This window comes from Mustelus asterias, chromosome 4 (genome assembly GCF_964213995.1).
Source record: "Mustelus asterias chromosome 4, sMusAst1.hap1.1, whole genome shotgun sequence".
Classification (NCBI taxonomy): Eukaryota; Metazoa; Chordata; class Chondrichthyes; order Carcharhiniformes; family Triakidae; genus Mustelus; species Mustelus asterias.
This window is the reverse complement of record NC_135804.1, coordinates 86,059,493-86,192,090: the sequence shown is the minus strand read 5'-3', so window position 1 is coordinate 86,192,090 and position 132,598 is coordinate 86,059,493. Positions and strand designations below refer to the sequence as shown.

Sequence of the window (132,598 nt, the reverse complement as noted above, 5' to 3'; positions counted from 1 at the left end):
GAAACCACCTTTAGATTAATTGCATGTCCCAGGGAGCTTTGCAGTGTGGACAACTGAAATGCAAATGGCATATTTGAATTCCTTCACGCACTCCGGTTCAATCACAAAAACGTTGCAGCAGAGGTCTCGCAAATCACTGGACAACACTCAGGAGTTGGAAATCTTGTTTATTTTTTGCCTCCTTAGTCCTGGACACACTTTGTCAATTGCAGAGCAGTGGCTCAGTGGAGGAGTTAGCTCAGGATGAATCACATATTTAAACTTGAACCTTCTCGCTACATGTGGCTCAGAACCACTAGGAATGAGATCAGCTTCATATGCAATAAAATAGAATCCCATACATTGAAAAGCTTTCTTAAAACTGCAACACTGCTTCGAAAAATACTTTTCCTGAATAAATATCAGAAGATTAATCAGTGTCACTTGTGCTTCAATGCAAAAACTGTTAAAGGTTTGTATTAGTCACATGCAGCTTCTTCTAAGTAAAGGAATACTTCAGGAACACCTAATAACATTGCTGGAGATAGGACAGCAGCCTAGAAAGCCAGCCACACGGCATATGTTTCTCAGGCAGTGAATAGCCTCCGGTACAGAGGACAGAGAGTGAGCTGGAAATGCATCTCCCATCATATTGGTAAAGGCCATAATATCAGCTTGCAATGCCCTCACCTAAAACAGATCAGTGCGAGACCCCCTGCTGCAGGACATTTTACCCGGCGTGCTGGCTGCACTCAAGAAAAACAGGCCTACATGCAGCCTAAGGAGCAACAAAGTACGTTTTTTTGTTTAATCACTTAACCTGATTGTGGAATCTGGAGGAGCAGGAATAGCAGGGGCCTGATCTTCAATTGAACTCTGTCTAATTGAAAAAAAGTTAAGATTTTGACATTGTAGGAATGGACCTCTTAGTGATCTTGCACTGTTCTGTTCCACTCAGACAGCAAACCTAGCCATCCAGGTAAATCCAGAAACATCTGTGATCCTCCAACTAATTTCGAACCATGAGCCTCAGGTTAAGCTGTGTTTGAGTTTTTGGTACTGCTGTCACACTATACAGTGTTTCTATAATTTAGCAATGTGGTTTAAATAATCATTTTTATTTCAATGTTTTTATATAAATATGTTTACAGTTGGTCATCCAGATATTAAGTTGTGCGAGTGACCAATTCACATTTCATGTGTTTTTTTCTACTTTTTATTTTAATTGCTAAATTTTGGTAAAGACAGGAGTAGCTGTCAAGCAAGGAGAATAATTTATGGTATTTTGCATTCCATCTGTATCTAGAGTTTCTATAGTGGACAAGGGCCGCAGGTGCATGAGACTTCAACTTCAAAAACTTCTTCAACCCACTAACCACATTGACTTTGAAATGCAGGTCCAGATCATTCATTCATTTTTAAAAAATATATTCTTTCATGGGATATGGGCATTATTATCAAGGCCCACCTTTGGTGCCCATCCCTAATTCACCTTGAACTGCATGTTGGACCACTTTAGAGGCAATTGCAAGTCAAACCCATTACTGTGAATCTGTGGGCCAGACCAAGTAAAGGTGGCAGATTTCCTTCCCTAAAGTTCATGAGTAAACCAGGGGGGATTTTTACAACAATTGATGATAGTTGTACAGTCACTATCGTCGAGACTGGCTTTCAAATCCAGATTGTATTGATTGAATTTAAATTCCAACAGCTGCCATTGTGGGATTTGAATCTGTATCCCCAGAGCATCAGCCTGGGCCTCTGGAATACTGACCCAGTGACAGCCATTATACCACCCTCTTCTCCCAAAGAACCATTGACGAACAGGGTGGGAAGTCCTATTTACGAAGTGTGACTACAGCAGAGCAATGTCACCATTTCCAGCATGAAGTGAAGATATGTCCGTTAAGGTCGGTGTTCAGTTCATTGACTTGCAAAATTTTTAATGAATCCGGCACCCCTGACACTACAGTCTCACCCGTTGACACTTCTCACACCCTCAAGAACTCACCCTCCAGTCTATGCTGAACTGTACACCAGTCCTTAAACCCTCGACAGTGATCAACCCCTGGCACCCACTGCAGTGCTCACTCCCTTCACTAATGTGGCTCAATCCCTGCTCCCCCACCAATGCTGACTCTTCTGACATCAGCTGGACAGGAAGCAGGGACTCCAGAAAGTGGGTTGGGAAGATGGATGCTGGGTAGCTGAAGGGGAGGGGTGAGGATGAGGGTAAATAGTGTCAGGGAGTGAACATTTCCAGGAAGGGGTGAATATTGTCAGGGGGTGAGGACCATTGTTGGGAGAACAGCAAGAGGAATGAGCATTGTCGACAGTGGGGGAAAGGGTGGACATTGCTAGCTGTGCAGGGTTGGTACTGAGCTGTATTGAGGGGGTTGGTGAGGAATGTCAGGGGTACCATGGGTGCTGGTATGCTTTGATACTCCATCTAACTCTGTTAGAACTGAAAGTCTGAACAGGCATTACATGAACCAGGAAAATTTCGAAAGCCTCCCCCAATAGCTCGCCACATGGACTGCAGCTGTTCAAGAAGGCGTGTGGACTGTGGAACTGTAAGAGATGAACCAGCACAGCATTGTGAGCACCAACCAGAGAGAGACCTTGAGATTGATGGGTTAGATGGCTCTACTCCTGCTCCTACTTCTTATGTTCTTAAGGCCCTTTTCTCAAGGGGAACTTAGGGTGAGAGATAAAGGCTGACATTTATATCCCAAGAACAAAGAAGTTAGACAAAGGAGAGCCAGTGGACGTGATTTATTTGGATTTCCCAGAAAGCCTTTGACAAGGTGCCTTACAGGAGGCTGCTAAATAAGCTAAGAGCCAATTGTGTTAGAGGCAAGGTACTGGCATGGATAGAAGATTGGCTGACAGACAGAAGGCAGAGAGTGGGGATAAGGAGGTCGTTTTCAGGATGGCAACCAGTGACGGGTGGCGTTTGACAGAGGTCAGTGTTGGACCACAACTTTTCACGATATACATGAATGATCTGGAAGATGGAACTGAGGGCATGGTTGCTAAATTTGCAGATGATACAAAGATATGTAGAGGAACTGGTAGTATTGAGGAAGTGGGGAGACTGCAGAATGACTTGGACAGGCTAGGAGAGTGGGAAAAGAAGTGGCAGGTGGAAATGCAATGTGGGAAAGTATGAGGCTATGCACTTTGAAAGTAAAGTTGTTTACTTATTAGTCACAAGTAGGCTTATATTAACACTGCAGTGAAGTTACTGTGAAAATCCCCTCGTCGCAACACTCCAGCGCCTGCTCAGGTCCACTGAGGGAGAATTTTAGCACAGCCAATTCAACTAATCTGCACATCTTTGGACTGTGGGAGGAAACTGGAGCACCTGGAAGAAACCCACGCAGACACAGGGAGAACGTGCAAACTCCACACAGACAGTGGCCCAAGCCGGGAATCGAATCCAAGTCCCTGGCACTGTGAGGCAGCAGTGTTAACTTCTGTGCCACCGGGTAGGAAGAATCGAGGTGTAGATTATTTTCTAAATGGGGAAAGGCTTCGGAAATCTGAAGCACAAAGGGACTTGGGAGTCCTGGTTCAGGACTCTCTTAAGGTTAACGTGCAGGTTCAGTTGAATGTTAGCATTCATTTCTAGAGGGCTAGAATACAAAAGCAGGAATGTACTGCTGAGGTTGTATAAGGCTCTGGTCAGACCCCATTTGGAATATTGTGAGCAGTTTTGGGCCATACCTAAGAAAGGATGCACTAGCCTTGGAGGGGGTCCAGAGAAGGTTCACAAGAATGATCCCAGGATGAAGGGTTTGTCATACGAGGAGTGGTTGAGGAGTCTGGGTCTATACTCGATGTTTTGAAGGACAAGGGAAGATCCAATTGAAACTTACAGAATACTGAGAGGCCTAGATAGAGTGGATGTGGAGAAGATGTTTCCACTCATGGGAGAGATTAGAACTTGAGGGCATAACTTCAGTGGTTGGTAAGCTGATGGAGAAGATCCTGAGGGACAAGATTTATGAGCATTTAGAGAGGTTTAGTATGCTCAAGAATACTCAGCATGGCTTTGTCAAAGGCAGATCGTGCCTTACGAGCCTGGTGGAGTTCTTCGAAAATGTGACTAAACACATGGACGAAGGAAAAGCGGTAGATGTGGTTTATATGGATTTTAGCAAGGCGTTCGATAAGGTCCCCCATGCAAGGCTTCTAGAAAAAGTGAGTGGGCATGGGATCCAAGGTGCTGCTGCTCTGTGGATCCAGAACTGGCTTGCCCAAAGGAGGCAGAGAGTGTGTAGAGATGGGTCTTTTTCTAAATGGAGGTCGGTCACCAGTGGTGTGCCCCGGGGATCTGTTCTGGGACTCTTGCTGTTTGTCATTTTCATAAATGACCTGGATGAGGAAGTGGAGGGATGGGTTGGTAAGTTTGCCAACGACACAAAGGTTGGTGGGGTTGTGGATAGTCTGGAGGGATGTCAGAAGTTACAGAGGGACATAGATAGGATGCAAGACTGGGAGGAGAAGTGACAGATGGACTTCAACCCAGATAAATGCGTCGTGGTCCATTTTGGCAGGTCAAATGGGATGAAGGAGTACAATATAAAGGGAAAGACTCTTAGTACTGTGGAGGATCAGAAGGACCTTGGGGTCCGAGTCCATAGGACTCTAAAATCGGCCCCGCAGGTGGAGGAGGTGGTTAAGAAGGCATATGGTGTGCTGACCTTTATCAATCGAGGGATTGAGTTTAGGAGTCCGGGGATAATGATGCAGCTATATAAGACCCTCGTCAGACCCCACTTGGAGAACTGTGCTCAGTTCTGGTCGCCTCACTATAGGAAGGATGTGGAAAAGATTGAAAGGGTGCAGAGGAGATTTACAAGGATGTTGCCTGGGTTGAGTGGCATGCCTTATGAGGATAGGCTGAGGGAGCTCGGTCTTTTCTCCTTGGAGAGACATAGGATGAGAGGAGACCTAATAGAGGTATATAAGATGTTGAGAGGCATAGATCGGGTGGACTCTCGGAGGCTTTTTCCCAGGGTGCAAATGGCTGCTACGAGAGGACACAGGTTTAAGGTGCCGGGGGGTAGATACAGGGGAAATGTTAGGGGGAAGTTTTTCACACAGTGGGTGGTGGACGAGTGGAATCGGCTGCCGTCAGTGGTGGTGGAGGCAAACTCAATAGGGTCTTTTAAGAGACTCCTGGATGAGTACATGGGACTTAATAGGATGGAGGGTTATAGGTAGGCCTAAAAGGTAGGGATATGTTCGGCACAACTTGTGGGGCCGAAGGGCCTGTTTTGTGCTGTAGTTTTCTATGTTTCTATAACTCAGAGTGAAGGGCCACTCCTTTAAAACGGAGGTGAGGAACATAGAACATAGAACATTACAGCACAGTACAGGCCCTTCGGCCCTCGATGTTGCGCCAACCAGTGGAACCAATTAAAGCCCCTCTAATCTACACTATTCCAATATCATCCATATGTTTATCCAATAACCATTTGAATGCTCTTAATGTTGACGAGTCCACTACTGCTGCAGACAGGGCATTCCACGCCCTTACTACTCTCTGAGTAAAGAACCTACCTCTAACATCTGTCCTATATCTCTCACCCCTCAATTTAAAGCTATGTCCCCTCGTGCTAGCCATCACCATCCGAGGAAAAAGGCTCTCACTATCCACCCTATCTAATCCTCTGATCATCTTGTATGCCTCTATTAAGTCACCTCTTAACCTTCTTCTCTCTAACGAAAACAACCTCAAGTCCCTCAGCCTTTCCTCATAAGACCTTCCCACCATACCAGGCAACATCCTGGTAAATCTCCTCTGCACCCTTTCCAACACTTCCACATCTTTCCTATAATACGGCGACCAGAACTGTACGCAATACTCCAAATGCGGCCGCACCAGAGTTTTGTACAGTTGCAGCATGAGGAAGAATTTCTTTATCCAGAGGGTGGTGAATCTGTGGAACTCAATGCCACAGAGGATTGTGGAGGCCAGGTCATTGAGTGTCTGTAAGACAGAGAGAGATAGGTTCTTGATCAATAAGGGGATCAAAGGTTACAGGGAAAAGGCAGAAAAATGGGGATGAGAATATCAGCCATGATTGAATGGCAGAGCAGACTTGATGGGCCAAATGGCCTAATTCTGCTCCTAAGTCTTATGGGACAAAAGCTCTTCTCCATGTTTAAGCATTGTCGCAGAAGATTCTGTATATTTTGGCCTCGATCATATTGAGAATTTTACATTTTAATTTGATAGATTCTATGAATTAGATTTTTTTAGCTGTTCTATGGATAGCAATTTGGTATACATTTATTCCCTGAAGTGGAAACATTGAAGTTCATTTGCAGTTTGCATGACAATTCACATTTTCTCTAATGAGCTATGTGAATACTTATTTGTCTACATTTACGAATGGATTCAGAGAAATATGAAGAGCCACACAGTAGTCACCATTTTTGACTTTATATTTGCTGAATAAACAAACTATTGTTCCTAATATTAAGAATTTATAGAAATCTAGTTCATTATAGCACAGAAAAAGACTTATTTGACCAAAGCACATCGGCTCTCTGGAAAAAAAACATTTGTTCAGCTATTCCCCTGCCCTTTCCCAATCACCCTTGGTCTCATTTTCAAATTTAAAGAGGTATGAAAGGCATATTTTGACGTTAATTTATGTTTTTTTTAAAAAACTGTCTCCTCTTTCAATTTCTTGAAACCACACAATCCTTCCTAAGACTGTTTACTGTCCTGCGCCTTGCTTCCCCACGGGTATTGCCAGTACACATACTCCTTTTTCCCTCCCTGCATAGACGTTGCCTCATCTGTATCCAATGCCTTGCGCCAACTGACCAGATGGCTGAGATTAAGAATATACCCTGCAAACTTTCTTCTATTAATTTAAATAGAGTATTAAACAGCCATATTTTATAGCTGCAGATATATTTTCCAGACTATTCAGTACGTGGGAAAGATTGTTTACAAAATGGGTTCTCCTAGTAAGTAAAGGTCGGAATTTTGCCTCCGCGCCCGTCCCGATTCCGGGGGCGGGCGAGGCTCGGAGAACAGCATTCTCATTGTCCTCGGGTGGGATTGTCCGAAGCTCAGATAGACATGTCGGTAAAATTCCGCCCAAAGGGAATTTAGCCAATGCTGTTTGGGATAAGAACATACAAAATACAAGTAGGCAGTTTGCCCTTTGAGCCTACTCTGCCATACAATGAACTCACGGCTGGTTGGATTGTGGACTTAACGCTACTTTCCTACCTGATATCACCCCCACTCCCGCCAACCCTTAACTCTCTTGACGATTAAAAATCTAACTCGGCTTCGAGACCTGGCGTCGACTGCTCTGAGGTAGAATTCAAAAGTTAATGGCCCTTCGAGAAAATAAATTCCTCTGCCTTAAATAGGAGACCCCTCATTTTGAAACTCTGCTCTCCAGTTCCCCATGAGGGTATCATCCTCTCAGCAATTATCCTGTCAAGCCTCCTCAGAATGTTATATTTCAATAAGCCTCAATCTTCTAAACTCCAATGATTTTAGCCCCAAACTGCCCAATCTTTCCTCATAAGACAGCCCCTTCATCACAGGAATCAATTTAATTCAGAGAAAGTTAATTATCACCAATGCAAGTATATCTCACCTTAAATAAGGAGACAAAAACTGCACTCCGTACTCTAGGTATGGCCTCAATGTCCTGTCCAGCAGCAGGACTCCCCAACTTTTATACCCCAACCCCCTGGCAATAAAGGCCAACGTTCAACCTGCTTGCCTTCTTAATTACTTGCTGGTAAGTAACCTTCTGTGATTCATGTATGAGGAAACCCAGTTCCCTCTGTACCATAGCATTCTGCAACTAATACAACTGTTACTATAACTAAAGAGCAAACTAGAAGCTTGATGTTGACCATTATTTAATAGCATGAGGAACCGAAGGCACAGTGAAAGGATTTATTTTCAGTGTCATGTTTAAAGTTTATTTATTAATGTCACAAGTAGGCTTACATTAACACTGCAATGAAGTTACTGGGAAAATCCCCTAGTCGCCACACTCCAGCGCCTGTTCGGATACACTGAGGGAGAATTTAGCATGGCCAATGCATCTAACCAGTACGTCTTTCAGATGGTGGGAGGAAACCGGAGCACCCAGAGGAGACCTCCGCAGACACGGGGAGAACGTGCAAACTCCACACAGACAGTGACTCAAGCTGGGATTTGAACCTGGGTCCCCGGTGCTGTGAGGCAGCAGTGCTAACCACTATGCCACCTGTGGCACATATATTAACATAGATCTAAAAAAAATCCTTTTTATTTAGAGATAGAAACCATTTTAAAAACTTTGAGCAATTGGTCGAAATGTTAGCATTATCATCCCATGATTTAAAATAGAGCTCTTAAAATGTCAGATCTGTTGCATTTTAGAATGTCATTTTGTTTTAATGCAAGAATTGTGCAGTACCCTTCAATGAAAACTGCGCATGCCTATTTATGAGGGCAGGGAACCAGTTTCAAGCCTTTTTTGTGAGTTGTGCGTTTTCTGCTGTGGATGTAATCTAACAATCCAGTTATAGACAAATTATAATATCAGTAAGGCACTGGAGAGCAACTCTCAGGTTTTAACAACTCTGAGTACAATGATTAGAATTGGCAATCCCCTCATTTATTTAAAATCTTCATTTAATGCTCAAATTCTCACAGGTGGTCTGGTTGATAATAGCAATCAAGATATGAACCGATGTCCCTTTAAAGGCACAGTTTTCAACAAAGCATCAATACATTATTATACACTGGTTCCCTAAAAAAACATAAGCACAGGAGATCACAACCACTGTCACACAATAGCTGTAAAAAAAATGGTAAATCCTAATAAGGCCAAACAGAAGGACTATTTCATGCAACCATTCATCCTTTAATAATATTATGAGCAAAAATAATTTATAGACAAATCAACAGATCATAAAATTACTTTGGCCAAAGTGACCTAGAATCATACGGTGCAGTCCTATTTGGCCCATTGGGGTTGTGCTACATCTTTGAAAGGGCAGGCCAAACAGTCCCACTCCATTGCTTTCTCCCCATTGGAATATATATCAATTCTCTTTTTTATAGTTACTGTTCAATCTGCTTCCCCTGTCCTGACATACATATATTGTCTTGAATTTGTTAACTATGGTTATCAACCATTCTGCCGGTAGAAAGTTTCTCCCTGTTTAGTCTATCAAAACTTCCTAACTTTGAATGTTACTATTCAATCTTCCTTTTTATTTCTCATTGCTGAGGAGCAAGTCCAGCTTCTCTTGGTTCTCCATATGATTAAAGTTTTTCAGATCAGATACCATTTTAGTAAACTTCCTCTGCAATCTAAGACTTTTACAGCATTCTTAAAGCAGGCATCCTTCAATGATTTGTGTACATGAAGACCGAGGTACCAATCTCTTTCAGCATTACTTCCTTCCGAAATGTATCACTGCATTTCTCTGCAACAAAATTCAATGTAAGAAGTTTAACAACACCAGGTTAAAGTCCAACAGGTTTATTTGGTAGCAAAAGCCACACAAGCTTTCGAGGCTCTGAGCCCCTTCTTCAGGTGAGTGGGAATTCTGTTCACAAACAGAACTTACAAGACACAGACTCAATTTACATGAATAATGGTTGGAATGCGAATACTTACAACTAATCCAGTCTTTAAGAAACAAAACAATGGGAGTGGAGAGAGCATCAAGACAGGCTAAAAAGATGTGTATTGTCTCCAGACAAGACAGCCAGTGAAACTCTGCAGGTCCACGCAACTGTGGGAGTTACAAATAGTGTGACATAAATTCTGATTCTAGGATCGCATGATAAAGACTCTCTTAGATTGCAGAGGAAGTTTACTAAAATGGTATCTGATCTGAAAAACTTTAATCATATGGAGAACCAAGAGAAGCTGGACTTACTCCTCAGCAATGAGAAATAAAAAGGAAGATTGAATAGTAATATCATGCGATCCTAGAATCAGAATTTATGTCACACTATTTGTAACTCCCACAGTTGCGTGGACCTGCAGTTTCACTGGCTGTCTTGTCTGGAGACAATACACATCTTTTTAGCCTGTCTTGATGCTCTCTCCACTCCCATTGTTTTGTTTCTTAAAGACTGGATTAGTTGTAAGTATTCGCATTCCAACCATTATTCATGTAAATTGAGTCTGTGTCTTGTAAGTTCTGTTTGTGAACAGAATTCCCACTCACCTGAAGAAGGGGCTCAGAGCCTCGAAAGCTTGTGTGGCTTTTGCTACCAAATAAACCTGTTGGACTTTAACCTGGTGTTGTTAAACTTCTTACTGTGTTTACCCCAGTCCAACGCCGGCATCTCCACATCACAAAATTCAATGGCCATGGTTTCCCATTTACCAGTCTAGGTCGTCCAGAAGTCTGTTCCTATCCTCATGTCTACTGCATTTCCAAATTTTGGATCGCCTGAAAACTTTGAAATTATGCTGCCCACACCCAAATACAGATCATTCTTACATTTCAAAAAGAGCTAAGTGAATACCAATGTATACTCTCTCCAATCTGACAATCATGTAAAATTAAGTGTGCATAGACACCAGTACCCTTAAATATCGTAGAGCATTATTGTCCTTCTTGTCGTGTTTTTCTTTAATTATTCACACAATGACTGGATTGCTTTCTTGGACACACCAAAAAACAGAAAATGCTAGAAAATCTCAGCAGGTCTGACAGCATCTGTGGAGAAAGAATAGAACCAACATTTCAAGTCTTGGGGCAAGGCCAATTTTGATGGTATCAGGTAGGAACTTTCAAAAGTTAATTGGGGGAGTCTGTGGGAAGGAAAAGGGACGTCTGGTAAGTGGCATGCTTTCAAAAGTGTGTTAACCAGGGTTCAGGGTAAACACATTCCTCTTAGAGTGAAGGGCAAGGCTGGCAGAAGTTGGGAACCCTGGATGACTTGGGACATTGAGGCCCTGGTCAAGAAGAGGCACATGACGTGCATAGGCAGCTGGGATCAAGTGAATCTCTTGGAGAGTATACGGGGTGTGGGAGTAGAGTTAAGAGAGAAATCAGGAGGGCAAAAAGGGGACACGAAATTGTTTTGGCAGATAAGACAAAGGAGAATCCAAAGAGCTTCCACAAATACATAAAGGGCAAAAGAGTAACAAGGGAGAGAGTAGGGCCTCTTAAGGATCAACAAGGTCATCTATGTGCGGATCCACAAGAGATGGGCGAGATCCTAAATGAATATTTCTCATCGGTATTTACTGTTGAGAAAAGCATGGATGTTAGGGAACTTGGGGAATTAAATATTGATGTCTTGAGGAGTGTACATATTACAGGAAAGGAGGTGCTGGAAGTCTTAAAGCGCGTCAAGGTAGATAAATCTGCAGGACCTGATGAGGTATATCCCAGGACGTTGTGGGAGGCTAGGGAGGAAATTGCGGGTCCCCTAGCCGAGATATTTGAATCATCGATAGTCATGGGTGAGGTGTCTGAAGATTGGAGAGTGGCAAATGTTGTGCCTTTGTTTAAAAAGGGCTGCAGGGAAAAGCCTGGGAACTACTGGCCAGTTAGCCTCACATCTGTGGTGGGTAAATTGTTGGAAGGTATTTTGAGAGACAGGATCTACAGGCATTTAGAGATATAAGGACTGATTAGGGACAGTCAGCATGGCTTTGTGAGTGGAAAATCATGCCTCACAAATTTAATTGAGTTTTTTGAAGGGGTAACCAAGAAGGTAGATGAGGGCAGTGCAGTTGATGTTGTCTACATGGACTTTAGCAAGGCCTTTGACAAGGTACCGCATGGTAGGTTGCTACATAAAGTTAAATCTCATAGGATCCAGGGTGAGGTATCTAAATGGATACAAAATTGGCTTCTTGACAGAAGCCAGAGGGTGGTTGTAGAGTTGTTTTTCAAACTGGAGGTCTGTGACCAGCAGTGTGCCTCAGGGATCAGTGCTGGGTCCACTGTTATTTGTCATTGATAGTAATGATTTGGATGAGAATATAGGGGGCATGGTTAGTAAGTTTGCAGATGATACCAAGATTGGTGGCATGGTGGACAGTGAAGGTTATCTCCAATTGCAGCAGGATCTTGATCAATTGGGCCAGTGGGCTGACGAAGGGCAGATGGAGTTTAATTTAGACAAATGCGAGGTAATGCATTTTGGTAGATTGAACCAGGGCAGGACTTACTCAGTTAATGGTAGGGCGTTGGGGAGAGTTACAGAACAAAGAGATCTAGGGGTACATGTTCATTGCTCCTTGAAAGTGGAGTCACAGGTGAAGAAGGCATTCGGCTTGCTTGGTTTCATCGGTCAGAACATTGAGTACAGGAGTTGGAATGTCTTGAAGTTGTACAAGACATTGGTAAGGCCATACTTGGAATACTGTGTGCAATTCTGGTCACCCTGTTATAGAAAGTATATTATTAAACTAGAAAGAGTGCAGAAAAGATTTACTAGGATGCTACCGGGACTTGATGGATTGAGTTATAAGGAGAGGCTGAATAGACTGGGACTTTTTTCTCTGGAGTGTAGGAGGCTGAGGGGTGACCTTATAGAGGTCTATAAAATAATGAGGGGCATAGACAAGGTAGATAGTCAATATCTTCTCCCAAAGGTAGGGGAGTCTAAAACTAGAGGGCATAGGTTTAAGGTGAGAGATACAAAAGTGTCCAGAGGGGCAACTTTTTCACACAGATGGTGGCGAGTGTCTGGGACAAGCTGCCAGAGGTAGTAGGAGAGGCAGGTACAATTTTATCTTTTAAAAAGCATTTAGATAGTTACATGGGTAAAGTGGATCTAGAGGGATATGGGCTAAATGCGGGCAATTGGGATTAGCTTAAGGGTTTTTAAAAAAATAATGGCGGCATGGAAAGTTGAACCGAAGGGCCTGTTTCCATGCTGTAAACCTCTATGACTCAGTCTAGATGATACTTCAAAGGGTCGCCCAGACTCGAAACGTTCGCTCTATTCTCTCTCCACAGGTGCTGTCAGATCTGCTGAGATTTTCAAATATTTTCCATTTTTGTTTCAAATTCTAGCATCCGCAGTAATTGCTTTTATCTTATCGATTGTTTCCTCAGTGGGTCGTACATTATTCCTCACATAACACCAAAAAGAAACATTCGCCAAAAAGAAAATAGATGTGATTTTAACATTGGCTAATGCAAAATGAAAGCTATTTATTCTTTCCATACCACTGGTTAAAACATGATCAGATTAGGCAAGAAAGCAGACCACTATTTGACCTGGAAACTAAATACCATTTTTTTCCAGACAGATCCTCATTGCATTTCTTGATACTGCAGATGATGGGTAATATTGCTCATTAACCAATTATACTACCAAGGAGTACTTCTACAGGTCATAACTAGTAATTCTGAAACCAGGAGCTGGCTTAGTTTGGGATTAACTGATAAACTTTTAAGTTTCATCATGGTTTAGGACTGCTTAGACACTTCAATCACATGTCTGAATGCTTAGACCATGAATGGTCCAAGAATGTCTCACAGAAGGGTCAAGATATCTCAAAAGTTTATATACAAAACAGGTACTTAAAATACTTCAATAATGTCTCCTGTCTTTTTTAGCAAGAGTTTAATTGGTTCAGCCTGAACTACATGTTTTTCTCTGCTGATGTAGAAGTTCAGTGGTTTGCAGTCCAAAGGCATATTAGTTTTAATGTAGGCAGCAGTAGTACACGACTTTATTGTTGACTGAATAGATATGCTGTCACAGGTATGTTGAACCCAAGTTGCAGTTTGCACAAAATTCAGGTTTGCTTGCAGAAATTGATATTTGCAGCAATGGTGGAATATGGATGGCCAGGGCAAGATGGGATCTGGGTAGAGGAAAATAGAAAAAGGAATGTGAAAAGATGACTTAGAAAATCTTGGAACTTGAAGGTACGCATTTAAGTATGTTTAGGCTTGGGTCTATATTGATTTGAATTGTCACCTGTAGAATTCAGGCAAAAAGTCTTCTTAAATAATCCCTCTCCTTCCATTGCTTCCACAGGATGAAAGTGACATATGGCTCTTTTCCCAAACCAAGTGGATTGCCAAATACTCCTTTAAGACAGAAAAAAAGCAAATGCAAGGTATTCAAATGAAAATATAAATTGATCATGTTGGTACAAGTCCTAAAGAGGTAAAAAAAATCAATTTGAACCAGACACTACCCTTCAGTACAACATATTTTCCAAAGATATATACACACACAAAATGTCAACCAGTCTCACTAAACACCAAGATATCCACCTCATATCACCAGTACATTCTGTTGCAAAGAAAATGGACAATACAGTTAAGGTCTGATGTTTAGAGCAGAAAACTTTACAGTACCCACAAGAAATTATCCCTGGAGCTTGTATTGAGCTTGACTGCAACTATGTAGGAGGCCGAGGATGCAGTTGGCGTGTGAAGGGTACTTCAAACATCAGGGTGATTAGGCAAGAACACGCAGAGTCAGAACAGAGGTGCAGTGATCCAGTTAAAATTGACCCCCAAACAAAGGTGACATTAGGGAGCAGGAACTGCTGTATACTAGACACGACATGATGCACACAAGTGGTCACCCTATATGAAAGGGTGCGTTAACTCTGATGGGGCATACATGGTTTTGGACACTCCCTCCATTGTCCTCTTTTTACCCAACTTGTGAACATGATTGTAACAATTTAGTTTTCCGTTCTAATGACACATGCATCCAAATATTAAGGTATCTTAACTCTTCATACATGAACAGCCTTTAACATTTTCAACATTTACAGTTAATGTTAACTCCTATCCAAATCCTGATCAATTATTTTGCTATCTGTAAGAATGTCTCAATGCAGCTGCCTACCTGCTTCATGACATCTGGAGATCCCCTTAACTTGGCATCAAATTCAAACGGTCAGGAAAGAGGAAACCTGCACCAGAGAGATTGCTGAACCTTTGTGGGCAGCTTTCTTTGAAGTCAACATCAAGTACAAAATCCAGCCCATTAACGGAAACCTACAAGCAACCTTTATTCTACTTTAATAGTCTTCAGTCAGCTGAATGAGGTGACTCAATGGAGGTGGAATTGCTAACTCTTACTTGCAGGCAATTACACTAGTAGCAAGTAAGATGTCACCAAGTTTGATGGTTATTTTGCAAGGTGCTTGGGGATAAATGCACTTCAACATGTATTACTCCAAGTACAAGGGTCACCTTTTTATATACACATATACGTACGTAACCTTTATTCAATACACAACAGTGGTTTATATAGCAGCTTAGAGACTCAATCAAACCAAAGAATAAATCTCTATTGCAAACTATTGTAAAATGCTGTACCTTACAACATTTGAAGTTATGAACACAAGTTATGTTCACAGACACTCCCCTGCCAACATCTTCCCCATAAACAAGGAGAACGTTTATAGTCAAACAGATTTTCCACCAGATTCTTGACGGCTGAGTAAAGAATTCTCAGTGAGGACAAGGATTGAGACTGATCAGGTTTGGCATGAATGTTCATTTGCATTCACACATGTGGAAGTGGGAAACAGTAAAATAACTAGTAAGGTTCTGCATTTATCCAGCATTCCATAAATGAGAAGCAACAATAAATCAGCTGCACAGTAATTCAAATACAACTTTAGACTCCCAATCCATAAAGCATTAGGTCAGAGTTCCAATGACATTTCAACAGCTGCATCCACTAGTACTCAGCCTCAAAAATCAGGTCAAACAGCAAAGGAATACATTGGGAACAGTAACCGAGAACAAGGAAAAGCATCAAAAGGGTGAGGGAAGGGAAGAAAAGCTAACCAGATTAATCTCTTCTCTCCCAACTCAACTGCTCACTTCATACCAATGAAAGATAGAACCACGCAAGGAAGCATCCCAATGGCAAGCAGTAGTGGGTGATCTATAAAAACTTGATTAGGTAGTACTGTTGCTTTGGAAAGCGTGTTGATATAAAAGATAAAATCAGCGCAATTCAGAAAAAAATTATAGAAATTTGTTGAAATAAACAAAGCATGCTTATATTTATTTATATTCTGTTACTATGCTGAATATTTCTCAATTCAAGAGTAAGTAGTTGTACATGAAGTAGTATTTCCTGTGTGGCATAATACACTTGCATGTATTAAACTGAAAAGCTATTAAAAAATGGGGTTCACATAGCCAGTACTCTAACGTGGGCTCATCATTGGCTCTCCCACTGCCTCAGTTGGCAAATGCACACCCAGTTTGGAATAGAGTCACGTAGGCTGAGAAAGGTCCCTGTATGATGCCAAACTTGTGTTGCACTAACATTGCACATGTTCCAATTTTAACTCCGCTAACCAAAAAAAAGAGCTGCAATGCAACATCCAGTCACCCATGCTGAACGCGCACGTGTTTGGACGTTAGAAGAAAACAGTTTCAAGTTTAGCTATTAAACCACGGTTTTCACCCTTCTAGTCAAATTACCTTCCAAGATTCAATATGGTGGCTTATATACAAAACATTGCTGTTAGGGTGAGGACAGTGGTAATGAACCAAACACAATTCAGTGAGCTCAGGAATGGAGAAATCATGTCAAGAGGCAAGAGATCTGAAATAAAAGGTTGCCATGAAGTCGCCAGAGTTCCAGATGATCATAGGTTCCTCTCCCTTTGAGGGGGAAGAGCTGACTTCATAGAAAGAAATCATAGAAACCCTACAGTGCAGAAGGAGGCCATTCGGCCCATCGAGTCTGCACCAACCACAATCCCACCCAGGTCCTACCCCCACATATTTACCCGCTAATCCCTCTAACCTACGCATCCCAGGACTCTAAGGGGCAATTTATAACCTGGCCAATCAACCTAACCTGCACATCTTTGGACTGTGGGAGGAAACCGGAGCACCCGGAGGAAACCCACGCAGACACGAGGAGAATGTGCAAACTCCACACAGACAGTGACCCGAGCCGGGAATCGAACCCGGGACCCTGGAGCTGTGAAGCAGCAGTGCTAACCACTGTGCTACCGTGCCGCCCCCATGTTGTGGCGCTTGAACCTGACTAGTGATCACCACACTCAGGTGAGGGGCAAGGCTGAAAAGGTGGGCCTTCATGGTCTGAAATATATTCAGCATATTGGTCCTCACGTCTCACTTTCCTTGATTCTTCATTATTGGTTTACTGGCCATCACAAGAATTGCAATAAACCTCAAATCATGTGTCACATTGTATATCCTATTCTATGTTAATTTTCTTCCTGATTTTCCACTGTAAATGGGATCAGGAAGTCAAAGAGATGCTTTGAAATATTGTAAGAGAGCTAATCAACCACCCTGTGAACAAAAGATTTAGTAGCCCATCTCCGCAGAAACGGCTTGAACTGGCAACTAATCTGTGGATAATTCAAAACAGGAGTCAGTTTCCCCGAGATAACTCAGACTCTTTCCGAAACAAAGCACCTCAAACAGTTGGTACAAGAAATGCTTTGAGGAATTATTTTGTAAGTGTAGATGGGGAGTAGAAAAAGAGTAATTGACAAAAGATCTGGGTAATTTTCCTTACTTGCATTGGTTCAACAGCACTTCCATGAATTCTGAGGTAAAGAAGAATCAGAAAATATGAAAGAGCCGTTTTATAGACTTTCCCTCATTGCATTGATATCTTGAATGCATCTTTTTTTTAGAAGATAATTTTAATCACAAAAAGCATTGAGCATCAAGTTTGGGAATTCTGCACAACAAGTTATAAAGGACCAATAAATGCACAACAGACAAAGAAAATAATTGGGAGAACACAATTAATCTTTATGTTTTCAGCCACTTTTCTACAATCTTTTCCAATAAAATAAGATGACATCATGGTTCAGCTTTGGTCAACAATTTATACAATGACAGATATCTGTGTGGTTAATTTTGGGAACAGTAAGACAACCAATGCCATTAATGGATGGATGGGGCATATTTTAACACGCCCAAACTCAATCTCCGCTCAATGCATTACTTATATTACTTATTAGAAAGAATCTAATAAATACACAATTGCATTTCCACAAGCAGATACCATTTAGGGTCCATTTGGAACAAAGTTAGGCCACCATCTTTCTTTTAACCCCGTTTTCAAGGCAAGAGATTGCATTTGGGAACCATTACAGCATTCTACGTAATGAGATCTCAAGATCCTTATTGTTTCAAATTACCCATCTACCAAGAATTTCTTTCACTTTAAGCGGAGAAGACATAGTTCTTCACAGATTACAGTTCAACATAGGAAGATATAAAAAGGGTCATTATAGTGTCCCTACACTAAATACCCTAAAAATGCTTCACTGCGGACATGTAAATACTTTTTTCCTTAAATGTTACATCACATTAAAAAAAGTACACTTTCTGAAATTATTTGAGTGAAACTCGACTGCTTTCTTCTATTTAGGAGTTTTAACTATTGGTGATTGTGATACAGCAGTTTGTAAATCCCTTGCAACTTAAGGTCCATCCAGTTTGCATAAGCACCTTTTTAAATTTTTCTTTTAAAAAATTAAACTGTGAGAGAACTTGGCAAACCATCAGGTTACCAACTGAATACTGTGCAGATATTTACCATTTTAAAACAGATTGGTTTTACACTGATCTAGCTCACTGAAACAAATTCGTATATACTACAGAAATACACACAAGAGACAGTATCCCTTTTTTGATCCCCTTCTCTCCCGGTTTCTACAAATACTGAATTCCCAACAGTTCAGTTGAACCACCTGGCAGTACAAAGATACAACAAATGTCATATGATATTAGAGCAACACTTTTGCTTGCCTTAACCCCCCCAAAGTCCATTAGCTATCTGCATGAGCTGCAGAGATTTTTCTTTTGCGCTTCGCTTCGAATTCTAATCCACCTGTTGTGGTCCTAAAGAGGATTTAGCTGGTCACAGTCCAACAGGTCAAGTTGTGAGAGCATTATTGTTCCTCACTAGCAGCACTGCGGGATAAGGTGAGGGAATGACGAAGGATTATTTCAACAGAAATTTAAATTCAGATCAAATCATTGGGAACACAAAAATACTCTTCAGGTAACCACCCCCCCCCCCCAATATTCCAAGGAACTCTGCACTAGCACTTATGACATCAACTAGCACCTATCAGTGTTCACAGCCTTTTTGTCTGTAATAAAAAAATACACAAAATACAATAAAATCTTTTTACAGATTCAGATATCAGCAAACCTGCAGAGGGGCAGGCAAGGACTATGGAGAAGGGTCAATTTATGGTGCTCTAGCTCTTCTCTGCTGTTCAGACCATTTTCCCCAGCAAATATTCACTAGACCCTCAATCCCTTAAACCTGAATAAGACCCAGCTGACTGAGCCAGAAAACACCCTTCAGACAAACAGGTACCCCACTGGTGGTATTCACCTTCCAAAGCAATTATAAAAAATATATTTCTTCAAATGCTATCCATGCACTTTGGAAACATGTCTCCTTGCTCATTCCTCCCACAAATTTCATCGTGGACAGCTGAGAATAAACCTGTGATGTATTAACTGAATGCAAGGATATTTTAGTGTATATTCCAGATGTGCCTCACTGGTGGGATTCCATCACATGCCTTCAAATTCTCCTCCTGGACATCTGTGAGCAATGCAGTAACTTAGGGCAAGGCTGCATGGCAACAATCCTTTCGGATATAACCTTAACAGCGAAAGATGTGATCCCCCCACCCCTCCCTTGCCACCCCCAATCCCACAAACACCATTCTCCTTTCTTCCCCAAAATAAAATGGGAGCAATGGGTAGAATGTTCTGAAAGACAAACTATTTTGCAGCATCTGTCATTCCACATTGATGTCCATTTAAGCAACTCTAAAATTCTAAACACTGCAATTAAATTAAGGACTCTTCCATTGCATTAGCATGCATACTGCTATTCATCTCAGCTGTTCCATTCAGAGCAAAGACAAAAGTTGTCTGCTTATTGACTGCAGGAGTTTTAGGTTCAAGGTATTTTTTTTTTGGTCTCTAGAAAATGCTACGTACACCCAATTGTCAGCAAGTGTACACAAGCTAAAAGGGATACTGTCTCTAAACAATGGTGATAGTCTAACCGTCTCTGCTCTCACGAACAGGCCACATGACTCTGCAAGTAGGTGTGTAGTAATTTTTTCCCCCGCAGCACCAAGTAGGCCAGCCCATAATGACCCATTGTTTTTCTAATAAAAGAACAGAACTCTGTACAACATCTACTACACATCATCCTTCAACGTCATCATCTTCTAGTGAATCCTTTGAATAGTCGTCATAGATTTCCTTCACAGCCATAATTCTGTTCAGCATGCTCTCCAACATACTTCGATCCATGGGAATAACTGAGTACCACAGGGGGCTCTCCGCCACACAGGAGCGCTCAGGCTGCAAGTAGAAAACATCATTCCTGTTCTTCATACTCTCAGGGCTGCAGCAAAACAAACATAAGTAATTAATTTGGAAGAACATCATTCACAAAATGCTGTTTTAACCCCCCCTTGTCGTGCTGTTTCATTCTGCTATCAAACATTATGCTGAGAATTTTTTTTCCAATCAAATCTTCAGACAGCTAAAGAGCATCTTGCCTTTGGCTCTTCACCCCTTACTTCTCATGACATGTTTACAGTCTATTCCCTAATGTGGGAACAAAGTCAGACAAAAGCATCACAGCTGGAAAGTTTAATCCCCAGTAAGGACACTTCTGTTGAATTAAGTCACTGCAATTAGTCTCTACGGATCACTGATGGAATGTTTGCACGCAAGCATATGACTGAACATAGTGACATTCTTATTCCTGGCCATAATGGGGTTAAGTAATTCCCTGAAGATAACAATGCTATATGAATAGGATTGATTTTACACACAACCTGTACATAGCTATCCTCTATTTACTGTGTTTTACTCGAGAAATCACTGCTTTTTTGGGAGAAGCTGTAGTAGTTTCAGTTACCAGTTTTGTTTGCTACAGCTTGCACAGTATCTTTTTAATAGATTTTGAAAATTACTTTGTTTACTGTGTAAATAAACTTTGCTACTTTCTGTAAGATATACTTATTCGCTAGTAGTCCCACCCCACCAGCAGCTGAGTAGCCAGCACTATTCAGACACCCAGATTGGAGATTTCCCCTCTGGTTAGGCTGCAGACACTCATATTCAACCAAGATTGGCAATCTATTCTGATACAATGGAACCATATCAACATAAATCAGCTCTTTCAGTAGGTGTGGTGAACACTGTTCCTTTAAAGGGGATCATCTTCATGCAAATAATTCATTTTAATCTCTGGTGGCAGAGGGACCAAGAAGGGAAAGAGCATGGAGAGGTGCCTTATTTCTGTCATGTCATTCCTATGCAGCTTGTGGCTTTATATAAATCAAAAGATGATGAAAATGTTTTTCAATGACAAATATAATTTTATCTTTAATATTGAATAAAATAATTTAAAAAATAAACACAAGTATTTCTCATCTAATGATCAATCATTATGGTGAAAGAGTAGGTTTTGCAGCCTTTTCATACCAGGCCCCGTGTATGCAAAGCTACTTGCCCTACTTGAGGGGAATGTTGTGAAATGTAAGATACCTAAAGCTTTGCTTTACATAACCTGCTTGGAATCTAATGAATATACTTTCAAATGGTTTATGTGGAGATTTAAAAATAAGCTTTTTGCAAGATATCCCATAACGTGAACGACAACAGCAACCAATTTGCTCCCAGGATAGTTGAGCAATTTAAACATACAACAAGGTGACAGGCCTCATCTAACCATGAATGAAATCTTAACCATGGCCAGGTACTTTAGGCCTCAGGAAATGCAGTTAAAAAAGGGAGAGGAGGACTGCAGAATCCAGGAACTAAGTGCCTCAACAAGCAATCTTCCGATCTCCCCTCTGGCCTCCAACTTCCATTGACCCAGGCTCAGATCTTCCAATCCCCATCTAACTCCAGACCATGACCTCCCTAAAAGTAGCCTAATATTTTAAACATACTTCGATGACAACACAGTGCATTTTAGTGGAGTTCTCATACTATCACCCTACATGATCAAGAGCAGTTTTTTTAAAACCATGTTTTAAGGCTTAAATATTTTGAAATAATACCATTGAACAGATCACAAGAATAAGTTTTGTTTTCCCCATGAAAATAGAGAAATCTTTTTGTCCCGCATGCAAATAAGTTATACCTCGAGTGATGCTAATATTGGATGCTGGAAATAGAAAGTTTCCAGCATTGATATTCTTCACCTTGATCACAAAAATCGATCCCAAAATGCAAGTTTAAAACGCTAGCAGGAAAGAACAGGCGGCCTCACCATTTCGAGAGGTAGAACTCATAAAATTTCACAGGACATCTTAACGGGTTCATTCGGTTTTCTCTCTGCTCCAAAACAGCAACTTCCTCTTCACGCTTCCTTTTTCCCATAGTGCTGCCTATAAACAGAGTAGAGGAGAACAAAACTGAACCATGTACAGAAAAAATGATCTTCATAAAATTTTAATTCAGATTTTCCTGAGCAATATTTATAAATAAGTGCTCCGAGTAACATTAAGTCATTAGACACCAAAATAACTAAAAACAAAAGCTCAATCATTTTAACCTTTATGCTGCAAGGCGCCTGGAATGTATTTTAAGCAAATAACTATTTCTATAAATTGAATGGGGAGAAAAATGATTATTTTTGTCCCTTCTCATCCTCAATGCACCAACTCTAATTACATATAGGCCAGGAGCCATTTGGTACAGTTCCCAAATGGACACACCTCAGGTTTGAATCTGGACAATGAGTACTCGTGATATTCCTACCGGGGGGTCTTTCAGCTGAGCTCAGTCCTAACTTTCCAGCCCTGGATGGTACACGGAATTAGTGCCTGTGGTCAATTCTTCACTGTTGTTCAAGCAGCCAATGGTGCCAAAACCAATGGCAGTTAAATGTTAATCAGCTGAGATTGCCTGAATGGGTGCTAATTACTTGAGCAAGAAATTGAGAGAACACTTGTGTAAAAGTAAACAGCATCTGCGGACAGAGTAGATGTAAATAGAGTACGGTGTAAATAGAATGTTTGGTGAGTGCAGAGGGGTGGGAGTGGGTGGGTGGGGGAAAGAGAGCAGGGGAGAGTAGGTGCTGCGTTTTGCCTCCTGTACTTGTAGTGCCGCTTGACAAAAGTATAAATTAGGGACAGTAGGCCACTCAGCCCCTTGAGCTTGCTCCGCCATTCAATAAGATCATGGCTGATTTGATTGTAATTTCAACCCCACATTCCTGCTGACCCCCGATATCCTTCGTTAAACAAGAATCTATCTAGCACTGCCTTAAAAATATTCAAAGGTTCTGCTTCTACTGCTTTTTGAGGAAGAGTTCCAGAGAGTCTTGACCCTCAGAACAAATTTCTCCTCATTTCAGTCTTAAATAAGCGACCCCTTATTGTTAAACACTGGCCCCTAGTTTTAGATTCTGCAACAAGAGGAAAAATCTGCTCGACATCTTCCTTGTCAAGATTCTGCAGGATCGACCAAGTCGTCGACTCTTCTAAACTCCAAGAGATACAAACCTAACTTTTCCACCCTTCCTCATAAGACAACATGCCCATCCCTGGTATTAATATACCAAACTTTCTCTGAACTGCTTCTAATGCATTTACAACTTTCCCTAAATAAGGAGACCAACACTGTACATAATAATCCAGATGTGGTCTCATCAATGCCCTTTACAACTGAAGCATAACCTTCCTAGTTTCGTAATCAATTTCCCTCACAATAAACTATAACACTATTAGCTTTCCTAATTGCTTGTTGTACCTAGCCTTTTTTGATTCACGCACTAGGACACCCAGATCCTTCTGCACCTCAGCTGTGTAATCATTCACCATTTAGATAATTTTTAAAATTCTTCCTGCCAAATTCGACAATTTTATACTTGCCCACATTATACTCTATTTGCCAGATTTGTGCCCTCTCACTTAACGTGCATGTCCCTCTGCGGCCTCCTTACATCCCCATCACATTTTACTTCCCTATCTTTGTGTTGACAGCAAATTTAGCAACCATTCCTTCATCCAGTGATTTACATAAATTGTAAAGAGTTGAGACCCCAGCTCTGATCACTGTGGCACACCAATTATCACATCCTACCAACCATAAAAAGATCCATTTATGCCAACTCTGCTTCCTGTTGGCTAGTCAATCTATGCCAATATATTACCCCCACTCCATGAGCTTTTATTTTCCACAATAATCTTTGATGTGGCACCTTATAAAATTCCTTCTGGAAAGTACTGTATACCCACCAGTTCCCCTATATCCACATGATTGCCCTTTCACAAAACCATCTTGGAGCTGCCTGATTGCTTTGAATTTTTCCAAGTGCCCTGCGATAAGATTTTAAATAATAGCTTCTAACATTTTCCCTAGGACAGATGTTAGGCTAACTGGCCTGCAGCTTCCTGCCTTCTGTCTCCCCCTCTTTTTTTGAAAAAAGGAGCTAAATTTGCTATCTTTCAATCTAATGGAACCTTCCCTGAATCTAGAGAATTTTGGAAAATTACAACCAATGTATTAATAATCTCATTAGCCACTTCTTTCAAGGCCTATAGGTTAAGTCCAGGCATTTGTCAGCCCGCAGATCTAATAATCCACTCAATGCCACTTCCCTGGTGATTATAATTTTCCTGACTACCTCTCTTCCTTCAACTTCCTGATCAACAACTATTTCTGGGATATCACTTGTATCTTTGTAGTGAAATACCTGTTCAATTCATCTGCCATAGCCCTGCATTCTATTATCAATTCCCCAGACACACTTTCTGTAGGACCAAGGTTCACTTTAACTCTTTTCTTATTTGAATATCCATAGAAACCCTTACAATCAGTCTATATTACGAGCTTCTTTCTCTTGTAATTGATTTTCCTCTCCATCTTCGTCATTCTTTGATGTTCTTTATATTCTTCCAATCTTCTGACTTGCCAGTTGTCTTTGTGCAACTATATGCTTTATCTAAGCTTAATATAGTATTTAACTTTAAGTTAACCACAGATGATGGGCCCTCCCCATGGAATTTTTTCTAATTGGAATGCACCTGTGTATTCTGAAATATTCCTTTAAATATCTGCCACTGAACCTCTATTGATCTTTCCCTCAAGCACATTAGCCTGTTCACTCCACCTAGCTCCACTTTTATACCCTCATTTAATTTTTAAATACTAGTCTTAGATGCATGCTTCTCGCCCTCAAATGATACAAAATTCAATCGCATTATGGTTGGTTCTACATCAAGGTAGATAAATTCCCAGGACCTGATGAAGTGTATTGTAAGAGGCTAGAGAGGAAATTGCGGGTCCTCTAGCAGAGAGCTTTGAATCATCGACAGTTACAAGTCAGGTGCCTGAAGATTGGAGGGTGATCTTTGTTTAAGAAGGGCCGCAGGGAAAAGCCTGGGAACAACAAACAGGTGAGCCTAACGTCTGTAGTGGGTATGTTGTGAGAAGGTATTCTGAGAGACAGGATCTACAGGCATGTAGAGAAGCAAGGACTGATTAGGGACAGTCAGCATGGCTTTGAGAGAGGAAAATCATGTCTCACAAATTTGATTGAGTTTTTGAAGGGGTAACCAAGAAGGTAAATGAGGACAGTGCAGTCAACGTTGTTTACATGGACTTTAGTAAGGCCTTTGACAATGTACCGCATAGTAGGTTGTTGCCCAAGGTTAAATCTTATAGGATCCAGGGTGAGGTAGCCAACCAGATACAAAATTGGCTTTAAAACAGAAACAGAGGGTGGTTGTGTAGGTGTGTTTTTCAAACTGGAGGCCTGTGACCAGCGGTGTGCCTCAGGGATCAGTGCTGGGTCCACTGTTATTTGTTAGTTATATTAATGATTTACATGATAATTTAGGAAGCATGGTTAATAAGTTTGCAGGTGACACCAAGATTGGTGGCATCGTGGACAGTGAAGGTGGTTATCTAAGATTGCAATGAGATCTTGATCACTTGGGCCAGTGGGCCAATGAATGGCAGATGGAGTTTAATTTAGATAAACGTGAGGTAATACATTTTGGTAGATCAAATCAGGGCAGGATCTACTCAATTAATGGTAGGGCGCTGGGGAGAGTTATAGAACAAAGAGATCTAGGAATACAGGTTCATAGCTCCTTGAAAGTGGAGTCACAGGCGGACAGGGTGGTGAAGATGGCATTCAGCATGCTTGGTTTCATTGGTCAGAACAGTGAATACAAGAGTTGGGATGTCTTGTTGAAGTTATACAAGACATTGTTAAGGCTACACTTGGAACACTGTGTACAGCTCTGGTCACCCTATCATAGAAAGGATATTATTAAACTAGAAAAGAGTGCAGAAAAGATTTACTAAGATGCTACCAGGTTTGTGTTATAAGGAGAGGCTGGATAGACTGGGACTTTTTTCCCTGCAGCCTAGGAGGTTTAGGGGTGATCTTATAGAGGTCTATAAAATAATGAGGGGCATAGATAAGGTAGATAGTCAACACCTTTTCCCAAAGGCAGGGGAGATAAAAACCTAGAGGGCATAGGTTTAAGGTGAGAGGGGAGAGATACAAAAGGGTCCAGAGAGGCAATTATTTCATGCAGAGGGTCTGGAATGAGCATCCAGAGGGAGGTACAATTTTGTCTTTTAAACAGCATTTAGACAGCTACATAGGTAAGATGGATATGGAGGGATGTGGGGCAAATGCGGACAAATTGGGACTAACTCCGTGGTTAAAACTGGGTGGCATGGATAAGTTGGGCCGAAGGGCCTGTGACTCTGTGACTGTAGGGTGCCTTCACTAGGAGATCAGTTAATGCTATCTCATTAGACAATATCAGGTCCAGTATAGCCTGCCCTCTGGCTAGCTCCAGAATGTGCTGTTCTAAGAAACTATCCCAAAACAATCTATGAACTCATCTGTGCTATCTTTTGCATCTGATTTTTCCAATGTATATGTAGATTCAAATCACCCATGACTATCACCATATCTTTGTGACAAGCTCCCATGATATCTTCTTCTATGCTCTGTTCTACCATGTAGTTACAATTAGGGGACCTGTACACTAGTCCCACAAGTGACTTCTTGCCTTCAAGAATAATTTCTCATCTCAAACTGCTTCTACATTCTGGTTTCTAGAACCTGGGTCATTTTTCTCTAATGTGCGAATACCATTGTTAATTAACAGAGACACCCCTCCACCTTTTAATTTCCTGACCTTCCAAAATGTCTCATACCCTTCAATGTTCAGGTCTCAATCTATGTTTTCCTGTAGCCATGCCTCTGTAACGGCTATCAGGAAGTACTTACTGATATTTGTGCTCAGTTCATTGGTTTTGCTTCAAATGCATGTAGATACACAGCCTTTAGTTTTGTCCTTTTACTGTTTTGTAGCATCTAACCTTAACTGCTGATTTACTCTTAGATTTGTACTCTGTCCCTTCCTGCCATGGTCTCTCATTTCCCACATTAGTAGCTTCCTATCTTGTTTGTCTCTGTTTTTTCCAGTACTTTGGTGCAAGTTAGTGTGTTACGAAAAGAAACTATAAAGTAGATGCAAGTAATCTAGACAAAGAAATGGCAGAGTAAGTTGTATCTAGACTGAAACTTGCAGGAATTTGTGGACATTGAGACTGTATTGAGTGAATATTTGCAACAGATGTCCCTTCTCTAAATACTCCAATGCTCACATCAGCTCAATGACTGAGCTGGAGACATTGAAAATAGCTTTGCAATGCCAAAGAACCATTAACAAATTTTCCTTCAAAACCTGACACCACAGCATCAAGTTAGTTTCATCTTTCGGCTGATGACTGATTTGTCTCTGCAGCAAAAGTAAATTCACTTCAAAACTGCAGCTGTCCAGGGGAAGTGCACACTGATGAGCCCTTGCGATAGTTGAGAACTATAGATGTCAAAGCAAAACGACCTGAAAGGCAAACCCGAAAGTTTCAAAGTCAGGAGCGGCATGGTGGCACAGTGGTTAGCACTGCTGTGTCACAGTGCAAGGGACCCAGGTTCAATTCCGGCCTTGGGTGACTGTGTGGAGCTTGTACGTTCTCTCTGTGTCCGTGTGGGTTTCCTCCAGTTTCATCTCATACTCCAAAGACGTGCAATTAGGTTGAGTGGCCCTTAGTTACAAGGGAGTTAGTAGGGTAAATACGTGGGGTTACGGGGATAGGCTGGGATTGTTGTTGGTGCTGGCTCAAATGGCCTCCTTCAGCACTGTAGGAATACTATGATTCTCGAAGTGCTTGCCAAATTTGCTAAGCTGATTCTCCAAGTTCAAACAGCACCGCTGGTCAAAAATCAGCATCTTCAACATACTGCTGCAGATTTGGAGAGTGCATGAAATGCTCACTCTTCACATGCACAGCAAAATGTTTCAATTTTCAGAGAAATTATCGCACATACTGAGCCAAGTTGCAAATCTGCCTGCCCTTTCCCCTGAAGTTTCAGGTTCAGTTCATTCAAATGGGTGGCTATGCTTCATCTGCAATCAGAGCATGTTGGCAACTTTCCTTTCTCAGCATGAAAGTTTTGGATTGGAATGACCAAGACATTAAATCAGCCACTGTACATTTGCAAAGTAGATGATTTTGGTGAAATCTGACTTCACTTCTTCCAACAACTCCACAAAGTGCTGTTGGTTCTGAGCGCTGCTGCGAAAAAAACTGACCATTTTGGCAACTGTGTTCAATCTTTCAGCATGTCGTCCACCATCAGTTGAGCAGAGGTTTACAAAATGCAGTGAAACGAGGCCAAACCGTCTCCATGAGGACCATTTGCAGCCAAGATCCAGATTTTTGTCCAATTCATTCCAGTTGCGCCATACATTGCAAGCGAATCTAACTTCTTTGAATTTGGTTTGAACTTTACCACAATGCTTTTGAAAGCACCAAGAATGCCAAAGTCACGAGTGCAGTCTTTAGGCCCAGAATTTCTTCATGAATGAGAATCTTTGGACATAAAATGAATCCAGAATACGAATTACACGACATCTTGGATATCCCACGAATCACCCAATGCCACTAAGTATGGCACACAGTTCTTTACTGAGCATGTAGCTGGGCTACAGCATCTTGCACCAAATCTCGCAAATGACGAACAACTGTTTGTTGACGTAGCTGCACATTTGAAACTTTTCACATGTTGTGGTGTTTTTGGATCATTATTTTTGAGCCAAGTTTCCATAATTGGACAGATCGGTGATTTATTTCACCAATTCTCCATTTAAAAGCAGTTTGTTTTTACCGAGCCAGAATCCACGTTGTTTTGGAGTCAGCTCAGATGAAATAACTGTTTCAAATTCTGGTTGGCAATTTTGCTGACTCGATTTTGGTCCTCAAAAGCAAACTTCCTATCAAACTCACATTGCGTGCACTTTGGAAATTATCTTTCAAATTGACAACCTTGTTTTTGTAGTAGCATGTAGCATTTTGTAGTAGCATTCCTTTTTAATGACCTTGAGTTCCAACTCTCATTCACGTGAAATTTACTTCCTCACTGAAGTGCAGGTCTTTTCATCATTGGTCTCAGGTTCGCATTGCTGTTTCTGACAACAAACCTTTCCATGTTTTAAATGTAAGAAAAAACATACAAGTAAATTAAAGCATCAACTCAACTTACCTGTGTTGATTTTGCCACATGTGGTGTATTAGAATCCCTACAATGCAGGAGGCCGCCATTTAGCCCATTGAGTCTGACACAACCTTACCGGGGGGGGGGGGGGGGGGGGGGGAGAGAGAGGACGAGTCTTGCAACATCAACACAAAACCCAATTACCCACACTTGGTATACTGAGAGAAGTTCTGGTTAGCACATCTTAGGAAAGATATATTGGCCTTGGATGGAGGATAGTATAAATTTACCAGAATGAAATTGTACTCCAAAATTAAATGGCATGGAGAGATTACATCCACTCTCATTGTATTCCTTGGAATTTGAGGGATGCTTTGATCAATGTTTCCAAGATACCAAGGTAGGAGCTGAAATGTTAGGTATTTCTGTCTGTTGGTTCATCTCACACCAGGTGCATAGTCTAAAAATTAGAGCCAGGCCTTTCAAAAGTGAAATTAAGTAACTCTTCTGTACATAAAAGGTGGTAGGAAGTTTAGAACTCTTCTCTGCAAATGATGATTGATGCTAGGTGAATTTGTTAATTTTAATCTGATGCTAATAAATCTTTCTTAACCAAGGGACATGGGAGCAAAGTCAGGTACATGCAATAAGTTGCAGATCAGCCAAGATCTTACTGTAGAGCAAAACTGGGATTAAATGGCCTACTCCTGCACCTAAACTCCTGGACAGACCAAACACCTACACATGCCTTTGGATCATGAGTAGGAATCTTTGTTTCATTTCATTCTTTACTGACCTAAGGAAGCAGAGATCTTTTTCAGCATTCCAATTACTAGCATGCATGCCATGGTCAGTTAACTACATACAGTCCAGGATCAAACATTGGACCTTCTGGTCTTACATTACACTGCACCAGTTAATGTGCTATCGAATTAGCATTTTGGAAAGAGAGAGTTGGGCTGGAAGGAAATCCGAGTGTGGGGGAAGAAAGTCATCTTTTAAATCCAAAACAGGACCTCTTCAAGTAAAGGCTAATACTTGTGGTCACTCAAACATGACTTGTTTACTCTCAGATTATAAATAGAAAAAAGATTTTAAAATAGGACCTAGCAGAGTGGGGGATGGGGAAATGAATCAAGAAACGAGTTATATTTGAAACTGATGCAGGACTTAGCAGTTCTCCTTAGAGGAGGAGAAAAGATGCACAGAAAAATAAAAGAGAATCAAACCAATAAGCAGATAACTACTCCAAAATTATCCCAGGATTTGTCATTGTGGATCATGATGAGAAATAAAGCCCTTTGCTGCTTTATCTATTGCATCTGCTTGAAAACAATGAACAGGCTCACTCAGGTACAGGTTCCGAGTAGGGTTGCTAACACTCCAGGATTGCCCTGGAGTCTGCAAGACTTAAAGATTCGTCTTTAGGACATTATTGCAAGTGAAAACTCAGTGGAAAAAAATAATAGGTCCATTAAACAAAATTGTAAGTTTTTTTGTTTTCCATTTTCTTCACAAACCATCACTTATTAACCAGAAGATTGTCAGATTGGGGAAATGTTTGTGCAAATAACAGTCAAGTTCAATCTACACATCAAAAAATTTGTTCCCTTTCAAATTGGCATGGTATGGCACTGCACATGAAGGATGAACTACTGATCAGAGTGTGGGCGCTCGGCTAATATGAGACGGGAGGCAATGAAATGAAACCTTTGAGGATACAATCAACCAGAATTAACAATCCTAGTTTGGATTCCCTGCCATATTCATCCACAGATATTTGGTCTGATTCCTTTCCACAAGCTTTGACTCTGGTACAGTTCCACAGGGATAAATTACACTTACTCTGCTCGTTGCACTTCAGGCCTGAACATTTATAATGAGTGTCCAGTTGCTATTTGAATATAGAGGTCACAACAAACAAACCCAAACTCAGAAAATAGTCTAGAGATTATGTGGGTGCTGAACTGGTGTTACTCACATCATGGCATGCAAGGACCCCAGTTCTTCCAATTCCAAACTTCCAATCAATTATTCGTTGCTTTGTTTTTCCTTTCATCTACCCTGCCAGATACATCATTCTTGATATACAATACTTACTTTGATCCCTTCCCTTTTTGTAATTAGCAGGCATGTAATAGCGGATGCTAACAAGCTTCGTGGTTCCTCTGGGTGTTGTACACTTCCTGGACTGTCGAACAACATTAATGAAGGACAGTCGCATGTGCTCTTCTACACACTTCAGTCCAAAATACTTTGTGTTAAAGAACATGAGTGTGTTCAGTAGAACAAAGGGCGAGTATACTCCAAGTTGCTTACATTCCCAGAGATGCTCTTCCTCTACCCGGGAGAATATTAAACCTAAGAGGAAACAATGACACAACGTTAATGATTATACTCATCAAATCCTCACATATATTTTATGATGCTTTTTAATTTGCACCACCATTTTATTTGAAAATATTCAAAGTGCAAAAGGTAAAATGCCTTCCGCATCCTACAGCATACAGATGGTGGAGACAAATCAACCAGGGATCTAACTCATCAATGTGCATAGACACTGGGTGAGGAAAAGGATCCGGTTCAGTTAGAGTGAATCCATGGTCAAGAAGGATGAGAAGAATTGCTTACAAATAAGTGCAATCGTTTGAACAAGTAACTGTGGGACCACAATCTGTGAGGGATTTATAAACAAAAATAGTAAACGAGGCGATTGCTATGCTCACTACAGTCTATGCTGTAATAAAACAACAGGACTTGTGAAGGGGATGAGGGTGGATACAAATAAGAAGTGACAGACTATATCATGGAGACACTGACAAAAGTCATCACCATGGATTGATCAGCCTTCCATTGGGTAAAACGAAGGAATAAATTCTGTATTTAAATAATCCAACTCAAAAGGGAAATAAGATGAAAACTACATAAACACTAATAACAAATGTCCATGGACAGAGAGCAGAACACTGTTCACATACGAAATAAAAACACAAAATGTTGGAAATACTCAAAAGGCCTGGCAGCATCTGTAGAGAGAGAACAGGTCTATGACAGTTTATCTGAACATTAGTATTCCTATGCTCGTTTAGGAAAAAGTATCAGATGCCAGAAATCAAACAAAAATAGAACACAGCAGGTCAGTGAATATTCAAAATTAATCTTTGAAATTCTCAACACTTAGAGTAGTGCAGGCTGAATCGATTCAAGGCTGATTTAGACAAATTTTTGATTTAAAATGAAGTCAAGGGTTACATGTGGCAGGCAGGAAAGTGGCATTAAGACCATGGTCAGATCAGCCATGATCTTATTGAATGGCAGTGCAAGTTCAAAAGGCTAAAGGGCCATCTATTCCTGTCGTCTTTTTTAATATAAAAAAGTCTGTGCTCGAACAAGAGAGGTTAATATTTTGGCTCGGGTTCATCAGGAATGATGTATTTCCATTTTCTCCCAGACTTTCAATTACTGTGGACAATCGCTGGTAATTGGTATTTTTCCATCAACATGGGTACCATACAAATGGATAGACTTGAGATGTTTAAAAATGGTAGGAAATCTCAAGGACTTACCATTTGGAAGCAAACTTGGTTGCCAGCCTTGTAACATTTTATTCAACTCTTGGACAAAGGTCAGATAATAAAGATCAGTGAATATGTTGACCATTCGGTTGTTTTCAAGTAAGAACTATAATAAAGCAGATCAGAAACAGCAAACTGTGAGATGAAGTAAACACCTGCTTATGGTCAACACTTTAAAAAAATATATATATACATATTTTGAAACTAATTTTTGCTTATGAGGATGCTAATTAAATGCAATACAATTTAAATTTATTTAACCCACTCTTCCTGTATTTACTTCCATTTTGCTGGACAGCTCATTTTGTCCTGAAACATTCCCTTTACTGCACATTCATTAGTGAATAGCTAGCTTTGTTAGCAAGATAAGGAGGATTAGTGAGACATCACACATTTAATTCTACCATGTGGCAGAGTCTCCAATGCCGCACAGTTGTGGAGAAAGCATCAAATAACAAGCCTGCAATTCTGCTCAAGTTAGTGGCAAGGGGAATAGATATTTGTCTCTAGGTCCCAGAGGACATGTGTTATATTATGTCTCCACTTTCAAAAGTCAGAGTGCAGGAGGTGGCTATTCAGCCCATCATGCCAGTGCCAGTTCTTTGAGAGCTAAAGATGTCCCATTCTCCTGTTCCGTTCCTATAGCTCTGCAATGCTTTCCTTTTAAAGTATACATCCAAGAAACTATGAATCACAAAAACAGTAAGACAGCTGACTTGTGTCAGTGTATGAAAATAGTATCGCAGGCAGCATACCTCTTTTATTTCAAACTCTTGATTTTATTATTTCTTTGCTTTGGGTGTACAAGCTAATTATGGAGGAGGAAGCAAAACGATGGGAAAAAAAAGAGATAAACAGGGTCTATAAGATTAAACTGACTTCAAGATAGCTATCTTCAAAAATTGGAGATCAGAAGTTATTCTTGCCTGGTAATATCCATAATCAAACAGAAATATCTGAACACTCTGGAACTACCACTGATGACTCTCCAGACAGGCTAACACTTAATTTATTCTTTCATGTGATGTGGGTGTTACTGGCAAGGTCAGTATTTGTTGTTTTTCCAGAGGGCAGCTATGAGACAGTCTGGAGTCCATATGTAAAATATGTATCAATAGGGCAGTCCACACAAGGATGGCAAATTTCCCCCTAAATACCATTAGTGAACCAGATGGGTTTTTATGAAAATCAATTATAATTACTTGGTCATCGTTACTAAAATGAGCTTTCAACTCCAGATTAAAATTGAAATTCCAAAGGAATTTAAATTCCACCAGCTGCCACTGTGGGATTTGAACCCATGTCCCCAGAGCATTAGCCTGAGCCTCTGGATTACTAGTCCACTGACAAGAACACTGCATCATCGTCATCTCTTTCTTCTCTCCCTCCCAAATTATTGCAAAATACCAAGACTGCTAACAGTCTACTTTCACCTGAGACAAAGACTATGAAGCAGGGCTGAAGGTAGCAGTGAAAGTACAGAGTTTGCGATGGGGCCAAAGACAATGGCTTCGGTCTTCCCAAATAATTAACCAGGGTAAAATTACAGCTCAGCCAAAGTTATATATCTGGCAACACAATAAAACCTCACAAAAAAGTATCCAAGGTTTTCTCTGTGGGCTGCGTGGGCACATACCAGATCTTTAACGACTGCAGAGTTTAAATCCAAGTATCATCTGTATATATATCTTTGGTTGCTATTATTAACAGATTTAAATTTAAGGATTAGTCATTGAGTGAGCAGCTTCCCTTTCCACAATCCCAGGCCTACAAAATTTAAACAAAGATTAAAAAATATAAAAGCAAACATGACCAAGTTCTCTGAGCTCAGAGGCTTAAGGCTCAACACTGTTACAATCACTAAATTACTGGCAAGATCTTGTTTGTAGCTTGTTAAAACATCAGTCCCCAAGCACTTATAGATTTTACAAGTAATAACAAGCAAACCGAGTGTGCACATTTGCATCCATCAACAACTAGCAAGAGGCATTTTTTTTTTACTGATTGTAGGCTGAGGATGCTGTTAATGGGAAATACAGAAGTGTCTTCAAAAATTAAAACAGTATCAGTGTTTTAATTTATTAATATGCTGATCAAATGTTTATCTACAAGCTCAAGTAGCCTGTTTGAAACTGGACTGCTTCTCTTCACCCCTCCCCACTTGTCTGAATACAATTGCTTCCAATTCCAAAGTAACAGCTGCATTAAAAGGAAATCATTACTACTCCAGTGCTTGACCAAACCTGACCCAAGAGCTGGCAACATTTCCTTTTGGTGAGAATCAGAAACTGCTTCCCACAAGAATGATGATTTGAAGACAGATGCAGTCATGTGTTCTGCATACTCTAATAGCACTGAGCAGTTTTCAAGCCAGAGAAAACGTAATCACGTGCTTTGCCTAGTTTCTGATCGAGATGATTAAAAAATGCAAATACAGGAGAAGCAAATTGCAGATTCCCAGGCATCTAAAATATGGAAAGATCCTGGGGAGTCAGACTGTTGTGTTTTTCAGTAAGTGCATTCTTACTTTCTACACCTACTGAGCCAGTTACGTACATGAAAGCCACTGTATTTTCAGCATTTGCTCTACAAGCCTGGCTGAGGAACTGGTGCAGGGTTTCCAATTCTTGGATCATTGGGACCTCTTCTGGGGCAGGTGGGACCTGTACAAGAGAGACGGGTTACACCTAAACTACAGGGGGACCAATATACTTGCAGGGAGATTTGCTAGTGTTATTGGAGAGCATTTAAACTAGATTTGCAGGGGGGTGGGAACCAGAGTGCCAGAGCAGATAGTGGAGCAGGGGTAAAAAGACAGGTTAGTTCAAGCAAAATCACAAATGGAAGGGTAGAGTGTGGTGGAAATAATTTTTTGAGGTGTGTCTATTTCAATGCCAGGAGTATTGTGGGGAAGGCAGATGAGCTGAAGGCGTGGAGAGACACGTGGAAATATGACATTATAGCCATTAGTGAAACTTGGCTACAGGAGGGGCAGGACTGGCAGCTCAATGTTCCAGGGTTCCAATGTTTCAGGCGGGATAGAGGCAGAGGGATAAAAGGTGGGGGGGTGGCATTGTTGGTCAGGGAAAATGTTACAGCGGTACTCAGGCAGGATAGATTAGGGAGCTTGTCTACAGAGGCCCTATGGGTGGAGCTGAGAAACAGGAAAGGTATGACCACATTAATGGGCTTGTATTATAGACCACCCAATAGTCAGCGAGAATTGGAGGAGCAAATCAGCGGAGAGATAGCTGACAACTGCAAGAAACACAAAGTTGTGATAGTAGGGGATTTTAATTTTCCACTTATAGATTGGGACTCGCATACTGTTAAAGGTTTAGACGGCGTAGAGTTTGTAAAATGTGTTCAGGAGAATTTTCTACATCAATATATAGAGGTGCCAACTAGAGAGGATGCGATATTGGATCTCCTATTGGGAAATGAGTTAGGGCAGGTGATGGATGTGAGTGTGAGGGAACACTTTGGATCTAGTGATCATAATGCCATTAGTTTCAACCTGATCGTGGATAAGGATAGATCTGGTCCTCGGGTTGAAGTTCTGAACTGGAAAAAGGCCAAATTTGATGAAATGAGAAGGGATCTGGGAAGTGTGGATTGGCACAGGCTGTTCTCTGGTAAGGATGTAAATGGAAAGTGGGAGGCCTTCAAAGGAGAAATTTTGAGAGTGCAGAGTTTGTATGTTCCCGTCAGGATTAAAGGCAAAGTAAATAGGAATAAGGAACCTTGGTTCTCGAGGGAGATTGTAACACTGATTAAGAGGAAGAGAGAGTTGTATGAAATGTACAGGCAGCAAGGAACACATCAGATGCTCGAGGAGTATAAAAAGTGCAAGAAGCTACTTAAGAGGGAAATCAGGAGGGCTAAAAGAAGACATGAGGTTGCTTTGGCAGACAGAGTGAAGGAAAATCCAAAGAGCTTCTATAGGTATGTTAGGAGCAAAAGGATAGTGAGGGATAAAATTGGTCCTCTTGAAGACCAGAGTGGTAGACTGTGTATGGAACCAAAAGAGATGGGGAAGATACTAAATGGTTTTTTTGCATCCGTATTTACTGAGGAAACGGGCATGGAGTCTACGGAAATAGGGCAAACTGGTAGGGAGGCCATGGAACCTTTACAGATTAAAGGGGAGGAGGTGCTCGCTGTCTTGAGGAAAATCAGAGTGGATAAATCCCCAGGACCGGACAGGGTATTCCCACGGACCTTGAGGGAAGCTAGTGTTGAACTTGCAGGGGCCCTGGCAGACATATTTAAAATGTCAGTATTCACGGGGGAGGTGCCGGATGATTGGAGGGTGGCTCATGTTGTTCCGTTGTTTAAAAAAGGTTCCAAAAGAAATCCGGGAAATTATCGGCCAGTAAGTTTGACGTCGGTGGTGGGCAAGTTATTGGAAGGTGTGATACGGGATAGGATCTACAAATATTTGGATAGACAGGGACTTATTAGGGAGAGTCAACATGGCTTTGTGCGTGGTAGGTCATGTTTGACCAATCTATTAGAGTTTTTCGAGGAGGTTACCAGGAAAGTGGATGAAGGGAAGGCGGTGGATGTTGTCTACCTGGATTTCAGCAAGGTCTTTGACAAGGTCCCTCATGGGAGGTTAGTTAGGAAGGTTCAGTCGCTAGGTATACATGGGGAGGTAGTAAATTGGATAAGACACTGGCTCAATGGAAGAAGCCAGAGTGTGGTTGTGGAGGATTGCTTCTCTGAGTGGAGGCCTGTGACTAATGGTGTGCCGCAGGGATCGGTGTTGGGTCCATTGTTGTTTGTCATCTATATCAATGAGCTGGATGATAATGTGGTCAATTGGATCAGCAAGTTTGCTGATGATACAAAGATTGGAGGTGTAGTGGACAGTGAGGAAGGTTTTCAAAGCTTGCAGAGGGATTTGGACCAACTAGAAAAATGGGCTGAAAAATGGCAAATGGAATTTAACGCAGACAAGTGTGAGATATTGCACTTTGGAAGGACAAACCAAAGAAGAACGTACAGGGTAAATGGTAGGACTCTGAAGAGTGCAGTTGAACAGAGGGATCTGGGAATACAGGTACAGAATTCCCTAAAAGTGACGTCACAGGTGGATAGGGTCGTAAAGAGTGCCTTTGGTACATTGGCCTTTATAAATCGGAGTATCGAGTATAAAATTTGGAGTGTTATGGCAAGGTTATATAAGGCATTGGTGAGGCCGAATTTGGAGTATTGTGTACAGTTTTGGTCACCTAGTTACAGGAAGGATGTAAATAAGATTGAAAGAGTGCAGAGAAGGTTCACAAGGATGTTGCCGGGACTTGAGAAGCTGAGTTACAGAGAGAGATTGAATAGGTTGGGACTTTATTCCCTGGAGCGTAGAAGATTGAGGGGAGATTTGATAGAGGTGTATAAGATTTTGATGGGTATAGATAGAGTGAATGCGAGCAGGCTTTTTCCGCTGAGGCTAGGGGAGAAAAAAACCAGAGGGCATGGGTTAAGGGTGAAAGGAGAAAAGTTTAAAGGGAATATTAGGGGGGCTTCTTCATGCAGAGAGTGGTGGGAGTGTGGAATGAGCTGCCGGATAAAGTGGTAAATGCGGGGTCACTTTTAACATTTAAGAAAAACTTGGACGGGTTCATGGATGAGAGAGGTGTGGAGGGATATGGTCCAAGTGCAGGTCAGTGGGACTAGGCAAAAAATGGTTCGGCACAGACAAGAAGGGCCAAAAGGCCTGTTTCTGAGCTGTAATTTTCTATGGTTCTATGGTTTATTAGAACATCACGTCTTCACCTTCTTCCCAGCTCTCGCACCTCCCCACTCTGAAGTTTAAGAAAGTGCTTGGGAGACAGTTTTCCGGACTCTGCCAGTGCAGTGCTGCTTACAAAATGGGTATTACGTATTTGGAATGCAACTAAGAGCACTTGGCAGTATTGCACACTCCTCCTGCTAGAGACTGAACACATTGTTTGCATCCCTACTTCAGTCCCTTTCCTACAACTGATAGACTTTTAAAGCTCAAACTTGGACAACAGCTTATTTGCACACAATCAAAGCAGGGATCGATCAAAGATCAAGACATCTGACAACAGTTCACATCAGAGACTCCATTGCATAAATGCATGACCACTTTATATATTAATATCCTCATATTTGTATTAATATTCTTGTCATACTGTAAATTTAGCAATCTGCACTTATTCAGCATAATTTTACAATTTTTGGACATACATACAGTCGTCACTTTGGCTGAGAAAGTGGTGTGGGGGGGTTCGGCCTTTAACCTCTGCACTTGGACCTTCCTTCCTCTCCCACCAAAAGAAAATCTAGCACTGAAAAACTGCATCAAGTACATCCAAGTGCACTGTGTTTGAATCAGAATTTGTTTATTGAATCTGCTTGGATAAGGAATTCTATCCAACGGAATGCTTGTAGTCTATGCTTGGACATGTGTTTACCCTGACTCAAGTGTCCTAATAGTTCACCCACCCGTCAAGTCTTGAAGTCAAGTCACTGAGTCTTAAAATAACTGTGGTCTTACTGCCAGTTTTGAAATCACTCAGTTGCTTCACTGCCCCTGGTTTTGGGGCAAAGTCTCAGCAAATTCGAAAGGATACAAGAAATATGCACATTATTTCCCAATGTTATAAACTTCAATATTAATCCATGAATATTACGCAGATGGAATTTTACTTTCAGATTGGAATTTGATAAACAGCCTGATTGTTGGTGCTGGGAAAGGATCTGAGGAGGAGGGGGAGGCTGTGCACCATATATATTAGAATAGAGGATGCTTGCGCAATACTTGTTTTCTTAGTGGCACTTGAGAACCACAATATTTAGTCTAGATGCGTCAGTGGCAATAATGTGCAAGCTGGTGATTAAGAACATGATTTCAATTCAGAAATTTGCATTTCTACCACATTTTCAAGCAGTACATTCCAGGTTGTAACTGGCTGCAATAACAAAAAGCCCTCATTTCCCCCTTGGATATTTTGCACATTATCTTAAATCTATTGTCTCTGCTTACTAACCCTATGCCAGTAAAAAAATCTTTCTCCCTATCCACTCATTAAAAATTACCCAATTTTGAACAACATGATTAAAAACCCTTCCCATCCGACTGCTCCAAGGAGAACAATTCCATTTTCTCCAAGCTCCACAAGTTGAAGGCTCTCACCCCTGATCTAATTATGATAATCTCCTTTGCATCTTTTCAGACACCCGGGCAGTCGTTTCAAAAGTGTGGTACCAAGAGTTAGACACACTAATCTAACCAGCTTTTTATCATGCAAGAGAAAAGTTGGTAATAAAAAAAATAGTAATGGGAGGAGACACAAGTCAATGGTAATGAGAGGGCTGAATATAAAATTGGAGGGCAATGAGAAAAGGTGCAATTGAAGTCTACAGCTTTTTTGTTTTAAATTTCAAAATGAACTTTTTACACCCCATTTACTTTTGTTAATGTTGTTCTGACAAAGCTTTTCCCACCTCTTCACCGACTTGTTACTAAAGCTTGATTCCACAGTTTCAAGACACCCACACAAAACGCTCAAACCTCATAAGATTCTTAGGGGGTTAGACGGGGTACCCCAGGCTACATCACGGTGCATTAAATTTCTATGTCTCACTTCAGTACTCCTATAGTCTCCAAGTGAGATTGAAAATTTAGTTTCTATTCCAGTTTGGCCCTATGGGATTCCAAGTACATGCACCTCATGATTTTCCATTCCCCACCCCAGGACCTTAACAAAGGTCCTTTGTGTCACAGTGGAACTGGATGTAGTAAGAAGCCATTGCCATCTGGGAGGCAAAAAAACTGCTCGCTAACAGATTTCATTTTGTATTGTGTTCACAAATCCAAATTTTAAAACTGCTCAAGTACTGGAGAAACAGTAAATAGATGCTCTTGCAAAGAAAGAGTGTTGGAGCAATACCTATTCATGTTCCGGTGGGAAAAAGTACATTACGTGAAAACACTTTTAAAAAAAATGAATCAATTAAACAAGAAATATATAGGCCTCCTTGCGATTTAGGGTTCAAATGAAATTAACCTCATGTTTGGTTCAGCGAAAACTGCTCAAGTTACAAGACCTATGAAGGTTCATAATTTATTATATTTGATTATGCCTGTACCAACAAACAGGCCACTGCCCCCTCTCGTGGAGGAGCACTACAACAGCAGAATGGAGAAAGCAAAACAAAGGGGAGGATTTTGCACCTGCATTCGCCGTGAGCACAGAAGGGCATGCGAACAGCAATATGGGGGTCTTTCACAAGTTGGAGGACAGAAACCAGTGGAGTGCCACAGGGATCAGTGCTGGGACTGCAGCTGTTCACAAGATATATTAATGATTTGGAGGAAGGAACAGAATGTACTGTGGCCAAATTTGCAAATGATACAAAGGTGGAAGGGAAGGCAGGTTGTAAGGAGGATATAAATAATTAGTGGACAGATATTGACAGGTTGAGTGGCAAAGATTGGCAAGTGGAATTCAATGTGGGAAAATGAGAGAGTGTTCATTCTGGAAGGAGGAATGAGAAGACAGATTATTATTTAAATGGAGAGAGACTACAGAAAGCTCTAGCACAGAGAGGTTTGGGGGTCCTTGTTCATGAAACCCAGAAAGTGCAGTAGGTAATAGGGAAGGCAAATGGAATGCTGGCTTTTATTTCAAGGGGCTGGAGTATAAAAGAGTTTTAACAACGCCAGGTTAAAGTCCAACAGGTTTATTTGGTAGCAAACCTGGTGTTGTTAAAACTCTTACTGTGTTTACACCAGTCCAACGCCGGCATCTCCACATCATGTATAAAAGTAAAGCAGTGTTGCTGCAACTGAATAAGTTACTCGTGCGGCCATTTAGAACACCACGTACCCCTTATTTAAGGAAAGATGTACTATAATTGGAGGCACTGCAGAGGAGTTTTACTAGGATATTCCCGGATATGGGGTACCATATGAGAAGATTAAACAAGTTGAGTCTGCACTCCTTGGAGCTTGGAAAAGTGAGGTGTGATATGATTCAAACATAAAAGATTCTCAGTGGGTTAGACGGGGTAAATGTTGGGAGGATGTTTCCACTCATAGGAGAGTGTGCAACCAGAAGGCATGTTTGCAGAAAAAGGGGGTGCTCATTTCAGATGGATTTGAGGAAGAGTTTCTTCTCAAAAAATAGCGAATCTTTGAAATTCTTTAACCCAGGAAGCTGTGGAGGCCGAGGTCTTGAATGTTTTCAAGGCTGAGATCCTAGGTTTTTAGGCAATAGGGGAATTAAAGGTTTACAGAGATAAGGCAGGAAAGTGGACTTAGTGTTAGATCAGCCATAATCTTATTAAATGGCAGAGCAGGCTCAAAGGGCTGAATGGCTTATTCCTATTCCCATTTCTTATGGCCTTGCATGCTATGCTTAGGCCAATAAAGGAATGGGTCCTAAATGCTTTCTTGATCACTTTATCCCACCTAGCTTTCTACCTTTAGGGACCAGTAAATATGTACTCCAAGGTCTCTTTGTTCCTTAGTAACTCACTCCTTCACAGTGGACGGTTAATCTGAAGTCCTTTTACAGCCTTTCCCAACCCCGTCCACGAAACAATACAACTTAGATCAGCAATTCCCTGTACAAGGATGCACAGGCAAAAAGCTGGCATTCTGCCATTCGTATAGTGTACAACAAAAATAATATAGCGAATCAGCTCATTCAAATCTGAATTTGCAAACAAACCTGTTGAATTCCGAGACACAAGTAGTAAACACTATCTGGCTCATAGCGTTCCCCATTGGGCCTCTGTACTTCTTTAACAAATTGGGCCAGCCCGTAGTTTAGTTCTGCAGCAGAGCAGGATAAAATATCCTCTTTGATCCTCATTGGTTTAGCTGATGGGATGGAACAAAATATTTTTATATTAAATGGAGCAAACAAGTAGTTTCCACAAGGTTAGGATAATAAAAACATAGCACCGCGTATGTTCGCCCTGCACTTTGCACATGCTCCCCTCTCCCTATGAAGGAAGGTTTTGAATCCTTGTTGGGCTACAGATTCAAAGGTGTGACGGATATATGGGTTTCACAGACAAATACATGGATTTGCAAAATTTAAACCACTACAAAACCCCTACATCCCTCCCCCAACCCAAAACATCAGTTAAAATTTCCCAAAATACACAAGGAAACTGGAGTCATTTTTTTTGGTTAGAATAATGCAAATGGCTCTCCACAGATGCCTCAATGCCAAGTACCTGGCATGGAGCATCTCAGTCAAATCTCATCCTGCTATACCAGTTGTATCAAGAAACTCTCAAATGTCTTTGCTCTGTAGATTTTCTCTGCTGTCGAATAAAATAGTTTACAATTCAATCCAAAACTCACCTAGCTTTAACTTTATCCCTCATTGGGATATTATGTGGCTTAAAGAAGTGACTATCACTATTGAGTATAGAAAAAAATAGACACGATGGATTCTAATTTTTAAACAGCCAGCCATTTGAAAATGATTGTTACAATACAAGGGTAGAAGCTGGGCATTCTGCAACAAGTGCTTCAGCTCCTGTTCCCTTCATCATCTACTAGGTGACTCAAGGAAGGTGTGTGATGGAACATATACTGCCTGCCTAGGTGCAACAATTCATCAAGTTTAGTTTGACTACATCTCCTATTACAACCTCCATCATTGAAAAAAAACGGACACACTCTTGATTTGGACATTATCACCAGTCAATATCCTGGAAAGCGGGAGCATCACTAGAAAAAGTGCTCAACACCGCCACAAAAAAAGTAGCAGGAAGGGAAATGGTAGGACATTTCACAAAATATTACACACATATTTCACAACAGTTCATGTTGTGAAAGTGCTTTCACATTGCGATTACATACCAATAACATCTATTCTATTTTAGTGTAAAACTCAACACAGTTTAACCGAGGATTTTCCCCAAGCAATGTATGAAAAATATATATTTCTAAAACTGTTGATTTTTCCCCAACTTTTGTCATAGTAACAGATGATGGTCTCATTTTCAACACCAGGAATCAGCAATCCCTTCCAGGCCAACTGTAAAAATGAATATCCCAACCTCAGGAAATTATTCCCCACTGTACCGATGACATTATTCCATTTACCATATAAGCTGGCCTGTGGCACCCTGATTGAGATTTCCAATTCAATGGCAACTAACATCACAACAGGAAAATTGTCAGTCACAGTACAAACTTTCACTTTTGAACAGATCAAGCAATTTTAAAACAACCAAGTGCTAGTTAGTCCAGGATTGCTTATATGCAGTATGGAAATGGCAGGCATTGGTTTTCTTCCTTCGTCTATTAGATAAGGAGTAAACAAAAGCCTACACTTACGTCCAAATCTGAGCTCTTCACTTTTACTGGTATCGCCACTAGCATATTTAGCCTGGAGCCAGGATTTCCAGGCATTGACTCCATACGAGTAATTTAATCCAGTACAGCACTGTTGGCTAGCAAGAGAATCACGCGAACAACTTTCTGAAAGCATTAGCCGCTTCTGACCCTGTGAGGCATAAAATAAAAATAAAGTCAACACCAAAATTCAATTTCTCTTTATGGCAAAGTGAAGAGATTTTGCCACATTCTTCTGAAAATCTCTTGGGATTGTCCCATTTCTCTTCACTCCACTTAATTTACAATATCAAGTCTTCCTTTTATTTTTAAATTAGAGCCATTGTTTCTTCTAATTTTACAAACTGTTCCAAAATCACAATTTTGCTACGTCTTGCCCCTTTCAGTACTTCATCCAAGTACTTCCTTTGCTTCTCACGAGAGTGACATTGATCTATTTTTTTCAATGAAGGAAGTCCAGGTCAAATTTAATTCTGTCTTCACAATTGGTTTATGTACATTCACTTTGGACAATGTTTAAAAAGTCAGAAGCCACCACAATCACGCATTTTCTCTTTCCCAACTCATACTTATAATCACATTACCAACACACCAAACAGCTAACTCTCTGTAGATGAGATCAAACGTTCCCAATTTCTGTTTTGAATCCTACATTGGCATATATTAAACAAATTCTGATGGCAGTTTTTTTTTCAATAAACCCATGTGGATACTGATGGCAAGAGTGTCTTTGAACCTACTCACTATTATAACAGTTAATTGGCTTTGTTGAAACATACAAATTAGGGGCAGGAGGAGGACATTCAGCCCTTTGAGCCATGCAATACGATCATGACTGATTCTCTATCACAGTACCATATTCCCACGCTCTCCCCATACCTTTTGATTCTTTCAGAGTCTAGAAAGTCTATTTCTTTTTTTAAATACATTTACTGACTTTACCACCACAGCCTTCTGTGGTAGAGAATTCCACACGTTTAACACCGTCTGAATGAAGAAGTTTCTCCTCATCTCAGTCCTAATGGGCTTACCCCCAATCCCGAGACTGTGACTCCTTTTACTAGACCCTCCAGCAACATGAAACATCATCCCTCTATCGAGTCTGTCCAGCTCTTTCAGAATATTATACATTACAATGAGATCCCCTCTCGTGCTTCTCAATTCCATTGAATACAGGCCTCTATAAATAGCAATTGTACCCTTCTGACAGCTCGAGGGATTTCAGATTCCGGCTGTTCTTCATCTGTTGTCACAAGCCCACAGTCAAAGAGGAAGTCAACACCCGAATTAATCTCCAATGGGGCTGCAAAATAAAATAAAATTTTAAAGCATATGCCAAAAAAACTAAAATTCCTCAAGCAAGTTATTACAGCAAAATTTTGGGAAGTTATGAAAATTATCTGCTTTTTGGGCTTCCTAATGAGAAGACAAATCTTTAGATTGCAGGAAATACTACAACATAGTAGACGCCATTTGATCAAGTCACCTCCATGGAAAACAATTTCTCAGTGGATTGACTGCCACATGCTTGCAACAGCCAAGTGTCAGTCGATTGTTGAATTTGCACTCATGGTAGCTTTCATTGTTTAACTTTGTCCCTTCTCATCTACCACAAGAGTCTAAGTCATAACCATCGAGAACAGTCAAGAGAATGTGGTGTTACTTTATATAGAAGACAGGAGTCAGACCATAGTTCAACTTTGCTTCTTCCATTATGTATACAATAGAGAATAAATGCAACACTTCATAACTGTACTTAGATGTGCAAGTCAGTGAATTCCTGTCAAATGTTACTTTATAATGCATAAAAAGGGCGCAAACTGTAGATTTTGTCTCTGGACTCCAATTCTGCTTAATTTTCAATGTCAAATTAGCAATATTTTCAAATATTAGTGGGAATTGTAACATACTGTAATTCTCAACATCATTGCTAATACAACTTCAAAGTAGCAGGAATGCGCCAAAAGCCACTTGTACTTACTTTTGGGAAAGTCAGCTTCCAAATCCTGCCCTGGTTCATCCAGGACATTAGCCATCTTAACTGCCATGGCCAAAACATCATCTCTGGCAGGTCCAAATAAGTCACAGTCTTCCAAGAGTCCATCAGCACTCTGATTGCTAGCAAGATCTGTTTAAGCAAGGAAGAAATAACTGAGACTTATTTCATATTAAAAAGATAACTAATAAATAATTTTAAAAGATCAGGAATGGGGGGGCGGGGGGGATGGTTTAAGGAGGTGGTGTTTGGGACAGAAAGAAAATACCTTAACTGATCGACATGAAAAACACACTTGGCTAGTAAATGTGTATTGACTTAAAAAAAAGAAAGCTGACATTGTGTCAGCTTTGCTCTGTTGTCAGCACATTCATCTGAGAGTCAGAAGGCTTGGGTTGAAGTTCTTAATTGCATACTATGCAAATAGTCGGCTGCTACTGGGGAATCACTTGCATTCTTATAAATAGCAACAAGATGAAACAGGGAATGAGAGGCGTGGAGGTGCATATTTTGAGGGGTGTATCTATGCAAGTAAATCTGGCTAGAAGATTGGCTCCAGTTCTACCCTCACTGCTTGGAACACAATTTAAGCTACACTTCAGGGCAGCGCGCAACATAAACTGACACATCACTGTTGTAATGAGACACTGTGGAATTGCTGGAAGTACTATATTTCCAATGACGCACTGAACAGAGATGAAAGCTATTGATCGCACGGCATTATTTTAAAGAGCAGCAAGGCCTTCAACTGTTCATCAGAAGGCAATAACAAATGCAATGCTGCAAACAAGTGAATAAAAAACAAAAATTTGCCAGTAATCCTCCTCCTTTCTGCTTCGCTTTTTCAATTATTTCCCGAACTAGAACATGATCAATATGCACCATGCTGCACGTAAAAGTCTATTAAATCAGAGTTTCAGATCATTGCAGAGGTTCAGAGAGGAGCAGGAGACATCGAAATGTGATAAACAAGTTACAGAAACCAACTTTGGAATTTATCTTTTGAAGCCACAAGAGAAGTGATGACCAGATACAGAGCAGGTACACATTTATATCAAAAGTCACATTGAGAAAAACTATAATATTGAGAGTGTATTAAGGCTAATATTTTGAATAATCTGGCTTAATGACGATTCTATTCATCATCAGAACAGATTTAGAAACAATGCTGAAAGAAAAATTAACAGAATAAAAATGCAACTTGCCACAAAGATCTGATGAAGCTTTCTCCATTTCCTCAGCCTCTGCTATCATTTCTGCCATAGCGAGTATATCAGCTTCAAATGGGTTTGAAGGAATTTTGACCTTCAGCTCCTCTATTGTTTCTACTATCTTATCAGCACTGTCTAAAGTGGTAGGAAGGAACATCGGAATAGGAACCTATTTTGCAAATAACATGGCAGCTTGTTACAAAGGTAAAATGCTTCATTTCAAGTCTCACAAACATTTCTGTACATGCTAGCAACTTAGAAATATTCGTTTCACCTTTCTTTACTCTTAAATGTTGTAAAACGTATCCACTCACTCCAAATAATCCTTCACATCTGAAAACTCAACCAGCTTCCCACATCTACCAACCTACAATTATCTTTTTCCTACAAACCATAGCTATACCTAATGTCTCCCAAACCTTCTCCCAACAGTTGGATGCTGTTTCCAAAATGCTATTTTTCTCCAGGTTCAGCTTTATGGCACGTCTCTAGATTGCACTCCCCAAACATTCAGCTATATGCTATGCACCCCCCCCCTACATTCCCCACTTTATCTGGTACCCTGCAAGACCTCTTGCTACCCCAATCTTCCCTGTAAACCCACCCAGAAATTGCTCTGCCTCCTGTATCAAAATATACTAAAATAATTGTTCTGATTGTTCTCCTTCTCAAACCCATGTGGACATGCTCCCTCATTACTCAGAATTTCTCGACTGATGAACTTTGCTGCAGTACTTAACCGTTAGAGTGTCATTTTCTTTTGATTATTCAAAATATGATTTATGGAATGACAGTTAGTATATTACAGAAATTATAGAAATGCACACAACAGACCCACAGATGACTTGAGCATCAACGGGTAACTCCGCCATAGTAAGTATCATAAGCAAGCCTGATCCAGTTCTCACCAATGTCTACACATGCATAATTTCCAACAGAAATCCCTGGAAGGGCTTCAGGAGCAGGAACCCTGACTTATTCCCTTTCCTTTCACCGACTGCTATCCTGTCAACACTTTGTTAAGTCTGTCCAATGAAAAATGACACTTGCTGACAAGAGAACAGTCAATGATTTCAAGAGACAAATGGAGGGGAGAAAATTTGAAGTAAAATAAACATCAGCACCCCACCAAATTAATATTTCCACTTTCTTCTCTTCCCAAACTTTTTAAAAATTCAGCAGTGTAAAAGTAATTCCCCACTGATTAAAAATAACTTGCAAAATAAAATCAAAGCTGTAAGAACTAATGTGAACCAATTAAAAATTGAATAGTTTGATCATTTGCATGCTTCTATCAAAAGAAAATGATACGCTAACGGTTAAGTACCGCAGCAAAGTTCAGTCGAGAAATTCTGAGTAATGAGGGAGCATGTCCACATGGGTTTGAGAAGGAGAACAATCAGAACAATTATTTTAGTATATTTTGATACAGGAGGCTGAGCAGTTTCTGGGTGGGTTTACAGGGAAGATTGGGGTAGTAAGAGGTCTTACAGGGTACCAGATAAATATTCGAGGTATAAACCATATAAAGAGGCAATCTCATTAGATACCCAAGAGCTTTAGAATGATTCAAGGTGTTTCACTGCTTTAGCATTCATCTCAATTTTACTACATTCACAAGCTTAACAACGCATCTCTAAAAAGACATTAAAAAATTGAATATTTTTGCTTCTAATAATATGTACCTTGCAAACGGCAATATTTGACTCAAAGCTTCCTGCGAAGTACAAGTTACAAAACCAACGAAACTTACCGGGATTGGCATAGAGAAAGGCACTGGTGTGTTTTGACAATACATATGCAAAGGCACTGGTATGAAGACTGGCACAGGGATAGGCACCACAATCAGTTGTGGTTTCCATTCCTCCTCTGAAACAGAAAATTAACATATTTAACAAAAGAGGTTCCAATATTGTATTTTAATTACAGATTAAGAAAAAAATCTCAAAACGTTTTTGAGCTACTGGGAAATGTTCTATTTGCTTTTTAAAAACCTTCAAATCACACAAACTATTTTCTAAATGAAACAATCTACAGAAAATCTCTTGTTCCTCCCAATAAGGAGATCTTTAACGTCTGTGAACCACTGGAAATCAGTTGGCGTCTTCATCTGAAACAGCAAGACCTCGGATGAAGGATTACTACAAGCACTCCTTCTACAAACATCCACCCATTTCATAGGATGCTAAACATTAATCACAATGTAGGAGTCAAAACAAGCTTGGACAAAATGAGGATGGTGGGTTTCCTTCTTTAAATATTAGTGAATCAGTGCATTTTTGAAAAATGGACAGTATTATGATAATGTTTACACATTTTAGCTGATTAAAGATTTATTTTTAAACTGAATTTAAATTCTTTGCTAAGGCAGGATCTGAACTCTCCATCTCTGGATTACTCGCCCGGCAACATCACCATTATACTTTTGTACCCTTGATGTGGTCCTGTGATGAATGGTTAAGCCTTCTGTAAGGCAGATATGCTCAAGATTGGACTTCTTGAGAAAGGAAAGATGCAGCTTATACCAAAATGAACGACCAGGAAAAGTTCACAGGTTCCAGGTATTCATCACTTCTTAATAGATATTTTATCAAAGTACTCAATGTTAGCCTTCTGAACTCCACTTAGTATCTTGGATATATCAGTAACATTCCTTCGCATCTGCCTTTACTGGCTATAGTAATAGCACATAGCAAAGAGGAAGGGGAAGCCGACAATAACAATTGTGCAAACAAAATATCCTCAGTATGACAAGCAACTTAAGTGTTGATCAGAGGCCTCATGATTGTCAACAGCCTTTTAAATTAATTTGATAAACACAAACAAATGCACAGCAGGTTAATCAGTTAGGTAGCGCAAGCATCAACTCTGCTTCTCGCCATTCTAATCATTTACCTGTTTGACATCCTTTGGACTTCATTTCAGGTTTACAGGAGATGCCCTTATTCTGAGTCAAGGGTTTACACAGTACAGCCTTATTCTTCAGTGTCACAGGAGGTGGAGATGGTGGCGAAGGTGGTGGTGGCGGTGGAGGTGGTGGTTGCTTTGATGACCGAGTCTGTACAGATGCCTAATAAGGAACATTTTAAAATTAGAAATATACAAGACAGTTATCACATTACTGGAAGAATGACTCTTGAACAGTCTATTTTAGCCCAGTGAATTAATGCACGTGAGACAGCATCATGCAGACAATCAAGCTTCCAGGTTGAATTCTTGGTTTGTGCTGAGACAGCGAATCTCAGCTAAAATGGAGTGGGGCGACACACACACACCGTCCTGTTCTGAATTACTATCCAGTGATTCATGCTCAAGAGTATCTTTACGGTCATCAGAAGAGTTGACAGAATCAGGCTGGGGCTGGGCTGCTGCACAACCCCCAACGTTCATTGTCCACCTTTGCACATGAACAATGGTCACAATCACTAGACTGAACTCCAGGATGAATTTAGTAGGAATAAAATGGGGCTCAAGATGATGGAAAGTCTTCTTCAAAGAATATATATGAGATGTCACCAGAAATTATAATAACAAAATCACAAGGTGATGATTGAAAACAACTTATTCAACACTGAATCCCACTCTAGAATTTTTTCCACTCTTCCAATACAAAATTAGAATTTGGTCCTTCTTTGAACACATTGACACACAATGTCAAAACTCTTCAATAAGTAACATGCTGCGTCTCATTTCCTGCCCAGCCACCCAAAGTACTGTTCCTCTATCGGGGCTAAACATCAATGATTCATTTATAATTAATCAAGATTTACTGGAAATGACCCAATTTCATAACTGAAGCATGCACCTATTTTATCTGTAGCCATCCTACAGGGGTATGCATGAAATATTAAGTTATTACTGAGCTTCTCCCCTTTTTGATTTAAGGTCCTTTTCATCAAGGAGATAAAGTTCAAAATTCAGCTTCAATCTTTTCAATAAGACCCATGATCCCATTCAACACAGTAGACAGAAGAGGACCAGAAACCCCCTCCCCGTCTGTTATCACTCTCGTCTTCCACTTCCACAAGAGGTCAGCAAAACAAATGTTGAGAAGGGATACTGTTTTTCAAATAGGACTCAAAATGAAAACCGCAACAAAGGAAGGTACTCTGTGATTAAGTACCTGTGAATATTTGTATATACTCACAGAATTACCTTCCACTTCATTTAAAATAATATTTCTGAGTATAAATACACTGAAAGGCTAAGATTTTCAGCTCAATTTCATCTTTCCCGTCCCAGGATAGTGCAAGAGACTCCCAATAAAAGCAGTTAATGCTTTACAAGCTGAAATACCAACAAAATATGCTTAAATACACAGTTCTGATGAAGAGTCAAATCTGAAACTTTACCTATTTTTCTCTTTCAGATGTTGAATGGCCTGCTGTACGTTTCCAGCATTTTTTTTTTGTTTTTATTTCAGATATTCAGCATTCACACTGCTTTTTACCAATGCTTTGCTGATTAACTCCTTAATAAATAAAAGTTATATAAAATAAATGGTTAATAATGGGTTTGAAGGTAGGATAAGCACAAAGATAAATCAAATGCTCCATGGAACAGAGAGTTTCTTGCAGTGATGGGATTGTGGAGGGCAGCTGACTACTTATGAACGAGTAATACAAATACAAGGTAGAAACTGTGGAGTTTTGTTCAACTATCATCGGAGAGCATACAACATTTTGCAGAACTTTCCCTCATTACAATGGTGGTATGGAATCCATCAAAGGACAGATTGTACACAGTCTGTGGAAGAAGTGAGCTTGATAAGCCTTTTTCTTGTTCAATGCTTTCTTACATTTGTTTGTATCCAATATGATTATGTATCCATTACACAAAACCAGAAACAAAATTTCACACTCAGCAGAGTAACACAAAGCAAAAAGAAAAATAAAGGATTAAGACTTAGGTGATTTAAAAATGATAAAATTGCAATTTCCTGACCTTTGATGATATGTTCAATATGGCTGAAGTGTACAAAGTGCATCCAATTTCCATGGCAACTTTTCTCTAATTCAGGAACTTTTTTCTTTAAAGTTATGAATGGAATATGGATGCACTTACCTCAGACAGAGTTCATATTCTCTCAACTGTTCAGCTAGCACCCGGAGCATGGGAGGAAGCACACTGAATGTGGAGTTAAAATGGTTAAAAAAAACACTTCAATCCACCCCTGTGGTAGGTGGAAGATTATTCAAAACAAAAAACTTTACTTACTTCAAATTGCGTGGGAGAGGGAGTCGGAGAGGGAGTCGGAGACGTCGCATTCTTAGACTCCTGCGCCTCATCTGCAAACAAAAGACACAGATTGTTTGAAACAAACTGAGCCGATGTTTGTGACTGTGCACGCTTGAGAGTGTGCACGTTTATGGGTGTGCATGTTTACAAAACCTCAGCAAGTCGTTTTTTTTCAAAACTCATCCACATGATAATGTGGAAGTCATTTGAGGTCACTACTGCACATCTCTGTACTTGCACTAGTTTGCGCAAGGCGTGCAACATTTGCACGACATACTACCAATCACAGTTTCTGGGACAAAACACAAATATGCCAATTATTTCTTATTTTTGAAATACATACGAGTTCATGACATGTTTTAAGCATTAACAAATGCACAGTAAAATATTTTTGAGATGGTGGTAGTTGAATGAACAATTTAAAAAGGACCATGGGGCGCACACTGATATCTGGGATTTGGATCTGAAGACAGCTCAGACCAACAGGACTAAAAGGTCACATCCCTGAGCCACCCAAAACAAATCTGGTGCAGTCCAACCAAATACCTGCCAGGCATTAGCTCAATGAATAAAACCACAGTCTAACACAGGTAGCTGTAAACTGAAATTTAATTGGAGCACAGAAGACTGAGATTTTAATTAGAACCAGCTACCGCTATCCAAACACCTTACATTGATTGCATGCAAAAACCATCCTTCACTTGAACAAGTTGACAGAAGAAACAATTTTACCACTTATACAGACTGGAAACACAAAGATAAATAACGGCACAAGTAACTAAAATATTACATCCACTTCAAACTTGTGCACAGCTAAAAGTCATCATAATGAGCATGTCCAAAATTGAGAGTCCAAGAGTGGGATGGTGGGGTTTTGTTGATAACTGACAAAAATCTGAAAATAGTTGTAATTCTTTACAAAATGAGGTAGTAAGAGTGAGGGGAAAAGGTTTTTTGTGTCTCGTTACTATTTTAGAAATTCATGAATTTCAAAATAGTAACTAGACACAAAACCCAACTGAGCATATTAATATATTCTTTTATCATATTTTGAAAGACGTTAAATAAGTGGTTACTTGTTGAGCTAGTCACAAGTTAACTGAAAGGCTTTTCTTCACTGTTCAATCTACAAAATATTTGCATGCCTTGCGTCTCGAAATATTATTTTCAGTCGCTTGCCCTAGTTCCCGACTCCAAAAACTACATGCATGCGCCAAAAGCTCCTGCTTAATTTTCCAACCAAAGAAACGATGGGGACCAGCTTAAGAGTCTCCATCCAGGGTTTTGCGTGAAAGATCAGGTCAATTGCAACTGATATTAATAAAACGCAAATTGAATCAGAAGACGCACAATGCATGGAGGAAGGAAAAGCATCTTTTCTTATCACTCCATTTATCTGGTTATGCAGAAAAATATTTCTCTCTGCTTAACTCCCATTTTTCCATCTTTCCAGATGAGTCATGGACCGTGCAAGACAAATGATGTACATTACAACATTAAAGCGTTTCGCTTATTCATGAATAGTTAAACACAGTGGTTGGAGTTGCTTAGAAGGCAGCAACACGTAAAATGTTTCAGGTGGTACCCTAAACTATGGAAGTGAAGCATTACAAAATTATAGCAGCACCAGAACACACTCAAATTATACTCTTGACCCAACTTCAATCTGGCATTATTCATACATACACACAAATTAGGTGGGATGGGGTTCCTGATGCCGGTGACTGATTAAATTTGCTTCCACATACAAGCCACATAGCTTTAAACCTGAAGTGAAACTGGGTTTTATTTTACTGCCCATTACAGGAAAATAGCTTTTGTGCATTTAAATTATGTTCGGGTCAGTAATAGAGAAATGCCAGTTATATCAGCATTTATGGCAGCCATTCATTTGCTGATCAGTCAGCTTATTAAGCAATATAAGGGCATCCAAATCTTGAGCACAACATATTCTTTCATTTACATTTAAAATCTTGGACAGGATGCAGAATTGACTGAAGACTTTAAATATAGATACTGTAAATGGTACAATTTACATTATGTACATTTTGTCGGTACCCACTGACCAGAAATGACTACAGGTCAGAGGCTTTGGAATTCCTGGTAAGTAACTCACCTCCTGACTCTGCAGCACTTGTCCACCATCAGGAATGTGCTAGAATACTCCCCACTTGCCTGGATTAATGCTACTCCCAAAAACACTCAACACCATCCAAGACAAAGCAGCCCGCTTGATTGGCACCCCATCCATCACCTTAAACATTCACTCCCTTCACTACCACATGCTGTGGCAGCATTGTGTACCATCTGCCAAACCCATGACCTCTACTATTAAGGAGGACAAGGACAGCAGATGCAAGAAACAACCACCATCTGCAAGTTCCTCTCCAAGCCACACAACTGTATTATAGCACTGTTCCTTCACTATCACTGGGTAAAGCCTGGAATTCCATCCAACAGCACGGTAGCTGTACCTACATGAGATAGAATGAAGTGGTTCAAGAAAATGACTCACCACCACCTTCAAGGGTATTTACAGATAGGCAACAAATACTGGCCTTGCCAGCAACACACAAAATTTTAAAAAGCCACTAAAGAGCATAGATATCACATCTCTTCATTACAGCCAAATTGTTGACTGCCTTTCAAACTTAGCTTTAAAGCTACAACTTTATCACTGCAGAGCATTTCCTAGAAGCAAGCAGTCCAAAGGATAGAACCCCTCACTGAGAAACCATCTCTGAATTGCCACATAATCTTAAACATAGCAACGGTAAATATCTACATACTTGGTATGTTTCTCTAACATTTCACTTCTCCATAACTTGGTTCTTCAATGGAAGAACCTTCGTTAATCCAGTGCATTAACTTGGGAGGATCTATCATTGATTTCTAGACACATTTAGCATGTTGATACTAATATGCTAGGTAAGAAGAAAAGAGTAATAAGAAAATTGCACTTAAACCAATACAATTCACTTTAACATAAAACAACTAAATTTCAAGGTATTCCTAGAATGACCACTGGTGTCTTGCTATAGCCATCAGTACCTCACCGTATAGCTTTACAGCTCAAAATGTTCTCCTTCAACATCATCTAACTCGAAGAATAAAATCCAAGCTCATACTGGTTATTTTTCCACAACTGAAGTGGATATTATACAAAAGCCGACATGCCCTGTGCTATACATCACAGAGGATTTTGTTAATAAGATTAACATAAACAAAGTCTAAATAATTCAAAGATTTTGATTCATGCTGCATTACTCTGCCAGACTGACATCAATCTTGGTCTTAATTCAATGTCATTTCAAATCTACATTTAAATTTAATATTTACTTCCAAGGTTGAGTTGCAGCTCTCATTTGTTCCAAGCATTTAGACAAGTGGTCATCCAAACCCTTGGAAAAAAGGCAGCTTTTGCACTCATCTCCAAAGATTTATATTTCTGTATATTATGTGAATATAACAAAGCACAAAGGGTTTACATTTGAATCTTGGACCAAATAAGGTGCAGCATTTGTAATTTTCTTTATTGTTAAATATGCATTCAAAACATTATTTATCAATTACTCAACTACAGAGGTTTAAACAAGAGATGAAACGTTTAGTAATTTTCTAGGAAATGTACAATTTGAGCTACAATCTTCCCCTCCACAGCATCACTGAAAATAAGCTGTTGACTTTACAGCTGCATGCCTTTTCAATGTTCTGACTTCTGCGCAGGGAGTTGAACCAGCATGTGCACACACTTAATGGACAGCTCTAACTATAAGTAACAGTACTTCAAAATGAAACATTAAAATCCCAAGGCCTTGAAATTAAACTATGGTCTAACTGCAAATGCACAAAATATCTTACTCCACAGTTTCAGCAAAGATCACACAAGTATACGGACGGACTTCGTAAAGACACAATATATGAAAAGCATCACCTTGCTTCAATGATAGCATTCTCACCTCTGGGCTAGAACATCACAAATTCCACTTCAACTTTTGAGCACATAAATCAAGGTTGACACCTTCAATTAAGAAATACTGCATTATTGGAAGTGCTGGGTTTGGATGAAACATTAAACCAAGGCCTGCCTGCTTTGCCTGCTCATGCAATAAATCCCATGGTAATATTAATTTTCCAACAGCACTGGCCAATATTTAACCACAAATCAGCACCGCCAAAACAAAATTAACCAATCAAATGTCTCATGATTCTTTGTGGGACCTAGCTATGATCAAATTGATTGCTAGAGAACAGTAAACTACATTTCAAATAAGTAATTCTTAAACTATGTGGTGAAATCTTAAGATCCTAAAGGGCTGCATACTTACAAGTTTATTTTTCAGTGAATGGCTGGTTCATTCCTCAGCGCCAAGCCTCGATCAGTCAGAGTCAAGCAGCCCTGGTTCAAATTTCCAAACAATGCTTGGCAGTTAACTGTCACCATCAACTGGTGCACTCTCCATGGTAACGCCTCTACCACAGTCCACTTGCCAATCAATTAGCACTCTCTTCTCATATAGTATAAACTGCTGTTTCCTTTATATTTGGTATTCTTGAAAATTGTCCTGATGAGTGCAAGCGAAAAAAATCTCTTTTTTTCCAGCAAAGTTCAAGTTCTGCACTACCAAATGACTATTTGAAAAGGAAAGTTGTATTACTGGGTGATATCATCCCCTGCCTATTCCTCAAAATAAACATATACTTATAACCTATACGAAGGTTAATCACCCTAAACAGAATAGAACTGAGAGCACTTTCATCCAGTATCCAATAGTGAGGTTATGGGACTGCAATACTGTAGACAGCTGACATGAAATGATGCAAGTGAATGAAGAATAACCTACAATGACAAGATTACGGCAAGTTTACAGAGATGCACAGACATCAGCTGATAAAGCGAAGATTAGACCTCGCAAACACCAGCTAAGGAGAGTCAAGTGGCCACGCCCCAATGGTTGCTATGAAATGACTAACAGATCAATAACTACAGCAAAGCACCATTTGATACCTCGGTGCAATTTGCTCTACTAGTATATCACGTCCACTGCCTACAACATGCGGCTTTCTCTACCCACTTACTGTTGAGTAGACTTTCGGGTCCCTTCTGCGTCGCTAGATTGGGCTGGTTTTGCTGACTGTAGAAGCGCAAGAGGCACTGCTGGTTGCAGAAGTGTTTAATTTCCCCGCGCCAGTGTACCGTTTCCAGAAGCTTGCCCTGACGTTTGCAGGCATGGCATCTGGCTACCTGAAGGACACAGTGAACAATTAGGAAGCAGTCACCTTCTGCATCCAAACAAACATGTTGCACAAGGCAGGTCACAGCTGTTAACACAAAGCATGGAACGAGAAAAAGGCCATTCAATCCATCAAGCTTGTTCCTTCCACAGAATGTACAATCTGCCCTAGCATGGGCTCAAGTATGTTTATTTAATGACCTGAGGGAAAGTTCTGCAAAATTTCTCCCTACTCGCAAGAAGGTTGAACATGCCTCCACAATATCTATCCAGAGTTACTCAAACCTGGCCGCTTTCTCTCCGGAGATGATATTTTCTGGTCCCAGCAGTACAGGAACCATCGTGTTCCATGGAGCATTCGATTATCTGTCTGTGCCTATCTCTATAATCTTACATCGCCAGATACTTATCCAGCCTTTTTTTTGATAGAGGTCGACACCATTAACTGCTTTTGCCAGGAGTCTGTTCCACAGATCCATTGCTCTGTGAGGAAGGGGGGGACAAAAGTAAGATTTGTCGCCCAGTCTGAATGACAAGATGGTGAAATTCAATGTCCTAAACACAACATCATCTGTAAGAAAACATCCGTGCCTCTGTTTAAGGCTGGCTGCATAATCCAGGTTCATAATGTGCCTGTGGAGAAACAGTGGAAGATAGATTTTTTTTTAAAACCGCCAAGGTAGCGAATGTAAGGACATGTAACATTACAACAGATTCTGACTGTAGAACAAAGAGTAGTTTTACTTTCTTTGAATGTTTTGACATTAGTAAAACATTTTAAAAATAGGCACTACATCATGGCCCAGCGCATGGTGCAATATCATCTTTCAAGATTATCTAGCCACAAGTTTGTCCTTGGAGTTCTTCAGTCAAGCAGAAGCTCTCAGAGCATTTCGCCACATCACTTGCATCTTCACTGATAGACTGCGAGTAGAAGTGACCTAGGAAAAATTCACTGGCTCCAATATATCAAAAGATTTGACAGCACAGCCATTTGGCCCCAAATTCTTTGGCGGGCTTTCTGAAAGAACTTACTTCGTCCTAATCCTCTGCCCTTGCCCTGTAACTTTTTAATTTTTCTTTTCATGACTTTATGTGCGTATTTTTAAAAAAACAAACATCTAACCTTTGCCTTAAAAAAGGACCTTAGCAAAACTCCAAGTCCGAGCATTATCATCACCTTTTCTGGTTCTTTGGTCCACCTTCAAAACAAACTCCAGGTGCATCATTTCTGAATACCCCTCCAAGGATTTGGCTTCCATTCTCAAATACAGCACTCAATACTGGGCACATTATTCTAACTGCAGCTTACACTCTCCACCTAAAAAAGCTAGGATTTGGTATGTCTTTTGTTTTAAAAACATCAAATACCTATTTGTATTCCCAAATCTCCAAATGCATATTTTCTCTTACCCTACCTTGAAAAAGTAATCTCAATTGTATAAAATTATCAGATATGTCAATTCCATTGGCAACCTCCAACAAATTATCTAATTTTGTAACTTCACCATCTTTTGATAGTGGTCCTTATACTCACATTCAGATCTCAAAATATTTTAAATAAATACAAAAACCAACACACATTTTCTTTAACACTGTGAACCTTGGTTTTAATCTATCTGGCATAACTTCCACACTCAAGATACTACAAACACTGCTGCTTCCCCTCAGACTATTCTCAGCCACCGAGGATGCAAGTCAGCAAGGTCAACTTCTTTTCTCAATGAGTTCCATAAACACTTTTGAAGTTTCACTATCAATATTGATCCAATCTAAATGGCTCCAACTGCTCCACTCATATCCCTTCATTTTTGCCATCACACTCTCTAAAAACTAATGGACCAATATGGTCTTTATACCATTCCTTCATCCACCATTTGTGACTGTTACATGAATTTGTGTTTAAAACACTCCTTATGTTGTTGCCCAGCCTAATAATTCCACATCAGCAATTTTAATTTCTTTACCCATCCAAGGAACTTCAGCCTATTCTCCAATTCCTTTACTACTTCTAGGACTGCATTTAAATTATACCCCAAAACCTCTGATTGGAGTGTTTCCCCCACTATCCAACTCCTAATTTGCCCAGGCTCATTCTATATTGTTGAAATGTACTTTAAAAAGTGATTACTTTTCTTTCTAAATTGTTTGTTCTCCACATCAGTGTTTGCCAAGGAGATTGGGGTGGAAAGGGGAAATGACAAGGTATAAAATATATTTATATCATAAGAATTATAGGGGGAAGAGAAACACTCTTGAATGTATTAGCTATAAAAAACTCCCAACGCTTTGCTCTGCAGTGAAAACAAAATATTGCTATCTTAACTTTACATATCACTTAGGAAACAAGAGCTGCAGTAATTTGAATGTTGGACAGATAAAATACTTTTCATTTATCAAAAGGTAGAGGTAACAGGTTAGAACAAAGCAGACATTTTAATTTCAAACCTACTGCATTAGCATTATTTTTATTCCAATTTCTAGGTAGGCCATTCATTTTTCAAACTTCATCCTTTATCGATTCCTCTGAATACTCAGCAGTTAATGCTGCCTATGTGGTGCGAACCACACAAAAGGTGAAGGTGGCACATTCAACCTACAGTCCAAGGTAAATTAGCTGATTTTTTTTTTCAGGTCAGTTATATGGGTACTACATGTGCATGACATCCTTTCATCCAAAAAGGTGGAAACAAAACATCACCCACACACTGAATTGTTGATCACAGGTTTCTAGTCTACTGGTGTAAAATGCTGAAGTTCTTTAACCCACAGGTAAAAGAGGGGGAGAAAAAAAAAAAGTGAGGGTGAATGCAAGAGCCAGGAAACTAATGTTATGCAACTTCCTACTGACCTTGAAGTACCACAGTAGGTATTTGCTTTTGCATTCCTCCCCACAGAAATCCCATGTATTTCCATCCAGCTCTTTGGTCACTGCCCTCTGACAGGTCTGGGAACAGTAAGCACACGTGATGCAGCACAAGCCCAGGTTTTTGGTAAAGTCCTGCTTATAAAGAAGCACACAACCTGCAGACAATGCATACGAAGAAAGAAAATTAAAGTACGTCAAGAATAGTGCAGCAAATCAATTACACCCAAAGGCACTGAAGAAACCAATCACCTAATTTTTGTAAGAAAAACACTCCTTTTCAAAAGTGATCTTCTCCCCTCTAGATTCTCCTTGGAATTTCCATCATCCTTGCATTGATGATAGGTAGCCTGTTCCCAAGCCTCCAACAGCACTCCACAGAACTGACAATCAAGATGTGAACAAGAGGAAAATATAGTATTGCTAAAGTATGATGTGAACCCAGTCAACAATTGGGTCACAAAAGATCAGCGGCAAAAACGCATGCCCACCCTGTCACCACAATCAATAAAACAGTTCCAGAACACACGGTGCGCTCTTTCATATCAGTGACATTGCCAGAGCAATCTGCAAACAAGTGAATGCTGCGGTTGGTATGGGAAGTGCCTCCATTTATGCGAGCAAAGACAGATCCTATCTACTTTGTAGGTTTACCTCCATCTATTAAATTGATAAGCATTTACCACGTAGAACACAAATGTAGTCTAGCAAAATAATTTAAGACCATGCAATGACCATTCATATTGCACATCTTGACACTAGTAGTCAGTGCCATAAATGATCTAACATAGGTCCAGAGCTTTCACACAAATGGTACAAGGAAAAGATGTGCAGCACTGCCTATTTGAAACATCATTAAACTTCCAAAAAAAATGTAGCACATATTTTTTCCCAAATCTTAAAGTAGTAGTTATACTGCGGATATGAAGGATGTTGATTAATGAATGAGACAACTTAAACATCATGGCAATTTTCTTCAAAGGCACAATTCATCACTTAACAGTTAAATAATTTCATATCAAGGAATGCAATTTCCTTATTTCTGTGTTCTGATTACTGCATAATTATGACTTTGCTAACTCCAAGACTACGAGAAAAAAGATTCATGCTAACCAAAGCGATTCATCTACACTTCATTTTTAAATAATGGTCCTTTAACGCGGGAAAATCTCAAATTCTAAACACTCCATGTTTGAACCAATTTGATCCCCTTTTTGCAGCATTTAAATTGGGTGCACGTATGGACATTTCCCCAAATTGGTGGGAGTAGTAATGCAAAAATTAGCCTTCACTTTCAGGTTATGGAAGTGTGATGAGCAAAGCTTCTTGATCCTAAAATCAGCTCACAATCGGTACTGAGAAAAGGATCAGATCAGGCGGAGTTGTGAATTCCCACAGATAGCTGAAAGATTAATACTTGCTCTCTTCACACATAGTTGAATAACTAACCAACACTCACTCAAAGACAGGGATCTGAACTCCCAGCTTACACATATTTTTAAAATAAATGTGGGGGGGCAGAAAATGGAGGGGTTAGTGTTCAACAAAACTTTTGATTTCAAGAAGAAATTAGATATAGCTCTAGGGGCTACAAGAGATGAAGGGATATGGGGGAAAGTGGGGGGGTGGGAATTAGGATATTGAATTCGGTGATCAGTCACGATCACAATGAGTGGCAGAGCAGGTTTGAAGGGCCAAATGGCCTCCTCCTGCTTCTAGTTTCTATGTTTACAAAGTTTGACTGAACTTCAAAAATTGACTTGGGAGCTGAACGATCTGAAAAAAATGCGTAGACAGATACTACATACTCAGCCATCAAAGTGTCTTCGGAATCAGGAGACTTTAGATCAATATAGGTCAGTCATCCTTTCTCTATAAATTTGAAAAGTGAACACATCCAAAAACTGCATTTCTGTTGAACTGCAGAAGGTCTGTGACTAGAGCTGACAGAAGCCTCACCAAAAGTCTCGTCAGCCCAACCAACCTTTAGCATAGAAAGTAGAGTTGTTTGCCTGCATTGCACACCTTGCAATTTCTGTTTAATTTGTGAACAGGCTGAATCACTGATGGTGCCACAGATGGAACGTATTACAGCCACTTGGAATTTATTATTCAGTGGCACATGTTACTTTTCTGGCCTCTTATTTACTTTAGACTGCAGCTATCCTAGGCTTCAGCCATTGTAAGCCTAGGGCTAAATGTGGTATCCACAAATCAAAAATTAAAATCCAAGAAGCAATCAATCCCAAGGGTTTCAAATACTCTACCTGTCGCAGTTAGTTCAAAACACCAGATGGCATTAAAATAAAAATTCTAGCTGCACTTCTTTTTCTCTGTGGCTAACTAAGTTATCCAACTGCAACACTACCAAACCTGCATGCAATACAGTTCATCAAATTTTTATTGTGTAAACTGAAGTGAGTACTCATTAAATCATTCCATTAAAAGAACGGCATGAGCATTGCGCCCAAATTAAAGGCCTGGGGATGTCGCTGGGGAGAAAAATAGATAGAAGGGACAGTTAAGAAGCACATTTTCCAAAACAATGGGGGGGGGGTAAAGGGGCATGCACAGCTTTAGGGATGGGGCTTCTGAATAGGGATGAGCAACTACATCTTTGCCAACAATCATAGAATGAAGCTTGGAGGAGATGAGGCACTAAAGCTAGAGTCAGAGTTCTGAAAAGGTATGGGGAGAAAAATAAGAGATAATCACCCATGAAAGTGAACCCAAGTATTAGTTCCTTATGCAAAATAAAAGCTGTTAATTTGTGCCGCTACTCTACGGTGAACCCTTTCTGCACATGTTCAGTTTCTGTGTCAGCTAGCAGCATTAAAACAAACAAGTTGGTTTAATGCAGACTAACAATAAAGCTCAATTTATCCATTTTTAAGTTTGCGCAGTACTTAACCATTTGTACGTTTCTGTACTTGGTCCACTATCCATTAAACAAAGAAACAAACAAAGAACAATACAGCACAAGAACAGGCCCTTCGGCTCTCCAAGGCTGCACCGATCATGTGTTCCTAACTAGACCATCCGTTTGTATTCCTCTATTCCCAGTCTGTTCATGTGGCTATCTGGATAAGTCTTAAATGATCCTAGCGTGTCTGCCTCAACCACCTTGCTTGGTAGTGCATTCCAGGCCCCCACCACCCTCTGTGTAAAATATGTCCCCCGTATATCTGTATTGAACCTTGTCCCCCTTACCTTGAACTTGTGACCCCTTGTGTTTGTCATTTCTGACCTGGGAAAAAGCTTCCAACTGTTCACCCTATCCATGCCCTTCATAATTTTAGAAACTTCTATTAGGTCGCCCCTCGACCTCTGTCTTTCCAGGGAGAACAACCCTTGTTTACTCAATCTCACCTCATAGCTAATACCCTCCATACCAGGCAACATCCTGGTAAACCTTTTCTGCACTCTCCCCAAAGCCTCCACGTCCTTCTGGTAGTGTGGCGACCAGAACTGTTAGCAGTATTCCAAATGTGGCCTAACCAACGTTCTATATAACTGCAACATCATATGCCAGCTTTTATAGTCTATGCCCCACCCAATAAAGGCAAGCATGCCAGGTGCCTTCTTCACCATCTTTTCCACCTGTGCTGCCACCTTTAAGGATCTGTGGACTTGCACACCCAGGTCCCTGTGTGTGTCTATACTCCTGATGGTTCTGCCATGTATTGTATAGCTCCCCCCTGCATTAGATCTACCAAAATGCATCACTTCGCATTTATCTGGATTAAATTCCATGTGCTATTTCTCCGCCCAATTTTCCAGCCTATCTATATCCTGCTGTATTCTCTGACAATGTTCATCACTATCCGCAACTCCAGCAATCTTTGCGTCATCCGCAAACTTACTCATCAGACCAGCTACATCTTCTTCCAAATCATTTATATATATCACAAACAGCAGAGGTCCCAGTACAGAGCCCTGCGGAACACCACTAGTAAGAGTTTTAACAACACCAGGTTAAAGTCCAACAGGTTTATTTGGTAGCAAACACCATTAGCTTTCGGAGCGCTGCTCCCTCGTCAGATGGAGTGGAAATGTGCTCTCAAACAGGGCACAGAGACACAAAATCAAGTTACTGTAACTTCTGTAACTTGATTTCTGTGTCTCTGTGCCCTGTTTGAGAGCACATTTCCACTCCATCTGACGAAGGAGCAGCGCTCCGAAAGCTAATGGTGTTTGTTACCAAATAAACCTGTTGGACTTCAACCTGGTGTTGTTAAAACTCTTACTGTGTTCACCCCAGTCCAACGCTGGCATCTCCACATCATGAACACCACTAGTCACAGACCTCCAATCAGAAAAAGACCCCTCCACTGCTACCCTCTGTCTTCTTTGGCCAAGCCAGTTCTGTACCCATCTAGCTAGTTCATCTTTGATTCCGTGAGATTTAACCTTTTGCACCAGCCTGCCATGAGGGACCTTGTCAAATGCTTTACTAAAATCCATGTAGACGACATCCACGGCCCTTCCCTCGTCAATCATTTTTGTCACCTCCTCAAAAAACTCAACCAAATTTGTGAGGCATGACCTCCCTCATACAAAACCATGTTGTCTATCGCTAATGAGACTATTCAGTTCTAAATGTGTATAGATCCTATCTCTAAGAATCTTCTCCAACAATTTCCCTACCACAGACGTCAAGCTCACTGGCCTATAATTACCCGGGTTAACCTTGCTACCCTTCTTAAATAACCACATTTGCTATCCTCCAATCCTCTGGGACCTCACCTGTGTCCAATGAAGAAACAAAGATTTCTGTTAGAGGCCCAGCAATTTCATCTCTTGTCTCTCTCAGTAATCTATTAACAACTATCTCCTCTGTAAAATATGTTTTTGATAATTCAGTAAATAAAGATATAAAACCAAGAAATTTCAGTAAACAAGTTTCCCAACTTAATATGTGGAGAACTGATAGTTAAAGTATTTCAACTAAAACATTTTTTAAAAACTTATTACCCAATGTGTGATGCAAAATGGTAACCCTAGGATTAAGAGTCTCGTTATATTCCAATTGAGGTACCTCGAGTGTGTAGGAGTTCCTTGTATAAAACCTCAATGCATTTAATCTGGGAGGGCTATAACCTCCATTTCAATGCCTATCTGGATTGATCAATGGGACCTACAGCAAGAATTTAAAGCCAGTAATCTGGAAACTAGATCTGTAGAGCAAATCTGTTGCAGTATTGTTCTGAATATTTTAAACAGGATTCAACAGAATCAAAAGATTAAACAGAAAGGCATCAGGAGCAGCTGCACATGCACCAGTGGCTGCAGTTTGGGCCATGTGTGTATGCAATCATACCTGACACCTTTGTAGTCAGACAGGGGTTACAGTACAAAATACAAAAAAAATTCTGTCTTTGGTCCAGTAGGCGTAGAGTCAAGCAAAAGTAGCTTACACGAGCTAAACAGTGGAGGAAATAGTGGAATCACTGCAGTAATCAATGGCAAACTCCTTAGAGGACAAAGAGGGATAATGCACCATAATGCAGTCAAGACAGGGTAGCATTTGTGACTTTGACGTTGATAACTGGGAATGAAGAGATTTTGGCTGGAGGTGACCGATGACAGTGATTTTAAACTGAGAAACAATCAGTTGCCGAGGAAAGTAGACCATTAACAATGTCAGATAGCACGAGGATAAAGAGGAATTGTTGAGGGCTTAAGAATGGAGCATGGAGGGTGCCAAGGAAACAGACATGGGTTTGAATGGAAACTATATATAGAATAGCAGGTAGTTGACAAAAAGTCAGAACCACAGGATGAGCAAATGAAAAGAGAAGCTAAAGGTAAAGGCACAAGTGTGGATGCTCTCAATCTTGAAAAGACAATTTTATGTGATGTATTGGAGATACATGTTTGAGGCGGTGTTCATCCCTGTACAAAATGAATCTCTTGGGTTGTACTTGCCCTTCAAGTAGGTAGTTTTGGTGGATAACAAGAACAAGGGGCTATAATGCTTCATGTGGCTGTGCCAGGTCTTGAACATCCAAGTTTAGGGAACTGACTTATAAGACCATAAGACATAGGAGCAGAATTAGACCACTCGCCCCATCGAGTCTGCTCTGCCATTCAATCATGGCTGATATTTTTCTCATTCCCATTCTCCTGCCTTTTTCTCTCAACCCGATCCCCTTATTAATCAAGAACCTATCCATCTCTGTCTTAAAGACACTCAATGACCTGGCCTCCACAGTCTTCTGCGGCAAAGGGTTCCACAGATTCACCACTCTCTGGCTGAAGAAATTCCTCCTCATCTCTGTTTTAAAGGATCGTCCCTTTAGCCTGAAATTGTGCCCTCTGGTTCTAGTTTTTCCTACTAGTGGAAACGTCCTCTCCACATCCACTCTATCCAGGCCTCACAGTATCCCGCAAGTTTCAATAAGATCCCCCCTCATCCTTCTAAACTCCAACAAGTACAGACCCAGAGTCCTCAACTGTTCATCATACGACTCGCTCTTCATTCCAGGGATCATTCTTGTGAGTCTCCTCTGGACACTTTCCAAGGCCAGCACATCCTTCCTTAGATATGGGGCCCAAAACTGCTCACAATACTCCAAATGGGGTCTGACCAGAGCCTTATACAGCCTCAGAAATACATCCCTGCTCTATTCTAGCCCTCTCGATATGAATGCTAACATTGCATTTGCATTCCTAACTGCCGACTGAACCTGCAAGTTAAGCTTAAGAGAATCTTGAACAATGATTCCCAAATCCCTTTGCATTTCTGATTTCCTAAGCATTTTCCCCATTTAGAAAATAGTCTATGCCTCCATTCCTCCTTCCAAAGTGCATAACCTCACACTTTTCCACATTATATTCCATCTGCCACTTCTTTGCCCACTCTCCTAACCTGTCCAAGTCCTTCTGCAGCCCCCCTGCTTCCTCAATACTACCTGTCCTACATATCTTTGTATCATCTGCAAATTTAGCAACAGTGCCTCCAGTTCCTTCCTCCAAATCGTTAATGTACATTCTGAAGAGTAGTGGTCCCAGCACTGACCTCTAAGGCACACCACTAGTCACTGGCTGTCATCCTGAAAAGATCCCTTTATCCCCTCTCTGCCTTCTGCCAGTTAGCCAATCCTCTACCCATGCCAGGATCTTACCCTTAACACCATGGGCACTTAACTTATTTAACAATCTCCTATGAGGCATTTTGTCAAAGGCCTTCTGGAAATCTAAATAAATCACGTCCACTGGTTCTCCTTTATCTAACTTCCTTGTTCCTCCTCAAAGAACTCTAACAGATTTGTCAGACATGACCTCCCCTTGGCAAAGCCGTGCTGACTCAGTCCTACTTTATCATGCACTTCCAAGTATTCCGCGGTCTCATCTTTAATGATGGACTCTAAAATCTTGCCAATGACCGAAGTCAGGCTAACCAGCCTATAATTTCCCATCTGCTGCCTCCCTCCCTTCTTAAACAGTGGTGTTACATTAACTACTTTCCAGTACTCTGGTACCCTCCCTGCCTCCAGTGATTCCTGAAAGATCATCACCAAAGCCTCCACAATTTCCTCAGCTATCTCTTTTAGAACCCTGGGGTGTAGTCCATCCAGTCCAGGTGATTTATCCACCTTCAGACCTTTCAGTTTCCCCAGAACCTTCTCCTTAGTGATGGCCACTACACTCACTTGTGCCCCGACTCTCCTGGAGCTCTGGCATCTCACTGGTGTCTTCCACCGTGAAGACTGATGCAAAGTAACTATTCAGTTCCTCTGCCATTGCTTTGTTTCCTATTATTAATTCTCCAGCCTCATTTTCCAGTGATTCAATGGCTATTTTTGCCTCTTTCTTACCTTTCATATATTGAAAAAAACTCTTCCCATCTTCTTTTAAATTACTCGCTAGCTTACACTCATACCCCCCCCCCCCCTCCCCCTTATTGCTTTTTTAGGCTTCCCAATCCTCGCCACTTTGTATGCTTTTTCTTTTGCTTTTATGCTGTCCTTGACTTCCCTCGTCCGCCATGGATGCCTTGTCCTCCCATTTGCAAATTTCCTCCTCCTTGGGATGAATTTCTATTGTACCTCCCGAATAATTCTCAAACTCCTGCCATTGCTGTTCCACTGTCTTCCCTGCTAGGCTCCCTTTCCAATCAACTCTGGTCAGCTCCTCCCTCATGTCTTTGCAGTTACCTTTATTTAATTGTGATACTGTTGCATCTGATTCCAGCTTCTCCCTCTCAAACTGCAGGATAAATTCTATCATATTGTGGTCACTGCTCCCTAAGGATTCCTTCACCTTAAGTTCCTTAATCAAGTCTGCCTCATTACACATCACCAAATCCAGAATTGCCTGTTCCCTAGTAGGCTCTGTCACAAGCTGCTCCAAAAAAACCATCTCAGACATTCCACAAATTCCTTTTCTTGGGACCCACTACCTACCTGATTTTCTCAGTCCATCTGCATATTGAAGTCCCCACGATTATTGTAATATTGCCTTTTCTATCTCCTGATTTATCTTCTGCCCCACATCCTGACTATTGCTGGGGGGCCTGTACATAACTCCCATCAGGGTCTTTTTACTTTGCGATTCCTCAACTCTACCAGAGATTCTGTGCCTTCTGATCCTATATCACTTCTTGCTATCGATTTAACTTAATTCCTTACTAACAATGCAACCCCATCCCCTTTGCCCATCTGCCTGTCCTTCCGATAGGACACATATCCTTGGATATTCGATCCCAGTCCTGATCTCCTTGCAGCCAGCCCACAACATCATATGGCCAATTTCAATGTGCGCAACAGGCTCATAGAGCAAATACGATGCACTGGAAATATTGGGTAGGAGGGGGATTTGGTGCGAATGGGGACAATGAAGGAAGAAGGTGGGGGGGGGGGGGGGGGGGGCGGTGGGGAGGAAAGAAAGTGTGCAATTAGAGGTAAAGGAAATGTTATTTTTAATATGGGAACTGTCACACCTTTGTTTTGGAGCAACATTGCTTATTTGAATTATTTTTCTGCATGACTGCTCTACTTGTTTGATATCCTACCTTCACTACAGAAATTCTTTTCTACTCCTGAAAATTTAATCTTCTCATGTAGTATCTTCTCCTGTTTGCAATATTCACAGACGGACACAACACCATGCAGCCTTTTATAATCTTCACAGCATACTTTGCAACAAAACTGCCGAACGCTGCCCTAAAAAAAACACAAGTAAAAAGGTGAATGTCCCAGTTCAAACAACAAACATTTCTTCTTCTCCCACTAATTAAAATTGCAAAGCATTCAAATCTATTTCTATTTAGCCAAATTCAGGTAAACAAATTGCTTGCTTAGAAACTCAACTGCTCTGACGAGAGGATTAGAGCAGATAATCCATTGCTTTCTTTAAAATATAAAATCAAAGCATCCTGTAAGCTAGCTAAAGATTCATTTTCCACCCAAAGAATACACCCGAGGTAAAAGGAGCTTTCCATGGTCCGTTCCTCGCCCACTCCAATTCCTGTGGCGGATGGAACACTAGAATTCCAGCCAATGTGCAGATTCAGTTTAGCTCAGTGTTAAGCTCTTGCCCAAGTTGGAAGTCCAAGTTTCACACCAGGACTTCAACAGATAGTCTAGGCTGACACACAAGTGCAGTCCTCTGTCATTTCAGATATTTGCCTTTTAGATGGATGTCACAATCATACTGCATTAGTGAAATGTTTTACTATTCTGCCCAACGTTCATTCCTCAACTAACATTTCAAAGCAGATTATTTGTTCTTTATCTGCTTATTCGATGTCTTTGGTGTTTAAAAAATAACTGGGATTTTTTCACCTTCAAGTGTCTCTGGCTATGCTTTGTCTTGATGTGGAGATGCCGGCGTTGGACTGGGGTAAACACAGTAAGAAGTTTAACAACACCAGGTTAAAGTCCAACAGGTTTATTTGGTAGCAAAAGCCACAAGCTTTCGGAGCCTTAAGCTCCTTCTTCAGGTGAGTGGGAATTCTGTTCACAAACAGGGCATATAAAGACACAAACTCAATTTACAGAATAATGGTTGGAATGCGAATACTTACAGCTAATCAAGTCTTAAAGGTACAAACAATGTGAGTGGACTAGTTTGTACCTTTAAGACTTGATTAGCTGTAAGTATTTGCATTCCAACCATCATTCTGTAAATTGAGTTTGTGTCTTTATATGCCCTGTTTGGGAACAGAATTCCCACTCACCTGAAGAAGGAGCTTAAGGTTCCGAAAGTTTGTGTGGCTTTTGCTACCAAATAAACCTGTTGAACTTTAACCTGGTGTTGTTAAACTTCTTACTATGCTTTGTCTACCAGGGGACGTGCTGCCAGGTCCTCTATCACTGCCTTTGTTTCTTTGCTGGCCAGCAGGAGACACACAACAGCAATGGCTTTTTTTTTCCAGGACCAGACTGGTTATTAGTGTTGGTAGCAAGAAACATTAAACTAAATCAGCTGAACAAAGTTCAGCACCAGAACCTGAGAAAGAGAATAAAGCTAAATGCTAAGTTACTTTTTTAAAACTGTTGTGAAGTTAAATAGACCTTTTAAGTTCTCTAGAAATAATCCAAGGGTAGCCAGAAACTGAAATTGCACTTTCCTTTCATCAAGGGATTTGAGAATACCACAAGTGAGCGGTCAGTGGTGATTTTGCAAGCGTGAGTGGAAACCAATACAGTCCTATTGCATTGTACAATGATTCAGGACCTAATTTATATTTAGGTATAATTTATATTCCATTTTTCTCATTAAACACAATGCCTGCAGCATCCCTAATTGTAACCCAATACATCTTTACTTAGTTCTGAATTTCTTTGACTATTTTAGTTTCCTTTGCATGTTTTGCCATCTTCATCAGAATATTTCAATCTTCCTCTTTTTGCAAAAATGAAAGCCTTCCACCATGACAATGGGTGAACACGCGGCAAAATTTAAAACTTGGCCCAGTGAGACGGTTTTGAGGTGCAGTGAGTAGCATCACTTCCTTCCAGCCAGAAACTCCAGGTACGAGTTTTACTTCAGGAATTAATGGCCACAGAAGGTGCATTCATAATTTGGCCAAACAGGTAACTCTAAATCCATCTATACCAATACATCTATTGCAAGCAATAAAAACGGGATACACTACTGGTCAGCCATAGTGGAGGGCGAGTGTCGTCCATCTGGCTATCACTTTTGGTGACAGGCTGGCGATCTGAACCAGAAAAAGCTAGCTACAGAAATAGACATGTTCTTTGTTTGCCTCTTGCATCACTAGACACAGGAAACGTCTAAGCTGAACATGATCCATTTGAATACAACCACCAAACAAAAGGACAATAAATGTAGAAGGGAGGGAGACCCAAAGATGTGCAGGTTAGGTGGATCGGCCATGCTAAATTGCCCCAAAATGTGCATTTTAGTGGAATTAGCAGGATAAATGCATGGGGTTATGGACCTGGGTAGGATGCTTTGTCGGAGAATCATGCAGGTTCGATGGGCCGAATGAGGTCCTTCTGCACTGTAGGGATTCTATGATATCACCATCTTTATCTCCAAATTTATTTATTTCCCAACACCATACATAGCTGGAATGCACAAACAAATTATCAATGTACTCACCTGCCAGTCCAGTATTTCGGGTTTTCCACTGAAGATATTGTGGCAGTATGTGCAGTTCAGCTGTATGCTGCCTTCAGGGCTGGATTGCTGCAAGGACAGGTTTTCAAAATTAACAGAAGTGGCAATGAATGATGCAAATACTCCGAGGAACATTATTTGAGTCACAAATCTAATCATTTGGCAAATGTCAAGTGAAATAAAGGATTTAAACAAAACTGAATTTCATCTCTTAAACAAGCATCATCATCCTGTGACTTCAGAAACAAACGTGCCCTCGTGTTTTACATTGCCAAATGTACTCAACTGAGCCACGCAGTGAGCCCGAGATGCCTCATCATTCAATGCATGCCACATCCACATATCAGTTAAGACAAACAGTGCTCTGAATGGCACTATCCTCACAGCAAGCAGTTTTACTATACTGCACTTCAAAATTTTATACCCAAGATTCCCAAAGTTCTGTAGGCTGGAACTAGTAGAATAGATACGGGAGAACTGTTGGATGTGGTATATTTAGATTTTCAGAAAGTTTTTAATAAGGCTCCACACAAGAGGTTAGCAAACAAAATTATGAGATTAGGAGTAATACACTGGCATGGATGAAAAACTGATTTATCAATAGAAAAAAGAAATTAGGAATAATTGGGTCACTTTCAGATTGGCAAGTGGTGTCCTGCAAGCAACAGTCTTTGGGCCCCAGCTATTCACTATCTGTATTAATGATTTGGGTGCAGGGATTAAAGATAATATTTCCAAGTTTGCAAGTGACAAAACCAGGTGCAAGTGTGTGTTGTGAGGAGAATGCAAATACACTTCGAGGAGCTTCAGCGATTTGACAAAAAAATTAGCAGATGGAATATTATGTGGAGAAATGCTAGATTATCCAGTTTGGTAATAAAACAGAAATAGAATATTTCTGAAATGGAGAGGGGCTGGGATGTGGCGAATCTCAAAGGGACCTAGGTGCCCTTGTTGATGAGTTACTGAAAGCTAAAATGCAGGTACAGCAAGCAATTAAGCAGGCAAGTGGCAGTTGGCCTTTATTACAAGGGGATTTGAATGTAGGAGTAAAGACGTCTTACTTCAATCATATAAAGCCTTGGTAAGACTGCACCTGGAGTAGTGTATGCTGTTTTGAGCCAAGCAAAGATATTCTTGCCATAGGCGGGAGCACAACAATGGTTCACTAAATTAATTCCTAGGATGGAGGGATTGTCCTCTGAGGAATGACTCAGACTGGACCTTTACCCTCTGGAGAACAAGTGTTGATTTAATTCGAACAGGCTCAACTGGGCAAATGCAGGAAGAATGTTTCCCTTGGCTCGCAGAGTCCAGAACCAGGAGACAGAAATAAGGAGCTGGCCATTTAAGACTGAGATGAGGAGGAACTTTTCACTCAAGGGTGGTGAATATTTGGAATTCTCTGTTCCCTAGGGCTGTGGAAGCTCATATATTATGTTCAAGAATGAGATCAATAGACTACAATTAAAAACGTCAAGAGATACAGAGATACTGTAGGAAAACAGTATTGAAGTAGAAGGTCAGCCAGTTGTAGCTGGCTTGAAGGGCTGAATGGCTGACTCTTATAATGTGGCCAATTTTCCTGAAAAAATCAATTGGTGATTCTGACATGGTTTTATGCAGTGAAGACCGTTTTGAAATGCGAAGTTCAACAAATTTCTAAAATTAATGAATAATCATAAGACATTTGTGTAGCTTTAAGAAAAGTTTTTTTTTAAATCCTGTTCTCTACAGATGTAAGCAGACCATTTTCAGTTTGGTTTCATTGCTGCCGAGTTGTCTATGAGGGGTCCTTTTATTGCTATTTCAATAGCTTAAATGGGCACTGCTTATTTTAACTCTGGGTTGTTTTACGATCCTGCATTGTTAGGAAGATGGTCATGTGTTTTTCGACTTTATTTTCCTTTCCACTGAGTTTAAGTTTCATTTTCTGTTTGGCTGCAGTTATAGAGTTGAATTTTAGAAAGAGCAGCAAGCTGAAAATAAGTCTCTCTCCCCCCCTAATTTTGGAAATTCTGATGGTTAGCTGAAAGCTAAGTCTTGCCTTTCTGAAGGGTGGAAATCGGCTGTTGGTGGTTGCCTAGAGTGTTTTGGGAAGCTGTTCTGAGTCTATCCAGAGAACTGCAGACTTCATCCAAAGGACTCAAGTCCAGTATCAAGTGAGCATTAGTCTTTGCTATGTTAAACCTGTGAAAAGGGACTTTTGGTTTGATTGGAACACATTCAAGGGACGTCTGGCAAGTGGCATGCTTTCAAAAGTGTGTTAACCAGGGTTCAGGGTAAACACATTCCTCTTAGAGTGAAGGGCAAGGCTGGCAGAAGTAGGGAACCCTGGATGACTCGGGATATTGAGGCCCTGGTCAAGAAGAAGAAAGAGGCACATGACGTGCATAGGCAGCTGGGATCAAGTGAATCTCTTGAAGAGTATAGGGGATGGAGGAGTAGAGTTAAGAGAGAAATCAGGAGGGCAAAAAGGGGACACGAAATTGTTTTGGCAGATAAAACAAAGGAGAATCCAAAGAGCTTCTACAAATACATAAAGGGCAAAAGAGTAACAAGGGAGAGAGTAGGGCCTCTTAAGGATCAACAAGGTAATCTATGTGCGGATCGACAAGAGATGGGCGAGATCCTAAATGAATATTTCTCATCAGTATTTACTGTTGAGAAAAGCATGGATGTTAGGGAATTTGGGGAATTAAATATTGATGTCTTGAGGAGTGCACATATTACAGAAAAGGAGGAGCTGGAAGTCTTAAAGTGCATCAAGGTAGATAAATCTGCGGGACCTGATGAATTATATATCCCAGGACATTGTGGGAGGCTAGGGAGGAAATTGCGGGTCCCCTAGCCGAGATATTTGAATCATCGATAGTCACGGGTGAGGTGCCTGAAGATTGGAGAGTGGCAAATGTTGTGCCTTTGTTTAAAAAGGGCTGCAGGGAAAAGCCTGGAAACTACAGGCCAGTTAGCCTCACATCTGTGGTGGGTAAATTATTGGAAGATATTTTGAGAGACAGGATCTACAGGCATTTAGAAATGCAAGGACTGATTAGGGACAGTCAGCATGGCTTTGTGAGTGGAAAATCATGTCTCACAAATTTGATTGAGTTTTTTGAAGGGGTAACCAAGAAGGTAGATGAGGGCAGTGCAGTTGATGTTGTCTACATGGACTTTAGCAAGGCCTCTGACAAGGTACCGCATGGTAGTTGTTGCATAAAGTTAAATCTCACGGGATCCAGGGTGAGGTATCTAGATGGATACAAAATTGGCTTCTTGATAGAAGCCAGAGGGTGGTTGTAGAGAGTTGTTTTTCAAACTGGAGGCCTGTGACCAGCGGTGTGCCTCAGGGATCAGTGCTGGGCCCACTGTTATTTGTCATTTATATTAATGATTTGGATGAGAATATAGGGGGCATAGAACATTACAGCGCAGTACAGGCCCTTCGGCCCTTGATGTTGCGCTGACCTGTGAAACCAATCTAAAGCCCCTCTAATCTACAATATTCCAATATCATTCATATGTTTATCCAATGACCATTTAAATGCCCTTAATGTTGGCGAGTCCACGACTGTTGCAGGCAGGGCATTCCACGCCCTTACTACTCTCCGAGTGAAGAACCTACCCCTGACATCTGTCCTATATCTATCACCCCTCAATTTAAAGCTATGTCCCCTCGTGTTAGCCATCACCATCCGAGGAAAAAGGCTCTCACTGTCCACCCCAGCTAATCCTCTGATCATCTTGTATGCCTCTATTAAGTCACCTCTTAACTTTCTTCTCTCTAATGAAAACAGCCTCAAGTCCCTCAGCCTTTCCTCATATGACCTTCCCACCGTACCAGGCAACATTCTGGTAAATCTCCTCTGCACCCTTTCCAATGCTTCCACATCCTTCCTATAATGCGGCAACCAGAACTGTACGCAATACTCCAAGTGCGGCCGCACCAGAGTTTTGTACAGCTGCAACATGACCTCATGGCTCCGAAACTCAATCCCTCTACCAATAAAAGCTAACACACCGTACGTCTTCTTAACAACCCTATCAACCTGGGTGCCAACTTTCAGGGATCTATGCACGTGGACACCGAGACCTCTCTGCTCATCCACACTACCAAGTATCTTACCATTAGCCCAGTACTCTGTATTCCTGTTACTCCTTCCAAAGTGAATCACCTCACACTTTTCCGCATCAAACTCCATTTGCCACCTCTCAGCCCAGCTCTGCAGCTTATGTCCCTCTGTAACCTGCAACAACCTTCCGCATTGTCCACAACTCCACCGACTTTAGTGTCATCCGCAAATTTACTAACCCATCCTTCTAAGCCCTCATCCAGGTCATTAATAAAAATGACAAACAGCAGTGGCCCCAAAATAGATCCTTGCGGTACACCACAAGTAACTGAACTCCAGGATGAACATTTCCCATCAACCACCACCCTCTGTCTTCTTACAGCTAGCCAATTTCTGATCCAAACCACTAAATCGCCCTCAATCCCATGCCTCCGTATCTTCTGCAATAGCTTACCGTGGGGAACCTTATCAAACGCTTTACTGAAATCCATATACACCACATCAACTGCTTTACCCTCACATCCATCTCTTTGGTCACCTTCTCAAAGAACTCAATAAGATTTGAGAGGCACGACCTACCCTTCACAAAACCGTGCTGACTATCCCTAATCAAATTATTCCTTTCTAGATGATTATAAATTCTATCTCATATAATCCTTCCCAAAACTTTGCCCACAACAGAAGTAAGGCTCACTGGTCTATAATTACCAGGGTTGTCTCTACTCCCCTTCTTAAACAAGGGGACAACATTTGCTATCTTCCAGTCTTCTGGCACTATTCCTGCAGACAATGACAACATAAAGATCAAAGCCAAAGGCTCTGCAATCTCCTCCCTAGCCTCCCAGAGAATCCTAGGATAAATCCCATCTGGCCCAGGGGACTTATCTATTTTCACACTTTCCAGAATTGCTAACACCTCCTCCTTATGAACCTCAATCCCATCTAGTCTAATAGCCTGTATCTCAGTATTCTCCTCAACAACATTGAATTTTTCCTGTGTGAATACTGACGAAAAATATTCATTTAGCGTCTCTCCTATCTCTTCGGACTCCACGCACAACTTCCCACTACTGTCCTTGACTGGCCCTAATCTTACCCTAGTCATTCTTTTACTCCTGACATACCTATAGAAAGCTTTAGGGTTTTCCTTGATCCTACCTGCCAAAGACTTCTCATGTCCCCTCCTGGCTCTTCTTAGCTCTCTCTTTAGGTCCTTCCTGGCTAACTTGTAACTCTCAAGCGCCCTAACTGAACCTTCACGTCTCATCTTTACATAAGTCTCCTTCTTCCTCTTCACAAGAGATTCAACTTCTTTAGTAAACCAAGGTTCCCTCGCTCGACCACTTCCTCCCTGCCTGACAGGTACATACTTATCAAGTACACGCAATAGCGGTTTCTTGAACAAGTTAGTAAGTTTGCAGATGACACCAAGATTGGTGGCATGGTGGACAGTGAGGAAGGTTATCTCTAATTGCAGCGGGATCTTGATCAACTGGGCCAGTGGGCTGACGTATGGCAGATGGAGTTTAATTTAGACAAGTGCGAGGTAATGCATTTTGGTAGATTGAACCAGGGCAGGACTTACTCAGTTAATGGTAGGGCGTTGGGGAGAGTTACACAACAAAGAGATCTAGGGGTACATGTTCATAGCTCCTTGAAAGTGGAGTCACAGGTGGACAGAGTGGCATTTGGCGTACTTGGTTTCATCGGTCAGAACATTGAATACAGGAGTTGGAACATCTTGTTGGAAGTTGTACAAGACATTGGTAAGGCCACACTTGGAATACTGTGTGCAATTCTGGTCACCCTATTATAGAAAGGATACTATTAAACTAGAAAGAGTGCAGAAAAGATTTACCTGGATGCTCCCAGGACTTGATGGATTGAGTTATAAGGAGAGGCTGAATAGACTGGGACTTTTTTCTCTGGAGCGTAGGAGGCTGAGGGGTGACCTTATAGAGGTCTATAAAATAATGAGGGGCATAGACCAGCTAGATAGTCAATATCTTTTCCCAAAGGTAGGGGAGTCTAAAACTAGAGGGCATAGGTTTAAGGTGAGAGGGGAGAGATACAAAAGTGTCCAGAGGGGCAATTTTTTCACAGAGGGTGGCGAGTGTCTGGAACAAGCTGCCAGAGGTAGTAGTCGAGGCAGGTACAATTTTATCTTTTAAAAAGCATTTAGATAGTTACATGGGTACGATGGGTATAGAGGGATATGGGCCAAATGCGGGCAATTGGGATTAGCTTAGGGGTTTTAAAAAAATAATGGCGGCATGGACAAGTTGGGCCGAAGGGCCTGTTTCCATGCTGTAAACCTCTATGACTCTATTAGATATATTTGTTACGGGTAATGCATTATAGTTTTTGCTTTGTTTCTTGTTTGTAATAAAATTTCTTGTTAATGTTCTTACTATACATGTTAACTATATTTTTAAATAAACTTTGTTGATAAAAGCTCCCTAGTGGGTCAATTAAATTATACCTGAAGTGAAACCATGCTTATCCTAGCCAAATTCAAGTGGCAAAAATTATGATCCAGGCGGGTTCCATAGAACACTTTGGAGTTTCTGACCTGAATCCTAACACATTATATAATTTGCAACATTTAATAGAATGCAACAAAATCCATTTTCCCAGCATGTTGCTCAGTAAACTGTTGGATGAAAGTTACTTTGAATTAATCTGAATAAACCAGCTTTCTTTGTAACAAGACCCGATTGGAGTTTAACACAACCATGACATCAAAACAGAGTTGGAACTTGGGTATCAAACATACCACGGATGGCCCACATCTGGCGAGAACAATATAGACCCAGTGCATTTCGGTTTTCTGACTCTATCAGAATAGGAAACAAATCTGCCAGGATCCGCCTTAAAGTTTCACTTAGTCTTTCTATGGGCTTCTGCACTGAAACTTACAGCAATTAAAAAATTAAACATGTGGCACCTGCCACAGGAAATCTGTGAACAGGGCAAATAAATGTATCTTGAGCAATTCCTGGAATGCAGAAACATAATAAAAGATCGACCACCGAAAACATTAGCATTATTCCACTCTTCACAGAACCTGATTAGTTTGCTGAGTATTGTATGCATTTTCTGTTTTACTTGAGCAACTGTGCACCTCCTTAACCAGATTGCAAATCTTTACCCACACATACAGCAGCAAGTGAAAAGCAGAATAGTTAAATTCTATGCCAAATCATGCAGTGAAGCAAAATAGAAGATGGAAAGATGGGTCAGAGAAGAGAAAAAAGGTTGAATTATAAATAAAACATGAAATCACACCCGAGAGAATGAGACTTATAAAAGTCAATTTTCTTTCAGAGAGGTTGTAGGGGTAGGGCCTGGGTGGGATTGTGGTCGGTGCAGACTCGATGAGCCGAATGGCCTCCTTCTGCACTGTAGGGTTTCTATGTTTCTATGTTGTATGGAAATAATTTAGACTTCTCACGTTACTTAAAAATTGCTTCCACTGGAATGTGCAGGCCTAATCTTTCTGGCATATTTAATGTGTACCTGTCATAGAAGTACCCCAACTTCAGACCCTTCCATGACTCTACATTCTTTTGATGAGACACTATCACAGCAAATCTTCCCAAGTAGAATAAATCCAATTTCCTCATTTATTTCTGCATATTTGGTCACTGGACATTTTGTCTGATTTAGTCTTTAATGAAGGCGAGTGCTGATGCTCGGAGGTTTATTTTTAATCATAAAATCTAGGCCATTATTTAGCTATGCCAGAATGGAAGAAACATTGCCTGGCTGAAGCTAATGCCACACCCTGTCTCAAATCTCAATGTCTGGAAAGAGCCAAATAATTACACCCAAAATTGAGTAACAATGGGTGGCTTGCTCTTGATCCCCATCTGGCAAATCTTACCATGCACTCGTAATCAGATATGACATTATCTCAAAATGCCATTTTTATTGTTCTTTCAATCTGAGTGACACCAAAAAGGCTACAGTTACTTCCTATTCCAGGCTGCCAAGAGTCTACCATGTAGTCAAGAATCATAGAAACACAAGAACTAGGATCTGGAGGAGGCCATTCAGCCCCTTAAGCCTGCTCCACCATTCAAGATCATAACCGATTCTGGCTCTGAATTCATTGTCTTTCTTTGTAGATCAAAAAATTCCTGCAGGTTCCCATCCCTGATATAAAATGTTGAACAAGGTGTAATTTATTTTCAGTTATTTTTCTGGCGGTAGCCCACAAATTACCTGCTTATTGAATTTAAATTCTCACCATATTGAGGACTAACTCAGGATCTCTGGGTTACTCAGGCACAGGTGTCCACATTACCAACATGGCCTTTGACTGCACAGAATAGTGTGCTGCCTGAAGAAGAACAGATGCCTCTTAACTTGGTCCCTGGTATTTCAAAAGTTGGTGGAAGTATCATGTTTGCTGCATTACAAGGAATAAGCCATGGTAGAAGAAAATGATTGGCAGGAGATCGTTAATGTGAATTACACTTAATTCTTCATTAGTCAATACCAAACTAAGAAAAAACCCATGATTGAAATTCAGTTCAAATGTACTTGAGACATGGGACTGGGTTTGAGAGTTCTGGGTTCCCCACCCCCCTTTCCCCCCCCAATGGATTGAGTCAGTCAGGAGCCTACTCAAAAAAAACTAGCAACCCGAGCCATTTTGCACTCAGTGGGGCAATAATTGTCTCGGGGCAAGACTTCTTCCCAAGACCCGCCTTAGAGAACGGCCGGCTAATCCAATTGGCCTGCAGCTCTGTGATCCCAGCAGCTCCAGGTTCAAGGGGCAGCCATTGCTGGGGACCACAGATTGAACCCACGGAAGAGCAGATTGTAGAGGTCAGGTTGAAGACCTCGCTAAGGGCAATGTTGGAAGTACTGGGCGAGGTGTGTGGGAACTGGATTTGACAGACCAGTGGGAGCTTCCACTGAACACAGGGGGCATGAGCCCAAATATTAAAAGCTACTAGGTTATCTACTTGGTGTGGACCTCCCTATGCCATATGTAAAATAGTGGCGGAAGTGAGATGAGGTACTTAAATGGCAATTAACTGGCTGCTGCAGGGTCTGAATCAGCCAATTAAGACAGTGGGGAGGCCACATGCTACATTTTGAGCTCAGCCCCTCGCCTTCAAACACAACAGTGGGAAAACATAGAATCTAGCCCATCATGTTTAGTTCGCCTTTTTTTAAAAAAAATTCTCCAGTTCTGGCTCATTACTGTTTAATGTCGTATTCGACTGCTCCATCAAAAGAAGCCTTTATTTCAATCATTGACACTCCAGATTCTGGAATACTGCTGATCTTGCCACCTTTCGAACAGCATCTTAAGTTTTGACAAAGCAAAGATCCATACCCAACTCATCTGCTCTCTCCACAGGTGTTGTCTGTCCCGCTGTGTGTTCCTAGCATTTTCTATTTCAATACTCAATTGCCTATAATGACTTTTTTTGTTGCTAAAACACCCGTCCATTCAACATTCTCCAAAATTCCCCATCTTCACCTCTTCCACCTTACGGTTCTGACATTTTCTCTGAGAGTAATGTATAAATACTAATAAATGCTACAGACTGCACTTGAACGAGTTATTCACTTGCTGTTTTAATGGAAAAATTTAAAGAAATAAAAATAATACTGCTATTAAAATTACACGGGGTTACTTCACATATATGTCACTTGTAACATTTCAGGGTTCTAATCATTCACACTACTTCCTTCCCTTCTACACTGAAATAACATCACTCTAAAATGTGTTTATAGGTTTAAGGTGTGAGGGGCAAGGTTTAAAGGAGATGTACGAGGCAAGTTTGTTTTCCCCCCCCACAGAGGGTGGTGGGTGCCTGGAACTTGCTGCCAAAGGAGATCGTGGAAGCAGGTCTGATAGTGACTTTTAAGGGGCGTCTTGACAAACATACAAATATGGATGGGAATAGAAGGATATGGTCCCTGGAAGGGTAGGGGGTTTTAGTTCAGTTGGGCAGCATGGTCGGTGCAGGCTTGGAGGGCCGAAGGGCCTCTTCCTGTGCTGTAATTTTCTTTGTTCTTTGTATGTTGAAACAAAACGTTAATTTACCTGAAAATTAGTCCAGCAGTTAGGGCTGCAGAACTGATGCACAACTCGGTCTGTCATGTTGTAATAAACCCGCTCTGAAAGACTCTTCTTACAAAATTTGCACTTAGATTTAGGTCCTGTAATAGATAAACATATTCAATCACCATCTTCCTCAGGTACTGAAAATCAATGCCATCGAGGTCATTCAATTGCGGTGTGTATTACTGAGTCCACTTTTCAGTGGCCGATACTGAACAGTGGCCAAATGGGTAATATGAACCAATATCTAAGGAATACCGTATTTTAAAGAAATACTTTTGTAACCTCTGGCATATACACATTACACGTACAACTAACAGATATATAACAGAAACATGCGCCTTGTGGTATGTCACTGCCCAACTCACCTACAGCAAAAAATACAAAAACCATTTTTTCGCAGTGAGGTTTGGAACAAATGAGAAACCGAAAGGGCGACTGAATTCTGATTATATGGCTTCTTTTGCTCCATACCCCCATAAAAGAGTTTTAAAAATATTAGGTAGCTACCCTACACCTTGTGCCATTTTGTCTGCTCGCACAGCAAATTCATCTCAGCTCCAAAAGTATGCAGATCTACCAGAATTAGTACTTTACCACAAGGGGCAATGGCAGAGAACTCAAAGTAATGAGCTAACCCAAATCAGGTCAATGCCTTCAGCACTCAATAACAGGCTAACATTAGCAGCCCTTTGGCTGTCAACAGCTGAAAGCTGCCTCAACACATTTTTGACACACCTCTTCCAAACACTGAGGGTAGGGAATTTGGTCCTGGCCTTCCTCCAAGTAAAAGGGATTCTGATTAGTTCACATCTTCCGCTCTCAAACTGATCCAAGCCCAGGAACCCCACTGCCAAAAAGGATACCTTACAACTTATCTATTGCTCTTTGATCATACAGTCCGCCTTTCCCCCTCATTAAAATGAGCTGTGTCCTCTTTAATACAATTTCAATGCAACACTGAAAACAATAATAAAGTGCTTCATTCAACAATATCATTCCTCAAATCAACATGTGGAATGCACAAAACAAAGGAAAGAAAATAAAAGCAAAATATTGTAGATGCTGGAAATCTGAAAGAAACGTTGCGTACCTATTGTTCCAGACTGTTTTACTTTATACGAAGTGATGCAGCACAGTGAACAGAAGAAGCCCATCTTTCCAGTGGTATCCACATTTGCTATCATGTCAAAGTTCTTGCCCAAAGTTTTGCACCAAGCACAAGGAAGCACTTTAGTGTTTTTCTGAGGGAAGGAGAGAAAATGATGACATCAAACAATTGGCTATTTGCAAATAATTGAATTAGTATCTATGTCAATATGCTGTGTTTGGAAATGCACAAAAACAAACATGTTGGTTCTCCAATGAATCGGCTAAACGCTGTGTCCAGCCGATATTAAGGCCAGTACTATTCTGTAATGTTTAGGAAAACCTGGATGCTCAGCATAAGAAGGTTGTAACTGAAGCAGACTTATTTTTCAAAATGGAACTGAGTAAATACTTGGAAGGTGAAAAATATGCAGGACTTTGGGGAAAGTGCAGGACAGCGGGAATGATTGGATAGTTTATTCAAATAACTGGCACAATAAGTGTTTCTTCTGCGATTTATGATTTACTTCCCCAGTCACCGTAAATTAGCCTCTCAAATGAAAAACAGATGGAGAAATTTCATTTTCCAGTTTGGGTGAATATGTATATATATTTATTTGTGCATTGAAGACATTATCTTAACCAATTATATACTAAAATAATATTGGTGCGCCCATAATTATAACTTTCTATTTGCTGTTACTGAAGCAATTATCTGTACACTGGATAGTTTTTCCTTATGAAAGTGCAACGTGCACACGATTGGGAAGAAATCATGGCTTCAACAGACACAAAAATGATGAAAATCATGCTTTTTATCATAAATTGAACATTAAAAATATTTCAAGGTGCTTCATGGAGACACAAAGTGGACACTTGGAGGAAATATCAAGAAGGATGATCAAAACACTAGTCAGAGAAGTAGCTTTTAAGGAGGATCTGAAAGCTGAGGCAGGGGCATTTCAGGAGAAACTTCTATAGCATGAAGCCCAGGTGACTGAAGGCATGGCTAAACGTAGTAGGTTGAAGTAGGGGAAGTTGATGTACAATGACAAGTCCATGGAAATTATTTGCGGAAGGATATATTGACCTTGGGAGGGAGTACAGAGAAGGTTCACCAGGTTGATACCAGAGATGAGGGGGTTAGCTTATGAGGAGAGATTGAGTAGATTGGGCCTGTACTCGTTGGAGTTTAGAAGGCTGAGGGGAGATCTTATAGAGACATATAAGATAATGAAGGGGCTAGACAGGGTAGAGGCAGAGAGATTCTTTCCACTTAGAAAGGAAACAAGAACTAGAGGACACAGCCTCAAAATAAGGGGGAGTCAGTTTGGGACAGAGTTGAGGAGGAACTTCTTCTCAGAGGGTAGTGAATCTCTGGAATTCTCTGCCCATTGAAGCAGTGGAGGCTACCTCGTTAAATATGTTTAAGTCACAGGTAGATAGATTTCTGATCAATAAGGGAATTAAGGGTTATGGGGAGCGGGCGGGCAAGTGGAACTAACCCACTATCAGATCAGCCATGATCTTATTGAATGGCGGGGCAGGCTAGAGGGGCTAGATGGCCTACTCCTGCTCCTATTTATGTACTTATGTCCTTATAAATAAGTGTATTATTTTGTGGGCTCAGTGGGAGTGGCTTTTGGGACATTTGATCTGTAGATCGTTAGAGATAGGGAGAGGGGCATGGCCATGGCAGGGTTTGAACACAAACGTTGAAAACTGAGATTTATCTGGACTAAGTTTCAGCATATGTCAGCGAGCACAGAGGGAATGTATGAACTAGACTTTGTGTGAGCTAGGATAAAACCGGAATAGTTTTGGATGATCTTGTTTATGGAAAGCGTTGGATAGACTACTAATTAGGAGAGGTGCCAAAAAGGATATTGCTATTAGCAGTCAATGAGATTGAGGCACAGTGGTCATCTTATTGGGCTAGTACTCCAGTGGTATGCACTAATGATCCAGAGACATGAACTCAATACACCACAGCAGCTGGGGAATTTAAATTCAATTTACTGAATAAATCTGGAATAAAATGCTAGCATTAATAACCAGTGACCATCATACCACTGGATTGTTCTAAAACTCTAATTGGTTCATCAGTATCCTTCAAAGAAAGAAATCTGCAGTCACTACCCCAAGACCCACAGCAACATCGCAAACTCCAAACTGCCCTCTGAAGTGACCTACCAAGCCACTTGTATATTCAAGAAGGTTACTTATTACCACCTTCTCAAGGGCGAATTAGGGACTGCAAATAAATGCAGCCCTTGTCAATGATAGTCATGTCCTGCAAAAAAAGGCAAGCAAGTGGAAGTAATAAAGGGCTTTATTATTGGTTCGCCTCAGAGAGAAATAGGAGACCACGGTTTCATTAATCTAGTTCTATCTGAAGCAATGGCCATCAAGTTGTTTGGATCAGCAGCAAGGGAACATTTGTGGTAAGGCCTGAAGACAATGGCTTTGGTCTATCCAATGCACAATTGGACAAAGTTGCAGTTCATCCAGCAGTTGTTAGACAAACAGTCCAATAACAAAGATGCAAACAACAGTGGTAGTGAGGTGCAGCAGAATGTTGCCACTGTACAAGTGGAACCTGATGCTGAGGTATACCCCAGTTCTATTAACTAGTACCAGGATTTTGGCCCAGTGAAAGTGAAGGAATGTTGAAATTGTTCCAAGTCAGGATGGTATATGGCTAGCAGGGGAATTTGCAGGTGCAGCAATCCCATACATCTGCTGCTCTTGTCTTTGTCCCTCTAAATGGTAGAGGTCTGTGTTTGGAAGGTATTATCAAAGGTGCCATGGCAAGTCGTTGCAGTTCATCTTGCAGATGCTGCACAGTGCTGTCATTGTGTGCCAGTGGTGGAGGGAGTGAACATTTGAGATGGTGGATGGGTGCTAATCAAGCGGGCCGCTTTGTCCTGGACAGCATCAAGCTTCTCGAGTTAGGTGCAGTTGAAATCATCCAGGAAAGTGACGGGTATTCCATCACACATCTAATTTCTGCCTTGATGATAGAGAGGCTTGGGGAGTTGGATGAGTTACGCACCATAGAATTCCCAGTGTCTGACCTGCTCTTGTCTTTAGATGACTGTTCCAGTTCAGTTTCTGGTCAATGGATGTTAATGTCACTTATATTAAGTATTAGAAAATGTCAAAGCAAAATAATGCAATCTATTCATGTTACTACACAACCGAATGAAAAGATAAAATATTACTTGTGTTACAGGTGGGGGGGGGCATTCATTGGATAATTACTTGAGCACATATACGGTGACATTTACTGACAATAGTAGTGGACTGAAGAGTTAGAAGCTGTATATAGTTTTAGATTTATTCACAAATTAAACAAAACAGAGTAAAGGTCGACTTCTGGTCATCTCCTTCACCAACTGCCTATCAGAAGTTTAACAAATGGGACACCACGCCTTGGAAATAGTGCACAATTTACTAGGCTCATTAAGGATATTGACCTAACCATGTTTGCAGATCACTTGATGTGCTACATTTCAGGTGTGTCCTCAGAAAGAACTCTTCAAATGCAGACAATTAAAATATAACAAAACTTACTCCAACTTACAAATCAAAGAAAAGGTTTAATAAAGAAACTTCATTACTCCAAACTTGGGGCCACGCCCTGGGCCACTCCAAACTCCCCACAATTCCCAACAGGTTCTTATTTATAGCGAGTCAGCTGGTCAGCTTGGTCTAATTGGTTGCATGGTTTACTGGGTCAGCTAACCCTTACAGCTTGTTACCATTGGTCACATTCCATCCAATACAAAGTTGTCACCGGTTACATTCTAACAACGGATTCTTGCTACAAGCTGAAAAGGTCAGTTTTTCCACGAATGGAAAGAAGCGAGTAGAAATATGTCAAAATCTACAATACTCTAAGTATGAAACTGATTTTACCCTGGAGGAATAATGCACACTTCAGGACCACTATCTCTTGTTTTGCTTTGATGCCTTTGCGTTCTCTCAAAACATTTCCATCACACATGAAAATGAAATATGAACTGATGATGAAAGCAAAATGCAGCATGTATTCAAAAGAGTGCCGATGATTTAATATACAACAGCACCACCAGCCAGCAGTCAGTGGAATTGCTGCTCATTGGTTCTGATTTGAATAATTTGCTCGAGTATGGCAATTACTATTTAAAACCTGGTTGGAATGCCTATTTTTAATATTTTCTAAAACCATATAATCCCAATTAAAGGCGCTTTACTGTCGGACCTTTTTCCTTTCTTACAGGGGTACTTCTAACAGCTACATTCACTCAGTAAGGGAGGAGTGGGAGACAAAGAAAACAAATCTGAGCAAGTCATATTCAATATTCAAGAGTGAGCTTGGGTCAAAACCATAGAACCATAGAAAATTACAGCTCAGAAACAGGCCTTTTGGCCCTTCTTGTCTGTGCCGAACCATTTTATGCCTAGTCCCACTGACCTGCACTTGGACCATATCCCTCCACACAAAACGTTGCAGATTCAAATCCCACGTAGAGAGTTTATTGCATAACCAAGGTTACTACAACAGTACAGCAACGTGGGGTTGCCCCAGCAATTTTTGGATGATATCTTAAACTGAGTAGTATTTGAAGATCAACAATTTAATGATATTTTAGCAAATGTTGCCATCTCAATCAATACCACAACAGGCCAACTAGGAATTTAATTCATTGCCATTTGCTAGACTTTGTTCATATCTAAAAGAAACTGTATGAAATGTTCTGTAACATACCTATGAAAGGGTACTACATAAATTCAAAAATTATTTTTGCAACGCCAAGTTGTTGGTTACTGGCTTCCACTGGAAACAGTCACTTACCTGCCCGCTGCCCAAGTGAAAATATAAATGTGGTACAGAGACACAAATGGGAAAGTAATTTATTAAAAAACAAGAGGGATGTGCAAAGTGTAGAAAATTCAATATTAGGAATAAGTTTACCTTTTTATACATATTCAAACAGCCTGTGTTGCAGAACCTCCGTTGTTGTCCTTCATGATACAGGTACTGAAGCATAAACCCTCGATTGTAAAAATAAACCCCGCAATTATCACAACAGTTGGTTTTCAGACCATTACTTGCTCTGAACTTGCTGAAACAGGCGTTGCTACACAACCGATGTACAACATTTCCATTACTCACTTCATGTAGAATCTAGAGGGAATAGTATAATAGTTTTATGCAATATTATGTGAATACGTAATCCAACTAAAAGGAAGGAAAGCATTCATACCATATCCCCTTATTATCTGTAGTCTCTAGCAGCACTTGTCATTGCCAAGCCTCAGCATTTCTGCACTGTTACTAATCATGGTTAAACTGAAATTGACAAGCTTCAATTTACTAGATTGGCTGTAATACGTGTTTCAGAGTGGCAGGTAAAGGCAATTCATGAGTCTGAGGCTCAACTTCTGTCAACCAAAAGGCTTTCTCAGGTGCCTACGAAAGATCCAATGATACTGTTGGAAGTCTATATATTTCTGCAAATACAAACATTCACTGAATGCTGTAACTTTACCTGCTAGATTATTGAAATACACTGAGGTTTATTGTCCGAACATGCAAGTATATTCAATCTATCAATTTAAAATAACAGAATCAAGTGGTAGTACATGACACAGTCCATTAATCAGGGGCGGTGTAATTTTGTTCAATCCAGAGCTTCATTATTACTAACTATAGTACTGGGCAGGTAAAGAAACACTCCACCCTATGATGCTGAAGCCAGACACAGCATGCAAAACCCAAAAGTAACAATTTGGGATTGGAGGACAGTGGTATTGTACAATATCTTCTAGTGTTAAATTAAACCAACATAAGCAATAACATTTCGTGTACATTCTGCAGTCTGGGCCGATAGAAGTGTATGAAGAATGGATATGCTAGGGTGGAAGGGACAGGGGAGAGGGTGATAGCATTTTCGCAGACGTCAAAGAAATACAGCCATAATGGGTGAGCTTAGCATCCTGGTCTAATAACACTTGTACAGAAAACTTTGCACCTGCTGTGTGCATTCCTCAGCAAAGATTTCATAACTAATAAGAACTTAAGACCTGTTCGTGGCATATTACAGGCAACTGCACATTATATTCTGCCTCTAAAAATATTCTCTTTTGTTAGGACAGTTATGCACTGGTTCCAACACTTTTACACCTGTACTCCAGTGACCATATTACCCTGGACAGCAACTGTTTGCAGTATTGGGTCACAAATTACATTCATAACATAGCACAAGAGCAAATAAAACTTGCGATATGAGCGAGATGCATTTGATTGCGAGGGGATAACCATCAAGAAAGGGAATTATGGATATTCCTCCACCCTCAAGTCCCAGGCCAATGATGGCATTTTAGTGACTTGGGATTCCTGGGGTTCATATGCAAGACGACTCTGCTACAGAAAAGTAACATTTGCTCTGCTAAGCTACTGTTGAAGGTCCATCTGCATGCACATGCAGTGTGCTCAAAAATATTGATATACATGTCTGAAAAAATACAAGGCAACTATGAGCAGCAGCATTTCCTTCTGAAGATTATTTCTTCACTTTCACTAGAGATTAACTAGTAATTTAAAGGATGGTAGAAAAGGAACACAGTCTTGCTTAATAAATTAGAATCTGCTTTTGTATTGTGATGGTTCACAGATTAAAAACACAGGCATATTTTCCACCTGGACACCCTCACCTTTCCTTTTTTATTGCAGATACTGCATCTTGAGGACTCATCTGATGATGAAGCTGGTTTAAGCAGCTTGGCTTCATACAGTGATAGACAAGTAGCATTGCAGAATTCCTGGAAGGACTGACTTGAACCAGCCTGTGCCACAACCAGTTCTTTTGTGTTCAAAATATCCCTGGGAGAAAAGAAAAGCAGAACAGGGTATTCTTAGGAACTCAATCCATTTTTTTTGCGAGAAGGTAGAATTAGGACAGTAAAGGAATGACATTAGATCAGTTTAGTGTCAGCATTGGGCTAAAAAGATCGAGGCTTGAGATAAGAGTGGGAGCATAATTAATGAAGTTGCTGGAATGGAAGCGGAAGCTGAAACACCAAGAAAACGTAAAGAGAAAAGCTATCAGCTAAAGAGATAGAAAAAAAAACAGCTCCAGAAGGCAGATATCAGGGAGGAAACTATGAAAAAAGAGTCAATATTAGAAATATCAAGATTGAATGGTATTTCTGTATACTCAAAGCATTCAAAACAGAACTGGAAAATTAAGACTACGAGTGGCTATGAAGAATTATAATAATCTAGCTATAATGGAGACAGTATTGATTTGGAAAGGAATAGGGATTAATATTCCTGGGTATATTTTCTAAATAGATAGGCAACCAACAAAATGGGGAAAAGCAGCAGTATTTGTACAGAATTCTATCACAGCCTAAGACAGGGCAAGGATATCTATCAGGGAGTGAGTGGGAAAGTGTTACATTAAAGCAAAATTAATCTAAACTAAATGTAAGATACAAGTCACTATAAGTTGACAGTTTAAAGATATGCAAGTGCAACAGGGCAATAAGGATGGTTGATTTTAGCTAACATGATGAACTGGAATAAGTGCAACACACATGGTTAAAGTAGGTAATGTTTCTTCAGCTACATTTAGGAGTTCTTGCTAGATCAGTACATTTCGCATCCAATGGGAAAAGCACTATTTAGCTTTGGTTAATGATGGGACAAAGAAAAACGACACTGTCGTTAGGTTCCTCGTAAGACAAGAAAGGAAAACAACAAGACAAAAACATAAGGCCACAGGACCGAGAAAAACAAAGTTCAAGAGGAAGAGGAATTTGGTCCAAATTAATTGGGCAGAGGTGGTAGCAAATTCAACATGTTAATGGAAAATCTTCAAATAGTCATCGGATTTACTTCAAATTAAAGATAGAAATAGAGTGCAAAGTAAAAGAATTCCATAAAGGGATCAAACCTCAACCAAAAATTAAAAAGTCAAGATCAACAGTATTAAAGATGATCAATTCAAGACTGAAAACCTCCATAACTTAGTCCTAGAACACTAAAGATCAATCTCATTGCCCATTTCTATACTAGCCACAGGGCTTGATAGGTATCCAGTGGCCAAAATTGAAGCAAAATAAGGTACATTCTGGTCAAAGCATTGCTCTTAAGCCCATTAGTGGCCAGATAGTTTCAACATTTTGTTTGCTGTTCTACAATGACAAGACATGATCAGTGTAGAATTAACTATCTTCACATCTATTCATTACATTTCTCACCATCTTCCAACGTGAAAGAACTCGTACTTCATCGATTAAATCTGTCACATAGTTCCCAATGTTGCAAAAATTTCTTCTGCAATTCTTTGACAGTTGTAAGAGATTCAAATGCTGCTCCCCATCACCCTAGTTTGCATCACTTGTGAATTTGGCATTCAGTTTCTGAATCCAGACTTGGAATCACACCACCAATCCCTGAGGAATCCATTCAGTTTCCTCTCACTCAGCCAATTCTTCATTATTCCCAGCTTTTTAATCTGGGTCATAAGGGTTTTTGGAAGTCTGGGTAGAGTATCAAGATTTTCCAAACTCCACCTGATAAGTAATTTTTTTTAAAATAGTGGTCTAGTCAAACAGGTGCCCTTCTGCTGTGTGGCATTACATGTAAAATTTTTCTTTATTTACAGAAATTTTCCAATGTTCAGAAAGAAACCATCTGCATTTGTAGTACTATAAAGGAGAACTGTACAAATAATTGCATCCCATTCCTTCTCCCAGAATAAGCTGAAAGTACACTTCTCACAAGCCAAATACACTTGAAAGCCAAGTTACAATCCAACTTACATATTTATATAAAGTATTTTAATTATCCAATTGGTATTTTAGTTTCTGCCTGGTGCTGTGCCACACAAAATTGCCCAATACAATTACCATTTGCACTAATTAGTTAACTTCAGCTGTTGGCTATCCCTGAACTCTGGAAGGTGAAATCATTCAGGGTTTCTCACGCCTTACGTTTGTGGTTAGGAAGTATCATACAAGCCTAACCGTGATATTGCAACTTACAACTTGATGGGAAAAACTATCCAACCTGTGTGCACCCAGATCAACACAAAAGCAAAAGAGAAACTAATTACTTGTTGCAGAATGTGCATATCTTGGTAGATGATGGCTTCTGAGAATAGGTTGTGAGACATGTGGAAGAGCAGAAGAGCTGAGGTGCCCCTTTTCTCTGGTACGCAGTTTGCCCCTTTTGCAGGGGCTTTTTACAATTAGCACATGTTACTTTTGCCAAGGATCGTGAAGGCCTTTGTGGACGAGGAGAATGGATTTGGGCTTCAGCCTGAGCCTGAGCTTGAGCTGCTTGCAGAGACAATCTGGTGGTACGCCTTGGCCGCCGTGAAACATAATCTTCCTCCTGAATATTAACTGCTGTGGTGGAATTATCCTTTGCTGAAGGAAGACATGAAAGAAAACAAAGTAAATAAAAATACTATAGCACAAGGCAGTTCCTTTTAATGCATCCTGGATTAGCTATTGAACCCCATTCAGCAGGACTTGGATCATGTTAAATGGTGCTACTGTGTAGTATATTAAATGTTGCCATTTCAAATTGAACAGCCAGACGAAGGCTTCCTCAGTCAACAGCCTCCAAGGGTTTCCTGAAATTAGGTTAGGGAATTTAATTTTCTAAGATCAATCCACAACACAGAACCCCTAATTTCATTTTCATTTCAGGAGAAATTTCATCAATATTTTTCAAACAATAGCTGTTATATAGAAGGATCTGGGAGGAACAACAAAATCCAATTTTATGCAGGTCAACGAGCGATACAGCATGTACCCTCAATGCAAATACCAATGTGGATCTCCTCAACACTTGTCGCTCGTTCATCAAGCATTACTAAAGTTCTCATTTTGCCATTTTCCCCTGAAAAGTGCATATGCTTCAGAGCAAGTTGACTGCACAACTGAAAAGGAGGTAATGACGAGTGAGCTGTACCACCACCACCAGACAATTTATAGGCGATAATTATTTGTCCTGCGCTACCAGACTTGAGAATACAGGCAGTGGTTTCCGTTCGTAAGAGATTCAAAATGATTATGGAGCTTTCCAAACCATTCACATGTGGAAAGGTTGTCAGGGGAAATATCCAATTAATGCAGTAGTAAAGACAGTGGAGAAAACAGTGCATTAATCTAAGAACCAAAGCTAAAGTGGAGATATCAGAAGCACATATTAGTATGCTGGATTACACAAATTATCAAATTTGATGAATCCATGCCAATAAATATAGCATATCAAATAAACAAACCAGTATCAGCTCTTCACATACACCTGCACCACCTAATTCACCTTGCAGTCATCACCATCAAGTCTAAATGTTGTTGCTTCCCTGCCTAATACCCATGTCCTGAATGACTCAACATATTTTGTAAAATATTTGAGTGCAAAATGACTTGGGCAGAGCAAGAAGGATCACATGTCACACAACAAGTCACCTGACTTTCTATTTGACTATATAGAGAAAAAAAAGAGTCTGGCTATTACATGTGCACATTGCACCTCAATCCTAAATCCATTTGGCACAGGTAATGCTTTTGGCCAAGTGTCACAAGAGAAACATCAGCCCGATTATATTGTGCACCTAAATTTCACTTACTTAAAAACACCAACCAACATTCCATCTGGATCAATTCAATCAACTCACTGACTTTTCATTCAGACCAAGCAAATGAGTCTATTTGACCCAGAATTGAACAAGTCCACCTCTGGACCAATAGCCATGTTAACTATCTCATATTATCTCCTCTAATTATATTATAAAGGCCTCTCAACGGCCTTTTGTCTCACATAATTCAACAAATCCATAACTGAGTGTTTGCCCTCCCATACAAGTTTCTGTACATCTGCCCAGATCCAGGAACTCTTTTTGCCATAACAGAAGCACTTAAAATCCTCACCTCTATTTTCAATCATATGAAAAGGCTTCAGGCCATGCGTACTAACCGCTCTACAGTTGCATAACTGTTTATCCTCTACACCCCCAAATACACTAACAAGTTGTTCTCTCAATCATTATGACTTTGGCACCTCAAAATTTCTATTAAAGCCATGTTGGTTTACTTCCTAATTCGCTATCTTCAAACGCATCCTGAAAAATACCCCTCTTTCACTGTCAATGGGCCCTTCCTGCAATTCCTTCAAATTTGCGTCCTATTCATTAACATTCTTAGACACATTATTTACATATGTAGTGATGTATGAAAGCAAGTTGTTTCTCTTACCATTTGTTTTGTTAGAGGTTGAACAATTTTCTCTTTTTGAGGACTTCTGTACTGTTTCCTTATTTTCCTGCAACATAATCATAGCATCCTGCTTCAGTATTAGCCATGATGTTACTAACTACATGTTTAAACTGCATTGTGAGGGTGAGCAAATAAGAAAATAAAACTCACTGTATCTTTATTGTTTTTTGCAGCATCTTCATTAGTTGCATTGGTTCGACAAGGAGATGATTTGTCCACTTTAACTAATGAAGCAGAAATAAAAATATTAGGCTTACAATTAGCAGCTTAGAACCAGAGACAGATGTTCGCTCAGTGGTGTCATACTAAACCTTCAATTCAACTGTGAAGGCAGACTTTGAGCTCTGATTCCACCTACTTAATTTGATTACAAGTTCAGAAACTAGGAAATATGCAGAAATATTTTAAATAAACCTTGCTAGATAATGAACTAAATTCCTTTCATCTTAATTTTCAATACAAGATAATTGAATTCAGAGAAAACCATTGAAGCTCAGAGCACAAATTCGTTAAACAGACAAGAATTATAAAGCCCAAACAAGGAAATAGAAGCTGGCAGAAAGATGGGGTTAAGAAAAACCAATAAAGGGTTAATTAAGGCTGTATAGAATCACAGAATCCCGACAGTGCAGAAGGCGGCCATTCGGCCCTTGACAAAATCCCACCCAGGCCCTATCCACGTAACCCCATGTATTTACCCTGCTAATTCCCCTGACACTAAGGGGCAATTTAGCATGGCCAATCCACCTAATCCACACATCTTTGAACTGTGGGAAGAAACCCACGCAGACACAGGGAGAATGTGCAAACGCCACACAACAGTGACCCAAGGCCGGAATTGAACCTGGGTCCCAGGCATTGTGAGGCAGCAGTGCTTACCACTGTGCCACAGTGTCGCATGATTGTATAAATTCCTGCTTTTCCTAAACAGTATATTTGCTGTTATCCTGTTTAGGAAAACAGGATGGTTCAGGCTTTGTTCTAGTAGTCTCCATGGTCAAAGGGGCCTGCTGTCATTCACCAAGGTTTACACATGGATTACTATCTAGACTATATCATAAGGCTGATTATGCCCGTGTCAGTATCATCAGAGTTCAGAATTACTTACAAAAAAGTTTGCAGTTCTTAAAATACGATCATTATTGATCAGAAAGAATCATTTTATATTTCACACACTACGATCAAGCAGTTTCAATGTGATTTATACTTCCTCCAGCCTACTTCAACAACTCAAGAGCATTGTATTGTCATGCATCTCTTCGCTATCCTCCTCAGAGGCCTTTTGGGCACCACTGTCCAATCTGTACTCTTCGCTACATACCATGTGTTCTGAATTTGACCCAACTCAACTTCCAATACATCCACCCCCTCCATCTTCACTGCAAAGGTTCGCAGCAATCTCAACTCAATTCTCTGGAACCTCATTCCTAAACCCTTCTACTCTCAATATTTCTCTCCCCATCTTGTAAAATCTCTAAATACACAAGAAATAGCTGCAGGGTCAGTCCAGATGGTCCTTTGAGCCTGCTCCACCATTCAATACCATGACTAATCGGTCTAAACCTCCTGCTCCCCATATCCCTTGAAAATATATCCTTCCAACCAGTCTTTTAGATTGCCTCTCCCATCACTGACCAACAGCCCAGCTCTGCAGCTTACATAGATAAGCTGCAGAGCTGGGCTGAGAGGTGGCAAATGGAGTTTAATGCGGAAAAGTGTGAGGTGATTCACTTTGGAAGGAGTAACAGGAATACAGAGTACTGGGCTCATGGTAAGATACTTGGTAGTGTGGATGAACAGAGGGATCTGGGTGTCCATGTGCATAGATCCCTAAAAGTTGGCGCCCAGGTTGATAGGGTTAAGAAGGCGTACGGTGTGTTAGCTTTTATTGGTAGAGGGATTGAGTTTCGGAGCCAGGAGGTCATGCTGCAACTGTACAAAACTCTGGTGCGGTCGCACTTGGAGTATTGCGTACAGTTCTGGTCGCCGTATTATAGGAAAGATGTGGAAGTGTTGGAAAGGGTGCAGAGGAGATTTACCAGGATGTTGCCTGGTATGGTGGGAAAATCGTATGAGGAAAGGCTGAGGGACTTGAGGTTGTTTTCGTTAGAGAGAAGAAGGTTAAGAGGTGACTTAATAGAGGCATACAAGATGATCAGAGGATTAGATAGGGTGGATAGTGAGAGCCTTTTTCCTCGGATGGTGATGGCTAGCACGAGGGGACATAGCTTTAAATTGAGGGGTGATAGATATAGGACAGATGTCAGAGGTAGGTTTTTTACTCAGAGAGTAGTAAGGGCGTGGAATGCCCTGCCTGCAGCAGTAGTGGATTCGTCAACATTAAGAGCATTCAAATGATTATTGGATAAACATATGGATGATATTGGAATAGTGTAGATTAGAGGGGCTTTAGATTGGTTTCACTGGTCGGCGCAACATCAAGGGCCGAAGGGCCTGTACTGCGCTGTAATGTTCTATGTTCTATTTGATTCTCTGTTAAACACATTAGGACGCTATTTTACATTGAAAGAATTTTATTAACACAAATAATAGGGACATGTATTTACACACTCGCAAACAGACAATGTTTGTTCAATGCAGCTTTTGAAATCCGGTGTGGCATAATGAACTAAAAGCACACAATGAATCAGTGAACAAGTTCAATTTCCATCACACCATTTGCATTTCTAGTTTACAGATTGAATATTAATGGCCCATCTATTTTGAACTGAGACTTTACAAGACCATCTGCATTCAAATATTAATTTCCCATGCTCTAATTATTAAGAGTCTAATAGGACTATTCTTTGCCCATTTACCCCATTCTTCACTTTTTTGGACAAGTCCTGGATCACACTTAACACTAACAACACCTTCTCTAAGGCATATGAGAGCATGGGCCTTATACCAAACATCTGTAAGGCAAAGGTCCTCTACCAACCTACCCCACGCCACACAGTACTGCCACCCCCAGTTATCAAAATCCATGATGAGGCCTTGGACAATAAATAGGACCACTATCCATACCCTGGCAGTCGAGTGTCAAAAAGGGCAGGCATCGACGATGAGATTCAACACCACCTGTGCCAGCGCAGCCTTCGGTCACCATGAGTGTTTCAAAACCGGGACCACAAACCTGGCACCAAGCTCATGGTCTACAGAGTAGTATTGATCCTTGCCCTCCTATATAGTTCAGAGACATGACTATGTATAACAGGTACCCTAGATAAGTACCATCAGTGCAGTCTCTGCAAGATTCTGCAAATCCATTGGCAGGATAGGCACACTGTCAGTGTTCTCGCTCAGGCCAACAATCCCATCATTGAGGCATTGACCGTGCTCATTCAACTCTGCTGGGTGGTACATCATCCACAATCAAATACAGTCTGCACTGGCTCCATGAAAGAACATTCTACCTTGTCTCACTTCCCTGTTTACCTCTGTAAGCTTGTACATTCTCCTTTCACATAGCAATTCAATGCTCTTTTGAGTACCTCAACTGAAGCAGCCTTCACCACACACTCAGGAAGTTCATTCCTGATTCCAACCACCCTTTGGGTAAAAAACCTTATCCTCATCACTTTTACTCCTTTTGTCAATTACTTTGAATCCAAGTCCTTTAGTACTTGATGCTCTCGAGTAAGAACAGTTTCTCACTATTGACCTTGACTATACCATTCAGCATCTTGAATACCTCGAATCAAATCGCCTTTCGGTCTTCTTTTCTCCAAGAAAAGCAGTCCCAACCTCTCCAATCTATCCTCATAGCTACAGTTCTTTATCCCTGGAATCATTCTTGTTAATCTTTTTTATTTTTAAATTCACTTACAGGATGTGGGTATCACTGGCTGGCCAGCATTAATTGCCCATCAGAAGGCACTGGTTTCTTGAACTGCTGCCATCCCAAAGCTGTCAGTACACCCACTGTGCTGTTAGTGAGGGAGTTCCAGGATTTTGACTCAGCGATAGTGAAGGAACAGAGATATATTTTTGATGGTGAGTGATTTGAGGGGAACCTCCAGGTGGTAATGTTCCCAGGTATTTGTTATTCTTGTCTTTCCAGATGATGGGTTTGGAAGGTGCTGCCTGAGAAACCTTGGAGAGTTCCTACAGTGCATCTTGTAGATGGTACACATTGTGATCAGTGGTGGAGGGATTGAATGTTTGTGGAAGGGTTAGCAATGCTGTGTCCTGGATGATGTTGAGCTTCAATGTTGTTGGAGCTGTACTCATCCATCACAATCCTGACTCATGCCTTTAGATGGTGGAAAGGTTTTGGGGGCTCAGGAGGTGAGTTACTTGCTGCAGGATTCCTAGCCTCTGTACACTCCCCAATGCCATCACATCCTTCCTCAAGTACAGCATCCAATTGCAGTACTCCAGACGAGACCCAACTAGTGTCTTATACAAGTTCAACATGACTTCCTTACTCTTGTACTCAATGAAGCCTAAAATACTGTACATTTTACTAACAGCTCGCAAAATGTCCTGCCGTCCTCAATAGCTTAACAGAGGACCCTCTCCCTATTCCTGTACCTGCTTTAGAGTTTCTCCTTTTGTTTTATACTGCTAGGTATATTCTCCCTGCCAAAATGAATCACCTCACATTGAGCTTCATCTGTCACACTTCTGCTCAATCCATCAATATGCCTGTTATTTTGAAGCTCAAGGTTATCCTCATCATAGTTGGCAACATAGTTGGTATTGTCACCCTCAAACTCAGGTCAACTGACACTGTGGACAAATTCTCAAATTATTGTACAACAAATCTCCTTTATTGTACTCTTACATTGAACTCTACCATAAACATTAGCACACCAAGCATCAACTTCATTACACACAATGTACTTAATTCTGATTTACTTTGTTACACACACTATCCACCTTCCCCCAATCTGAAAAACAACTGTTTACCACTATTCTGTTTCCTATCACACAGCCAATTTATCATCCAAATGCTTAATTTCTCTCTTATTCCATGAGTTCGAATTTTGCTCACAAGTTTGTTGTGTGGCACTGCATCAAATGCCTTTTGAAAACGTACACAACATCAACATTACCCGTATCAACCTTCCCCATTACCTTCTCAAAAACCTCAAACCAGTTAAGCATAATTTTCCCTTAATGAATCGATGCTACCTTTCCTCAATTATCTGCACTTGTCTAAGCGACAAGTTATTTTGCCCTGAACTATAGTTTTCAGATGTTTCCCTATCACTGAAGTCAACTGACTGGTCTGTAATTGCCAGCATTATCCTTGCACCCCTTTTTGAATAAGGATGTAACGTTCAAAATTGTCCAGACCTCTGGCACTACTACTACCACCCAAAGGTGGCTGAAAGATAATCAGTATTGCCTCTGCAATTTCCACACTCATTTCCCTCAGTACCCTTGGATGCATCCCATCCCATCCTGGTATCTTATCAATTTTAAATAAAATCACCTTCTTAACACCTCCTCTTTCTCAATTCTTCTAATGTACCAGTTACCTCCTTTCACCTCAATCTTTTGTAAGGACAGATGCAAAGTACTCATTTAATGCCCTCACTATTTCTCTTTAATATCCTTAATCACTCGACTCTTTCTTTTACCATTTATAAGCTTATAGAAGACTTGACAATTTATTATAGCTGCAGAGCAATGCCTTCTTCACTGCAAGCCTATTTGCAGGTGCGTGGAAAACATATATTACATTATAAGCAGCCTGCAACTGACCAAGATAGAACTCGAGACACCCATTTTTCTTGAATCTTCTAAGAGAAAACCAGCTTCTGACCTGCTGGGCAGTCTCAATCTCAGAACTTCCCCATCAGCATGCAGTAAAAGTCTTGCACTTTTAAGAAGATACTTCAGTTTGCAGAATTATGTAACAAAGTGAATTCTCAGCTATAGTTGCTTCCACGTTAAGTCACAGATCAATCTCAGTGAATGGCAGTAAAGGCTGTAAGAGAGTTTAAATGGCTAACTCTTCTCCCTATATCATCTCAATCAATAAATATATGCTTTACTCAGAAGGAACAAAAATACTTCCCAGGCCACCTTAACACGAACTTACAAGCTGTCAGTCAAACAGCAATAATGGAGACTAGACAGCAGTACACCACACACTCTCAAACTGTTGTGCTTTATCACACAAAACGTGCAGAAAGTAGGGGAGAAAATAACTTTAAGATGGATCACTAAAGAAGAGAAACTTGGAAAAATTGTGGGCATTGATATGTGTGTCCTAGACCAAATTCTTGAATATTATTCAACTGAAGTACGGACATCTCTCATTGAGCTGAGATTAGATGGCTGAATGTTTTCAAATTCGCACACAGACAACAGAAATTGAAAGTGTATTTTTGTTTGAGGTTTTGGCTCAGTACCAGATTTCTCTGGTGCCTTTCAAAGCTGTCTCCAGGAAGTATTACAACACTGTAAACTCTGCATGTGCCTGTCTCCTTTTACCCACTTTCATTATTGTGAAAAATTATAACATTTCCTCCTCAGTCAGTCAGCCAAGCTTACTAGATCTGTTTCCCAGTTATTTTTTGTGTCCTTGTTTCACCTCCTGCTCATTTCCTTGGGCCACACCATACCCAAACACTCAGAAAGTGCTACATACCAGGAAGCTATTCGGCCCACTGTGCTCATGCTGACACTGTACCAGAGCCATCAATTATTTCTTGCCCTTTCCTCATAAATCTGCAAATTTTTCTCAAAAGTATATTTCCTATTCCCCAAATCCCTCATATCTCCCTATCATTGTAATGTCTTCCAGCCCACAGCCCACTGGGATATCTGCACTAATCAGTTTTGGTTTTAAGTCACACTGTGCTTTTGGTCACTTTGGTCCCAATCTCTTAAAATCCCTCCCTAAATCTCTCTATCTTGCTCTCCTCCTTTAAAGCAGTCCTTAAAAACCTATGCCTTTAACCAAGCCTTCCCTTTTGGCTATCTCATCCAATAGTGCTTTATGTGGCTTTTCATGTTGTTTTATAACGCTCCTGTTAACTGCTTAGGGACATTTAATTACATTGAAAGATGCTATACAATTAAGCTGTTGCTACTGAAAAGTGACAATTAAACCTGCTTCCACCAGCCGTTCAAGCAGTGCAAGTTGGCTGGACAGCTGGTGAGTGATGCAGAGCGACGCCAACAGATTGGGTTCAATTCCCATATCAGCTGAGGTTAATCATGAAGGCCCGCCTTCTCAACCTTGCCCGTCACCTGAGTGTGGAGTTCCTCAGGTTAAATCACCATGAGTCAGCTCTCCCCCTCAAAATCGGAGAGCAACCTCTGGGCATCTGGTATAGTGACTTTACCTTCCATTCTCTATTAATAACATTTCAAGTAAAAGAAGTTCCCATCTCCCCCCTGATCCTTTTGCCAAGTAACCTTAAAACTGCTTTCGCCAGTGACCAACCCTAACAACACTCCTTATTTACTCATTTTCAAGATCTTGAAAACTTCAATTAATTTCTCCTCAACCATCTCTGCTTCAAACAAAACAATCCCAGCTTCTTGACATTCCAAATCCATGGTATCGTCCTAGTAAGCTCCTCTGCACTCTCTCCAAAGTCTTTACAGATGTACTAAATTGTGATGCCCAGAATTGCAGAATCTTCAACGGAGACCTTTTATTTTTTTAAAGATCACTGGTTTGTGGCATTTGTTGCTCATCCACAACTGCCCTTGGACTTTGACTTGCTCAGCCATTTCAGAGTCAACAACACTGCAATGGGTCTGGAGTCACATGTAAGAAAGACCAGGTAAGGATGGAAGGATAATTAGTGAACTAGTACGATTTTAGAATTTTAATTTCAAATTTTATTTGATTAAAATTTCACCATCCGACACCGTGGTGGGATTCAAACCCAGAAACACAGGAATTAGGAGCAGAGATAGGCAGATTCAGCCCTTCGCACCTGCTCTGCCATTCAATCAGATCATGGCTGATCTCTCCCTGGTCTCAAATCCACCTTCCCACCTATTCCCCATATCCTCTTGTTCCTTTTTTTAAAAGTTAGAAATATATTTACCTTCTTCTTGAAATCAATGATTCAGACTCCACAGCACTATGGGTCAGCAAGTTCCACAGATTCACCACCCTCTGTGAGTAGTCCTCCTCATCTCAGCTTTAAATCTATCGGCTCTCAATCAGTACCTGTGACCTCTTATTGTAGATTACCCCATGAGGAAATATTTGCTCTACATTTACTTATCAATCTCTTTTAAAATTTTATATACCTCGATCAGATCCCCTCTCATCCTTCTAAACTCCAGCGAGTATAAGCTCAGCTGTTTAATCTCTCCTCATACGTCAACCCTTTCATCAATCTGGTGAACCTCTTCTGAACTGCCTCCAAAGCCACCACATCCTCCCTCAAATAAGATGACCAAAACTGGACACAATATTCCAGATATGGTCGCATCAACACCCTATACAATTGCAATACTTCTCAACTTTTATACTCCAGTCCCTTTGCAATAAATGCCAACATCTCATTTGCCTTTTTTATTACATGCTGCACCTGCATACCAACTTTCTGCAATTCATGAACATAGATACCCAAATTCCTCTGCTCAGATGCATTTTGAATCTGCTTTCCATTTAGGTAATAATAGGCCTATTTCTTTTCTGCCAAAATGGATAACCTCACACTAGCCTATCTATATCTGTCTGTAAAACCTTTATCTCCTCTTCAGAACAAAGAACAAAGAAAATTACAGCGCAGGAACAGGCCCTTCGGCCCTCCAAGCCTGCACCGATCTTGCTACCCGACACCGTGCTCACTGCCTGCTTTCTCACCTATTTTATTATAATCTGCAAATTTAGCTATGTTACACTCTGTCCCTGTTTGCAGATCAATGATACAGATTGTAAACAGTTGAGGTCTGGGGACTGACCCCTGTGGCACCCCGCTAGTTACATTTTATCAGCCAGAGGAGAACCCATTTATTCCGACACTCTGCTTTCGGTCAGTCAGCCAATCCTCAATCCAATCTAGTACTCTAGCCCCAATCCCCTGCGATCTTACCTTCTGGATCAGTCTTTAATGCGGAACCATGTCAAATGCCTTCTGCAAGTCCAGACAGACAACATCCACAGATTCCCTACTATCCATCTTGCTGGTTATATCCTCAAAAAACTCAAACTAGTTTGTCAAGCATGACTTATCCTTCATGAAACTATGCTGACAATGATGGATTGAGCTTTGTCTTTCTAAATGCTCATTCATCTCCTCCTTAATGATAGATTCCAGCAACTTACCCACCAGGGAGGTCAAGCCCATGTCCCTAGAGTACTACCCTGGAGCTCTGGGCTATTAGTCCAGTGGCAATACCACTATGCCACCACCTCCCCTTGGATTACCCAGGGATCTATAAATACAAGAGCATAACATCCTTGTTTTTTATTCCATATCTGAATTTACAAATTCAAGAATCTCTTGCATTGTTTTAACAACCATTTCAAAGATTGGTGCAAAGTACACTTTGCCTCCCTGAGCAGGTTGAGACCAAGGGACTGAAGGCATCTTCTCACTGTCAATCCCGTGTCCGATGAAAATTCCTTTAAACACACTCAACAAGGTTCCTACTATTTTGGCCATGCAAAAAAAAAAACTAGCACTCAACTGGCAAAGCAGGGGCAATGCCAAGTCATCCAAGTTATGCAGTAGTTCATACTGGTGCCTCAAACGTGTACCTCAAATCAAAATCTACAGTTTCAGCCAAAGTAAATGAGGGAATGGGGGTTTAAGAACATTAAAACTAAGAATAGACCACATAGACCATCGAGCCTGCTCCACCATTCGATCGGATTATGGATTGACATTGGGCTTCAACTCCATATTCCCCCCAGCTCACCACATCCTTCAATTTCATGAGACAACAAAAATCTATCTATCCCAGCATTAAGCTATTCAACAATGGAGCTTCTACAACCCTTTGAGGTAGAAAGTTCCAAAGATTTGCAATCATTTGTGAAAAATAATTTGTGCACATCTCAGTTCCAAATGATTGGCCCCAAACCTAAGACTACGCTCAGTGTTGTAAGTACTTTAACCAATGGAAATAATCTCTCAGCATCCACCCTATCAAGCCCCTTGAGAATTTTGTACGTTTTGATGAAATGGCCTCTCATTCTCCTAAACACCAGAAAACAGAAGCCCAATTTACTCTGCCTCTCATCAGAGAACCCCCTCATCCCCGGAACCAATTTAGCGAACCTCCGATATATCGTTTCCAATGCAAGTATATCGTGGAGAACAAAACCGCACAGAGTATTCCAGATACAGTCTCATCAAAACACTGTACAACTGTAGCAAGACTTGTTTACTGGTTAATAATAGATTCCAGCAAATCTCAATTTCCTTACTTATCCAGGAAGCACGAAGTTGATCAACTACAAGAGCGTCAGCTGGTAATGCCAATTACAGTGAAAGCATTCCAACATAATTTCTTGAAGCATAATACAACACTGGTCAGAAACAATTCACAAGGTGCCCAAGTCTATGTCAGTTTTAAGTAAATAAAAATTATACCCCATTTGTAGCAACAACTTTGGAAGTCTGTTCAAGCATTTTTTTAAAAAGTCTTGGCTGGGCTGAGGTGGTGGTGATCTAGCAAAAAAAAAAATAGGCAAATCAAAGAGAGATGGAGAACAGGAGGGTGTAATGAAAGATGGAGGGGTGCCTGGTAAGGATGCAAACTACAATCCTGCAGGATGTTTGCATGTAATCAGGGATTTGACCGTTAGGAATGCTTGTTTTAAAGCAGATTTGGCCCCATTTGCCTAGTGATGCCATTTTTCTCACAATGATGTAATAGCATGCATGAAGTGCAAGCTCCTTTCGAATTGCTGCTTTTGACATGAATGATGCGACTGATCCACCCATCCATCACAATCATCAATAATGGACAACTAGTTGTCCAGCGCCAGAAAACTGAGGAGAATCAGATCAATTTGAAGGATTTGTCTGCAGCTGTCACCACCACCACATACAATTGCTGCTGCTATTGAACAAACACCATCTACCTTCCTGGATCCACTTGAAGTTGGTTAAAATTACTAACACAGCTCATAGCAACAACCAGGAAGTAGCCACTGCCAGTCACGTAGTAGGATGATAGCAAACACATAATGATCAACTAAGTAGCTAATGGATCATACCCTCAAATGATTGAATAGATTTTTTTGTTTTCCTTTCTATTTTCTCAGTGCTACACCACTGTGTTCCTAAAAATACCAAAAATTGTGGCAATATATTTCACCCACCATTTTACTACACTGAAACCTAACATTACTCACTGGCTTCCCAGGAAATACATCTGATACAGGAGGTGGGTCTTGCAATTTGCCTCCCCACGAAATACAACCGCGCTTTTAATGTGTTTATAAAAATTGTAGGGCCTTTCGTCATTGTAGCCCTACAGAAAAAAATAGCTCACGTCAATTCTTATTGTTTAGGTTCATGCATGAACAATGACCAACTGGACAAAATGTGAAAAGTTTGTTGCCACCAGTGAAATTATATCAACTGGTGGGATTTCACTTTCAGATGAGAAGGGGGTAAGGGGTAAAAATTTGAAGGATATGGGGAATGTGGGAAGGCAGAGAGAAAATTAATTAGATGACTTTTATTTTAAAAATAACTCCTAGTCCTTTTCTTGGGTATAGGAGGCTATGCACTTTTATTCTATTTGCAACTATTTACTTTCACCAGATTTTGCATCAAACAACTATTACTGAAAGGACATCAAATTGGTGCTTGGCAGATTAATGGCACTGATGGTGCACCCAGTAGTAGCTCTTTGTTTTAAATGGATATTTTTCCTACAGATCCTTCAAAAAAAATAACTGGATAGAACACTTAATTCATAAGAATGAAGTAACAAGTGAATTGTATTGCAGTAGGAGAACATTGGGTAATAGTGATCAAGGTATAATTAGGTTTAAAGTAGCAACAGAAAGGATCAAAGAAAAATCAGTGAAAATACTCAACTGAAGATTAGTCATTGGAAATAAAGATTGGCCAGGAAAACAGTAAACAAACAATTGCAGCATATTCTAACATGGAGGAAAATGCTGCATTCAAAATCAGCTAAAATGATTTAGATGACTGAAGACATGGACGTTAAAATTTTTTAAAATGTGTTAAAAATGCCAGGCAACAGAGAAGAATTGAAAACCAGGCAAAATGCAGAAAGCACAGGAGGCAAACGGAAAAAAGGTGATCTTATGATCTTAGCCGAGAAGATGAGAAAAGACTACAACATAAAGAGAACCGAATATCTTTAATCAAAACATAGAGTTTAAAGATAGTTAAAGGAATGGTGGGGTTGAATAGGGACAGTTACGGAAATCATCCTGTGGAGACAGGGAGCACACCGAATGGGTACTTTGCATGTCTTTACAGAAGTGGTTGAAGTTATTGTTGCAGTACAGAAGAGTCAAGATATTGGATAGGATGAAAATAGGTAGGAACAAGTTGCTAAATAGGTTGGATATCACTCAAAATTATCGTTACCCAACCCAGGTAGGATGCATCTTCAGTTGCTGATAGAAACTTCTTGAGAGACAATAGAAGCTTTCACCACAATCTTCCAATTCTCCTTGGATACAATAGCAGGGCTAAAGGATTGCAAATGTCACACCCTTGTTAAAAAGGGGGAATAAACCTAATTTCTATGGACAATTAGGCTAACAACAATGGTGGGAAAACCATTAGTGACCCAAGGACAAATAATAGTTCTCACTTGGAGAAGCAGAGGGTAAGGAACAGCCAGCATAGATGGAGTATTTGGTAACTTCTGTCTGACTAACTTGGTAAAGTTCTTCGAATGAATTAACAGAGTACAGTAAATGTAATTTATAACCTGGGCCTGGATAAAGTAACACTTTTGAAATCTGCGAATGATACCAAACTTGGCAACATGATAGTTACCAGTACAATAGTTCATTTCAGGATTACAGATTGGTGAAATGGACAGATGTAATTTAATGGGGACATTAAAGTGATGCACTTTAGAAATAGCAACATGGAGGGGTTGTACGATCAAAAAGCGTACAACATAATGTCTCAAATCAGATATTTTCAGAACATGCCGTGCTTCAACTTTAACTGAGCAAAAATACCTTACCTGGACAACTCAGCTATGGGCTGCATTGGTAGTGTAGCACCAGATTAGTTATCTACTTCATCATTGCATACCAATCTATTCTCATGCTCTAAACGATCCTTGATCCCACCTGATCCTCTCAGCCTACAACTCCCATGGCCTGTGCCATCCAACCCAAAATTTGGTAAGGTTCAAAATCCAGCATGGTCTCAGTCCTAGGATTACTGATTTTGAGACATTTGAATTTTGAAGAGTGTGCAAGAGCAGACAGATCCGGTGGCTGCCCAACTGGCTGTTTCTGCTAACGCAATTTCTCAGTAAGCTGTCGACGCACACAAAAAGCTGTGCTTCAACAGCCACCAGCAACATAGGAAGAACATCTCTGTTGAGCCCAGATATACAGGTGTGAGCCCTCTTGGCAGCAGTCAACCAGCTCCTAATCTAAGAGTCCAGGCTAACATAACTGTCGAATTTATACTTAAAAATGCCATTGGATTATAAATTTCTTCTTCATGAGGTAGTGGGAGTTGGGAAAGGGATTTGTCCTTTTCGAGCTAAGGTATAACTGCACTTTGTCTGGTTGCCAGAGTTGGCAGCTGCATCTCAATCGCAAAGGTACAGTAATCAGGAGAGAAATTGACAAAAACATTTAATATTTAGTTACAATTACTGTGATGGCATAATTAGAATAGAATTGCTACAGGACTGTTACAGCCATTTTGCAGCTACTGTGGGAACATTGTGTTGACCAAATTAAACTATTCTTAGCAAGACATGGCGATGTTACAGAATCACATATTACTGCTTCCTTTATATACTGTGGAGAAGCAAAGGCAGAATACACACAATTTGATGCATTCAATGTATCCTGACAAACATTTCTTCTGATTCTTATTTTGGCACCAACCACAAAAGATGTTTCACTTCCAGTTTCATTGTCATAAGTTGATACTTTATGCATGTATATTTTTTAACATGTATTCCATTACACGTTTTACAGAGCTCAAAGAGTAGCCATAAAAACTTCAAATATTTTCCTGAAATCAGTGACAACAGACATCGGGTTAGAATTTTATTTAAAAAAATAAGGGAAGGGAAAAGCCTGGGAACTACAGGCCAGTGAGCCTCACATCTGTGGTGGGTAAATTGTTGGAAGATATTTTGAGAGACAGGATCTACAGGCATTTAGAGACGCAAAGACTGATTAGGGACAGTCAGCATAGCATGGCTTGGTGAGTGGAAAATCTTGTCTCACAAATTTAATTGAGTTCTTTGAAAGGGTAACCAAGAAGGTAGATGAGGGCAGTGCAGTTGATGTTGTCTACATGGACTTTAGCAAGGCCTTTGACAAGGTACCGCATGGTAGGTTGCTGCATAAGGTTAAATCTCACGGGATCCAGGGTTAGGTAGCTAAATGGATACAAAATTGGCTTCGTGACAGAATAAGTTTTAACAACACCAGGTTAAAGTCCAACAGGTTTATTTGGTAGCAAATGACAGAAGCAGAAGCCAGAGGGTGGTTGTAGAGAATTGTTTTTCAAACTAGAGGCCTGTGACCAGCGGTGTGACTCGGGATCAGTGCTGGGTCCACTGTTATTTGTCATTTACATTAATGATTTGGATGAGAATATAGGAAGCATGGTTAGTAAGTTTGGAGATGACACTAAGATTGGTGGCATAGTGGACAGTGAAGAAAGTTACCTCCAATTGCAACGGGATCTTGATCAATTGGGCCAGTGGCTGACGAATGGCAGATGGAGTTTAATTTAGATAAATGTGAGGTGATGCATTTTGGTAGATTGAACCAGGGCAGGACTTACTCAGTTAATGGTAGGGCGTTGGGGAGAGTTACAGAAGAAAGAGATCGAGGGGTACATGTTCATAGCTCCTTGAAAGTGGAGTCACAGGTGGACAGAGTGGTGAAGAAGGCATTTGGCATGCTTGGTTTCATCGGTCAGAACATTGAATACAGGAGTTGGGACGTCTTGTTGAAGTTGTACAAGACATTGGTAAGGCCACACTTGGAATACTGTGTGCAATTCTGGTCACCCTCTTATAGAAAGGATATTATTAAACTAGAGAGAGTGTAGAAAAGATTTACCTGGATGCTACCGGGACTTGATGGATTGAGTTATAAAGGAGAGGCTGGATAGACTGGGACTTTTTTCTCTGGAGCGTAGGAGGCTGAGGGGTGATCTTATAGAGGTCTATAAAATAATGAGGGGCACAAATCAGCTAGATAGTCAATATCTTTTCCCAAAGGTAGGGGAGTCTAAAACTAGAGGGCATAGGTTTAAGGTGAGAGGGGAGAGATACAAAAGTGTCCAGAGGGGCAATTTTTTCACACAGGGGGTGGTGAGTGTCTGGAACAAGCTGCCAGAGGTAGTAGTAGAGGCGGGTACAATTTTGTCTTTTAAAAAGCATTTAGCTAGTTACATGGGTACGATGGGTATAGAGGGATATGGGCCAAATGCGGGCAATTGGGATTAGTTTAGGGGTTCTAAAAAAGAAAGGGCGGCATGGACAAGTTGAGCCTAAGGGCCTGTTTCCATGCTGTACACCTCTATGACTCCTCTAAGTGAAAGAAGAATGAGTTTCAGGCAACAATTTCCCTTCAGGAATGTACCTGGACATCTGTACGCACCTGTGTCCTCTGCACAGAATTGGGGCTACATTTCCCTGGCCTCTGTGCAAGAGCTGGTAAGATGGAAACAGAAGGTAGGAAGAGCCTGGCCAGCTGCTGGCACGAAGTCTTCTTTTGTGCCAGAGCTGTTGAAGCACAGCTTTCACGTGTGTACTGGCTATTCGTTAGGAGAATATATTGGTGGTGGGAGTGGAATCAGAATCAAATGGAGATTTACTGGCAGGGATGAAAGGGATGGGTGTGGCTCAAGAAGAATGGAATTGGATGGAATGAGTATACGCTATAGTTGCTAATTAAGAGACTAATTTCTCCACAAAAGTTGTGCAGGTCTCTTGTATTTTCCTATCCGTGGATGGGAAGGAGATTAGAAATGAGGCATAGTTTACATGTTAAGATGAAAAGAAGTCAATGCAGCACATCCAATCCCAATCTCCTACCAATGAGCCAAAATTCAGTCACAAGATCCCACATCCCCTCATTGACGAATTAAACTCCCATTGAAGGTGAAAGGATATTGAACTCAAACCCCCATCCAACCCTGCTGCCTCTCCTCCTTTAAAGCTCAAACTCTTCCATTCCAAAAAATACATCTTGGAAAGAACATGCAAGAGATGCAGAAGATGCTTACTAGTCAGTGAAAGAAGGCAAGGGCAGACAATGATTTGAAACATGGGTCACAAATAGCCTTCTGAGCTTGCATGGACCTAAATGCCTGTTTTCAGATTCTGTAAACTGCCACATCAGAACACAAAGTTTTCACAAGAATAATTTCATGATTTGTGTTCTTCAACAAAAAGGGGGGGGGGGCAGGCAGATAGGCAAGGGCAAAGCAAAGCCTTACACAGGGTAATCCATTAGCCAATCACAAGAAGCTATTTATGTCAATTTAGCCGTTTAGAAAATGAAAGGTGCTCACCTTTAATGGTTTCTGTTGAGGTTCCCACACTGGAAGTTACTTTTGATAGAGTCTCAGAATTGTCACTTTCTTTTCCCTCCAACTCATCATTACCTTCTTCTTTCATCAGGTTTATCTCCTCAGGATCCTCCACAGTGTTAACATTACAAACCACCTGTACCTCTTCCTCCCCTGCAGTTGGTGATCTGCCACCTTTACCAGCAGAGGGTTCTTGTGGACTGCTTTCAGCCTTAACATCAGTCTCTTGCACAGTGGGCCCCATCCCTGAATTTCCTTCTTGGGCTGCAACATCGGCATGTGATGATTCTGTGACTTCTGTTTTTACCTTCATGTCCACATGCTCGGGTTGGTCATCAGGAGAGTCCAAGGCAAGATTATTCTCAGGATTCCCTTTCATATCAACGGCCTCTTTGTTAGATGTAGGATCCACTGACTGTAGCATATAGTCCATATTGCTCCCCTCATCATCTGCTCTGCAAGGATCATTCAGTCTGTAAACTGATGGACCAGGGTGTCCTTCCCCTGAAGGAGAGTCATTATAAAATGCCTCTATTTCTCTTCTTTCACCACTTCCTTCACTGAAGCTTTTTGGTTTAATCCACACCTCATTGCCTCCATCAGTATTCAGCTTTACTGTGACTTGCTCATTAACCGGTGGCGCCTTAAGGGAACCTGCTTCATCAGCAGTAGAATGCTGTTCTTTTTCTGAGCAGGGCTCTGATGCAGCAAATGGAATATCCATACTCACAGAAGCCGTCAGATCACTGCTGTTATTTGGGGCATTTTCACTGGGAAGACAATTTGTAGATTCTGCAACATTGCTAGCATCCATGTTCAGACAGAACACATAGACTATGGGAAAAATGCAGAAAGAAATAGCTAGTTAGCAGCAAGCTCTTTGCAAAAGCAAAAAAAAGTTGCAGAATAGTTTCTATACCCAAACACCATGATAACTTTGCAGCAGTCAGTGTGGCGAATTACATATGCAAACCAGTGAAACAGCTGAATTAATTTATCCCCATTTTTTTCTTAAAACACACTTTGCTGGGAGGAGGCCATATACTGCTTCATAGCCAGTCTTGAAACCTCACCTGAATGAGGATTCTTAGTGAGGGAACACTGTAGAACTGTAGAGAGACATCAGCACCAAATAAAAACCCGTTCTCATTCAACACCCAAACGCATGTATTTTCCAGCAAACACTTCTGGACTTTCAACAACAGCAGGAATCCTGGGCTTAATCCAAGGCCATCAATGCCAATTATAAGCATCCAACCAAAATGAAATCAGATTACTCAGACCTTCCCAGTCAATGCACCCCAGTAATACCCCATTTACATATTGAGAAAATGTTAAATGGCTCATAAACTTCAAATTATTTTCCAATAAACTTCCAGCAGGATGGAACTGCTAGTCCTTCAGCAGAAACTCCTCACACCACCAATTTGAAGTTTCATTTTCTGTCAGTCAGCACACAACGAACAAACAAAGTGTCTTCCCTCATCCCACCAAATAAAAAAGTAAGGCATATAATTTTGTTTGTGTTCCAGTGAGGAAATGTTACTGACAGGGCTTTATTCGTATCTAGGCTCACCATTGCACATTTCCAACAATCAAACATTTGGAGTAAACGCATCAAAGTAATTTAACACAATAATTGGACATTTTACATTTCAACATGGTCCCAGAAACACTGGGGTTGACGGGAGGATTTCACTCCTTGGGAAGAACATACAATTACAGGTACAAAAACTGAACTCCTCAGATGACAAATGCTTGCCTTTAGATAATATCTGTTCAAAATAAACGAGCAAGAGGTCAAATACAGTGCTTGGGCCATGTTCAGCATCTCTTCAGCCACCAAATTTTGCAATCATTGTTTTTCTTTGCTTGCCTCAGGTAGTGGAGGTTTAAGAAGAAAGAAACAGAACATGCTCAAATTAAACCTGCCATTGGTGTTATTGAGACACAAAATTTAGCTGAGGAAGGAAAAGGGCTCAGGACAGAGCCTTACAGCACCGTGTGTGTCATGGTGAGGGGGCAGAAAGAAAGCCATTGCTTAAGATGCTCTGGATACATTTCGTAAGCTCACCAGGTTGGACAAGGTTAAAGAAAAGACAGGTTTGCATTTATATGGCACTTTTCAAACATCAGATGTCTCAAAGCACATTACAGCCAATGAAGTACTTATTGATGCATAGTCGTTGTTGTAATGTAGGAAACACAGTAGCTAACTGCCACATATTAGATAATCCATTTTGTGTGATGTTGATTGCAGGATAGAATATTGGTCAGGAATTAACTCCACTGATCTTCTTCGAGGTAGTTCCGGAGGATTTTTTTACATCTATCTGAATAGAAGATGGGACCTTGGTTTAGCGCTCTTTCAAACTTAAAGGTAAAGTTTATTTATTAGTCACAAGTAGGCTTACATTAACACTGCAATGAAGTTAGTGTGAAAATCCCCTAGTCGCTACACTCAGCGCCTGTTCAGGTACAGAGGGAGAATTTAGCATGGCCAATGTACCTAACCAGCACATCCTTTGGACTGTGGGAGGAAACCGGACTACCCGGAGGAAACCCACACAGACACAGGGAGAATGTGCAAATTCCGCACAGACAGCGACCTAAGCTAGTAATTGAACCCAGGTCCTTAGTGCTGTGAGGCAGCAGTGCTAACCACTGTGCCATCCTAAAAGGTGGCGTCTTGGACAGTGCAATGTTCCCTCAGTGCTGCACTGGAGTGACAGCCTTAGTTCTTTTGTGCTCAAGTCCCAGATTGGAACACGAACCCAGAACTGTGCAATTCAGAGAAAAATGTGGTACTAACTTAGCGGTGGCTGACCCAGACATGGTACTGGTAAGGGTTGGTGCAGGACGCAGTGCCACAGGCTGCAGAGAAATGAAGGAGGGGCAATGCATTCCAAGCAGTCATGAAATCAGGGGAGGATAGGAAAGAAGATGGAGGGAAGCACATTCAAGATGAGGGCAGTGGATATGTTGGCATAGTGGGCAGGAGGAAAAGAGGAGAGAGTGTGTAGTGGAAGCAGAAACAATCAATCATTTCAAAACAAAACTGGAGAGACACAAGGGAAATAAACTTGCATGGCAGCAGGGATGGTATGGAAGAGCAAGGCTGACAGGGTCGCTCTAGAGAGCAGGCATGGGCTTGATGGGGCAAATGGCCTCCTTCTGTGCTGTAATGACTGAGTAGAGGCAGCGGAATGAACGGTCTAAGTCTTAGCAGGTAAGACATTGACAAAATCATTGCACGTCTTGCAGTGGGCTGAGCAGAATCATTTATGGTGATGACTGTTAGTGGAGAAGAAAAGGGACAAATTGTAAACCAGCATGATCTTGCAATGATGGGTTCTTTGATGAAGGACAATTAAATCCCATGGTGTTTAAATATGGCAGATATGGCAACACCATTCCCTGGAGCAAACCACGCAGCAACAAAATAGAAACACAAGTAAGTTGCGTTACACAAGTGAAAAATAAGTTTGGTAAGAGGAATTCTGATAATTCCGTGGATTAATCTACTGATTTGTTATTGAGAAATATGGTCAAAGGATCAATCCTCAGTCTAGGTGAATTTGCTCAAAATAGTCATGGTATCTCCAGTGAGTAGCAAATTTGAAGGACATGGTGATAAATGTGGCAATGGGCTGCTTGGAGGTTTAACCCCAAAACTAGTGGTCGTAGATAAAGTGGTCACTAATTAATCCAATGAGGAATTCTTAAGAAGCTTGTTCAGTTAAAATGTGGCACTTGCTACAGAATATTTCAAACAGAATTGATGAATTTGAGAGCTAGAAAAGTACAAGGAGAAAGGAATGGAAATTTCTGCAGATTTCGTGAGATGAAATAGGACGGGAAGAAGCTCAAGTGGAGCATAAACATGGGCAAAGATCAGTTGTGCCAAATCACCTGTTTCTGTTCTGATGAAAGGTCATCAGCCTGAAATTTTAACTCTATTTCTGTCCACAGATGCTGCTAGACCCGTTTTTCCAGCATCCACAGTATTTTGCTTTTTTATTGGCTTGGTTTCCATACTCTTCTACGTAATTTTAAATTACACAAATGTTGAACATATACAAAGACCTCCCTCTAGTCCATCTACACTGTCCTACACAATTATAACACATTCCACTCCACATAAAGGCAACTGATCTCTTGGCAGAGGCAGGGAACAAAAGTTAAAACTCAATGCAAATTTGATATTCCAAGCCATCCCTGCCTACGGTCTTGTACAAAATAGTGTGCCTAATCTACAATCCCACAACACCTCAAAATCCAACTGAAGTAACAGAACAAAAACAGAAAATGCTAGAAAATTTTAGCAGGTCTGACAGCAACTGTGGAGAGAGAGAGCAGAGTTAACAGGGGTTGTATGACCTTTTGTCAAGTAGAACATTGTCCACAGTCCTAAAATCACATAGATCTTCAGTGTCTGCAAAAATGCAGATTGCCCTCATCATCTACATCAGAATTGGTGAAAATGAAGAGCAATGGTCTCACTTGGCCCCTATGGGACACCACTGCTGACACAGCCAAACAAATTAAATCCATCCATAGTTACCTTCCGTCATCACATTTCCAGTTCTCAGTCTACTATCAACAATATCAGAAACTTGGATTTGTAGAGAAGTCTCACATGAAAACTTTTTACAAGTTCTTTGGAAATAAGTAGACACTGTGGGCAACTAGATGAAGTAGCAGTGAGTGACCATTTGGGAGATAATGACTATAAAACAGTTAGCCGAATTATGAAAAAAATATAGACCAGGTGTAGAAATTCTCAATTGGAGAAATACAATTTTATGAGGCCAAGAGGTGACTCGGCAAAAGTGGATTGGTTACAGATACTTTAAGGGAAATCAGTGACAGACCAGTTGGCAGCATTCAAAAACAGGATTCTATAAACACCGTGCAGACACATTCTAACAAACAAAAAAAGGGTGATCCTGCCCAATTTAGAGTCGCTTGGTTATCTGGAAGCATAAAGGGCAAGATAAAGAAGAAAAAAAAAGCTTTTGACAAAAAAAAACATTAAAAAGAGATTTTTGAAAATACAGGGGTGAAGTAAAAAAGACAACCAGGAAATCAAAGAGAGGATGTGAAAGAATATTGGTAGATAACATCAAAGAAACCCAAAGATGTTTTACCAATACATTAAGAGCAAGCGAATAACTAAGGAAAGTCTAGGGCCTATCAGAGATGTGTAAGGTAACATATGCACTTTGCAGAAGATGTGAGCAAAGCTCTTAATGAGCACTGTCTCTTCACAAAGGGGTGATGATGCAGACATTCAAGTTTAAGAGTGTGGGATATTAGATACAATAAGCATAATGAGGGCAGAGGTATTGGAGGTACTGACATCCTTGAAAGTGGATAAATCACCAGAGCCAGATGGATTGTATACCAAGCTGTGAAAGGAAGCCAGGGAGCAAATGACAGATGCCCTGAGGATTATTTTTCAGTCCTCACTAGATATAAACAAGGTACCAGAGGATTGGAGATCTGCGAACATTGTACTATTGTTTAAAAAGAGTGCACGAGAGAGGCCAAATAATTATAGGCGAGTCAGTCTAACTTTGGTAGTGGAAAAATTATTAGAATCAATTCTAAGAGCCAGAATTCAGTCACTTAGAAAGGCAAGGATTGATCAGACATAGTCAACATGGGTTTAAGGGAAAGTCACAAATTATTTGAGAAAGTAACATGGAGGATTGATAAGGGTAGTGCAGTGGATGTGGTCTACATGGATTTTAGTAAGGCATTGGACAAGATACCACATTGCAGACTGGTCAAAAAAGTAAAATCTCATGGGATATAGGGCAATGTGGCAGATTGAATCAAAAGTTGGCTCAGTGACAGGAAATAAAGGGTAATGATTGATGGATGATTTAGTAAATGCAAAGTAGTTTCAGTGGCATCCCACAGGGCTCAGTGTCGGGTCCCTTGCTGTTAGTGGTAAATATTCATGACTTGGGCTTAAATATTAGCGGTACGAATGGAAAATTTGCAGATGACACAAAAATTGACTGTGTAGTCTATCGTGAAGAGGATAGCTGTGGACTCCAGAATATCAATAGTTTGGTTGAGTGGGCAGAAAAGTGATAAATGGAAATCAATCCAGAGAAGTGTGAGGTTATGTATTTTGGGAATGCAAACAAAGCAAGGAAATACTACAATGGGAAGATAGTGAGAGGGGTAGAGGAAGTGAGAAATTTTGGAATGCATTATCAATCGAGGCGAGATTACAAAAGCAGGGGAGGCATGTTGGAGTTGTATAGAACTTTGGGAGGCCACAGCTGTCGTACTATGTGCAGTACGTCCTGTACACAAAAAGCAAGACAAATCCAACCCAGCCAATTACCGCCTAGTCTACTCTCGTTGATCAGTAAAATGATGGAAGGGGTCATTGACAGTGCTATCAAGCAGCACCTGCTCAGCAACGGCCAGTTTGGGTTTCACCAGGGTCGCTCAGCTCCTGAGCTCATTGTAGCCTTGGTTCAAACATGGACGAAAGAGCTGAATTCCTGAGGTGAGGTGAGTGTGACAGTCCTTGATATCAAGGCCGCATTCGACCAAGTATGGCATCAAGGAGCCGTAGCAAAACTGGAATCAATGGATATCAGGGGGCAAACACTCCGCTGGTTGGAGACATACCTGGTACATAGGAAGTTCGTTGTGGAAGGTCAGTCATCTCACCTCCAGGACATCCATATGGGTTGAAGTGAGGAATAAGAAGGGGGATATCACTTTGATAGGGTTGTACTATAGGCCCCAAAATAGTCGGCAGGGAATTGAAGAGCAAATATGTAAGGTGATTACAGATAGCTCCAAGAAAAATAGGATGGTAATAGTAGGAGATTTTAACTTTCCCAACATTGACTGGGACAGCCATAGCATTAGGAGCTTGGATAGAGAGAAATTTGTTGAGTGTATTCAGGAGGAATTTCTCATTCAGAATGTGGTTGACCCGACTAGAGAGGCAGCAAAACTTGACCTCCTCTTGGGAAATAAGGAAGGGCAGGTGACAGAAGTGTTTGGTGAGGAATCACTTTGGGACCAGTGACCATAATTCCATTAGTTTTAAGATAGTTATGGAGAATGATAGCTCTGGCCCAAAAGTTAAAATTCTAAATTGGGGCACGGTCAACTTTGATGGTATCAGGCAGGAACTTTCAACAGTTAATTGGGGGAGTCTGTGGGAAGGCAAAGAGATGTCTGGTAAGTGTGAGGCTTTCAAAAATGTGTTAACCAGGGTTCAGGGTAAGCACATTCCTCTTAGAGTGAAGGGCAAGGCTGGTAGAAGTTGGGAACCCTGGATGACTCGGGATATTGAGGCCCTGGTCAAGAAGGAGGTGGCACATGACATGCATAGGCAGCTGGGATCAAATGGATCACTTGAAGAGTAGAAAGGTTGTAGGAATAGAGTTAAGGGGGAAATCATTAGGGCTAAAAGGGGACACGAGATTCTTTTGGCAGATAAGGCAAAGGAGAATCCAAAGAGCTTCTACAAATACATAAAGGGCAAAAGAGTAACAAGGGAGAGAGTAGGGCCTCTTAAGGATCAACAAGATCATCTATGTGTGGATCCACAAGAGATGGGTGAGATCCTAAATGAATATTTCTCATCAGTATTCACTGTTGAGAAAAGCATGGATGTTAGGGAATTTGGGGAAATAAATAGTGATGTCTTCAGGAGTGTACATATAACAGAGAAGGAGGTGCTGGAAATCTTAAAGCGCATCAAGATAGATAAATCCCTGGGACCTGATAAAGTTTATCCCAGGACACTGTGGGAGGCTAAGGAGGAAATTGCAGGTCCCCTTGCAGAGATATTTGAATCATCGATAGTCACGGGTGAGGTGTCTGAAGATTGGAGAGTGGCAAATGTTGTGCCTTTGTTTAAAAAGGGCTGCAGGGAAAAGTCTGGGAACTACAGGTCGGTGGGCGTCACATCTGTAGTGGGTAAGTTGTTAGAAGGTATTTTGAGAGACAGGATCTGCAGGCATTTAGAGATACAAGGACTGATTAGGGACAGTCAGCACGGCTTTGTGAGTGGAAAATCATGTCTCTCCAATTTGATTGAGTTTTTTGGAGGGATAACCAAAAAGGTAGATGAGGGCAGTGCAGTTGATGTTGTCTACAGACTTTAGCAAGGCCTTTGACAAGGTACCACATGGCAGGTTGTTAAATCTCATGGGATCCAGGGTGAGGTAGCCAAATGGATACAAAATTGGCTTGATGACAGAAGTCAGAGGGTGGTTGTAGAGGGTTGTTTTTCCAAACTGGAGGCCTGTGACCAGTGGTGTGCCTCAGGGATCGGTGCTGGGTCCACTGTTATTTGTCATTGATATTAATGATTTGGATGAGAATTTAGCAGGCATGGTTAGTAAGTTTGCAGATGACACCAAGATTGGTGGCATAGTGGACAGTGAAGAAGGTTATCTAGGATTGCAATGGGATCTTGATCAATTGGGCCAGTGGGCTGACGAATGGCAGATGGAGTTTAATTTAGATAAATGTGAGGTGATGCATTTTGGTCGATCGAACCAGGGCAGGACTTACTCAGTTAATGGTAGGGCGTTGGGGAGAGTTATAGAACAAAGAGATCTAGGGATACAGGTTCATAGCTCCTTGAAAGTGGAGTCACAGGTGGACAGAGTGGTGAAGAAGGCATTCGGCATACTTGGTTTCATTGGTCAGAACATTGAATACAGGAGCTGGGCGCTTTGTTGAAGTTGTACAAGACATTGTTACGGCCACACTTGGAATACTGTGTACAGTTCTGGTCACCCTATTATAGAAAGGAAATTATTAAACTAGAAAAAGAGTGCAGAAAAGATTTACTAGGATACTACTGGGACTTAATGGTTTGAGTTATAAGGAGAGGCTGGATAGACCGGGACTTTTTTCCTCTGGAGTGTAGGAGGCTTGGGGGTGATCTTATTGAGGTCTATAAAATACGGAGGGGCATAGATCAGCTGGATAGTCAATATCTTTTCCCCAAGGTAGGGGAGTCTAAAACTAGAGGGCATAGGTTTAAGGCAGTAGTTCCCAAACCTTTTTCACTGGGCCACACTTTCGGAATAAAAATTTGCTCGCACCACACCGAATCTTTTATTGATAAGAAATACATTTAAAAACAAAAAAAAACTCCTAGCAGTGCTTGATTCATAACATAGAACACAACTACTTTATAATATCATGGGACATCCAGAAAGTATAAAACAATGCTTGTTTAAACCATGTTTAAATGTTTTTTTGATTGTCCTTGAATCTTCCCGCCACACTTGCCATCCTCTCCCGCCGCACCAGTGTGGCGCGCCGCACCCTTTGGGAACCACTGGTTTAAGGTGAGAGGTCAGAGATACAAAAGGGTTTAGAGGAGAAACATTTTCACACAGAGGGTGGTAAGTGTCTGGAACAAGCTGTCAGAGGTAGTAGTAGAGGCGGGTACAATTTTGACTTTATGAAAGTGCTTAGACAGTTACATGGGTAAGATGGTTTTAGAGGGATATGGGCCAATCATGGGCAATTGGGACTAACCTCGGGGCTAAAAAAAAGGGCCGGCATGGACAAGTTGGGCCGAAGGGCTCATTTCCATGCTGTAAACCTCTATGACTGCAGGAGTCCCTCAAATCTTCAGCTGCTTCATCAATGACCTTCCCTCCATCATAAGGTCAGAAATGAGGATGTTCGCCGATGACTGCACAATGTTCAGCACCATTCACAACTCCTCAAGATACTGAAGCAGTCCATGTTCAAATGCAACAAGATCTGGACAATATCCAGGCTTGGGCTGACAGGTGGCAAGTAACATTCGTGCCACACAAATGCCAGGCAATGACCATCACCAATAACAGACACTCTAACCACTGTCCCTTGACATTCAATGGTGTTATCATCACTGAATCCACTACTGTCAACATCTTTGGGGTTACCATTAACCAGAAACTCAACTGGGCTCATCACAAAAACACAGTGGCTACAAGAGCAGGTCAGAAGCTCGAGTAACTCACCTCCTGACTCCCCAAAGCCTATCCACCATCTGCAAGGCACAAGTCAGGGGTGTGATGGAATACTTCCCACTTGCCTAGATGGGTGCAGCTCCAACAACACAAGAGCAGACACCAATCAAGAGCTTGACACCATCCAGGACAAAGTAGCCCGCTTGATTGTCAACACATCTACATTCAATCCCTCCACCACCGACACTCAGTACACAATGCTGCTACTATCTACAAGATGCACTGAAGCAATTCACCAAAAACCCTTAGACAGAACCTTCCAAACCCACAACCACTTCCATCTAGAAGGACAAGGGCAGCAAATACATGGGAACACTACTACCTGCAAGTTCCCGTCCAAGCCACTCACCATCTTGACTTGGGAATATATCGCCATTCCTTCGCAGTCACTGGGCCAAAATCCTGGGATTCCCTAACAGCATTGTGGGTCAACCCACAGCACGTGGACTGCAGCGATTCAAGGAGACAGCTCACCATCACCTTCTCAAGGACAACTAGAGATGGGCAATAAATGCTGACCAGCCAGTGACACCCATGTCCCATGAATGAATTTTTAAAAAGTTTTGGTTGCCACATTATAGGAAGGACGTGATTGCATTGGAGGTGGTGTAGAGGAGATTCACCAGACTGCTGCCTGGGATGGAACTTTTTAAGTTACAAAAAGAGGCTGGAAAGACTTGGATTGCTTTTGATGGAGCAGAATAGGCTGAGAAGTGACCTGATTGAGATGCACAAGATTATGAGGGCATGGACAGAGTGGATAAGGAGCAGCTGTTTCCCTTAGTTGAAGGGTCAGTCACAAGGGGGACATAGGTTCAAGGTGAGGGGCAAGAGGTTTAGGAGGAATGCAAGGAAAAACCTTTTTACCCAGAGGATGGTGTCGGTCTGGAATGCACTGTCTGGGAGGGTGGTAAGATACCTGGATGAGCACTTGGCACATCATAATATTCAAGACTATGGGCCAAGTGTTGGTAAATGGGATTAGTTGGGAGGTCAGGTGTTTCTCGCGTCAATGCAGACTCAATAGGCCAAAAGGCCTCTTTCACATTGCATGATTCTATGTCCACAGGTCTCTGAAGGTGACGGAATAGGTGGACAAGGTGGTAAAGAAGGAATATGGAATGCTTTCCTTTATTACACAGGATATAGAGTACAAAAACAGAAATGTAATGCTGGAACTGTATAAAATGCTAGTTAGGCCAAAGCTGAGATTTTGCGTAGAGTACAGAAGAGATTCAAAAGAATGCTGGAAAATCACAGCTGTGAGGAAAGATTAAGCAGGCCAGGATTGTTTTGCTTAGAACAAGAGGCCAAGGAGTGACTTGACTGAGGTGTACAAATTATGAGGGGCCTAGATAGAGTGGATAGGAAAGGTTTGTTTACCGCAGTTGAGAGGTCAATTACCAGACAGCACAGATTTATGGTGATTAGTGTAGAATTGGAGAGGATATTAGGAGAAACGTTTTCATCCAGAGTGGTAGGTGTCTGGATTGGTGGTTGAGGCAGCAACCCTCAACTCATTTAACTGGATCTGCAACTGAAGTGCTAACCTGCAAGGCTACGGAAAGGTGGAATTAGAATTGGCAGCTAGTTTTTTCAGTCAGCGCAGACTTGAAGGGCTGAATGGCTTCTTTCTGGGGCATAACGTTTCTATGTCTACTAGGCTTCCCTCATCCACTGTCTTTGTGACCTAAAAACAAAAATCAAATTTGAAAGGACAGTCATTTTAGAAAGTCATATTGGGTAACCCTCACATGTACCTGCCTATATACAAGCCACATATGGTATCCCAGATGATTCCCTCTTGCATTCTTCCTATTATCAATGTCAAACTAATGGACCTGTATTTGTCACTTTTGTATGATGAGTCTTTTCAGTCTTCGTAACTGTCCTCAAGTACAGAAAGTTATTAAAAGCATGGACCAGGGACTTAGACAGCAGTGGGCGCATCTCCCCGAGCATGCTCACATGGACAGCTTTGTTTCAACTTTAATATATGTGAAAACATATGTTCTTTTGCCTGAAACTATAATGTGGATTTCCCAGTGTGAAGAGGCTTCCCCATTATTCTAAGCGAGATCTAAACTCCATTACTTCCATCTAGCTCTAAGAAATTTGTTCGTCAAATCCAATTTCCACCAGGATGGCAAATCTATTCACTTGAGTCAGCATACCACAAATGTATTACACTTCTCAGCAAATCCCAAGGTATTCCAAGATTAAGATTTCACTAAAACATAATTGGCATTTATAACTTTCCTACTATGGCCTTTGAAAAATGCCCAATAAGTGTTTGAACTCCTAGATTTTGGTACCGCTGTACAACCTGTTCAAATTCTGATATTAATTACAATATCATTGCCTTCTGACATGCAATGGTAATACGGCTTACTCGAAGATAAATCTGGCAACATTTAACAAATTTCAGAGTCCAAACAATGATTGTGCTACTTTTTGCATATCGCTTGATAACACATTAACCAGATAACTAGGAATCACCAGCATGAATGCGACTATAAATGCAAGTACATATCAACTGGATTGATAAGGCATACACAGGATTCATTATCAACTCACTTGATAAAACAGAACCAAATCACCTCATTTCAAATCCACTACTAATTTATCCACCATGCAAAGTTTGTTGACTGCTGAACGTGAACAGTTCAAGTCATACAATATGGGCCAAAGTATTGTTTAGTACAGCAAGATCAGCTTGAGGTGATGAATGCCAAAACACTAAATGCATCCAGCGATACATTGCATACTAGGTATTATTTTTCAAACATATTAAATAACATCTTTGAGGTAGCCTCAAACAAACAGGTTTTATGTGGCTGCATTCAATCTCATCACATACAAGCATCTGATACTTCTCCAAATTGTAGATGTTATTAGCTGTACACAACATGGGAACCCTTTAACATGAGCTTTCATTTTCCCGCCCTCTGGGGAAACTCCTAACCTTTATTTAGCCTGCAAAAATTGAAGCAGATTGTATAAGAAACTCAATATCTGGGAAGTACAAGCATTTATCTATCTCCAACTACTCGTGTAATAACCCAGTAGTGTACAAACAAACTGCACAACTTCAGTAAGCTTGGTTTTCTTTCTGATCTAAAAATGATGCAGCCTTCAGAAAACTATTGCTCGCTCGCCATGTTTCAACAAAGTGCAACTAAACCTCAATAACAATGCAAACACACAATTTAGAACCACTGACATTTTTCTTTCCAAGTGAGAAATGATAACGATGGAAAATGAACATTTTCCCGACTTCAGACATTTCTCCCCCAAAATATCAGAAACAAGCACTCCCGGGCAAGATACAAAATAGCCTAACTGGGAGACAACATTCTCTCTGCTCTACCCTGAGGAGGCCATTAAGAACTAGATTAAAACCAGGCAAACACTTAATTCACATCAAGTCTTTAAAAGACAAGGGAAAATTACTGTAAAGACAACTACATGTTAATGTAATTAACATCATGTAATTAATGTCATGTAATGTAAATAATGTTCAGTCCAGTAAATAAGATTCATTCTCAAACCACTTGATTGCTGCTATAGAAAATGGAAGTAACTAAATAACTAAAATTTCAAATCCACTATGACTTGATCCATGACGCAAAGTTTGTTGACTCAAAAGTGGATAGTGCTTAACATTTCAAGTCATACAAAGTGGGGCAAAAGTATTATAGAAACAAAAAAAAATGCTGGCTAAACTCAGCAGGTCTGGCAGCAACTGTGGAGAAAGAAACTGAGCTAATGTTTCAAGCCCATATGACTCTTCTGCAGAACTGAAGGATAGTTGGAGAGGGAGGTGGAGCAGGATAGGAGGTCAGGAATGGGTCAGAGACAAGGAGAGATTAAGATGTCATGGACACAAGACAAATTCTGCCCCTTTTCCATTCTCCTCTCCAATTATGTAATTCATTACATTTCTATCCCTCTTTACTTCTGTAGAAGAGTTATATGGACTCAAAACATTAACTCTTTTTCTTTCTCCACAGATGCTGTCAGACCTGCTGAGTTTATCCAGCAAATTCTGTTTCTATTTCAGATTTCCAGCACCTGCAATATTTTCTTTTTATTGGGGCAAAGTATTGTTTAGTAGTGAGATCAGCTTCAAATCCAAATTTCAAAATGTGAACGAGTCACATACTCGCTGGACAATATCTTTATTTTCAAAAAACATTTTTAACATTCACCTCCAGCAGCTGGAACTACATTTTGCTATTTTTTTTTGTTATTACAACTGAAGTTCAATCTCCAAGAACAAAATTAGCAGACAGAACTGTTTGTGCCTTCAAATTCAGCAATAAATTGTGGGAGAGATTTCAAAAGAAATAGTTTAAGGGGACAGTGTGACATTATGGGTTAGTATACTGGTCTTTTACTTCTTGGATGGTGATCTGAATCCAACCAATACTGATCAGATAAACATAACCAGTCATTCATTGAGCAGTAGGTTTGGACAGTCTCACTTCAATCCATAACTGGGCACCACTAAATTGCTCAAGTATCAACATGTAATAGGATAGTTAGTGTGAAAAATACCACACTTGCAGAAACACAGTGCGTTTCCAAGCTCACAGCCACGCGTTTCCAAGCATTTGATGCTAACTCCAGGATTTTGAGTTCGCATCATTTTGATTCCTAAAAAAAGGCACCTTAGCACTAACGCAATATATTTAAATAAAAGCTAAGTATTGCATTGGCTGAAATCTGAAACAGAAAATGCTGGAAAATGTCAGCAGGTCTGACAGCACGAGAGAGAATCAAGCCAATGTTTTGAGTCCGACGAAGGGTCATCCAGACTTGAAATGTTGGCTCTATTCTCTCTCTACAGATGCTGCTGAGATTTTCAAGCATTTTCTATTTTTGTGACAACATATTTAAATGCTGGTGTAAAGATAAATATTTCTCAATCATACTTCACAAGGTATATTAAGTTGAGGTGCAATACCAATGACACTGTAAACAACTAACACACCATCTTAGCATAGATCTGAGATACCAACTATTTTCCCTATCTGTATTTCTTCTTTTGGTCCACTGCATCATTCTTCGTCAACAGCAACTTCCATTAGTTTACCAGCTAATAGAAGACAAAGCACTACTTTGTTTTCATGCTTTCCAAGGCCAAGTTCTTGAATCTAAGGTGGGCAAAATAAAAGCAATATTCTTTCTGCCATAAATAAATGTGACTATAGTGAGAGATGAGAATTGTGCAATTACTAGCATATAAAGAAATACAGAAAATTGAAGATTTTCCCCCCAAATCTATATTCTTTTTCTAGTGAGCTATGGGTGGATACACCAGTGTCGTACCAACCCATGTTGATCAGGAAGATCCACCAAGCTCTACTGCCTCATCGGTATTGATCTCAGCTTGCATTCTCCATACAAACAGTCGCAATGTGTCCCCAGGTTTTATTTTGCCATTAAGTGATCAAAGAACCAGGTTTTATTTTGCCATCAAACAAACTAGTCAGCAAAGAAAGCTCCTGACCACAATCGATTGCCCGCTTGTCGGGCTGGATGTCAGGCTAGGACTTGGCTGCAGTGCCTTTCTCCTCCACCATTCCTCTCCCCAAACAATTCACATGGCGATCAACCAAGGCAGGGTAGCCAGAGAGCAGCCAGCACCTGTGTGGAACACGCGGTCTAAAAAAAAGAGGTAATTTTAATAAAAAGCCAGCATTTGGTTTAGGGGCGGGATCTTTAAAAAAAGGAGGCAATTTTAACAAAAAGCAGGCATTTGGTCCGGGGGGTGGAGGGAATCAGCTATGCAAACCCCCCGCCCCCCTTGTAGCATTTGCTTCCTCGGGCTGTGCAGTTGCATGCACATCCTCCCTCTTGTCTGAACTGCTTGCTGCAGGAGCAGCAAACCAGCAGCTTCCCCCCCACCCCCTTCTGGGCAAGATAGCCTTCAGATTCATTGCTGTAATTGGTGCTGCCGGCTGGAATGTATGTGCTCAGGGCTCAGGAGAGGGTCGTTCCACAATCCCGGACCGGATTCCTCCTCCTCTCTCAGCTCCTGGAACGGATCGTCTGAACCTTTTCCCTCCTCCTCCTCTCCCTCAACACGAGCTCAACACCCACAACCGCCCCCCCCCCCCCTCCCAGTCTGGGCTGACTGGACGAGACGTCTCCAACCGCCACCATCGCCTCACATTTAAACCCCTACCCCACACAAAAAACAAATAAAGTCACCCTAGATATTTTCCACATTTTTTTTTAAAGGGGAGGGATGGGTGTGGGGAAATAAATTGAAGTGTTTTGAAATGCAACGGCTTGGAAGAATTAAAAATGGACCAATTTTTATAAAATATATATATATATATACACATATGTGCGCACGCCGAATGTCCTTGAGGGTAGATTTGCTTTAATTTTATACAACTCCCCCCTATCAAACCAACGGCTGAGAGAAACCCATTGAAAATGCACCATACATTTACTAATGAGGATTTATTTCACTCCCGAACACGAGCCATTTGTTGCACCGAATTTAAAATAAAACGGTGCTTGGATGTTTTAATGCATTTTGTTTTCTTTTACGATTTAAAGAGATTTTTTTAATCTCTTTCAGACCGGAGCACACCTCGCGGATTTTTTTTGTTTCCCACCCCCCCACCTCAGATTTTTTTGTCGCCCTCGAGTCCGCCATTATTACATTCAGCCATCCTGCGTGAGGCGCCCACACTCACTCACACACACACACCCCTCATCCCCTCCCGCCACAAAATCACAACCGTCGTCGCAATTCAGCAACTGAACGCAGAAGGAGAATTTCTCACCGCTGCAGGCCGTTTGATCAGCTCGATTCGAAGGCGGAAAAAGTGCAGAAATACCTACGCCACGGCTGCTAAAGAGAGACACACAGCAGCAGCAGCTCCAGATGTCGGCCGTTCCGCTCAGGATCCGATACCTCGCTTTCCAGCCAGCAGCTACAAACTGAGCGCTCCGCCTGATTGACAAGAGAGGGGGGAGGGGAGCATGGATTGACAGCGAAAAGGGCGGTCACTGGGCGGGGCCTACCCTTTGATTGACGGCGGAGGGGCGGCCACTGGGCGGGACCGACCATTTGATTGACAATGGAGGGGCGGCCAAAGGGGGAGGAGCGAGGCCTTTGATTGACAGGGGCAGCGGCGGTTCGAGGGAAGGGAGGGATCTTTCGATCGATAGGGCGACGGGCGGCCAATGAAGAAGCGGCGAACGTTTGATTGACAGGGAAAGGGGAGGGGGCGGGACCCCGAATTGTTTGATTGACAGCGAAGGGGGCGGGTGAGGAAGGTGGAGCAGGTCGTTTGATTGACAGGAAAGGATGAGGGCAAGAAGGCAGCGGGCGCTTGGGCTAAGGGGTGGAGCCAGATCTGACTGACAGCTGGGAGGCGGGCCGCCCCCGTTGGGGTGAAATGACAAAAGGAGGTGGGGGAGGGGTAGAAGCGGATTGGAACCAAACAAAACCCATCTCCTGAGCACGCGCAGAATGCGCCCGCCCGCTTCTTATTTTATTGTTTCACGGGAAAAGTAATCTTGGAGCGTTTAACCAGAAAAAAAAACACGCGGTCAGCCACTGAAAAAAAAGCGGTGGCACACATGTAGAATTGAAAATCCGCACCCAACATGTCTTTTTAAAAACAAGAGAAATATTAATTTAATATAATCCCCACCTCCACACCTGGAGGTGAAATAAGCAAACTACTGGAGAAGCCAGCAATTCTGTATGAAGAGTCTCATTGAACTCCAGCATTTTATGTTTTTACTCCAATCCAAGCCTGCCCTTAATGGCCTCCTCAACGCACTAGCAGTCTTCCCTCACACCATCCCATGTGGTTAAACTAACAATTTCATGGAATAACAGCTCAGGAAGTTTGGCAGGAGAAGCCATTCACCAGAATCCATGCTCCCATCGTAGACCCCTCTCCTCCTCCACCCAATTTGATTGCCCACGATGACATTGGGCTCTTTAAAACCATTTCCAGACTGGCCAAAGCCACTGTACAGGCACCCAACATTCGTTAGGTCACGAGATCACCCAGGCTGCAGTCCAAACAGTAACTGCTGGATTGTCTGCTGACCAAAGATTTTTTTAGCATATCTTCACACCCACCCTGTTTTACCTTTTGAGAATATTGGGGGAAGTAGTATTTTCATTTTTTAATTTATTATTAGTGTCAAAAGTAGATTTACATTAACATGCAATGAAGTTACTGTGAAAATCCCCGAGTGGCCACACTCTGGCACCTGTTTGGGTACACCAAAGAAATATTTAGCGTGGCCAATGCATCCAACCAGTACGTCATTTGGACTGTGGGAGGAAACCAGAGCACCCAGAGGAAACTCATGCAGACACGGGAGAATGTTCAAACTCGGCACAGACAGTGACCCAAGCCGGCCGGCAATTGAACCCGGGTCCCTGGCACTGTGAGGTTGCAATGCTAACCACTGTGCCAACAGGTGGAAGAATTCCTGTTGAACTGCATTGAATGCTCCTTCCATGGCCAACAAGTCCTAGCGTTAGTCTCGAACCTGGATTTTCTGATCAACACCGGTGCCCCGCAAGACTGTGTTCTCAGTCCCCTATTATGTTCCTTATACACTTACGACTGTGGCCAAATTCCCTTCCAATTCGATTTTCAAGTTTGCTGACGACACCACCGTAGTGGGTCAGATCTCAAACAATGATGAGACACAGTACAGGAATGAGATAGAGAATCTGGTGAACTGGTGTGGCAACAATAATCTCTCCCTCAATGTCAACAAAACAAAGGAGATTGTTAACGACACCAGGAACTGTAAAGGGGAACATGCCCCTGTCTACATCAACGAGGATGAAGTATAAAGTGTCGAGAGCTTCATGTTTTTAGGTGTCCAGATCACCAACAACCTGTCCTGGTTCCCCCCATGCCGACACTACAGTTAGGAAAGTCCACCAACGCCTCTACTTTCTCAGAAGACTAAGGAAATTTGTCAGATACAACTCTCACCAACTTTTACAGATGCACCATAGAAAGCATTCTTTCTGGTTGTATCACAGCTTGGTATGGCTCCTGTTCCACCCAAGACTGCAAGGAACAAAAAAGGTTGTGAAGGTAGCCCAATCCATCACGCAACCCAGCCTCCCATTCATTGACTCTGTCTACACATCCCGCTGCCTCAGCAAAGCAACCAGCATAATTAAGGACCCCACACACCCCGGACATTCTCTCTTCCACCTTCTTCCTTCGGGAAAAAGATACAAAAGTCTGAGGTTACGTACCAACCGACTCAAGAACAGCTTCTTCCCTGCTGCCATCAGACTTTTTAATGGACTTCCCTTGCATTAAGGTGATCTTTCTCTACACCCTAGCTATGACTGTAACAGTACATTCTGCACTCTCTCATTTCCTTCTCTATGAACGGTATGTTTTGTCTGTATAACGTGCAAGAAATAATACTTTTCACTCTATGTTAATACATGTGACAAAATCACATTTTGAACAGAAAATACACTAAACTAAGTTGAAAGAAGTGCAAGTAAATCATTGTTTCACTTGGAAGGAATGTTTGGGACATTAGACAGTGAGAAGGGAGGAAGTGAAAGGCCAGGTGTTGCATGTCCTGCACTTGCACAGAAAGGTACTGTAGGAATGGAGGGGGTGTTTGTTGTGACTGACAGAACTAGGGTGTTCGGAGGGAATTCTGAAAGGAGAGAACAGGGGATGGTGGGTTTCATGGTTGCATCACACTGAAGATGGCAGAAATGGCAGAGGATGATCTGTTGACTATGGAGGCTGGTGAGTGGAAGGTGAGGATCCTATTATGGTTCTGGGAGGAAAGGGAAGGAGTGAGAACAGAAATGCGTGAAGTGGATAGAACACAGTGGAGCACCCTGTCAACCATGCTGGGTGGGAATCCTTGGTTGAGGAAGAAGGAAGACATATCAATACGCTGGTGTGGAAGATTGCATCATCAGAACAAAAGCAATAGGGACAGAGTAACTGGGAGAATGAAATGGAGTCCTCCAAGGAAGTAGGATGTGCGATAGTGTAATTGAGGTGGTTGTGGGATAGCTTTCAGCTATCAGCTAATAAATGCTACAAACACATGGATAGCTATCTCAATTGAAAAAATAAAATACTGTACATGCTTGAAATCTGAAATAAAACCAAAAATTGCTGGAAATACTCGGCAGGTCAGTTAGCATCCAAAGAGAGCAACAGAGTTAATGTTTCATCTGACTGTTCTAAAAGATTCCTTCAACCTTGCTACTGTCAAAGCAGAATGTGCTGGAGCTCTATCCCATTAATGAACAAACCTGGTCCCCAATAAACCTGGTCCCCAAACAAACCCATTATTAAACAAACCTGGTCCCCAAAACAAACCTATTATTAAATAAACCTGGTCCCAAACAAGCCCATTAATGAACAAACCTGGTCCCCAATAAATCTGGTCCCTAAACAAACCTATTATTAAACAAATCTGGACCCCAATAAACCTGGTCCCCAAACAAACCCATTATTGAACAAATCTGGTCCCTAAACAAACCCATTATTAAACAAATCTGGTCCCAAACAAACCTATTATTAAACAAACCTGGACCCCAATAAACCTGGTCCCCAAACAAACCCATTATTGAACAAAACTGGTCCCCAAAAACAAACCCATTATTAAACAAACCTGGTCCCAAACAAATCTATTATTAAACAAACCTGGTCCCCAATAAACCTGGTCCCCAAACAAACTCATTTTTAAACAAACCTGGT

At 41.0% G+C, this 132,598-nt stretch overlaps 1 protein-coding gene and 1 long non-coding RNA gene across 3 annotated transcripts; both read right to left on the bottom strand.

The window, feature by feature from the left end:
* Window positions 1–13,142: 13,142 nt before the first annotated feature.
* On the bottom strand, window positions 13,143–16,975 carry LOC144492828 (uncharacterized). The gene is made up of 3 exons (XR_013497643.1): window positions 14,825–16,975; window positions 13,937–14,049; window positions 13,143–13,820 (listed from the first exon to the last, which is right to left on the bottom strand). It is a non-coding gene; the product is annotated as an uncharacterized LOC144492828 (long non-coding RNA).
* Window positions 16,976–17,719: 744 nt separating this feature from the next.
* LOC144492827 (zinc finger MYM-type protein 3-like) lies at window positions 17,720–128,795 on the bottom strand. Of its 2 annotated transcripts, none has more exons than XM_078211323.1 (25): window positions 128,648–128,795; window positions 111,796–112,647; window positions 95,279–95,352; window positions 95,108–95,174; window positions 92,956–93,271; window positions 90,548–90,716; window positions 88,806–89,018; window positions 83,850–84,000; window positions 82,739–82,854; window positions 72,578–72,664; window positions 70,017–70,167; window positions 60,986–61,158; window positions 57,980–58,145; window positions 52,880–52,950; window positions 50,558–50,732; window positions 49,416–49,531; window positions 47,657–47,831; window positions 46,437–46,583; window positions 45,655–45,758; window positions 44,438–44,606; window positions 42,810–42,961; window positions 33,094–33,208; window positions 31,628–31,888; window positions 22,265–22,382; window positions 17,720–20,380 (listed from the first exon to the last, which is right to left on the bottom strand). In XM_078211323.1, exons 2-25 carry the CDS (start codon window positions 112,625–112,627, stop codon window positions 20,179–20,181), a joined length of 4,320 nt encoding a protein of 1,439 aa, XP_078067449.1. In that variant the 5' UTR covers window positions 112,628–112,647; window positions 128,648–128,795; the 3' UTR covers window positions 17,720–20,178. The 2 variants fall into 2 exon arrangements, with proteins under 2 accessions (XP_078067449.1, XP_078067450.1); XM_078211324.1 differs by lacking the exon at window positions 128,648–128,795 and adding an exon at window positions 122,191–123,189.
* Window positions 128,796–132,598: the final 3,803 nt, after the last annotated feature.

Coding starts and splice junctions, on each gene's coding strand:
- LOC144492827 (XM_078211323.1), bottom strand. CDS start 112,627: ATGGATGCTAGCAATGTTGCAGAATCTACAAATTGTCTTCCCAGTGAA. Junction 90,717..92,955: donor ATATGCACATTCTGCAACAA/GTAATTAGTTTC, acceptor CTTTTCTCCCAG/GGATATTTTGAACACAAAAG. Junction 84,001..88,805: donor GTTTGAATATGTATAAAAAG/GTAAACTTATTC, acceptor TCCTTCCCTCAG/AAAAACACTAAAGTGCTTCC.